General features: G+C 41.8%; 11 protein-coding genes across 16 annotated transcripts; 4 read left to right on the forward strand and 7 right to left on the reverse strand.

Annotated features, from left to right (window-relative positions):
• Positions 1-978: 978 nt before the first annotated feature.
• On the forward strand, positions 979-2,099 carry LOC115400769 (olfactory receptor 4D11-like). The gene is made up of 4 exons (XM_030108790.1): positions 979-1,010; positions 1,241-1,256; positions 1,341-1,702; positions 1,964-2,099. The coding sequence occupies exons 1-4, from the start codon at positions 979-981 to the stop codon at positions 2,097-2,099; spliced, it is 546 nt and encodes a 181-aa protein (XP_029964650.1).
• A 30,596-nt stretch (positions 2,100-32,695) lies between these two features.
• On the reverse strand, positions 32,696-33,631 carry LOC115400770 (olfactory receptor 52E5-like). Its single transcript, XM_030108791.1, has one exon. The coding sequence runs from the start codon at positions 33,629-33,631 to the stop codon at positions 32,696-32,698; it is 936 nt and encodes a 311-aa protein (XP_029964651.1).
• A 3,276-nt stretch (positions 33,632-36,907) lies between these two features.
• On the reverse strand, positions 36,908-37,846 carry LOC115400694 (putative gustatory receptor clone PTE03). The gene has a single exon (XM_030108706.1). It carries the CDS (start codon positions 37,844-37,846, stop codon positions 36,908-36,910), a length of 939 nt encoding a protein of 312 aa, XP_029964566.1.
• Positions 37,847-38,718: 872 nt separating this feature from the next.
• LOC115400772 (putative olfactory receptor 13C6) lies at positions 38,719-43,012 on the reverse strand. Its single transcript, XM_030108793.1, has 3 exons — positions 42,596-43,012; positions 42,338-42,523; positions 38,719-38,841 (listed from the first exon to the last, which is right to left on the reverse strand). Exons 1-3 carry the CDS (start codon positions 43,010-43,012, stop codon positions 38,719-38,721), a joined length of 726 nt encoding a protein of 241 aa, XP_029964653.1.
• A 5,954-nt stretch (positions 43,013-48,966) lies between these two features.
• Positions 48,967-52,187, forward strand: LOC115400982 (olfactory receptor 52E4-like). 2 transcript variants are annotated; one of them, XM_030109084.1, is made up of 2 exons: positions 48,967-49,887; positions 52,170-52,187. In XM_030109084.1, exons 1-2 carry the CDS (start codon positions 48,967-48,969, stop codon positions 52,185-52,187), a joined length of 939 nt encoding a protein of 312 aa, XP_029964944.1. The 2 variants fall into 2 exon arrangements, with proteins under 2 accessions (XP_029964944.1, XP_029964943.1); XM_030109083.1 differs by lacking the exon at positions 52,170-52,187 and having other exon boundaries at positions 48,967-49,902.
• A 206-nt stretch (positions 52,188-52,393) lies between these two features.
• chrna10a (cholinergic receptor, nicotinic, alpha 10a) lies at positions 52,394-57,343 on the reverse strand. 2 transcript variants are annotated; one of them, XM_030109081.1, is made up of 5 exons: positions 57,249-57,343; positions 54,700-54,845; positions 54,401-54,555; positions 53,245-53,777; positions 52,394-53,157 (listed from the first exon to the last, which is right to left on the reverse strand). In XM_030109081.1, the coding sequence occupies exons 1-5, from the start codon at positions 57,307-57,309 to the stop codon at positions 52,463-52,465; spliced, it is 1,590 nt and encodes a 529-aa protein (XP_029964941.1). In that variant the 5' UTR covers positions 57,310-57,343; the 3' UTR covers positions 52,394-52,462. The 2 variants fall into 2 exon arrangements, with proteins under 2 accessions (XP_029964941.1, XP_029964942.1); XM_030109082.1 differs by lacking the exon at positions 54,401-54,555 and having other exon boundaries at positions 53,245-53,641.
• An 898-nt stretch (positions 57,344-58,241) lies between these two features.
• LOC115400587 (post-GPI attachment to proteins factor 2-like) lies at positions 58,242-60,953 on the forward strand. Its single transcript, XM_030108576.1, has 5 exons — positions 58,242-58,442; positions 58,740-58,989; positions 59,991-60,097; positions 60,192-60,300; positions 60,454-60,953. Exons 1-5 carry the CDS (start codon positions 58,275-58,277, stop codon positions 60,582-60,584), a joined length of 765 nt encoding a protein of 254 aa, XP_029964436.1. The 5' UTR covers positions 58,242-58,274; the 3' UTR covers positions 60,585-60,953.
• A 1,398-nt stretch (positions 60,954-62,351) lies between these two features.
• Positions 62,352-89,759, forward strand: stim1a (stromal interaction molecule 1a). 4 transcript variants are annotated; one of them, XM_030108009.1, is made up of 14 exons: positions 62,352-62,519; positions 63,444-63,576; positions 67,510-67,640; positions 69,840-69,954; positions 72,976-73,087; positions 73,486-73,601; positions 76,901-77,078; positions 82,746-82,923; positions 83,678-83,845; positions 84,357-84,457; positions 84,603-84,832; positions 85,680-85,760; positions 86,242-86,659; positions 87,070-89,759. In XM_030108009.1, the coding sequence occupies exons 2-14, from the start codon at positions 63,456-63,458 to the stop codon at positions 87,557-87,559; spliced, it is 2,439 nt and encodes an 812-aa protein (XP_029963869.1). In that variant the 5' UTR covers positions 62,352-62,519; positions 63,444-63,455; the 3' UTR covers positions 87,560-89,759. The 4 variants fall into 4 exon arrangements, with proteins under 4 accessions (XP_029963869.1, XP_029963870.1, XP_029963871.1 ...); XM_030108011.1 differs by having other exon boundaries at positions 62,354-62,519; positions 86,242-86,305; XM_030108010.1 differs by lacking the exon at positions 85,680-85,760 and having other exon boundaries at positions 62,353-62,519.
• Positions 89,760-95,021: 5,262 nt separating this feature from the next.
• Positions 95,022-103,067, reverse strand: LOC115400261 (alpha-(1,3)-fucosyltransferase 9-like). The gene is made up of 2 exons (XM_030108015.1): positions 101,887-103,067; positions 95,022-95,628 (listed from the first exon to the last, which is right to left on the reverse strand). Exons 1-2 carry the CDS (start codon positions 102,538-102,540, stop codon positions 95,185-95,187), a joined length of 1,098 nt encoding a protein of 365 aa, XP_029963875.1. The 5' UTR covers positions 102,541-103,067; the 3' UTR covers positions 95,022-95,184.
• A 7,930-nt stretch (positions 103,068-110,997) lies between these two features.
• LOC115400258 (alpha-(1,3)-fucosyltransferase 9-like) lies at positions 110,998-112,652 on the reverse strand. The gene has a single exon (XM_030108013.1). The coding sequence runs from the start codon at positions 112,544-112,546 to the stop codon at positions 111,449-111,451; it is 1,098 nt and encodes a 365-aa protein (XP_029963873.1). The 5' UTR covers positions 112,547-112,652; the 3' UTR covers positions 110,998-111,448.
• A 7,457-nt stretch (positions 112,653-120,109) lies between these two features.
• Positions 120,110-121,798, reverse strand: LOC115400260 (alpha-(1,3)-fucosyltransferase 4-like). The gene has a single exon (XM_030108014.1). The coding sequence runs from the start codon at positions 121,705-121,707 to the stop codon at positions 120,613-120,615; it is 1,095 nt and encodes a 364-aa protein (XP_029963874.1). The 5' UTR covers positions 121,708-121,798; the 3' UTR covers positions 120,110-120,612.
• Between the last annotated feature and the right edge of the window lie 21,176 nt (positions 121,799-142,974).

Raw genomic sequence — 142,974 nt, forward strand, 5'->3', positions numbered from 1 at the left:
CCATGAGGAGAAGATTAATTTGCGGGTTTAAACGGGTTTTTTTGGCCAGTGTGAAAGGGGCTTTAAACTGCCTATTGTTCAGATTATTTCTGGATTTCCAATTTACAGGGATGGTTTTCTTTGTGATGCACAATATAGTGAGAATCATGTAAACAGAGTTTATTGACATGTTAATTTCACCCAAATCACCTAATAGGCACAGTGTGGGAGTTGCAGAAATAATGCATGTGAACCATGTTGACAGGTCTTCACACACCTGAAGCCAGAACCTCTGCAGTGGTGTGCAGGACCACAAGGCATGGAGGTAGCTGTCAGTCATGTTCTCATTGCAATGTGAACAGATATCAGATTGTAACAGACCCATTTTGAACATCCTTTGTCCTGTATAATGAAATCTATGCAGAATTTTAAATTGTATTGGTTGTATGTTTCAGTTCTTTGTCATTTTAACCATGCATTTAGATCAAAGTTATTGGATAAGTCAGCTTCCCATTTTAAAGTCGGAAGAAAGATGTTGTCTTCTGCCTTTGATAATATTCTATATATCTTTGATAGCTACTTCTCCTGTCTAAACCTGTCAGACGGCTTAACTCTCAAAAAGTTCAGGTATTCCATAAAGCTTGAATGTCTGTCACACTGATGGCCATGGAGGGCTGTAGCCAATCCCAGTGGATAAGACCTGAGCTAAACCTGAGCTCCCCCGTAATGTTTTACCAAGTATGTTTTCGATTATCGCAGACATTTCTTTCAAAATCACTGGCCCACTAAGGTTCTCTGAATAAATAAGTCATACAACACAGTGGTGGAATTAAGATGTATAACTATCAACTTTTGAGTTCAATTTGTTCTCCTAATAGGCATTATGTGATTAAGCAATAACTATTTTTTACAAATCATTTTAAAATATATTCAATGACATTTTATTAGTTTATTTTGTTGAAATGAATGGATAACACTGCACTCCAATGTAATTGGACGATGGGTTTGGCCAATGTGAAGCTTCTGATCTGGTGAGCTTAGGGATTGTCTAGTTAACCCAGAACGTTTTGGTCAAACTCAGAGTTCTTTACAATCTGACAACAGCTGCTCAGCGCCGACTCTGAGCTACGGTCCTATGTTGCTTTGAGGGCAGTTGGTTGTTATCTCCTTGTTGCCTTTTCAATCGTGATATTTAATTCAAAATGTCTTTGCACAATTCTTCAATTGAACTGACACATTTTTTCTTTGGTGATGTTTATAGTTTCACTAGGCCTGTGGTAAGTGGTGTGGTAATTATGATTGTCTATATTATACTTACTATAGCCAATGCAGTGAATATCGTTTTTATTGTTTCTGACCAGAAGTTACACAAACCCATGTATCTTTTGATTTGCAACCTGGCTGTTGTTGATATTATGATTACTTCAAGTGTAATTCCAACAATAATTGGTGTTCTTTTCGGTACTGTTAAAAGTATATCCTATGTACCCTGCCTAATTCAAATGTTTGTTTACCACTGGTCGTCCGTGATGGAGATGTTTGCATTAGCTTTCATGGCATTTGATCGTGTGCTTGCTGTCAGTTATCCTTTTCAATACCACAATTATTTAACAAATGCACGGACTCTCATCACAGCATCGATCCTCTGGCTCTCTTCAGCTTGTATTATAGCTGTCACGCCTGCAACTGTGATCCCCCTCCCTCATTGCTACCCCAAGCTGAAGTACATATACTGTGATTATGCTGCCCTTGTGAGAAGCACTTGTGCAAATGTCAATTATTATTTCAATCTCATTACTGTAATTGTGTTTTTTTTGTTATTTTTCACTTTTGTTTTCATCTGCCTGTCATATATTGTGATCTTTTTTCAGGTGAAATTATCCTCAAGTTCAGAAAAAAGGAAAATTGGTAGCACTTGTTTGAGTCACTTGATTGTAGTTTCATGTTATTATGGTCCTATATTTGTCCGTGTTGTTTTGACCAGAGTGGGTTTGGTGTTAACACTGGAGGAATGGTATGGTGTAGTGTTTGTTGTCATCATTGGCCCACCTTTTGTAAATCCATTTGTGTATTGTCTCAGGACTAAAGAGATTAGATTTAAACTCATGAAGGTTTTCTAAAAAGTTGACACAGCTTTTTAGTTTCTGCTAATCTGCATTTACTGTATTTACTTGACTTCAACATGCCCTGAAAAGCTGGAAATCAGTGGTTATTTTCATTAGGGATGGCTCTGCTCATTATTTTCGATAAAAAAAGGAGAAAGAAAATAAGAAAACCTCGTCATTTGTTTCTTTGTTAGATTTTTCAGGATTGCTATTTAATAATGAAGCACTGGATCACATTCATGTTTTAAACGTTGCCTTTTATTCGATGTCATGATTCACAGTCACAACTATTGTGACCTTTGTTTTAAGGTGTTTATATACATACATTTCATTTTTATATCATATTCTGAAAATACTTAATGGTAATTTTTTATGATAATGAGCTATTATTCCACATTCACACTCAATGTTCAACATGCATTCTTATTCACATTTTATTTCAGGTTTGGGCACCTATAAATGTTATCAGTGGATGATTTGCATCAGATCAGTTCAGCTCATCTTCGAGTTCACATTTTTCCACTGGACAAATACCATCATGAATAATCTCCCTATTTATTTTTGATTGAACATTGCTTACAGTGTAATATACACATCATCCAGAATAAAAACTCTTAGTGTTTCAATTAAATAAAAATAACAGCAGTTGTTTTCTCTCAATAAGGCTTTACTGTCACAGAAAAATATGTTTTTGACTGTATTTATGACTGTAATTAGTATTATGACAAGCCACTTGATGCAAAAATGAAAGACAATCGCATAATTCCCACAATTAATGTGTTGATATTGTAACATCATCATAAAAATGGTCATTTAAACCTCATAATGACCAAGTTTAGATGCTCACTTGTTGATAATGAATGTGCATGTGTCGGGTCTGAGAAGACCTCAGTTTCCATTATGTCAGTGCTGCTGGCTGCTGGTGAAAGAACGCAATTGCATCTGAACTTTTCTATTAAACATTGAGGAAAGAATACATCTTATGTATATCCGCATTTAGACTTCTGAGATAAGTAAATCAGCCATGTCAGTTTGTAAGACAGTTGTAAAATGTTCTGAATTTACTTTATTTGGACCATGGTTGCATTTTAGTGAGAATCAAAACAGTCCCTAATATGATTCCACTCAAGTAATGTCTTGTTTTAGGACCTATATTCTCCACATTTTGCTTGTTCTTTATAATGAATAGTTTCAGGAAACAATCCATTGACATAAATTGTAATGCTGATGATACATAAATCAATAAAATCAGATGATACTGATCACTTTCTGCTTTGACCCTTGGAGGAGGCGGGTGCTTTTTCTATCGCTCCTACTTTGCTTCTCCTTCCCCTATTGTCTCTGCTTGCTGCTGCACTTTGTCTCGTCTGTTTGACTGGAGCAGTCGCTTGACTTGTTTCATGAATTTGAACAAACCAAATATCAACCATGGAATTGATCAGCTGGTCTCTCAACGCAATTGATAAGATTTTTTCAACAAAGAGCACAGGAGAGAGGGATCCTTCCTGCCTAGATGGGACCCGGCATGCTGAGTATGCGTTCAACACTTGGGGCAAAAACTGACGCTGACCGTTTGTGCGAACTCTATCGAAAGCTGGACAATTTGGCTGGGGTTGTGGACGATTTGAAATGCAAGTTGAATTTCATCATGGGACGGTTAAACTCAGCTGCTCTCTGAAAAAGTTGAGAACCGAGCAGAGGAAGGTCAAACGGCTCCTTCATCACCAAAACAACCTTTGGAATTAAAAAAATTCAAAACAACCCACTGAAAGACCCAAGGCCAAGGGATTGCTTGTGGTAAATGGGCTACACTTATATAGCGCTTTTCCTTTGCACTAACAGAGCCCAAAGCGCTTTACACTGCATTATCACATCTACCCATTCACACTCACATTCACACACCAGTGGAGGCAGCTGCCATGCAAGGCGCTCAGTCCATCCACTGGGGGCAATTTGGGGTTCAGTGTCTAGCCCAAGGACACTTCGACATGCAGACAGGGGGAGACAGGAATCAAACTAACAACCTCCCGATTGCAAGACGACTGCTCTCCCCACTGAACCACACTCATCAACACCCACCCTTCCTCCTTCTCCCAATGTCATCTGTCTCACCTCTGAACTGCTTCTGTCGAGGTCGTCTCCATGGCAACTATACCATCTGAGCACACGGAGGGGGACAGGCCAAACTACACACACACTAGACTGATGAACTGAAAATCCACACACACTGCATGCACACACACACACACACACACACACACACGCACACGCACACACACACACACACACACACACACACACACACACACACACACACACACATCCCGCCTCCAAGGTAATTCAGTTGAAGCCAGAGTGCATTGTAGCATATAATGCATGCATGAATGGGGCAGATAAACTGGATTAAAACATTACTTACTACCCCTTCATCCACAAGTAACTAAACTGGCCAAAGAAGTTTGTGGCAAACCTCTTTCAATGTTCAGTGTGTTTGCACTGTACCAGACCAGGAACCCAGGGAAATGTAAAACTCTCTTGGAGTTCATGAGGAGGGTGGTGATCTTGTGGACTACAAAGCGACATGCAGCAGAGTAGGAGGAGGAAGCTGGAGGTGTGGAGGTTGAAGAGGACTGACCAACTACAAGGGCATCGTACAACCACGACCCAAGTAGCAGATTAGATGGCCAGATGGGCAAGTATCAGCTGGAATACTTGATGTCCACCAGCAAGAAGCCAAAACCAGCAAGGAAATCCAGGGTCTTTGTACATAGGGGTCACAGAAGTGAGACCAAAATGGGCTGCAGGTCCTGTTGTGTCCTTCTGCACACAGGACAATGCTACAAGGGCTACCGCAGTAAACTCGAGTACTCGTGTGCACTCGAGTATACACACACACACACACACACACACACACACACACACACACACACACACACACACACACACACGCGCAGTCTTGTATTTCTATCCTTGTGGGGACCGTCCATTGACTCCCATTCATGTCTAGCCCCTAACCCTGACCCTTACCCTAACCCTAACCCACACCACAATAAAGCCTAACCCTAAAGAAATGTTTTTGCACTTTTACTTTTTTCAGTAACAACAACATGGTCAAGAAAACACTGTTTCTCCTACTTAGGACCGGAAAAAGGTCCCCACAAGGCACGTCGTTTCACGTTTTGCTATCCTTGTGGGGACATTTGGCCCCAACAAGGATAGAAATACGAGAACACACACACACACACACACACACACACACACACACACACACACACACACACACACACACACACACACACACACACACATGCACACATCTGTAAATAGTTCAAACGCAAAAAAACATTTGAAAACAGATTGTTCTTATTATGTGTTACGTTCTAAATATGTGAATAATTGCAGTTATTTTGTCATCAAAAGTGTTTTTTCTGTGTTGTTTTCATTGGCCCAGTTTACATGGGGTTTGTTTTTCAATCCGATTGAAAACAATCGTGTTAAATGCACATGTATACATGAACAGAATACAAAGCGATCCACGATGAATCCTCGTTTACAAGGACCCCGGGTCCGGATTACATGCCTACTGTGACATGTGCTCAACGTCTCTCACGGAACTTTCAGGTCTTTAGCTTTGCAGCCAGCAGTCCTCAGCGCCGAGCAGAGTGTTTTTATCTGCTGGATATCTGCTGAAATAATGTCCCAACATCTCCATGACACCCTGCTCAAGGAGTGAACTCTCCCCCAGCTGGAGCACCGGCATGTATCGGTGTCTCGGGGCTCTGCTCCACCTGCCGATGTTTCGAATTGACTGGTGTCCGTGTTAACTTGTGACCAACAGATGTTCGACTGAAACTTGTAGTTGTTCTAGCGAACATCGGTTATCTACAGTTACAGTAAATTTATAAATTTTATCTTTTGTGAGTCTTACTTTAACATCTGCTGTTACCAGCATGTGAGCTGTCATTCATTAACATGGGAACCAGTTTATCCATAACACCAGCCGGGCGGTTGCTCATCGTCTGCTACGGAGCTCTTTGAACAACTTGCTGTTTCGCGATTTGCGGCTATCTCACCTCTCCATTGTTTGTTCAATCTGGATTTTTATTTAAAAAGTGTTTTTCAACCACCATCAAGTTCTTCTGCTTGTTTTTGTCTGTCCTGCTTCCTGTTTGCTGTGCACGTCATCACGTCACTACGTACCAGGTAATGCATGCGCAGAAAAAATAATCCGGTTTATTCCGATCCACTATCAACCAGCATTTATATGAGACACAGAGTGGATTATCAATCGGCGTAGACCACCTCGTACAATCGGCTCTGAAATACTATCCGCTTCGAGTGAAGCAGATCCACTCGGGCATTTATATGATACATTTACAATCTGCTCTGCCCTACAATCCGATTATACGGGGCCCATGTAAACGTGCCTATTGTTAAATAGAAGTAAACAACTGTTCACATGTTTTTTTTTTTTTTTTTTTTTTTTTTTTTTTTACTTTTTATTTTGTACCTTTTTTCTTTTTTGAACAAAATGATACATATACATACATACACACACATATATGTACAAACAAAAGAACAACAGAAAGAGAGGTCGGTCTATACAAGTAAATAAATGTTTAAAGTGAGATTACCAATGTGCTTGCCTGTTCAAATAGTCTAAACAATATATTTTTATTTATTCTTGGCTAAATAAACACACCATTTCTCCCATCTTTTTTCTCCCAATTCTTTTTGAAGTCTTATAGAAAAGGTCATTTGTTCCAGGAGATGTAATTGTTTCACAATATTAATAAAAATAGCTGCTGTGGGACATTTCTTCTGAAGCCAACATTTTGTTATGGCTTTTTTACTTGATGCTAATAAAATTTTTAGGAGATAGGTGTCACTTTTACTGAGTCCATCAGGTAGATGCCCGAGGTAAAGAGAAATGAAAGTAAGAGGAACAGTGAAACCAAGAGTGTTTGAAATAATTTTTGCTACCTCCCTCCAGAAAGGTTTGATATGGGGGCAAGACCAAAAAATGTGAGCATGGTCCGCCATCTCCGTTCCACATTCTCTCCAACAGGAGAGGCAGGTACCAGTCTGTTTTGATTTCTGTTTGGGGGTTATGAAGAAGCGAACGAGATTTTTCCAACAGAAGTCCCTCCAAGTCCAAGAATTGGTTGATGATGATTGTACTTCCCAAGCGCACTGCCAGATGTCCTCTGGTATTTTACAGTCCAGTTCTTGTTCCCATCTTTCTTTGATGTAGTCCGTATTGTCCTTGTTCAGTGCTGTAATGGCATGGTATAGTTTACTTATCAGACCTTTACTAATCTTAGAGTTGTATGCATCAATGAAAATTTGGATGAGAATAGGTGTTTCTATAGGGCCAGGGCTTTTTACCTTTTTAAGGTAATAATCTCGTAACTGGAGGAACCTGAAAAAGTCCTTCCCATCAAGCTGAAATGTTTGACACATATCCTTAAAACTACTGAACTCACTCTTCTTAACAATCTTACACAGGGCAGTAACACCCATATGTACCCATTGTTTGTATCGATCATCTAAAGATGCTGGTGTAAATTCAGGATCATACGCTGGCCATCTGAGTATTTTAACCTCTTTCTGGAGCTGAAAGTTTTTTATCACTTCTGCCCATGTTTTCAGGGATAGGTTTACCCACTTGCTTGAAGTCTGTCGCATTCCTCTTTCCTTATCAGCATGGCCAAGCACCGACTGTATTGGAATATTTAACAGATTCAATTCCATACTCTTCCATTTGGCTTCGTAGAAGGGGTCACACCAGTGCACCAAGGGTCTTAAAAGGGCGGATAAATAATATCCTTTTAAAGATGGAAGGGCTAAGCCTCCTCTATCCACAGGCAGCTGTAAGGTTACAAGTTTCACCCTGGGTCTCCTTCTATCCCAAATGAATCTAGAGATATGTTTATTCCATTCTCTGAACTGATTCTGTGGGATTTCTACTGGGAGTGATAGAAAAAGGTATAGTAACCTGGGTAGAATATTCATTTTTATTGTTCTGATTCTGCTGCCGAAGTCTAAGGGAAGCAAACTCCAACCATCAAGATCCTCGTAAATTTTCTTGTTTATGTTTTTGTAATTAATATCAAATAACTGTGATAGATCTTTAGATAAGTTCACACCAAGATATTTTATGTGGGAAGTGTGCCAATTGAAATTATATTTTTCAATGATTTGTTGTGTAGGAGTGTAATTGAATATCATGACCTGGGTTTTATTTACATTAAGTACATATCCTGAATAGAGACCATATGTTTCCAACATTTGCATTAAAAGAGGCAGACCCTGGCCTGGGTCCATGAGTGTTACAAGAACGTCGTCTGCATACAGACTCACTTTGTATTCCTCTCCTCCCATTGTTATACCCTTTAATTCTGGTTCTTGGCGTATCATTTGGGCTAGAGGTTCAATGAATAAATTGAAAAGACTAGGGCTAGCAGGGCAACCTTGTCTACAGCCACGTTGGAGAGTTATAGGATTGGAGAGACTACCATTAATCTTGATTCTTGCAGTTGGGGCAGAGTATAATGCCCTGATACTACGTATGAAGTCTTCATGAAAGCCAAATCTCTTCATTACCAAAAAGAGGAAGTCCCACCCGACCGAATCAAAAGCTTTCTCAGCATCTAAACTGAGAATAATTGAACTAATTTTTCTGCAATTTATTTGCTCAATGACATGCAGTGCTCTTTTGATATTATCATGTGTTTGTCTATTTTTTAAAAAACCGGTCTGATCTTCATCAATTAACAGCGGCATTATTAATTCCATTCTCTTTGTTAGAATGGTAGCGTATATTTTATAGTCAATATTTAAAACACTTATGGGCCTATAGCCTTTACAGTCCGCCCTGTCCTTCCCATCTTTGGGAATGACTGATATGTAGGCTTCCCCCCAGGATGGGGGGGAGACGCACCTTTTAGTACTGTATTAAAACATGTCTCCAGTAGAGGGAGTATATGATCTTTCATTGATTTATACCATTCAGGGGGGAGCCCATCAGTGCCAGGGGACTTATTAGTTTTAAGACTTGAAATAGTTTTTTTCTATTTCCTCCTTGGTTATTGCTTGAATTAATTTTTCATTATCTTCTTTGCCTAATTTAGGAAGATCCAAAGAATTTAAAAACTCGTTAATGGTGTGGGAATTTGCCTGATCTGGTTGGAAATATAAAGACTGATAATATATTTCAAATGCTTTTTGTATACCATCCAGATTTTTAATTATTTTTTTTGAGCCTGGGTCCCTAACTTTATGAATTGTGTTTTCGGCCTGTTGTTTTCTGAGTTTCCAAGCCAACAGTCTTGATGCTTTAGGGCCTGCTTCGTAATATTTTTGCCTCATAAACCTTATTTTTTTCTCAACCTCCTCGCTCAAGATGTTATCTATCTCCTGCTTGAGGTTTCTAATTCTTTGGGTAATAGAAGGATCCTTATTAGCTGAGTGCATTTGTTCTAAATCTCTCAGATCTTCTTGCAGCCTCAAAAAATTTTGTGTCTTCACTTTTTTCAACCAGGCTGTCCTAGCTATAATCTTCCCCCTGAGGACAGCTTTAGCTGCATCCCACAGTATACTTGGGCTCACCTCCCCGTTATCATTATCCTTTAGATACAAAGCAAAGTCTTTTTCCATCTCTTTTCTAAAAGATATATCATTTAACAATCCAATGTTCAGCCTCCACAATGTTTTCTGCCTTCTGCCTCCCAAACATAATGTTATATAGACCCCAGAATGGTCTGAAAGGTCCCTCTGGCCTATTCTGCACTCCCCTAATTGATGAAGATCCTTGTTAAACATAAAAAAATAGTCTAGTCTTGAATATACAGCATGTCGGGCAGAGTAAAATGTATACCCTGGAGAGGTACCATGAATAAACCTCCACACATCAGACAATCCCAGGTCTTTAAGTGACCCGTTTATACGTTTTTCAGTCGAGCTTCTTCTCCTTTTAATATTAGTTGTATCAAGAGAGGGGTTAAGTAATATATTAAAATCTCCCGCACAAATAAGGGTTCCATAAGTCTCCTGTGCAATCAAATCAAAAACCTTTCTAAAAAAACAGATACTACTCCCAGGGGGTGCATAAACATTGAAGAGAGTTACTTCATTTTGGTTTAATTTCCCCTTTATCATTATAAATCTACCATATTTGTCACTTATTTCTGAAATAAATTCAAACTGAGTTAGATTTGAGATTAATATGGCAACCCCTCTTTTTTTCCCATTTTTATATGAAGAGAAATAAGTATTTCTAAACCCTAATTTTCTCAACTTTTCATGCTCTGCATTTGAGAGATGTGTTTCCTGCCAAAATGCTATATTTACCTGCTCCTTTTTAATTTTTGCTATCATTTTGCTTCTTTTAATTGGATTATTTAGACCATTTACGTTCAATGACAATATATTATACCGTTGTTGACAAGGCATACATTTTTGTTTTGAAACACTGCACTTGAAACATCCCAGACCTCAAGAACAAGATATAACATGATGAAAAAATAGAACTATGATACAAAACAGAGAACTGAACTTCCATCAGTAAAGGTAACATGTAGCCTTTCAAGGTGAGGGGGTGTGCCACCCAGTGGGGTCCCTCAGTAACAAAAAAAGTCATGTGGCTGTATATGTTCAGTACCTCACAGCCTCCCATAGTGTAAAAAAGAGTACGTGTGGATAAGGCTTTCATAGAAAAAAAACACATTTCAAACAATTTTCTGACCTGATTCTACAGGCGACCTTATGTTTAGAGGTCCAAGTGGCAAGGAAGAAAAAAAATGTGGTTAAACATGCCTCCTCCTTATTTGTCCAATACTGATGTGTTTAGTCCCTCACTTATCTCCTTTGGCTCCTGATTCCATCCTGCGATATCCCTTCAGCTTCTCCCGAATCTGCTGCTCGAACCGGTTCTCGACTCCGCCGTGCCGCGCGCCGGTGGTCTCCCACGGTAGAAGCCGAGCCAGCGTCTCCTCCGTGATAGCCGCGCTCCTGGAGCCCTGCGGAACATCTCCGACGGTGAATCCTCTCTTCCGGAGATCCTCTGCTGCTTGTGCTGCGCTGTTGTACGTGACGGTGCCAGTCTCCAAGAAGACGCGCATTTTCGTGAGCGGAGTCTGAAAGCGAACTCCTTTCTCCTTCAGCGCTTTTTTCACTGGAATATATTCCTTTCTTTTATTTTGCACCTCTGTAGCGTAGTCATGGTCAAAATAGATTCTTTTATTTTGGACTCGCAGCTCTTTCTTCCAAGCGGCGTGTAGAATCTTTTCTTTTTCTGTGAATTTGAGGAACCGGATTACCAGAGATCGTGGAGGAGCAGTAGCGGGTGGTTTTGGACCCAGGGCGCGATGAGCGCGTTCTATCCCAGGGTCACAGTCCGGGCCGAGTTCATCTCCAAGTTCCGACTTTATGAAGTTTCTCACAAACAGCAGCGCCGACGTGCCTTCCGTGCCCTCAGGGACGCCGTAGATCCTGATGTTGTTGCGCCTTGAGCGCCCTTCCAGATCAGACACCTTTTCTTGGAGTGCACGTTGATTAATCAGCAACTGTGACAAGGCATCTTTGACGCCGACGTCCCATATCTCCCTCTCGGCCAAATTATCCTCCACCTCTCCAATGCGTTTCATTGCTCCGTCGATTTGGCTTTCTGTATCCTGAAGCTTTTTATTTATTTCCGTCGTGAACTCGTCCATCTGCTTTTTAATGTCCTCCCGAAAACACGATCTGAATTCTGAAAAGTCTCTCTTTAATTCGGCCTGGAGCGACAACATCCCCGCTGTCACGGTTTCACTCACAACTTTGCGGATTGAATCCAGAGTGTCGTTCGCCATGCCGGCGCCATCTTGTCCTGTTGAATTTTCGCCTGGCGAAGCTTCTTTATCCATTTCTCGGTCGACATTATTTCGTAAGCCGTATCCTCCTTTCTTGAATCTGTCCCCGTTCATTGTCGAATCTTGGTATATGTTTTTTCAATCCAATGAGTTCTCGAATTCGGGGAAATTTGAGGCTAATGCGGGAGCTCTGTACTACACTGTCATACCGGGAAGAGCGCCACCGGAAGTCCCAACTGTTCACATGTTTGAGGTGTCACTAAAACTAAAAAATATGGACGTCAGGACGAATTTGCTTCTCTGCACATTAGAAAAAGCCTGTTTGTTTTTTGGTTCAGGTGTTTTCGCAAGAATGAGAGAAGAGTTTAAAGTTTCTTCAGATTGTTTCAGTATCTATGCAGTCCTAAACTCAATATTCTGTGGGTCTTGAAAGTTCAGCAAAAAATGTCTGAAAATTCTGGCACGATGGATCTCTCAGCTCTGAACATGGTTCGCAATCAGTGAGTTAAGCAACTATGGAGTGAAATTAATGCCAGTAATTTTGCACCTGCTGATTTGCATCCGCATGACTTAGGATTTATTCACAACTGCCAGTGAACGTTCTGAGAACTGTTGTGTAATTAGCATGCCACAGCAGCAGGTGGCGCTGTTGATGCCATTTAACGCATAGCACCATCAACTATGGCCAGGACTAGAACTGAATCAGTCAGTCACCCCAGTACAACGAGCCATGAGCAACCAACAGGTGAGTTTGTGGTCATTGTTGATGAAAAATTAAATTATCTTCCGTGGGTACATGTAATTTTTGTCACTGCCCATCGAGCTAACTTAACCACAGATTTTGTTCCTCACTAAATATGTGAGGTTGGTGGCGGCAGTCACTTCGACTTCAGTCAAACTGCGTCAATTAGTCAGCTTCGCTTCATTCGATGATAATCAAAGACTATTGCTCAATACAATATAAATGGACGAAGCGGTTTTCCTGCGAACTTGTCCTGAAGTGGCGGTGACTTGCTGCAATGGCTTGACAACTGGGAATCAAATACACAGCACCTTGCTAGGTATCTGCACGCAGTGTTGGTATTAACACCATTAGAGTATAACGGCATTAGTAACGGCGTTATTTTTTTTCAGTAACGAATAATCTAATTAATCACTTTTCCTATCGTTGCAATGCCGTTACCGTTACTGAGAATATGAAGTGGCGAGTTACTGCAATTAGGTTCAATGAAGCGCGAGTGGGGGGGGGGGGGGGGGGGGGGGGGTGAATGATGACATGATGATTATTGGCTGGTGGGCGGATCATGCCCTGATCACGTGTCCCACTCACTGCACGCATAGATATATACAAACACTAGATGGCTCATGCTTGCTGTAACCCAATGGGGACTAACATCATCACATGGCGGCCATCTTGGTGCAGGGCCGCTCACTCATCACATTGTCAATGGAGCGTCAACTTTGAAATAGCTAATTTTAAATTGATTTTCAAACGACTGGGTTTGTTATAAACATCAGACATGTAGATATTTAACTGCATGCAAAACAAAAAGTTGTGATTTTAACATTAGGTCTGAATCATAGCAACGTAACGTTAGTAATAAATCAAACTGTCTGTAAATCCGTCAAGAATTCAATGACTTGAGTATTTTAGTTAGTGTAAATCACTCACCTTCCCTTAGATTACACAGAGCGCCCCAGAGTGGTCCACTGTCCTAAGATGGCCGCCAGTGAACGACGTTGCTGACTCCGCCTTAAAGCATCTAGTACTTACATGATGCCTATGACAGCATGTGCTGACTAGTAAACACAGGACAGAGACAAAGGCGTCAAGTGCGAGCCCTGGACGTTTAAAGGTAGCATTCTCAAACTGGAAGTATTGCTTGTCTAGCATTGCTTGTCGTTCATTGAAGTTAAAGGCAAGAATGTTTATGTAACATGCACGCTATGTGCAGGAAAAAAGACTTTATCCACTTCTTCCTCAAGCAACTTGAACCTCTTGAAGCACTTTACATCAGCACAAGCAAACATGAAACTTGTTGCTGCTGCTGACCCAACCCCGAGCCCAATTGCAGCCGGAGGCACTCAATTAAAACAAACAAGGCTCAATTTTTCGGGGCAGCAGGTGACCAAAGCCGAGCTAAATACACTGATTTCCAGGTACACTGTTGAAAACATGTTACCCCTGTGCACTGTGGAGTCTGAGGCATTCAGAGCTATCATTGATAAAATACCAGTACGAGGAGGAGGGATGGGGGTTGCCCCATGCCGAAAGATGTTTGCTAAATTCATAGACAGTGAATATGAAAAAATGAATACTGAGCTTAAAAAGTCATTTGAGGAACTGGAGTACATTTCAACAACAGCAGATATCTGGACGGCCCACAACAGAAGTTTCATGGGTGTGACAGCACATTGGATTAATCCAAATAACATGGAAGGAGGGAAAGCAGCTCTTGCCTGCAGACGGTTTAAAGGGCATCATACTCATGAGGCCATTTCAGCTGAGCTTGACAATATACACTCAACATATGGGAGAGCACACAAAATTGCCCCAATAGTGACTGATAATGGCTCTAATTTTGTTAAAGTATTTAAGAGGTACCAGCCACAGGAGAGTGATTCTGAAGACGATGAAGATGAGGTGGCATTTACAGACACTGATGATACTCGTCATGCAACTGATAATGATCGTGGTGTTTTGATCACTTTGCCCCCCCCCCCCCCCACCACAAGAGATGTGCATCACATACGCTAAACCTGATTTCATGCACAGATATTGACAAGTGGCTGCTGTCAAACCCTGCAACAAAGGCTATTTACAGAAGTGCTACAGCCAAATGCACAGCCCTCTTGAGCAAGACAAGTCGATCAACTTTGGCAACCGAAACAGTTGATGAGTTGTGTCAAAAAAGCTGCTTGTACCTTGTACAACATGATGGAACTCCTTCTATGATGCCCTGGCTAGAATCTCTGAATGGTCCATGGTCAACATCAACACCATCTCTTCCAAATTAGCACTGACAGCGATAACACAAAGGGAACACCAGTTTTTAAAGGAGTACTGTACTGCGATGAAGCTCCTTACATTTGCCTTGGATATACTCGAGGGAGAAGACAACTGTTTATGGCACACTCCTACCAACAATAGAGACATTAATACTGAGGACAGAAGCCCTTACAATTCTGCAAATACTGAGGGATCTTCCTGGCGCCATAGTCACTGCAAGAACTTTAATTGAACATTTTATTATTTATTAAATGAGCATTGCTGTAGCTCTCACAACAATAATAAATAATACTGCTGCTACTACTGCTACTAATAATAATGATAATGATGATGATGATAATAACAATGATTTGTGTGGATGCATACATTTAATGTGATTAATGTGATTCTTATTGTTTCAGGCTATCAAAACCAGATTTGCTGATGTCCTGGGAAATGAAGAGGCTGTACTTTCTGCAGTAACTCTTCCAAAATTCAAACTTCGCTGGCTGCGGTCACAGGAGTATAAGGCTAAGGCAAGTTTGCTGGCAGAGTGCCGGAAAGTTGCCCTCAAAGAACCACAGCAAGGTACCAGCACATCTTCAGACCACACAGATTCAGCCAAAGAGGTCGATTTCTTTTCCTTTGAGGAGGTTGAGGAGGACACTTGCGCTACATAATGGCCAAGTCTTCCTTTCTTTTTTTTACCTGTTTACATTTGTGTGTCTTAGTTTTGTACTTGATTGTAAAGTGTGTGAATAACTGAATATTGTTCATTTTCAATATTTAATTTGTATTACTTTACTGAACATTTAAGAATTGGACATTGCTCTGTTTATTGTGCAGTATTATACAGATACAGCTTGCACTACTTAAAGGCCAAATTATCCAAAGTGTTTTTTTAACGCAAGTTTACATTTTTGGGTATTGGGTATTGTACTTGAATGCAAAGTGTGTGAACATTATTTATTTGTAGCATTTAACCTTGTTACTGTACTGAATATTTGAGAGTTGCATTGTACTCTGTTTATTGTTACGTGTTATACAGATACAGAGAATTGCTCTACTTAAAGGTCAAATTATCTTTTGTGTTTTTGTGACCCAAGTTTACATTTTTGGGTATTGGGATTTGTGCTTAAATTATTTTCAATATTTAATATTGTTGCTTTACGGAATATTTAAGATTAGTGTTCTGTTTATTGTGCAGTGTTCCTTTACAGACATTTGCACTATACTGAATGGCCAGAAATTTACATTTGTGTTTTTTCTCTGAACGCTCTAAAGTTTGTTTTGATAATTATTCAGAAAACTGATATAGATGAAATCCCGAGTCTGAATCTGCTATACAGTCAATACATATCGAGTAAAGTATTGGTTGGTGTTCCTCACAAATAATTGTGTGACAACCATTAGCTATTTTTTATTATTATTTAAGAAGTGGATTTTCCATTATAATGACCATTTATATGTTTATTCACATTTTGTAGCATCCAGTGATGAACTGAAGGCGCTTGTGAGGTTCTGGGTTGGATGGGAGAAACTGACGACTACCCTCACAGTGTGTGTGACTGAATGTTGCCTACCAAAATCTTCTACATGCTTTGAGACTCTCCGGTCTTCCTGCCCGCTATACAAGGACTTCTTTACATTTAAGGAAGAATTGATTGCCTGCATTCAGACATCTGAAACTGGATTTGGATTGGTGCAATGGCCATGCATAAATGTAGCTTTTGTGTAAGGCAGTTTTCATCAATGTTTTTGCTCAGTGTTGGATATGCAATCAAGGTCATCCTGCCTCACTCATGTTCACAAACCGAAAGGGAGTGAGGCACTGGGTCATGTGTTCAGAGGCCTACTGTTTTACAAACACCTTCTTTTAACAAAGTTATGCCAACACGACCATGCTATTTTGCTATTTTTTTGTTCTGGTTTCAGTGGGGGGAAAAAAAGATTAACAGAAAAGAATACAGCAAAGGGCATTTTCACTACCAATGGTTGAGGGGAAAAATTGTCAGCCCTCTGCAAATAGGGAAAAAAAATGTTAAGAGAAAAGAATACAGCAAAGGACATGTTCACTACAAAAGGTTGGGGAAAACAATTGCCAGCCCTGGAAATAAAACACTCTTGAATTAGTCAAATGGCATGTTCATTGTTCAAACTTTGAAATAGCAGGCCATCAAGCTTTGCTGATTTTATTATGTTTCAGCAGTGGTTACACTTGTACAACTGTAATGATGAATTAGTTCTTGGATAAAATAATGAACAGATCTTCTAAAATAAATGTCTGTTACAGCAATCCTGAAAACTGGTACGTGTTCACTAATTTGGGTTTACATGCAGATTACAAATACAGATTTGTTTTGTCTTTGTCAATGTACAAATTTAAATACTTTTAAATGTGGCCTTGGACTCAGGGCAGTGTATTTGTGTGATCTCTTGAGTAAGCCTTACTGTAAGCCCAGTAAGTGCTGGACATACTGGACAATAGCTAGGTAGATGTGTACACCATGTGACTCTGATTGTCCCAGGGGTCAATCCGTCAGAGCAGCCATTTGTTCAGCACTCAGTACATTTCCCATCTCAGGAACATTGACTCCATGGTTTTGTTCACCAGGCATTCTACTGTCCTCCCAGTCCAAATGCGGTAGATACAATCCCTGAAAAACAGAAAAGTGTTTATGTATGATCAAGGATACCTATACTTCGACAAAATACATGTGATAATGCATATAGCAACAGTGATGTGCAGCAAGAATCTGCAGTTGTGGGCCATAACAGCTAAGCAGTGTAAGACCAGCCTTGGTAATGAAGTTGATGATCAGCCAGTTACAATAACTGAGCATTGATTAAAAAAACATTTTTTTACAAGTTTTGCCAACAAAAAGCATAATTTTAATTGACAAATCAGTAGTACCTACTCTGCTGATATTTTGAACATTCTTACATGTAAGACATACAAGATTGCATATTATGGTGAAGTACCCAAGGCAAGTAATGAACCTCTGAGACTCTATTATTTACCATGATGGAAATCCGTATTTGTCCACTGTTTGTAGGAAAAAGGACAGCGCAGTTGAGGATCGATTGTTGTTTGCTGCACCGAGGTACATGATCTGTAGAGAAAATTAACAGGGGTCTAAATCTTTATTTTCATGCGGTCCTCTAACATTTTTGTTTTTCATGAATCATACCTTTCTTGAAAAGTCATCAACAGCACCAAAAATGACAATGTTGTACCTGATTAGTCAAAAAAATAAGACACAATCGTACAGCCTCCAATATATGTAAATGAAATCAACTTCATTTATATGACATCAAATCAAAGCATAAGTGACTTTATAACTGTTTTCACACACAGCTGGTCAAACAAGTACCAAGAAGCCCCCTCAGTGGACTGATGGCCCCTCACTTCAAGTCCCCCCACCCTCCTCCCTCGTAAACCCTGCTCCGTGTGACCTCCACCTTTTGATCTTTATTATGTTGTCTGTCTTTCTGTTTGTCTATGTTGTCTGGTTACAGGAAAAGCTTGAACATGCATTCATTAATCCCCTTGCATGTATTTGATCATTAGTCCCATAATGCCCATCCTTTTTTAAGTATTTGAGTTGACTTTCATTCTCAAGAGACATGAGTTTTCAATCAAAGTCTGGAACCACTTTTCATCATTTTCTCTGGGAGACTGCAAAATATAAAATTTTGAGGTAGGCCATCCTGGAAAGTTTTGTAACTTTTCAAGAATGTTAAGGGGGACAAACCCACAGCCAAATGCAAGCATTCAGTAATTATACAGAATCTCTCACTGCACTGTGTGCATTGCCACGGGCCTTATTTATACATACTGTATTAGCTTGTGATTAGTGTCCAAGTGGACCAAGGCTCTGGGACCAGGAACTAAGTAGGTGCGACGCACAACACACCCCAGCTGGTTCATGCGAGAAAGAATGCCAATAGTGTCCACACGATGCATGGAGGCCCGTATCCTCTCCCACTGCACTCTGAATCCTCTGGCCTGCAAGCTTCCTTTAACCAAGCGGTACCCAGCATGAGGCATGCTGTTTTTGATTTCTGTTACCAAATAGTCCAACTCTGCATCTGAACAAGTGCTATAGAGTGTTCTGGCAGAAAAACCAAACTGGCTCATTCTTCTGAAGATGGAGCGAGTAGACACTCCAGTCAAGTTGGCAATGCACGGTACAGGAAGGCTTTGGTTGAGGAAATGTAACAGAGAATCTGGTGAAATATCAAATCTCTGACACCCAGTTGCTCCACGAAGAACCTGCACAAATACTATGGGGACCTGGTTTTCTATTGCTTCAACCACCAACTTGTGTAGCTCTGTGAGTGAATCCAATATGGATTTGGGGATGAGAACCTGGTCGCTCACAGCACTAAAAAGAACAGCCTCCTGAGAACACACAAAATGGAGGTAATCCAGATCCAGAGGCTGCTGACTAACAACATGGCGAAGCCGTGTGTGGAGCCTCTCAAACACAGTTTGCACAAGCAATTCCTGGAAAGAAGGAAAAAGGGGGAAACTGTTGGGAGGTCAAAAGTACTGGTATACCTGAACATGAGTAGTGAAATTACCAAAAAACTGCCGTTGCACTCTGATTTGTTCTTTATATCTTTACTGTGATTAAAACCTCAAATACTGGCAAATGATAAATGTATGATTAAGATTAAATAAAATGGCATGATTGGTCTCATATGGGTGCAGAATACGAGTTTATAAAACCTCAATATCAATAATTTAGCCACTAACTCAAATCTCAGGCCCTGTCACATTATACACATCATGACAGGACCTATTTTAATTTAACGGAGCCCCAGACATGACATTGGTAAAATTAAATTAAATCATGGTCACACTATATCTATAATATATTATATCTGTTATAGCTGTATTGATACAATGTATTCTCAAACATTCTCTGAATTTGTTTTAACATAAAGTCTGAATGTACCATTTAATGAGGATTTTAATGTTAGTTTTGTCAAATAGAAATACTATGTGAGATGAAGTGGTGAAATCTGAATTGTAGCTTCAGATGGAAGTGTGGTGCTTGGTCAAATGTAGACAGCTGTAGTGAACTCAAGACATGAAGCTTCAATCACTCATTTTATTCTCCCTCCTAGTCATGCTGGATGGACAGGGGCAGCTGGGTCCAGCTTGGTGCCCTGTACTGCCGGGCAGGACCCAGAAGCCTCTATGAAAAACGCAATGATCCTTCTTTACTATGGCCATTTTTATTTTACAAAACAGCTTGTTCTAAACTTAAATCAATTTAAGCAGTAAACTCATTCTTTTGGTTTGATCCAAATGATGGATGCAATTTTGCAATCACTACTGCTATCATTACTGCAATGAATGAGAAACTTTTACTCTGAGGCTCTCACAACCTATCTTATCCTCCTGCTTCATGGCATCCGAAGTGCACGTCTTGGGTATTGGAGAAAAGGTTTGTTCAATATGCTTACCCAGCTGTCCATCGTGCACAAGTTGGAGCTATATTGTGTACTACATTCGGACCTCATAGCAGTGGCCACTATTATTTATTTACCTACCTAATCATGTCTTTAAGGGCCTATTTAAGTAAGTCACCGCCACTTTGGGACAAGTTCGCGGGAAAACCGCTCCGTCCATTTATATTATATTGAGCAATAGTCTTTGATTATACCGAGTGAAGCGAAGCTGGCTAATTGACCCAGTTTGACTGAAGTCGAAGTGACTGCTGCCACCAACAACACATATTTAGTGAGAAACAAAATCTGTGGTTAAGTTAGCTTGATGGGTTAGCTCCAGCAGTGACCAAAATTACATGTACCCACGGAAGATAATTTAATTTTTCATCAACAATGACCACAAACTCACCTGTTGGTTGCTCATGGCTCGTTGTACTGGGGTGACTGACTGATTCGGTTCTGGTCCTGGCCATAGTCGATGGTGCTATGCGTTAAACGGCATCAGCAGCGCCACCTGCTGCTGTGGCATGCTAATTACACCACAGTTCTCGGAACGTTCACTGGCAGTTGTGAATAAATCCTAAGTCCTGTGGATACAAATCAGCAGGTGCAAAATTACTGCCAAAAGCCACGTGATGGCAGGGAGCCAATTATTTCTCCTACCTGCAGAATTGTTTCCCCTACTTTTGTTTTTGTACTCAGAAAAAAAAAATCAATCTTCAAAGATTTTATTTTGCACCTGATAGATATTTCAATATAAGTGTAGATATATATATATATATATATATATATATATATATATATATATATATATATATATATATATGTGTGTGTGTGTGTGTGTATGTATATATATATATATATATATATATATATATATATATTTTTTTTTTTTTTTTTTTTTTTTTTTTTTTTTTTTTTTTTTTGTGGAACGTTTTTTCCAGTGAACAAACTTAAAGCAGAACTATGCAAGATTTGCTTTAGTGCCCCCCCTACTGGTCTCCTGTGAAAGCTCACTGTCGTAAATGTCCTCTGCATCCCCCCGCCCCTGTGTGCAGAGAGCGTCCCACTCCTGTTTCCTTTTATCCGCTCGTTAGACAAAGTTTTTTTTTCTGTCTTTTTGGTTCTGCCATCCGTGACCACTTCAGGGTGACGTTGCTAACGCTGGCAAGGGTTTCATGTTTGTTTTACGCGCTTTTGTTAAATCTTCTGCAGCGACGGTTCCTCGCGCTGCCCAGGAACTTCCTCCGGTTGCTCCCTCTGTCATAGACATGCCTGCTTCGCACAATCAAACTTATTGGAAAACAAACACTCGGAGAGCTACCGCTTTCAGCTCAGTGCAGCGAACTCACTCGCGGTCTCACGCTCACTTCTACGAGAGGAGGTGCCACTCTTCTTTATTTTTCAGTTACCAAACAGAAATTAGAACCAATCAACACATCATGTAAAGATCGTCTATTGCAACACAATGACAGATCTCGCACTCCAACAGCTTCTATACTTGTAATCCCGTATGAGTGCCGTAAAGCAGGTTTGTTCTCGTGAGATGTAGTTGGGTCCGCTCCTCTGAAATTGCAAGCGCTGTTTTCAGGACCCAGACCCCGGGGAGAGTGAAGGGACAGGTGAATCACCGCGACAAGTCTTTGTTTGCTTCAACACACCTGAATCTCATGATGATTCATGACCAAGTCCAGCAGAAAGCCAGATAATGAGCCTCATTGCAATCAGTTGTGGTGAAGCAGGGAGACATGGGCTGTGTTCGAAACCGCATACGTACCTACTACTCATACTAACTTTTTGAGTATGCAGTGTGTTTACACTGGCAGTATGCGATTTTGAGTATGCGAGAAGTTCCCGCATGCATACTGCATTCGCCAGAAATGTTGAGTATACATCATGTGTTCACTACTCATACTGAAATTGCCCAAGATGCAACGCGACGGACAGCGGTTGCGCCAGACAGAGCTTGCGCCGCCTGGCGGCCGGCGGTTGTGGTGGGGGGGCTGGCCCCGCAATCTGGGTCCGGCCCCGGAGGGTGTGAGAAACTCTGCGCTCGCCGGCGGGCCCGCCGCTGGGGTGCCGCGCCACACCGGGCGGCCCAGGGGTCCGCCACCGGACCTCTGGAACCGAGTCGGTGCGATGCCCGGGGCTTGTCATTTTCTATGCCAAGCCTGGGTCACAGTGGTGAAATAGTCTGTGGTCACGTTGAGACTGGGGACGCAATATAGACATGGTCTGCACGTCCATAAGACGTCTAATGTTTAGTGGGTATTATTATTATCATCATCATCATCATCATTGTCATCATCAATATTAGGCCTATACACGTGACTTAGAAATCCAAGTTTCCCCGATTTTCAAATGTTCAACCGCATGTAGACGTTGACATTGGGTCCTAATTTAGATGTCCAGATCTTCTACTTCATTTAGACGTCGAAATTGGGTAATAGTAAGACTTCCAAATACCTCACCTATTTTTGACGTCCAAAATAGGTCTATAATTGGTCTTGGATGGACAGACGCAATATAGACATGATCTGGACGTCCATATGATGTCCAATGTTTAAGGGGTTGGAACCCATTCAAAAAAGCCGATTCAACATATAAAACGCTCACGTTTTGGTTTCCTTCACTAGTTTCTACAACCATGTCAGCTTGATCAGGCTCTGATTTTCGTATAAATCATCTGTTGATTTTATTACACAAGTTAAAATTTTGCGTAAATTGCCCGATCACAGCACCTCCTCTGTCCATGTAATGCAGCCACATGACAGGCTGGACCAATCACATTTACCTCCGGTTCCAAAAGTTCAATATGGAGACGTCCTGCTCAAATCAACACACGGGATTTCAGAATGCTATGGGTGACGTCGTGTATGTTTTGCCCATTTTTATGAACCGTCTATGCTCTCACCCAAACAATGTTACATCCTTAATATCTTCAACCTTCAACAGAGGTTTTCTCCATTAAGAACCACAGGTAAGGCCATGAATTAATACAAAGGTGTGTGCAGGAAAATACAAATCCAATCTTTATTTTTAATTTACATCAATAGTTTTTAAAACCTCAACAACATTTCATAATAAATAGACATATTCGGACAGGAGTGCTGCTTAAAGCGACACTAAGGAACGTTTCAACCTTAATAAAACATTTTAATATCTTTTGTGATGATACATCGACTTACAACTAGTTGAATGACCCCTCTGTCACGGCCTGAGGTCGTCAGTATTGCTTTCACTTGGACTAAGGATTGATTGATTGATTTAGACATGGATTACCTCTAGTCTCTCTTCAAAAACGGAGATTTAATTCAAGACTAGGAAAAGTCTGACACTACTTTACAGTAATCCACATCTGAGAGAGCCATTTTAGTAAGTTCTGCTTTAAAATGTTATTTAATCCAAAAGTAGGTTTAATCTGCAGGAAACCAGACCCGAGAATTTTGCACAATAAACCCTTTAGAACACCACCCTTGTGTCCATCTGCATTTGAGTTCACCATGGGTTATGACAATGATGAGAAAATCAGGAACATCGTCAGGGAAAGAGGTGTAATGAGTAAAGCAGATATTCAAACCACTGCCAATAGACTGAATACTGAAATGCTCAGCCATATTAATAATTAGAACATATGATTTTATGAATTCAAAAATTATATTATGCATCCACAAATGAACCATGTCCTTTCTTAATGGCACGTGTACTCTGTTGTGTGTATTAAAAACAATGAAATGAGTTGCAGTATTGTTGAGCTCTTACTGTGCTTTACTTCATCACGTTTATTAAGGTCTATTTTGATTAATATTTCATTGCTTCTGCTTCTTTAAAGCATTTCAGATTGTATAAATCAACAAAAAATCAACGACAACTTGTGAAATACCACTGATATCTTCACTTCTGAACTCTCACTTTTTATTGTAAAGTTATTGATCAACAGATTTTCCTCTACTTCCATTTCTTTAAAGATATCCTGTAAGCAAATTGAATTAAAAACTAGAATTTGGCACTCAGAGAGCGCAGCCTCTGCCACAGGTCAAATCAGTGACCAACAACAATAAGAACACCGTATATAACAGGATGCACATATTATGACTCGTGTTTGTCATTTGTTTTTGTTTATTCAACCAAAATGACCACAGGTCATAAACCTGAAATACAATAAATAAATAAACCAATACAATTACTTGAATGTAATCATTATTCAAGCAAAGAAAGCTTGCAACATCTATCTAAATAACAAAGACGGCTGAAATCAATCAAAAACTAAATTTCCCAGAATGGCTTGCGCTACTGGGCATGCCAAGTTTGAGCCTCCCATCCATGAGTCTTCTCAAACGTAGACAAAGCCTCATGTGCTCATAAAGTGAATATGAACTCTCATCTTTGAAGCGCAACACTTGAAAATAAATCGACACCATGCACCACGCTGCTGCCAATGTTGTAAGTCATCGAGCAATAGCAGCAAACAGGTTAGGGCTGCCATTAGCACTGCTAGCCGAATGCTAATGCCGCTAGCCGAATGCTAACACCGTTGAACGCCCGCAACTCTCAGGTCCCCACTATGTGCTGCAACGCTCAAGCAACAATCAACACTGGCCCGGCGAGGCGCACATCGAAGCACATAAATAACTTTATGAATGTGGCGCGGTGCGCGCATGCCACACAGACCCCGTCGGCAGGCCTGCCCAACTATGTGAAAGACTGCCCTATCGCTCAATGATAAAGAATCCTTTAAAAAATTCCTGGATCCAGACAGTGATCCGGATCATCACCAAAATTCAACGGACTCTAAGTTAGCCCAAGACCCACCTTTCCACAAAGTTTCATTGCAATCCGTCCATTACTTTTTCCGTAATCTTGCTAAAAAACCAACCAACAAACGTGATTCCATAACCTCCTTGGCAGAGGTAATAAATAGAAATATGTTCGCTTAGCAAGCTATGGTTGTGAGAGTGTGGTGGTGGCAGAACTCAGAAGAGTCCTTTTGATCTGGTCTAAGCAAGTTTTGTGACACTGAATTGTTTCCATTATGTTGCATGCATTAAAACTATGAGGTTCAACTTTTTCCATTTCTCACTTCTTCAGACTGCAGATGTGAATGGAGTACCTATGCAGGATATATGGTTGCTACTGCCTTGAATTGATGCCTACAACACCTGAGAAACCAGCACAAACAACACTGGTACATGGCATGCTTTAAATATAACTCAACCCTTTCACAAGGATAAATATCACACTGATGTTGTCAGGGTGAACTTGTCTTGGAGTAGAAAATGTTTGAAATAGAAATCTTGTTTTGTAAACTGGAGGTGTGCAGTTTGTGACAGGATCTCATGAAAACATGCTTTGAGTTGCATTGTGGGGAAATACAGGATTCAGTGTTATTTTGATCTTAATACAAATATATTACAATTTTGGATACTTTGGCCTCTTCTTTATTCATTGACCTGTCTGTTGTTGTTGAGTATCTTTTGTTCTTCAAGCATGACAGATAAATTGCTTTACATTTGCCTTCAAATTCAATCAGCCTGCTATCCAAGAAATTCACAGAGCTCCTGACATGCTTCAGTTTGTGCTCAAGGTTGTTGAAAAGCATTCATGCACATCATCAGCGTCATGAATTTGAGGTGTGTGCACATTACCTGTAGAAGAGAGATGGCTGAAACTGGAGAAAAAGAGTGAAAAAAAATATTGGAAAAACTGATTTGTATTTAATACTGGTGTCTGCAGAACTCCTTGATGAGCTAAAAAGTATGTTTGAAAATCAAATTACTTTCCAATTTCCCCACATCATTCACTAGTAGAAATGTTGCAAAACTCAGGAGTAGCTGTTTACTCCATTGTGTTACCAAGTCCTCTGAGGTTCGTTACTGCCGCTGAGTGGTAAAGCTCAATCCCAAGTGGAGCACGGGAGTGTTGCACTTCTTTCCGATCAACACATTGTCAGCAAAGGGAGTCATTAACCTAATGAGCAAGCTTTAAAGAAACACAGTAACTGACTGCCGGTAACCACGACACAAGCATACGTTTTTACTCAGTAACAAAGTTCAGCCATGCAAGAGACACTACTGGGTGTCAACTGTCTGCCAATAAGACACAAATAAGCAACACTGATGGCTTTGATTGGCGGCTCTGTGTTGTCGAGGCTCGTCGCTCTCAGTATGAGTCAACACTTTTTTTATTTGCAACTTTTTTGGCAATCATTTACATTTTATTACTGAAACATGAAGAAGATAAAAAAGTAAGCTTTCGTGCAAAAGCATAAATTACAAGGTCCAAACAATACATACACATCCAGGTTTAAAAAAAATATATTCACACTGTCCCTACCCATTTCCATAGAATGTTATTTTTCATTCACAAAACGATGGCATTTGCTACAGCGCAAGCAAGTCAGTTTTTATAGAATAGTTCCTGTTCAGATGTGTTTTTCTCCAGTTCAGTGACTATTTTTGTAATATACAGTTTCAGATTTATGCTCTTAATGAATCGTGTAACTAAGGTTGATTAAAACAGTATGACAAGCAATAAACTATGCCTTTTATGTGGAATGTAACAGGAATCCATTGTCCGGTTAAAATACGCAAGAAACGCTTTTCTGAAAAAAGAACACATTGTTGTTGCATTTTTACGGGAAACACATTCTGACAATGAAGAACACTAGAAAATATGACAAGGTGCGGATGAGCAGATTTTTATGTGCTTTTTTTCTTCAGGAAGTATAGGGTGTCAATTCTTGTGAAAAAGGACTTATCCTCTTTGATAATTTTAGGGAACATTTCACTCAATTTCAGCAATTGAGTGACTTGTGGAAAAAGAAGTGAAACTTTGTGTGGGAGTCTATCAATAAGATTAAAAACAATGAAAATCTCCATCCTCTATTAAACTATCTGAATGAATCTTGGAATTGTCTATGAATTCTTTTGTGATCAAATCTGATGGGTGAACTCGGGGAGTATTACATATTCGGTATGGAAATAATTGTAAGAATCCTTTGATTATAACACATCGATTTTGGATTTAACAATGACAGACACTGTCTCAGTGAAATTCAGGATTGGCCTTGTACCTTCTCTTGATGCTGAGAAAGCCTTTGAAAAGGTAGAATGTATTTATTTGTTTAATACTTCAAAGAAGTTTGGTCTCTGTGATAATCGCATTATTTGGATCAAAATTCTGTATGATAGTCCTCATCTATTTTGACTAATGACACCTTAAATCAAACAGTTTCCCATTTTGGAATGAAACAAGGCTGCCCATTGCCATGCCTCTTGTTTGCCATTGCCATCAATTTGTTGGCAGTGACAGTCAGGATGGCTCCTGCCATATGGGGTCTGCTCGTTGATCATGAGCAGATCAGTACAGATGATATTTTGATATTTATTTTCAAACTGAAGTAACTCATCAATATCAGCTCTACTTAACATTATTGAGCTGTTTAGCCAGTTTTGTGAGTGTAGAATTAGTTTAATAATTCAATGAATTCGTTCAATAAACCCAAGTACAGTTAAAAAAAAAACATACAAAGAATGCACATATCCCCCAACCGCAGACATCATGCAAGATGTACTGGAGAGGCGAGTAAAGTCCTTCAGCAGATCATTAAAGGAATACTCCACCCAAAAAACGATTTGGCTTCATTTTCTACTCACCCTCATGCTGAGAAACACTCTGGAGCACTTTTTTGACGATTCAAATGCAGTTGGAGATGTTTGGGGATTTTCGTGGTCAACAAACAGGGACCGACAGAGCCCGACAGGAAAAATGGTCCATAAAATCCACAAAACGTTCCCATTTTCCTTCATACTGCTCGTCCGCTGTAATCCAAGTGTCCTGAGCGCGTAACGTCCATAATTAATTCTTAACGAGGTCATTTAGTACATTTTTAGCGCCCAAACAGGGCGCTGTCATACAGCTCCATTGCATGTCTGCGCGCGCACCCTGAACTACGGAAGCCGCGGCAGACCAAGCAACACGCTTGTGCCCTTTCAGCAGGACACCGAATTCAAAGCTTTAAAACAGTAGCCAATCACTTTTGTGATTGTCCACAGCTCGGTCACTCACAGCAGAATATAAACAGCGGAACTTCTTCTTCTACGCTTGCAATTAAGAAAAGTAGTCGCTGAAAGCGCGCAAGCGTCTGGCTTGGTCTGCCGCGGCTTCCGTAGTTCAGGGTGCGCGCGCAGACATGCAATGGAGCTGTATGAAAGTGCCCTGTTTGGGCTCTTAAAATGTACTAAATGACCTCGTTAAGAATTAATTATGGACGTTACGCGCTCAGGACACTTGGATTACAGCGGACGAGCAGTATGAAGGAAAATGGGAACGTTTTTTGGATTTTATGGACCATTTTTTCTGTCGGGCTCTGTCGGTCCCTGTTTGTTGACAACGAAAATCCCCAAACATCTCCAACTGCATTTGAAACGTCAAAAAAGTGCTCCAGAGTGTTTCTCAGCATGAGGGTGAGTAGAAAATGAGGCCAAATCGTTTTTTGGGTGGAGTATTCCTTTAAGTGCACTTCCAAAATTACTGATGCCATCTTTCCATCTGTGAATTTAATACATTGATCTCTTTGGCCTGTTTTTTCTTTTTTTTTTTTTTTTTAATTCAGACACAGATTTGTCTTATGAAGCTTAATTTTCTCTTATCAAGGTAACTTCAGGGAATAACCCTGAGTTTCCTAGCCTAGGTTTACATCATCCCAGGATCAATCAGTTAAATTCCACTGAATGGCTGACCGACCTCACAACAGGTTAAGTTCTGGGAAAGAGATAAACAATGGAAAATGGACAGCCCGCTGTTAGAAGATTCTTTTGACATTGGTGGATCAAGATGGGAGCACTTACGAGGAAAAGAGTTTTAAGGAATGGATGCAATCTTTTGACCAAATAAAATCAAGCCTTGTATGTTTTTTTTTTTATTTTCCATTTTTTCCAATTAGACAACATAAACAACACATTTGTGCAGAAAGATGTATACCCCACCCACCCCTCCTAATTAGCCCATCCCCTGACATTATAAAACAGCATAATTAAAATTAAAATAACAATTACAACAACAACAGAAAAAAACCAAAACACACACACACTCAAAAAAAGTTACACATACAGTCCTCTTACAGATAAAACACTATGGAATAGTACACAGCTTTACTGTTTGCATATAAATGGCTGCCATGTCTTGTAGAATTTACCTGCAGAGCCGCCAGTTGTACACCTTAATTTCCCCATTTGTTTTTTTTTTGTTTTTTTTTCCCCCTTGTCCTGTTCAGCAGCTGGGGCGTGCAATATTGTATTGCCTTTTACTATCCGAACAGATTTTAATATTAGCAGCAGGACGAGACTGAGTCTCCTCCTGCTGCTGCCTTTATTTAAAGCTGGCATCCGGCATGGCTGGATGCGGCATCCGGGGGCAACCTATGTACAAAGTCACAATACAAAACAGTGTTGTCGACGCACCGCACGCAACCTAGAACAATCCCAAACCCCCAATCTAGACAACACCAAAACAGAGCCGACAACCAACACAGAAAATTACAGAACCATACATACATTTTTTTTTTTTTTTCCGAACCATATTAGTGAACAGACCAGGCCACAAAAATAAAAGGAGGTGTAGGGGAGGAAGGAAATGCAAGGACACCACAAACCCTTTTTTTTTTTTTTTTTTTTTTGGATATAGCTAGTCGTAACTAGTAGTAAACTAGGGGTGTGCATCAAGAGAGGTCTGCTACAGATCACCATTAGCAGTAGCAACCATTAATTTCCCCATTTGTAAGAACCTCATAAGTTCTGCTGCCCATAGGTCACGAGTGGGAGAGTCTTCTAACTTCCATTTGCCTTGTATGTTTTCGTTCTCGTTCTTGACCAAGCCTCTTTTGATCCACCAGCGTTGCATCTGAAAAACTGAGGTTATTAATAGTCGTCGAACATAACAGAACTGCTGAAACATGAATTTATGGATTCATGTTGTCATGGTGAGGAATTTATGATAACTGAGCTGGCAGTTCACATTGTCTGATGAATTTATTTCGTACAATCTCACAAAGTTCCAAATTAACCAAGTTGGCCTTTTCCTGGCAGCATTTCTGTTTGCTTTTGCCCTTTATGTTGTGTTTGGATTCTTCACATTTTTGAAGAATAGTTGTCTGCTTCTCTCTCATAAAGTAAGCTGCTCTGCAGGGTTTCTCCATGTTTGCAGCTGGCCAGACGCTGCAAACACCTCCATTTTGATGTGAACAGCACTAATCAAAATCGGAAAAGCCTGGATTGAATTACTGAGTTCATCGTTGTACTGCTGATAAAGGATAGCAAATGTCTGGGTTGGCCTGTCCATGTGACTGAGAGACATCATGGGTTTATTAATCCAGACATCATGGGTTTATTAATCCCAGTTCATAGTGCAGCTCTCAGATATGACAGCACCCTCCCCTCCAAGGTTCACAACCATGAAGTTTCAGACTGAGACTCAAAAACAGTTTCTTTCTCAGGGCTGCAAACATTATACTTCAAGCCTGAACTGGTCTGCACATCAGTCTTAATCTATTGTATGTCATTATTTGAATGGCTAATTATCCTCTATTAACAACTATTACATGTTTTTCTTTCTTTTTTGTTTTCATGTCCTTTTTAATATTGTGTTGCCTTTCATCCACATGCCACTTTTGTTTTATCCATATGCTGCTGTGACATATAAAGGTTTCAACGTACAATAATGTTCAACGACAATGTTACCTGTCTAATCTTACTTGTCTACAAACCTAAATGATGGGTTTTGAAATTCAGGTCATTGTCCTGAAGCTGCTTAAAGAGAATGTTGAATTATCTTACATAGTCTAAAAATAACGGATATTATTAAGGCAATTTCTGCCTCTAATATCTACACAAGGCAGCATTGAATTTCTCTATGACTGCAGGATGTGGCTTCATCCATTCCTCTTATACAACATCAGCATAAATTAATTGTGAGGTATAAGAAGCATTACGTTAAGTTAACACTTGAAAATGATTTAAAAATAAAATCAAGATTTTAATTAAATGTAATTAAAAAATACAATACTTTCATAATTTTGTTTTTGATTGTATTTTTGTTTGATTGGGAATAATTCAACATGGGGTATAAATTTGATACTGTTGTTTTTAACATCTAATATAATTTTAATTCAAAGCAAAAAAAATATGATAGATTTTTTTTCAAGAAAAACTGTTATAATTTAATTAAATTCGTGATATTTTTTTTATCCATGTCCTTTGAAATTGGAGCAGAAAATAATGACAGTGAATTTCAAAAAATGGGTTTTAGCTATTGCCGTCGATGAGTGGCGCTGTGTAAATGAATTGCCCTCGCTTTCTGCTGAGTGCAGCATCATTTATTGTCACCAGATGGCGGCAAATCCCACAAAATGCAGCTCAAAGGGCATCCCATGAACAAATTGAATTACCATCTGAGGCTTCATTAAAAAACATGAATAAAAATGATGCAACGGTAAGAAACACAACATGATACTAAAGAGACTGGTTTTCACAATAACCCCCAAACTAAATAGATGCTGTTCACTCTTTATTAATTGGATTTTTATTCAGATTTGCTTTGCTGCTGTTATGTTATCCCAGCAAGCTGCTTACATGCAGCATTAAGATCAAGCTATTTTCACTTTGACAGGTTTATTTTGTCATTGTTGACACACATTGAATTTCAGTCACATTGGCATTGTTAACATCTGAGATCATTTCAGTTTCCTCAGAACTGAGGAAAAAAATAAATCACGCAATCCAAAAATACCACATTCTTGAGGAATTTGGTAACAAAAATGTATAATACGTTGTATTTGCAGAAACAGAGGTGTTGAATGAAACGTAAAGCTGGTATATTCCTGAGCAAAAATGCAGTGTTGCTTTGCAGAAAATAACATAAAGAAATGGCACTGATATCCACAAGTATTATATTATGAATTTATGTTTGAATCTGGTCCAATTTCATTTGACAACAAAGCAACTGTAGCTTTCAGCCATTACAATTATAGCTTTTAAGATAAGAAAATCAAAAATCCATTATTCTAAAATGGCACATTTGTGACACAGGTGGGTTTTTATTTGTGTGTTTGTTTGTTTGTTTTGTTTTTCTTATCGTGATGATAATCATCCTGATTAAAACTTGCACACTCACTGAAATATACAAACTTAATCACAGATATATGAATGAAAAAATGACAGAGAAAAACAATTCTCACCTGTATATTTGGCCTTTAATATGTACATTCAAATGAAAGCAGTAAACAAATCATTGTATCTTTAAACGAAAGCTCATTAAAAAGGACGTATTTTCTTTCTCAGGGAGCGAAAAATTGTTTCTCGTATTTCTTTTGTTTTCAGTCCATAGATGATTGGATTCAGAGCAGGGGGAAAAACTAATGCCATCAGTCCAACAAATCTCCTGAAATGTGGTGATAGGTTCTTCAGTCTGTAGGCTATGATGGTGAAAAGGCCGCAACACTCCAGCAGGAGAAAAACCATCAGGTGAGTCGCACATGTCTGTATGGCTTTGGTCTTTGTGTCTCGTGATTTTGACCTAAAACAAGCGATAAGGATCTGCAGATAGGTGAACAACATCATCCCGTTGGCCAGCAGTTGTGTAACAGCGACTAAGAAAAGGCCGTACAAATTATTGATGCTTGTGTCGGCGCAGACCAGAGTGAGCAACGAGGGGTTGTCACAATAGGTGTGTGATATTTCAGAGCGACAGCGGGGCAAACGCAGAAGCAGATAAAACAGGACGGTAATTGTGGCCAAACAGGTTAACCACATCCCTGCGATTATTCTCATGACGTGGGCGTTTGTCATGACTGCGCTGTACTGCAAAGGGCAGCATATGGCCATGTAGCGGTCATAAGCCATGGCTGTCAGGATGAACACGCTCCCTGTTGCGTAGATGTGAATGAAAAAGGCTTGAGTGACACAAGCTGAGTATTGTATTGCCCCGCTGTTTGTCAGGGTTTCCTTCATGAGCTGTGAGAAGACCGCCGATGATCCCGTCAGGTCATTGATGGGGAGGTTCAGCAGGATCATATACATGGGCTGGTGCAGGGTTGTGTTCAGCACAATGGTGAGCGTCAGCATGAGATTGCAGAAAAGGATGATCAAGTAGGTCAGCGTGGAAAAGAGAAATGCTGGAAAGACACTTTCAGAGGAGAGATTGAAGGCTTTTAGCACTATAACTGTAGACACATTGTGTGGGGAATCCATTTTCACGCTCTCACTGCATAGAAAAATGTAAAAAATTATTCAGTTCTTTGTTGTTGCTGAGCAGGAAGCAAATAACATCAGTACAGAAATAAGAGAGCACGACATTCAGACATGGTGATTCCCGGGACCTAAAGGCACAAGCAGGACAGGCAACACAAATCACTCATTTACACACAGGCACAATACGCATCCTAATGGGAAACATACTGTGAAATCCCAGCTGTTATCGTACCAGCAACTAGCAACTGGTAGCACGTTCAGAGGGATCCACAGCTTTATAGCAGTGGTTTCGTGCAAAACAGCAGGCAGCTCCCTGGAGGCTTCCTGGTTATCATAAAGTTGATTATTAATGGCAGTGACTCACGGGGGGCGTAACAGAGATCTGTGAAGAGTACTGAACCACACTGACATAAGTGAAGATGATTTTATTGGAAGATATAAATATATTCAAATGACATAAAAACATTGTCTAATGATGGAAAAATAATGTGTTGAATGGATTCCAGCATATGCTTTCAACGATGGCGTGGTCAGTAAAACTATTGCAAATATCAAATGTGAATGTCACTCAAGGAAGAATAGCGACTGAAAAAAAAGGAAAAATGCATCACAATAATTATTTCATATAATTACTGGGGTGAATATGCAATTAGTATAGAAGTATTTGTTGCTGAATCTGTTTCCTCATTCACCTTAAGCCATGTGGTTACTTGTTCGTGCAGACCTTTATTTCCCAATTGAAGGTTTTTCACCTCCGGTCAACCTTTGATTCTTGTTTTATTATTATGTGATTGGAAGAAAAAAAGAAGAAGAAAGTTTAATGGACACCCAGACTCAAAGACAGAACAAAAAATTCTGAGTTTCTTCTATGGGATGAATCCTGTGAAAGTAGGAAGAAAAAAATGAATTGTACACAAAAATAAATTGCTTGGTGTGAATGATTGCTTAAAAAATGTGTATCTGAATGCTCTCATTTCAAATTGAATCTCTTGATTTGAATGTGTATCATGATAAAATCGAAACTGCATTTCATACAGTCTAAAAGTTCTGCTCATCTTTTAGTTTCACTTATCTCCATTCAAATTATTCAGCTTTTCCACATATATATATGAGAGGCTTTATATATATATATATATATATATATATATATATATATATATATATATATATATATATATATATATATATATATATATACATGGAAAAGCTGAATTTGAATGGAGATAAGTGAAACTAACAGAAGAGCCTCTTACTGAAAATTTTTACTGATGCTTGTCACTGGTTCATATGCAGAATGCATCTTCTGAACCCATTTCTTTGCACCGGGAAGTTGAAGCCGCATGGCATTCATACACTTATACACTTTAACGTACATTTCTGTACTTTGATTTCCTAGTGTGAAGTATTTCAGTCGTTGCTACTTCTTTCTGGCATATTCACCTTGTGTAACTAAACTTCCTGAATGTGGGAGTGGCAGGAATGGAATGTATATTGATCAGGTATGAAAGCTGAAACAGTCGACATAAGCTCATAAAAAAAATCCTCAAGGCATGATTGTGTGAGCTTGCAGGTCAAGTTTGAAATAAGACAGCATCTGTTGTCTTGTTTTTTATGAGATTCATACAATACATGGTTGAGGGTTGTGTTATGAGGACCAAAAAGGTTACTTTCAATATTTTGGTGGGAATGGTGAAAATTAAATTATGAGAATACTTCATTTTATTTTTATTTTGTGTGTGTGTGTGTGTGTGTGTGTGTGTGTGTGTGTGTGTGTGTTACGTCAAATCTCAATAAATTGACCTGTCCCATCTATAGTAATCATGCCCACGGTTCTAAAACGTGCATATGAGGCTCACTGGTGACTTGAAATCGTGTGCCTGTGTGTGGTTCACATTTCCCTCTGAGTTTGCCTGGTGATGGACAGGTGACCTATCCAGGGTGTCTCTGCCTTTTCTGATCACCAGCCAGTCAGTTCCAGCACCCCTCCACCCCCCATGGTTGGATGAAACTATGCTACTGTAGTTTTTTTTTTGTTTTTGTTTTTTTCCCCACAGGTGATGAAAAACTGTGAAATTAGCCACATTTAATCATCTATTTTATTTCTCACTTATTTAGCCTCAAATAGCAACCATATTTCTCCCAATTTCATTTGAAGACTCTTCAAGATAACTATAGCAAAAAATAAAATCATTAAATTGTTTTACTTGTGATCATTTTTTTTCTGTTTATTTTATTTAAATGGATGTTCTAATGATATGAGGAGAGCAATGGTTATTTTGTCAAGTGGGTATTTACTTTGCATTAGTGTTAAGCTATTTCACGGATTTTTTTTTTTTTTTTTTACTTTATGTGGATTCTGCCCTCAAACAACCTTGAACACAAGCGTTTTGTTTTGAAACAAGCTCAATTTTATTGTCTTGGAAAGAAAATCAGAACACGGCAAAATAATGATTAACTTAAGTGTTATTCATTGCAGCAGGTACATACCAAAAACGATATACAACACTGCTGAGATGCTCAAACACTTAACACGTACTTGAAATAAAGCACAAAGAAGTAAACAGAAAAAAAACTTTCATATTAATTTCATTTCATTTAAATTTTTGGCAAGTGGATAACATTCACAAACATTTACATTTGAATTATGTGTGCAACAGTTTCATTTTTTTTCAGCAATAATGTCTAATATCCGGTGTTTAACACTTTCAAGCAAAACATTAAAAAAAAAAGAAGAAAAAAAAAAGCAGGCCTCAAATCTTATGTGTGAAATACCGTTGAAATGCTGTTAAAAGGCATGCTGGCATCAATTTAGATACAGTAAATATTCGCTGATCATCCAATTATGCCAAGAAAAATGTATCTGGATGTCTATTTTTAAGAATAACTCACAAATATTTTCATATTATATGTGAAGTAATACCTAATGTGTCACTTGTTTGTGTCTTATTTTCTGGGAAAAAAACTGAAATCATATATGAATAGATTGAAAGAGAAACCACATCACAATACATTTTTGTATCCAAAAACATTTGTTAAATGCCATCTGTCTTACACAGGATACTAAAAATGAGGTATTGAATGCATTCATAAATAAGGCAAGAGTTAAAATAAAAAAAAGGCAAATAGATTTACTGATTGTTCATCATTGTATTCTTATTATTCAGTGTACTGAAAGCACTATAATGTCATATTTTTTCACTATCTTTTCAAAAATATGGTAAATTACAGATATTAAGATTTTTTAAAAATGTGACCCTTAATAAGAGGTTAAGCCCATTACTTTGTTAAACCCACATTTCTTTTTAGAAAGATTATTATGTTCTGCTTAAGTTCATTGGTTTTCAGTCCATATATAATCGGATTCAAAATTGGGGGGAATATTAAAACGGACACACCAAAAGTCCTCCTCAGAAAAGGAGACACACTTTGAAGTCGGTGAGAAATGAGCGTAAACACGGTGTTGATTTGTAAGAACAGAAAAACAACTAAATGTGTGCCGCAGGTCTGGATGGCTTTCCTCCTGGCATCCGCCTGATTCGTCATGATACACGTACGTAGTATCTGTGCGTACGTGTACAAAATAATCAACAGCGTGCCTCCTTGAAACGCCAAGGTTAAAACAATCCCGTACAAGTTGTTGACGCTGGTGTCTTCGCAGACAAGCTTCACCAGTGAGGGATTGTTGCAGTACAAATCCACTATGTTTTTTCTGCAGATTTTAAAACGTGTAAACAGCAGTAACAATGTTAAGATCATTGACAAATCTACAAACCATATCAGGAAAACCATGGTGATCAATCTGTGGGAATTCATGATAGAATTGTACCTCAGTGGGATGCATATAGCTACAAATCTGTCATAAGCCATAGCGGTCAATGTCAGCAAGTTTGCAGAGCCGTACAAATGAACCAAAAAAGCCTGAACGACACACGCAGGGTAGGAAACCAATCTGGTCTTCAGCACAATGCTCAGAAGAAACTGTGGGAAAAAGGCTGTAGCTCCCATTATGTCACTAACAGGCAAGCTGAACAGCAGGATAAACATGGGTTTATGCAGCTTTCTACTCACAGCAATAGTCACAATTAACAACAGATTGCAAAAGACAATAAATAAATAGGTGAGTGTACCAAACACAAATGCTGGATACACCTGTGTTGTAGATAAACCCAGCGTCGTCAAGGATAGAAAGTAATCCGAGGATGAATTTGCAAACATAATCACTGTTTTGAAAGGCTTTGTTGGAATTAAAAAATTTAAAAAAAAACAAAAAAGCTATAAAATCCTGACAGCCTACAAAGTATCTTCCACCTGAACGAAATGTTAGTATTAACAAGTATTCAGTGAACTCCTATAAAGCGAATCTGTATCTGCACTCTCTCACCTAGAGCTCTGGGTTGTGTTGTTTTGGCCACATCTACACCATCCTGTAGAGACAAATAAAGAGGGCTGAGGCTTTTAAAAGAGGCAGAGATGACCCATGTGACTAAACATGAGAGCACAGAGAGAAAAGTTACATTAAGAGACTGCTTTGATATTTTGGAGTTTATCCACGCTCAATAAAGTTTTACTCAGAAAACCCAACCTAACTTACCTTCAACTTATCTTACAGTCACAAAATGAGCAGTCCAGATTTCCATGTGAGTGTGATGAATATTGCACTGTTTGAAGGCCCATTGATCCATCTTCTATTACAAAGGTACTCTATTATTTCTTTGCAAGAAATAACAGTGGGTGGAGGGCTCAGTCACAAATATATTCAATAATAAAAGTTCTCTTTATCAAAAGCAGTAAAATGCATGGTTCATTGTTTTCTGAACCATGTTTTGCATTAAAAATTTGGATTTCTAAATTCTTAGAGCCTCTCACATTCTGCATGAATGACACCCTGCCCCTTTAACCATGAGACACCATGTTATTGCAAAGTTACTTAACTTTGAACCAAAACAGTGAAAACGGTTAAACTGAACCTAAGGAATGTGGAGTTTGTATGTTCTCTCTGTGTGGGTGTGGACTCCCTACAGTACTCGAGCTTTGTTCCAAAGTCCAAAAACATGGTTGTAAGGTTAATTGTCATCCCTAAATTACCCCTAGGTGTGAATGTGACAGTGAATGGTTGTCTGTACTATGTGTTGGCCCTGCGCCAAAGTGGAGAATTGTCCAGGGTGCACCTCGCCCTCGCCCATGTTAAGCTCCATCCCTCCCCTGTGACTCTGAAAAGGACAAGCGGACAGGAAAATGAATGAACGAACAGTTGCAACTCCTCATGACCGGACTCAGCTGTCTATTCCCTTCTCAAGGACCAGCCACACCCCTTCTAAGGTGCAAGACGAAGTCAAATTCACCTGACTATTAACTTATTTTGAGATTCCCTCAACTTGTGCAAATGAGAATATTCACAGACATGGGGGGGAAAAAAACCCATTTGGCCCATGAGACAGTAAGTCAAAGTCAATAACAACGGTCCTGATCTTTGAAATTGTTACGCATGTGAAAACAAACATGCGCACACATTGGAAGCTGATCAATTTACACAGCACACTGAGGATTGTCTGTGAATGTTTACTTTTGGGTCTGTTTTAAATGCCTCTAAAAGATGACTCAGTGACCAATTGTCTTTTTTTTTTTCTGTCAAATTCAGATCTCTTTGTTTTAAGGCTCTAGCATGTTTAATTTGTTTGACACACATTCAGCTCCACATTTTTGCACTGGTAGGGGCATCACTCCAAATCAAAAACTAAATGATACAGTTTGCAGCTGATTGTCTGACTATAAACGAGATCTAAAGCACTTCAACACTCCTGTTTGTGTGTGATGCCACTCATGGACTAATTCAGTACCTCACCTGAAAAACCCATGCAAACTGAAAGTGCAAAATATTGAAGGTGAACACACAATTCAACATCATTCTCAGTAAATCTGGGCTGTTGTTTTTAATCTACTGTTGGGATTATATCGATCTTTCACTATAAAGTGTTTCAGCTCATTTTCAGACTGTCAGGCTTCATGGAGTTTCCTTGTTATTTTCTATGTGTGTGTATTTCCTCTGGATACTCCGGTTTCTTCCCACAGTCCAAAAACATGTGGGATTAATTATGACCCTTGAATTGCCGGACCTTAGAATATGAGTGTGTGTGGTTGTATCGCTCTCTGTGTGATTCCTCTGGGATTCACACCAGCGCCCTGCTGTCCTGAACAGGATAGAAGTGATGTCAAGGATGGATAGAAGGACTTTGAATGACTGGCATGGCACATCTAATGATGGTCAATGTTGTTTTGTTTTCCTATTTTACATAAGTCATCATTTTGTGTTTATACCATTGAGCAAGAGCAGAGCAGCGACTCAATCTGTGTTCAATGATGTGTCGACTCTGAGAAGATCAGCAAGGTGCTGGACTTTGCCTGATACATACCTTTTTTTGTTTTTTGTTCATTTTTGATTGAGTGAGGCAGTTTGGGAGGCGTAGCATGGCTTTATAAACACTTTCAAAGGAAAACACACAAATGTTAACTGAATGGGATGTGAGGATCAGCAATCCAATTGTATATTGGTGATCAAAGGGATTTCATGCACGGCAACTGATAAAATCCTCTTACTGTTGACACATTTTCATTTAAAACCTTGAAACTTTCTTTGCATTAGGAGTCTCTGAAAACACCGTCCAAAGTGCAATGTTTTCAAAACCTACCGGTGTCTGTGTAAATGGAGAACGGGCAATTTGTTTGAAAAACTTAGGACTGCAGAAATGGCAGAATATGGACGGATGCAAGCAACATCTGACAGTACTGAAATGCATCTGTCACAGACGAAAACTCCAAAACTTTCGACAAAAATCCAACCCCAAGTCCACAACAAATTTTTTGGGATAATGAACACTTGGTTTGAACTTGTGATCACTCTGTAGCAGCCCTTGGATTGACAAGGCATGAGATCAGACATGACTGTAATCAAACATGCTGCCTCTGAATGCAAACCGGATCTGACTCAAATCATGTCTTTCATCATGTCATCTCATCAAGAATTTTGTTAGAAAAATATAGTAATAGAAGATTAAATATAATTTATCTGAGACTGTTCAGTCAGAGATTGGTAAATAAATCATTTGTTTTATCAATGCAGCATAAGAGCAGTCAGATATCAGCAATCCCAGCATAAAATTCCGATAAAGTTATGCTGCTACATGTGTCTGAAGGTCACAACTACCTGATTTTTTCTTGTATTTTTTTTTTCTTGTCATGGTTGAAGGAGATCAGCTGAGCAGTGAGAACAAGAGAGATTATTGAATAAGACAGTGGAACTTGAAGGGATCTAGTAACACAGAATGAGAGCAGAGGTGATGTGATGCTCAGGCTGAGTGTTGAAATGAAGCTTTGCTTGGAATCAAAAGATCAGTTCAGCTGCCTTTCATAAAACTCGAAACCTGACAGGGCTACTCTTTATATCACATGTTGTTTTTCATGCTGTTCGGGTCACCAGGTTACCACCAGGTTATCAGGTGGTAACCTCCTAATTTTCCTCAAATAGTCAAGGAAAAACATTTGAATAAATGGCTCAAAGATTCATACAGTCCCATGGCATTCATAGGGGAATATCCATCCATTACTGAGTTGACTGTGAAAAATGATCCATGCGTATTCACTCTTTACACTGTATGAAAGACGATTCACAAAATATACAAAGTGGTCATTATGTGGTCTCACAAATATTTAGGAAATAGTCATCAAACAAGGATTGACTGATCTCACAATTTTGATTTTGACATTATGGCAAACACAAACAAGAAGAAAATCAGTTTGTGCCTTTAATGCGTCCACAGGCTCAAGATGAAAAACACACAATTCACACAAACTATGTTTCAGAAAAACTGGATTTTATTATTAGACATAGGGGAAACTTCTTTACAACCTTCCTTTAAGCACACAATAACATTTGAAACAGATGAGAACAAAGACAAACCCACACACAGGTGTATACATTTATTACCTGTCACTTTTTAAAACCTAAATCACTTTTGATGACACTATTATATTAAAAAGCAACATTTATATCTGAGATTCTTCTAAACAAATTTGGAACAACTTGTTTTTGTTCTGAGTAAAATTGAGCTTTCAAAGTAAAGGTGCATCTTAAAAATTACACAGTGATTTCATTTTTTTTTACTTTTATCTGTGAAATGTCCATTATATTTTACATTTCCACCACATAAACCTTAACATTGCAAGTCATTTTTTTTTTTGCATATCATTTTAACTTGAAAGTCACTAAAACAGAATGTACTCTTGACACAAATGAGATATATTCTGAGAGGGTAGAAATAGCTGACAAAACAGATGTTTCAATGATTTTATAGTTTAAGACATATTTGTACAACAGAGTGTAATAAGCATTCTGACTCATGAAGGGAGATATTGACAGCTGTGAAACATTGAGAACATTCACGTGAACATTCAAGTGGACATTCTGATTTTTAAAAATCTCAGCAGAGTATATCGTATCTCACTTGTATACAGTCCATACACAATTGGATTAAAGAGTGGAGGTACAAGGAAAATGAGCATGCCCATGATCTTACGCAGGTCAGCAGAGACATTCTTGAACCTGTGAGATAAAATAGTGAAAGTTCCCACAACCTCAAATATGAGCAGAATAAGTAACTGAGCGATACACGTGTTGACTGCTTTTTTCTTTGTCTCAGATTTGTTAGTTACCAGACAGGCGATGAGGATTTTAACGTAAGAGAACACCTGGACAGACACGCTGATTGCCTGCATGACGGCAGTGTTGAACAGTCCTATGATGTTATTGAGAGCCGTGTTTCCACAGGTGAGCTTCAGGAGTGATGGGTTATCACAGAACACATTCTTGATAACAGATTTGCACCTGGGAAGCCTCGACTGCAAGGAGAACAACAAAACAATCAAGACAAGGTCCAGACCCCAGACTAGAGAGACTATACACGTGATAACTCTCGGGGTCATGACGGAGCTGTATCGTAGCGGCAGGCAGATGGCAACATATCGATCAAAGGACATGGCTGCAAGAATGAAGAGCACCCCCCCTCCGTACATGTGGAGGAGGAATGCTTGCAAAACACAGAGGGGATAGTAAACCCTGTGCGTCTCTGTGACAATGTCTGACAGCACTTTTGGCAGCATGGCTGTGATTCCTATCAGGTCATTGAGAGGAAGACTGAACAGGATGAAGTACATGGGCTTGTGGAGGTTCCTCTTCAGAACGATCAGAGTCAGCAGAGTCAGGTTGCAGGAGATAGCAAAAAAATAAATCGCAATACCAAGGAAGAATATGGGATACTTTCCTCCAGGTGGGATAAAAAATGGATCCAGGGTTAACTCAGAGGTGGCTGCAAAAGATGAATTTTCCATTTTTAAAAAAAACAATTATTGTGAGGAGTGACAGTCATGAAAACTCATTTTCAGAAATTCAATACAGAGAAATAACAATGCATTGCATATCGGAGTAGAGCTGAGCACTGCTCTGTGTGTGCTCCTTTATTTGAGGTCACTGTCAGTTGTTTGCACCATTTGTTGCCTTGGGGATTTTCACTTCCTGTTTTTTTCAGTCCATCCACCCAATTTCCATGTATACGACCTGTATCCAGAACGGGACTGTAGGATGCTGGAGCCGACCCCAGCAAACTCAAGCAAAAAGATGTGATTTGTCAGAAGTCCGTCACAGGACTAATATGTAGCAAACAAGTCTTGGTTGGTGGCAATGGCGACGGTCAAGAGGAAACCCAGGCAAACCTCAGCTGCAGTGCTCCCAATAAGAATTATGTACAAAAATACACACAGTGACAGTGATTATTTTTCACTTTTTTAATGATCATATAAAACCGAATTTCAGTCTTACAGCAAGTATTGTACCGAAGAGAACATCAAACTATAAGTAACTACTGACTATTTCAACTCTGATACAGTCAGATGGTCAGTCAGCTAAATCAGAAGCACATGGGTCGTCTTTTGCTTTCTTCACTTGCACAGCAGAAATAAAAGATTCTTCCAAAAATTATTGAGTGTCTGCACAGGGTTGTCAAACTCAGGTCCTCCGAGGGCCGATGTCCTGCATATTTAAAAGAATACTCCGAAGATTTTGGACCCACGTCCTATCCCTATCATTTACAAAATGAGATAAGCTCATAATACCTTTTTTGTGTCTGTGTGTCCAGTGGCTGGATCCCAGCTGTTAGCATCGTAGTTAGCTTAGCTCAACTGCGGGAGGTGAAGAGGAGACAGAGCCAGACTGACGAAAGTGGACAAAATACTCCTTCCAGTGGTCCAGGGGATGGCGTATTAGCACGTGAAGCAGTAGAAGCCATAGACTAAGTCGCTGTGCGCCGGTATATCCTTCCGCGGAGCACTGCGCATGTGCAGGTCTGTGTGTATCAAAACGTTATTTTAACGGATTGAAAAGATAACACGTCTTTTAAAATGTTTTATAACCATTCGGATTTACTTCACGTGCTAATTTGCCGTCCCCTGGACCACTGGAAGGAGTATTTTGTCCACTTTCGTCAGTCCGGCTATGTCTCCTCTTCACCTCCCACAGTTGAGCTAAGCTAACTACAATGCTAACAGCTGGGATCCAGCCACTGGACGCACAGACACCAAAAAAAGGTATTTATGAGCTTATCTCACTTGTAAATGATCGGGATTGGACGTGGGTCCAAAATCTTCGGAGTATTTCTTTAAGGTCTCTCCGAGCTGCAACACAGTTGATTTCAATTAGGCTCGTTACTGGGCTTTTTCTCCAATTTCCAGAGCATATAGTAAGAGCTTCTCTCAGGCCAGATTTTGTCCAAGTATCTGAGAGTTTGAAGCAGGTGGTGATGCTGGAACTGATGGTACCCTGGGAAAATCAGATTTAGGAGGCCCTTAAATTGAATGTGGCCAAATCTCTTGAGTTGGTGGAGGTGATGGAGGACCCCCTGCAAAGTGGACAGCAGAGGGGTTTCAGGGCAATCGCTGCACCGAGTGCTGAGTCTCCCAGACCACCAAGAACATTAGTGGAGCGGCAGAAGAAGCTTTGAAGTTGTGGCAGATGAGGAGGGGAGAAATGTAGAGTGGCATTCTGCTTGGACACAAGCTGGGGTTTGTTCAGCCCCGGCTAGCTGTATCACCCAGGTAAAGGTGTCTGATGATCTGAAACTCGAAACACCCTGTGAACCTGGGTTCATCAGCAATGATCTGTCCTATCTGTACCTTTCTGGTGTTTTTGGAAGCTAGAATTGTCATTACAAACACCAGATTTCTTTCAGATTTTAAACTGATATTGCCATTAGTTCAATTTTTTGACATCACACATCATTGTGCTGGACATACACATCCATCTATTCATCCATCCATTCATCCATCTTTGATGTAGGTAATAAAGCAATATTTTTTAAGTACAGAGGGAAAAAGAGCAATGGAATAGTAAAGTATTTATAAATAAACTTTGCTTACTATATTGAATTTGCAAAAAAATGTAAAAAAAAAAAAAAATTACATACTTTTGTCATTCACGTCAATTTATTTGTCAATTTTCAGAATAGCTTTCTCAGAGTCCAACTATTTAAGTACTGACCTTCTTACACTTCTTTAAAACTATTAATGCAGTATATACAGTTACATACAAAATGAAAGTAACTTTTGCTGTGCTGTTATAAGTTGCAGCCTTTCATCTAAAGGGAAAACTTGTGATGCGACAGCAAGTATCTCAAAGTCAAAATTACATCAGACACTTTGTCAAAACACATTTAACAATGAACTCCTTTGAGGTATGATTAAGCAATGTTATTAACTGTGTCACTCTAATTATTCCCTAGATACCTGAACCTCCAGTTGATAATGAGATACTGTTTAATAACACTCATGGGAATCAGCTGTTTACAAGCTGTTATGTATGTTTTGAATTTGAGCAACAAACTTTGAAACAATTGATTTTAACTATTAAGGGGAAAAAACTAAACTTCTTACATTTGTGTTCGACATTCTTTTTTCCAAATACTTTTGCTACATGATTTATATGTTACATATGATTGTTTCAATCATGTTCGTACTATATTGCATCACTACAACAACCTATTATAAGTGTATTATTTGAAATCAAACTTTTGTTTAAGATTTTCTCTTCAGACAATAATAAATTGAAACTGAAGTGGTCACATCAGACCACTGGGAGCAGGGAGCTTGTACCTTCACACAGAGGGGCAGTAAGGATAATGAAGACTAATGTGTTAACCCTGAGAAATGGACAAGATGGACCCTTGAGCCATTTTGTCAATTAATTTCACCACCTAATTACTCTGTGTGCTCTCTCTCTTTCTCTCTCTCTCACCAGGTAGCTGGCCTCTGGCCAGGTCTCCCTTCACTTGTCTCATAGGAATTTCTGAAAGAATAAAATAAAATTAATAAAATTACATTGTCCCCAGCTGTTATAACCTACTGTGTGGAGTTCTATGTTATTTTCATATTCATGTGAGTATGCATTTCTTTTTAGAAGATTTTAATGGTCAGTCTACTATGTTGATTTGCACCTGTGTAACAGTCACTTAAAGGAATACTCAGAAGATTTTAGACCCACGCCCTTTCCCTATCATTGATAAAGTGAGATAAGCTCATAAATACCTTTTTTGTGTCTGTGCGTCCAATGGCAGGATCCCAGCTGTTAGCATCGCAGTTAGCTTAGCTCAATTGCTGGAGGTGAAGAGGAGACATAGCCGGACTGACGAAAGTGGACAAAATACTCCTTCCAGTGGTCCAGGGGACGGCGTATTAGCGCATGAAGTAAATACAAATGGTAATAAAACATTTTAAAAGACGTGTTATCTTTTCAATCCGTTAAAATAATATTTTGACACACACAGACCTACACATGCGCAGTGCTCCGTGGAAGGATATACCGGCGCACAGTGGCTTAGTCTATGGCTTCTACTGCTGTGCTCCGGCATATCCTTCCGCGGAGTACTGCGCATGTGCAGGTCTGTGTGTATCAAAACATTATTTTAACGGATTGAAAAGAAAACACGTCTTTTAAAATGTTTTATAACCATTCACTGGAAGGAGTATTTTGTCCACTTTCGTCAGTCTGGCTCTGTCTCCTCTTCACCTCCTGCAGTTGAGCTAAGCTAACTACGATGCTAACAGCTGGGATCCAGCCACTGGACGCACAGACATAAAAAAGGTATTTATGAGCTTGTCTCACTTTGTCAATAATAGGGATAGGGCGTGGTTCCAAAATCTTCTGAGTATTCCTTTAACAAGGCCTGAAGTGAAAACTCATTGTTTTTGCATTTTCATTTCAGAAAACTTTCACATTTGCACTGTAACGTTTGGAAAGTCATGTCTGCCTACATGGTAATGAAAAAAAGACTGAAAACAATATAGTTCTTATTCACAGCAACTTGCAGGTGTTGTTTGTTTTTGTAATCAAGCCACAAACACATGAATGCAGACATTACTCTGTGAACATTAATAACGGTGAGTAAATGGATATTCATATGAACAGATAATGAAGCTGGATTGTTTTTACTGGTGACTTTCAACTATAAAACCATGTCCCAGGAGAATTACACAGTTGAAGAAGAACTATTCACATGGTACTCATGCGCATTCACAGCATTTCCACCATCTAAGTTGATGGAGCCCAAGCATTTTTGAAAAGTTTCCGAAAAAGTGTCTCTAAACGCCACTGTCATGTAAGTGATGTAACTCAACATCTATGTTTTTGAAGAGTAGAGTACCTGGATACAATCCATGCAGCTAGAGAAGGTCATCTTCAAATCCCAAGCAGCTTGGTGGTTCAGGTCCCATCTCTGTCACTTCATGTGGTTATGTGTCCTTGAGCAAGACACTAAACCCTGAGTTTGTTTCAAATGTCTTCAAATACATTGCATAGTATCCATTGCAATTGGTGTAAGTGTTCATGAATATGTACATGCCAGGGAATGACTCATTACTGATCGTGTAAAGCATGTTGAGACTGTTGAAGCATATATAATGTTTATTAGTCACATATGGGGGCATATATGGCATCAAAGCATCAAAGCTTTTCTGATGTCTGACATTCAGTCTGGATCAATCATACATTCACGTTAGCCAGAAATAAAGCTGTTTGAAATCCTCCTTTCTCTTGTGCACATCCAAAACAAACGCATACACTCAACAGGATGATTCACAATGCTGCCTAGAGATGTTGGGATTTAATTATGTCAGGCTATCACAGACAAGTTTTTGTTTGTTTGTTTGTTTGTTTGTTTGTTTGTTTGTTTGTTTGTTTTATTTTGTTTTCAAAAATAAATCCACTTAATTCGGGATAAACGGACCAAACTCAATCTCGACCATTTCAGCAGGCATTTTCACAGAATGTGGTGTAGCAAGACAGGGAGGAAACAGACAGTTTTCAAATTTGAAGGTCATAATGAGGCTACAGCAACACACTTTACTATAAGAAACCCTTCAAAAATTGAAAAAAGAGTAATATGTCCCCTTTAAACCTCTGTTGAATATTTGGGAATCACATTGCACTCACAGTTCAATTGTGAATGAACATTTTTCAAAGAAAAAAAAATTATAATCTTACTTCGTTTCTGATCAAATATTTTATTACTCATTGAGTTTATGTTTCACTATAATGCAGTCAATGAGCTACACTGACTTCACTTTCAGCTGTGATCATTAAACATGTTGTTACTTTAATACAATGACAATATTGCTGAGATAGAATCAGATAAACAGACCAACTTCAGTCAAAATAATGTTTTATATTGCATTAATTGAAATATTTTTGCTTTCTTCCCTCACACGTGATTCGTCAAAGCAAATCGTCAATCTGTACGTTTGGGATTTAACTGGGAGAACACTGATTTGATGGTAAATGTTTTTCACTGTGAAAATAAAAGGTGTTGAGGTCTTGCTCTGATTTGGGATCCTCCTCCTCCTCTTCTTCCTCCTCCTCCTCCTCCTGAAGGGTATTTACTTCCCCACACAATTCAGCACACCACTCATTCAGTTTCGCTGTCATCAGTTGAATATCTTTACTATCATATGAAGCTATCTGTACATTTTTGTCACATTTTATCGCATTTCCATTTATCCATTCATCAATGACTAATGACATTTTTGTTTGATTTTGTTTGAGAACAAGAGATAATTTCAACTGTATTTGAAAGATTCCAAAAGTAGCAGCAAAGACATTGAGAAATAGTTTTTTGTTGTTGTAGTTGCTAATGTGACTAAATTCTTTGCAATGTGTCTCCTATGTGTTATTCTTTCGATGGGGATATTGTTTTAATGTTTTTTTTCCCCCTTTTTTCAGATTGTCTATCAAATATAGCATAATGGAAAAAAATGGCACTCTTTCAGGTGACATCCTGGAGATCCAAGGTTTTGACATCTCTCCAAAGTTTATCTACCCTCTCTTTTTCTTGCTCCTGTTTGTGTACTTCTCCCTGCTCTTTTCCAACATCGCGGTCCTGGTGCTCATCATCACTGAGAAGAGTTTGCACCAGCCGATGTACATCCTCTTCTGCAACTTGTCTGTCAACGATCTGATCGGAAACACGGTGCTGCTGCCTCAGCTGATGGCTCACGTCCTCTCCACAGAGAGGTTCATTACCTACAGCCAGTGTGTGGTCCAAGCCTTTTACAGCCACACCTTTGGCTCAGCGTCACACATGATTCTTGTCATCATGGCGTTTGACAGATATGTGGCGATTTGTCACCCCTTGAGGTACAGCTCCATCATGACCTCCAGGACTGTGGTTGTGCTGTCGGTGATTGCCTGGGGAGTGTCTTTGGTGCTCGTGTCAATTCTGATCGGTCTCACGGTGAGGTTGTCCCGCTGTCGGTCTTTTGTTCAAAACGCTTACTGTGACAATGCATCACTGTTCAAACTGTCCTGCGACGACGTGTCCATCAACAACATCTACGGTCTGTTTTTCACTGTACTGCTGTTCTCTTTCTCCATTGGAGGCATAGCAGTCACCTACTTCAGGATCGCTGTCGTCTGTTGGATCAAGAAGAACAAAGAGTTGAATAACAAGGCGCTGCAAACCTGTGCGAGTCACCTTGTTCTTTATCTCATTATGCTCTGGTCTGGGTTTCTAACAATCATACTGCACCGCTTCCCAAAATATCCAGACTTAAGGAAGATTGCATACATTTTGTTCCACGTCGTTCCTGCTAATTTAAATCCAATTATTTATGGGATGCAGACTAAATCATTACGGGATAAAATCGACCAAATACTGCAAAGAAAAGTGACTCCAAGGTAATACTGTTTATCTTTTAGAGTGGAAGGCTCATCAGAATGTGATATGTTGTCTACAGTTCTTTACATTTTATGTAAAGAGTTGAATACAGAACAGTTCAGTTTCAAAATTCTCAATCCCTCTTTCTCTTGTATTCCTTGTACATTTCCAAATTGAATACAGACAATTGTCATTTAATGTGGAAGCATAAAACAGGAGTATCTTTTATCTTTCTTGACTTGTATATTAAAAACAACCTCAGGTCTAAGAAAAGCTACTTGCTCCTTATGCACTGTAATTAAATCTAATCAGTGCAAAATCAATCCACCCATAGCAAACAAATTTCTTTGGGTATGAATCAAAGAATGTATATAAGGTATATTTATGTATTTGTGTATCACATTCATTTGTTTTTTACTATTTCTACATGTTTTTCATCAGTGAAACATGAGATACACAAAAAAATCAACCTATTCAAATAATATAATTATATGATACAAAAATATGTGTACTGTATAGGCATGGGTCAATACCAGAGCAGTTAATTAAACACAGTCATTCTTAAACATCCTCATTGGGAGAAGCTTTTTTTTCTATCATTTTGCTGTTGATATGGGTGGATTTTTAACTTATTTTGGGTCATTTGAATGTTCTTAGTGTTAGATTTTATTAAAGGTGTTCTGGGCATCTCCACGTGAATAAAAACAATTGATGAAAATACTTGGGTTTTTTTTTCACCATAATCGTCCATCAGTAGCTTTAATTTCTTCTTTTTTTTTACATGTCCTGTCCAGCATCAAAGCAACAGAATGGAGGTCTGGATGTTGTGATGTGTCCGACAGATTTTCTTGTCCAAGACGAACTTATAGGTATAAAGCTCCTCTTGATAATATGATTTCTTACTACATTTATTTGTTTTGAATACTGGGATAAAATATTGCTGGACCTGACAGGGGCACAGAAAGTCAGGAAGAGAGAGAGAGTGTGTGTGGGAGAAGCAAACAAAACAGACTGGAGAATGGAGAGAGAGAGTGCAAAGACACAACAACGATCCTTCGATTGGAACCGACACGCCAGATGCCCGGCTACTATACCTGCACCAAGATATGTGTAACAGAGAACATCCTACGGACTTTTGTTAGGAGGCACAACTGGTAATTATCTGGGCTGTGCATGCTGGGGATCCAGGTATTGAATTACAAACCAGGATATCAGGAAAACTCTAACACAGCCAACAATTGGTCAAAGACAAGTAAGTACACACACAGAATATAAAGAGTGCAGAGTGATTGAAGCTGCATGCAAATATGACCTCTGACCTCTGAAAAGATCAGAAGAAGGCCAGAAAGGCCCTCAGGGCCTAGACAATCGGCAGCGATCCCAGAGCCCAGATCCCAGTCAACCCTCCAGGAAGACATCCACGCACTGGTCCAGAAGGGGGCAGAGGAAGGCCTTGGCCAGGACCCCCGTCAGTCACAGGGCCCCGGGACCCTGTTTGGCTTGAACTGCTGTTAGTGTTTATGGCTCAACAAATGAAAGCAATGTTTCATACTGTATTCAATTGTTCGAATTCAACTACTTCCTGTATTTCTAATGGAGAGACATAAAAAGTTTAATTATGATGCCAGATATTTTCCCCTCAATCACTCAGTGATTCTGGCATTAAATGTCAGATCATCACAGAAATCTGGATGAAGCAGGCTTGATGCTTTGTATAAGCTCCCTATCACATCACACATCCTCTTTTTCAAATGTGACTATGCATTTCATAGCAATATATATATATATATATGTATATATATATATATATATATATATATATATGTATATATATATATATGTGTGTGTGTGTGTGTGTGTGTGTGTGTGTGTGTATCGGTTTCTGGTGATTAAGCTCTCAGGCTTTTCTCCCTTTTCTCCCGTTTAGATTAAAGAGATACGTCCCATTTCACAACATAGACACAGAGGATAATGTACATAAAGAACATGTGAGGCAGATGGCTTCCAAAGGATTTTACCCATTATGTGATGAGTTAATCTGACATGTTATTTACTCTCTTGTTTATTAGTTTTGCTCACATCTTTACCAGCTTGCATCTACACATCATTAAAATTGTAAATTTTATCTGGAACTTACAATTATACTCTATATGCTCTCCAATTACTCAGTTTCATTCTTTTTTTTAGAAATCTTGTGAAATCCCAGGGATAAATGCTGTTCTACATGCATTTGAAATAATATGTTGCAACTGTCCACCTTTATTTTGGTGCAGAAACACACTGAGGTAGAGTCCTTAATTACAATATAGGTGAGTGAAAAAGAAAAAATAATAATCATAAATTTCAGTAGTTATTGCTACACCATGATCATTTTTCTCTATTTAATTTTGACAATTTGGGAGAAAAAAACAAAAACATTCATGATTTAGCAGGAAACTGCCACGACTAATGAACTCCTGAAAACCTGTACAGAAGTAAATGGCTTATTAGTGCCTAATCAATATTTTGCTAACTTTTTCTGATTTGTATTTTATGTACACAATTCGACTGTGTCTCCAAAACCAACATCTGAGCAGCTCAGCAGTTAAATGGCTTTCCCCATGATGAGAAGGCTCATTAGAAACACCATTATAAAAAATATCCACATGAAGAATCGGTCCAAAACTTTGGCCACCTTTTTCCACTCTCCAGTCCTTTTTTGCGTGGCTCTCTGATCTCTGTAGCAGTTGGCTATGTACTCTATGTTACGCAGCAGCAGCCTCTCGTTGCTCGGGGTGCTGCAGGTGAGCTCGGCCTCTTTTCTCTCCAAGTCGCTCTCCCCTCCTTTCCTGCATCTCCTCGGACCCCCCGAGTCTCCGCAGTCCATGCTCATAAAGACGCCGTTCTTCCAGGTGCTGTAGTTACTGGTGGGATTCTTGCCCATGGAGCCAATCGGGCTCATCATCTGATCTGTGTCTTCTCGTCCCTCTGGTGAGCACACCGTCTCTTGTCCTCTCTCTGTTTTGAATGCAAAGTCGTCTCGGCCCAGCCCAGCCTGACCGTTCATTGTGCAGTTTGTGTTCTTCATCACTGGAGGCTCCTGTTTCTCTGGCTGTGGTGACATGCAGTTCTCCCCAACTTCATACACAAAGCACATCCTGGCCATGTACTGCAGAATGACTTTCTTGGCCCACTTGGGAACAGGCTTGGCATCTGGACCACAGTGGTGTATGTTCATGATGAAGATGGTCAGAGCAGTGGAGGCTGTGATCATGGTCATTGTTGCAATGTAATATTTTCCTTTGGGGAGAAAAAAGAAGAATTAACAGACACCGTTATAGCAGTCGTCTCAAATATTGGGAATTGAACTTAGTTTACTGATCTTACCAATCAGTGGTACATTTTCAGAGGGTGGCATGATCTCTGCAACAAGCAGCTGAAAGACAGTGAGAGCCAGCATCACAGTGACACCCAAAGAAACTTTTTCTCCGGAGTCAGCAGGCAGGTAGAAGCCCAGTGGAGCCAGAAAAGAGATCATCACACAAGGTATCAGCAGATTGAAAACATAGAAAGAAGCTCTCCTTTTAAGCTTCAGGGTGTAGGTCACATCTGGGTAAGGATCAGCACAGCAGCCATACAGAATGATGTTCCGCTTGGCTGGCATCCCGAGCACCTCCCACTCCACATTTTCCACTAGATCAGCCAGGTCGGCACTCTCCATGGCATTCAGGATATCAAGCTGGTTACCGTTGTAGGTCCAGGAGCCGTAAGTGAACCTGCACTGCTGAGCATCGAAGGGGAAGAAGGACACGTCCACTTTGCAGGAGCTCTTGGTGATCGCTGGGGAGTCCCACATGATCTGGCCGTCATGTCGGATCACCACATTGGTGTCCATGGGGCCAGTGAAATGATCGTCTGCACTACAAAAACAAAGAAAATAGGTCTGGAGAAAGAAATTAGAGCACCTCCATGCACATTCAAAGAAAGTGCAAAAGCATATTTCTTTCAGGATTCGCAAATGAAACTTGATCAGGATACAAAGGCACAAGTACACCTGCTGAGGAGAGAGTCAACGTCCTGTGGACAGTTGCACACATTTCTCAGCATTGTGTCTGCTTTTTTTGTTTTCAGTAATGTGACAGGGTCACATTTGTATGTCAGCATGTGTCTTGCCAAGATCTTTAATGCATCCATCCTTAATAGCCACTTTTACCCAGGGTGCACACCTGGTTGACAGATTGTGGAACAAGCAAACTACTGACAGAAAGGCCCAAACCCTGGATTCACCCTAGGGTCTTCCTCTTTAAGGATTCAGTGCAAACCACTGGCAACCCATGCAGCACCCATTCATGAATTTCATTTGTCATGCAATCTTCTTGCAATTGTAAGAGCTACATTACTGAAACATAAAGAGCAGACAGAGGACTGGACAGTCCCATAAATAACTGATGGAGGGCTGTTCAGCTTGTGCCCCATATACTGACCAAATAAAGCAGCCTTGGGGTAACAAGTCTTTGATTAACCCAATACCAGTCCGACCTACTTGTTATATAGGACTATATCAGGTCTCCATACATAACTACTAGGTATGCGGATGGTATCGAGTCCATCGTAATCATCTTTATTCCATTTGAGGTGTGCGTCAACCCACACTTGCCGTATCCACAAATATGCAGTCAAAATTTGATTTCGCTCATCCTGTGAAATAATGACAATTATAAATGTGCAGTAACAACAGGCACGGTGCAGCAAATAAAACACTGATAAGAATAGATGTGTGTGGGCAGCAGCACTCACATCGACACATGCAATGCTCGGCTAGTGTGCAATGTGGTGTTTTACCATGTCGATGATTTGTGACAGAGTGACCTGCAGAGTCACATTCAGGATGTTGTTTGTGTCTTCCACGGGTCTCAGCGCACTAGTGTAGTTGGTGAACAGATCATTCAGGAGCTTCTGAGCGAATTTCCCATGAGCACAGTGACAGGCTATAAGCACAGAGAGAACACTTCAGAGTTAGGACTACAGTACGAGTAGATTTATTGTGTCCTGGAATTCCTGGAATTAGGAATACTTCTGTAGGATTTTCCCCATGGAAAACTGAAATACATCATTTACCTATATCTTCAAAAGCAAAAGTAAGATCAAATAATAATTTATTAAACTGAATGAATAAAAATGTATATTTTCAATTAACTGATTTAAAGATTCAAAACAGACGTCCATGACAGCCTTAATTTGGATATTTTCAGGTCATTTGCCCTGAAAATCATCCCTCACTGCCTTTCTCCCTTGATGAAACTGTTCTCAAAAACACTGAAAGGTTTACTCCCAAAATAAATTTAAAATCTTTTGCTATGTTATGAATCATCCAGGCCTCTACAATCATCTGTATGTAATCAGCCTTTTGTTCTCAGACCCAAATCTAAACATTCAGGAGCTGTTTTAAGCTTTTACGCAACAAATATTTAAAACAATTTCCCAGAAAACTGCTGGACCAGTTGGGCTTTTAGCTTTCTTAACACAAGGTCAAGGACCTGTGCCCTTTTCTTAAAGTGGTTGTTCATTTCAGGTTAAACAATACCTAATATCCCACACAGTCCATTATGTGTTTTTTTTTCTGGGTGGGGGTGGGGGGTTGAACACATTTATTTGTATATTTTTTGATTGGAAAAAAATTGACAAGATATGGGTTTTATTGACGTTGGTATCCAACCAATGATGTATAGAGCAATCAGTGTGGTTAAAGAAGAAACATGAGAAGCACAGTGTGAATGCATGACAGATGGCAGATGGGGAAGGGAGGACTGTCAAGCCCTTCAATAAAGCTCTGCAAAGAGATCACACAAATCTGCTATTATGCACCACCACAGTTTTTTCCTGCAACATGTGGAGATCAACATGTGTTAACTGAATACTTAATCCATTTGAGACACAACACGTGACGACCAAAAAGTGTGTAAACTTATAGAAAATATCTGTGTTGGAATTGTTCAGCACAAATATCATTCAAGTTTGAATTTGACCTACATTTTACAATTGCAATATTTAATCTTCATAACAATACCATAATATTATTGGTGAACATGACCTATTACAAATACTGAAAATAACATTGCTTAATTAAACAGAATTTTAAGACATTTATAGTTTTGGTTCCTGCAATTTTACTCAGATTCAAGAACATTTCATAGTTTGTAATCTACTTAAATCAACCTCTCTGCTGAATGAGATGACAATTTAAATTTTAACTCAATGCCAAAAGGTTTCATATTTTAGCAAATTCCTGCTTTACATTGACATTTTTTTAACAAAAGTAATGTAGGTTAATGTTTTTAGTGGTTTCCCAGAGAAGCAGAGTTCACAGGTTCAAAGCAAACAGCCAGCCTGTCAGTACTGCACATTCAGTGAAAAAGATTGAGATTGAGGCTTTTTATTGCCACTTTGACGACATAACAAAATTTTGCATAAAAGTAACTCACTCTTAAAAAGACCCAAACCTAACCCTTTAACAGAAGTTGAGTACAAATCTTCTCCCCGCCACTGCAGAAATGGTTTTGAAAACGTCTACATGATTTTAAAAAGGCAATACTCAAACATATATTCTAAGTGAACCTTGTTTCCAGCATAAATGGGCTTGAGTGAGCCAGATGTTAACCCAGAATCCTCTCTGGCAATAAAGCCTCTGAGCTGGGTACAAAGGAGGTCTCTGGGATTATGATCACACTAAATCCCTCACTCCAACTGCAGGCAAGTTCCAGTGAGACAGCTTGCATGAAAGACAAGTTGAAGTCTGAGATAAGAAATTGATGATCGAAGAAATATCAAACCAAAAACCAACTATGATTTGTCTTGTTTGCATGACTTCATTTTTCATTGACAAGATTCCAACATTATTGACAGAAAAATAATCATCACTTATATGTACCCTTTATATTATTAGGGATTGTTTTTCTTTGTTTAGCCTGAAATGTTGAGGTTTGGACAGAGAGTGAGTGGAGTGAACAGCATTAAAATTAAAATTACATTGAAGGGACAGGTCAGGCTGGACTGGGTGGTGTGAGATAGGACAAAGGTGGTTATTTGGGAAATTATAGCCTTGTAGGAAAAAGAGGTGCTGATAATTGTACTGGTTGAGAGATGGCCAAATGAGGATGTTCACAGATACAAAAAGGGACAGTCGTACCCTGTGTGAGTGAGGTGGAGGCAGGAGATAGTGACACTAAAATGCCAAAAAAGATGTTTTGATTTCTACTTTCTGGTATTCACTGAAAACTGCAAAGAAAAACATTTGATTTTACAAGGAAACATGTTTCCATACAATGAACACTTTTTACTAAGAGCGCACTGTGTATCAAACTGATAGTTAAGATCAATTAAATGAAACTTACTTGGTAAAACACTGAAGCACAAAAGCAAGCAGAGCGAAGTTTGGACTGTCTGTCGTTTCATCTTGCAGAAGCAAATGGTTCTGATCCAAGGACCATTGAAATTTTTCCTTTGCCAACACGAACAAGTGGCTCAAAACTGAAATAATTAAAGTAGAATGATGGTAAAATCTGCACAGATCGGTGTCCCTGTGGTCCGTGTGGTGCGCAGAGATGAACAGCAGCGCAGGAGGCGGGGTTGTCTGTGGATTGACAGAAAAAGAAAAAAGAAATGATTGACGACTTCGCGCACGTGGCCGACAAGGCTCATAAAAATACCAAGTCAAACATTCCAATCCTTCCTCCAATAAAAAAAAAAAAAAAAAAAAAAAGCAACAGCAAAGGACAGATTCAGCACCATGGACAGCTCCCGGGTATTAAGGCCCGTATAAAATAAATGCATCCTGCTGAGTTCTTTTAATTCACAACATAGCATATTCAATTTACATGAAGCATGAGTTCTGTGCATTATTTTGATAGCTGAAACGAGCCCCACGCGCTCTCTCTCCTGCGCGCTTTTTCTTCCGGGTGCAGCTCTCCGCCTCCTCCTGCCTCCTGGAGGATGCTGCGTCCATCTGCCGGCCTTTTCTCATCTGCTGGCGTCGCTCAGCTAAAATCATATTAGTGCCAAAACCGATGCGCTACTTATCGAAATCAAGACATTTTCAAGTAAATTTCCATCCCACATGTGGAACATCGAAGCGAAATAGCTGGTGCGATGAATGTTATTGTTTTACTGTAGTTATTTTCATCGCGTAGCGGTTTTTTTTTTTTTTTTTTTTTGAGGGGGAGGCTTAACATTACTGAGACTGTACACACCGGACAGGTAGGCTGTTTCAACGTATTATATGTTTAGTAATGCATGCATTGTTAAAATCCTGCACGTCGTGCATCAGTTTGAATTTCGCAGGGATGAATGTTCCTCGCCTAAAAATGTTGTTTTCTCTTGCACAGGTTTTAAAGCAGACTGCCTCCGTCTTGCAATCTAAGATGCTACAAGGCTCAAATATCTTCGGGCATGAGAGGCCCTTGGTCGTCAGAGTCTCTTTCTCTGCCTGCGTTCTTGGTACTGTGTGCCTGCCACTGCTTGGACTCATAATTTGTGTATTTATATCTTCTGTTTTTCACTTTGAAGATGCCACTGGTACACACTGCCAGGTAATGTTTTTTTTTTTTCCTCGTGAAACTGAGCATGTTCTTTTCTTCACTGCATATGATAAAATTTGAAAACTGTTGATATTTCTTTATTCATCCATTTTTCTTATATATTGCCCTGTCAAACTTTTAGTGGTTCACAATGGGTGAAAATTAGGGTACACTCTGGAAAGGTTGTCCAAGTGCTATTCATTACACCATGTGGCTCATTCAATAACATTTTCGCTTTCATTTCACTTTTCTGTCTGAATTGAGATTTTTATTTGATTTTCAAAAATAACCATTACTGTATATTTTCAGGTCCCGAATTACCTGCCGTCTATTAGTGCCTCGATAAGCCTGAGTCCTGAGTGCTACATATGGCGCTTCTGTATCGGCCTCCACTCAGCACCCAGATTCCTGGTTGCCTTCACCTACTTCAAACTGTACAAATCACGTTTTGCCTCTAAGTTTCCAGAGAGTCCCCTCAGCTGCTTGAACCTTGGCTTTTCCATTTCTGAAAACCTCGGACTCCTGCTCCTCACCTATGTGTCGTCCAGCGAGACGTATTGTGAGTATGTCACATTTCACAGGATAGCACTGTATTTTGACCATTTCAGTCAGGTTTCAAATCCTAAGTTAATGAAGATTGGTCCTCAGTTTCAGAGAAAATAACTTTATGCTTTTAAGTGGAGGACATGGAGGGTAATGTACAAAACATTATTCTGAGTTTGACAGAGGTGTTCCAAACATATCGGTCATAATGCAAGACCTCCAGAGGCCAAAGGATGACTTCCCAAAATTTGAAAACTACAAAATAAATCATATTTCATCTATTCAATAAAAGTAAGAGTAAACATGGCAAACATGTAGACAGACACTGAAAAAATACTGATGAAAGAGATCAGTGATGCAGCTGTGAAAGTTAGTTACTTTGTCAGTGATGTAGTATCAATCCATGCTGCTAAGATGATCTTATAACTTGCTCACTTTAACTTAAAAAATGGACTTTAAGAAGTTGTTAGGTTTCATCCAGCTCTGCAAATAAAGCTCAAAATGAAATCATTTGCTCCATATTTGCGATTCAACAAAATCTAAAGAAAGAGAAGATACAAGTTGTGGACATTTCACTGTATTTCACACCAGTGTTACTGCTGAAAATAGAATTTCTCTCAAAGCTCGTAAAACTATTCTTTATTAAAAGTGGTCATTTTCTTTCTTTTATTAGTTCCACTTTCACTAAAGTGAAGGAAAACATTTAAAGTTACCATTATCTGTTGGTTGTGATGCTCACATTTCACTGTCAAGTTAAAAACAGGCTGTATGTGGCTTTTAATATTATAATAAGTTCGACATCCCTGGTTTATGGGTCCATAATTGAGTAAAATATCTCAGTTTAGCTTCATTCAACTACTAAAAAAATAATAGAAGCAAGATACACAGTGGAGTTACTTCAACACATTTTGATGCTTTTTTTTAAGTTTGATTTGTAATTGTATATGGTTTAAATTTCTAAATCTACCATTTTCCTGGCAGTATTTATCTCTCATTCTGTGTATTTGTGCCCCTCAGTTGTACATAAGGAAGGATTTGTTCTGTTCATCATCAGCTCTCTTATCCACATGCTGATAACCTGCCGCTTATGGAAAGCTATCAAGAAATATTCACTAAGTCCTGAGGTAACAATTTAACAATGAAGACTGAATTATATAATCTAATTTTAAACTTTTTGTCTATAATTGCATTTGTTTTGTTTGTTTTCTGCCATTAAAGGATGCCAAGTCTCACAACTGGAAAGTACGCTTCTTACTTCTCAACGTGTGCTTTTGTGCTTTTGCTGGATTCTTTTACTGGAAACACAACATGTACTGTGAATCAGGGAGTAAGTATCAGCGTTCAACCAGTTCAGATAAATGATTTTATCACAAGCTGAAAAACACATGTAGCTTCTGTGAGTGTTACATGTCAGTGTCCAGATATTCTTTACTTAAACACACACTATATCGATCAAATACTGTGATTTCTTTTTCAACAGGCTACACATTTTTCGCACTGTTTGAGTATCTAGTGGTGTTCTCCAATATGGCCTTCCATCTGACAGCCATGTGGGACTTTAAGAGCCGTGAAGTTATGGTCATTTCATCGTCTGAAGACAAAGACTTCTGACTAGAAACCCAAGGACTGAATAATAAATTCACCACCGCTCAACCACCTGATGAGAACAGCCTTGATGCTGCTCAAGATGAAGAGTGGGATGAAGGCCTTTTTCATATATTCCCCTGATGGTGGCTTTGAAGTTCTCAAGCATTCATTGATGTCATACTTGAACACTCGGTGTGCACACATGTTATAATGAGTTAATTCAGTTCGCTGTAAGTGAAGTTTTTGCCTTGGTGTCTTTTTCACTGATGCCTCACCTTCGATACTGTGTGTTATGTAACTTGAAATTTTACCTTTTGTACATTGCACAACAAATTTATGGTCATACGATTTACGTGCCTAAGTAAAGTGACTGTTTTTGAATTATGCTTGATTTTTTTTCAAGATGCATTTTTTTTATTATATATGTTCACAAAAGTGAAAACAGGTAATGATAGAAAAAAGAAAATTCAATTTGAACACGAAACAACCAATATGCACATTGCAATTGAAATTAGGGGGAAGTAAAGTAAACTGAGGGGCACAGAACCATGTGTTATGGAATTATGTGCATTATCAAAGATGCCTAGGAATTGATGATACAGGGTTGCCTCTGTAGTAAGCTTTTCTTTTGATGAATCTCACATACTACAATCTCAGAAGTAACCTCTCTCACTGGTTTTCAGAAATGTTTGATTTCTCAGAAGGGTCTCACTGAAAGCTTGCAGCAACATTTTTATGCAACAGTTTTGAAATGTGGATTGATAGTATTATGTGTGACCTGAATGCTCTGCAGTTGAGCCGCTGCAGGTGTTATCCCTTAAAGGGCTTACCTAATGGTGACCCAAAAGTTAATACAGTCTGATTAAATAAAAAAAAAAAAAAAAAAAATCCAGGTATCAAATTAAAGTCTTATCTACATCAGCCAAAAACTTGCTTTCAAGACTAATATTTCGAGGAGTGACAAAAATACAGTAAAATCAACCAGGTTTTAGGTTTTTAAATGAGGAGACACACTGTTATTGGATTTGCATGTGTAATCAAATCATTATTGGTAATCGCAGTGAAATCCATTGACAGCATAAGCATGATGCTGATGGACACTGACCGTGGCATCAAGTCTGAGATTACTTTAAAGATGAGCCTGGGGCTGTAAAGCATTTGAATACACCACATCTAATTGTATTTACAGCTGAGCTTCACACAAAACACAAACTCTTTTTCCAATGTTTGTGAAATTTCTCACTGCTTCAGTTACCATAAAGCACAAACACACACACACACACACACACACACACACACACACATCCTGCCTTGAACAGATGATGTTTTGCTGCAAGTTGAAAATGCTAATCAAGAAACTACTGTGCAGCCCTGACAGAAATTACTCACCAGATAGTTGTCATATATAATATGATGAAAAAAATTCCCTTTAAGAAATACAGAAACTGGAAGCACTTTATGCTATCCATGCATGATCTCTGGCACCCATCCCTGCACCGGATTAAGAATGGTGTTTGAGAACGATACATGATGGCATTGAATTTCCACACTTGATTGAAATATTTTTTAAAACTAAAAGAAAGTGAAACTGTCTTCAAAATACGGACATTTTTGTGAGGATATTCAATGTCGTTTCTGAGCATTCTCATTGTTAAATTGCACGTTGTGTAAACTTGCAGTGACTGAAACGCTCCGCTGGAGGGATCAGCTCAGTTTGTTTTACAGCCGCAGTACTCCCTCCCGACCTGTAGGGGGCGGTGGCTCCCGCTTGAGGACCCGCCTCGCTGTGGCGGCGGCTGGAGCGTGCACGTTCTGCGGCGTTTTGGTGTCTCGGTCCGGGAGAGACCGACAGAGGAGGTGGAGTCCACGAGCCGTGCTTCAACTCCGCGGGACCAGGCGTGTGCTGCGATGTTAACACGGAGCTGAAACCTTCCGTCGGCTGGCTCTGGTACATGACAGGTAACTGGATTTTCACACAGCCTCCCGGTAGCAACATGACCACGGCAGCCTAGCTGAACTACAATTACTACACGTTAATGGTGTTTAGTGGTTAGCTACACGTCAGCCAAGAGCTAAACGCGTATCTATGGGGAGAATACAGCAAGTTGACACCAATATGAACTAATTAAAAACGAAAAATTCGGAGAATTTTCAACGTTATAACTCAAACTCTTTGTTTAATAGTCCCCTACTTTCCTAGTTAGCTTTTATATTTAGCGAGGCTGCTAGCCAAGACTTGACAGAACCCCAGCGGAGCAAACAGCTGTTACTTTTCACAATCTTATTATTTTACTCCTTTGTGGTGGCATGTGTTGGCAGACGTGTGGGTATTATCCCCAAAGCGCGGCTGAACCGAGAAAATGAGGGTTTAAAGGTGTCCGTAGCTGAAGCCAGGTATTAGCAAGCTAACTCTTGTGGTCTTTGAGGAAGGAGAGACTGACATGAGGGGAGATCTTTACATAACTTCTGTCTTCTGCTTTGATCCAATCCGGTTAATGGAGCCCGATCTTTAAGAAATGTCTCGGTTATCTCACAGAGCCAAGCAATTAATATTTAAGCCATATTTTATATTGGAGCAATTCAGGATGATTTATCGACAAACGAGTGATCAGATTGTATAACGCAAAATATAACGAAAGTTCTTCCGTTCACTGAATTTCGTGTCAAATTACTTTACTGAAATTGTTATGTTTTCACACAATCAAATAGTTGTTTATTCTAAAGGGAAACCACTTATTAAATTAGGCATAGTCATTTCAGAAGATGACATAAACTAAGAGGGACAAAGTGCAACAATGTAGGCTGCAGTTGACATTTACACAGTGTGATAAATATCCCGGTTTTAATGGCAGTATGCTTTCTTTCTGTCTTCTTTCCTTCCAGCATTCACTCGTCATGGAGCTCCACAAATTGGTGACCTTGTGGATATTTTGTTTGTGCCTCATCAGTCAAAGTTGGGCTGAAAAGCAAAGTTCAGCAACACCGGATAGCCAAGCTGTTGAAAATGGGGTGTCAGGTGAGTAAATCAGCAGTGGCACTAGTCTTTTGTAGCAGTCTGAGTGTCTAATTTTATCCAGCCCCTTTAAGCTAAGCTGACACACACTAGAGGTTGGCAGTCGGAGTTACTGTTCGTGCCACATCTTTGTGATTGTGCAGACACTAAATGTGGCCGTGCTGAGAATAGTCTGGCTGGCATTCGCCATTAAGGCCTGTCCCCCAGCTTAGACCAAGCCACTACTGAGTCACAACAAGTCATTCATTTAAAGGTTAGTGGAACTGATGACTGGGGATCAGATTAAAATGTAGGTTTTACTTTAAAGATATAACAGGAATTCATATCATTGTAGTTTTATTAGAATGTCTCACATTCCTGCTCGCCCATCATCTATTTTCAAAGAAAAGAAGGCAAAGCAGGAGAGAGGGTCTATGTGAAATAGTTATCTGTTGAATCGAAATTGAGACAGAAAAGGTTTAAAAGTAACTAGTGCTGCTGTCACACTTTGAGAAAAACATCTGGCGTGCAGCAGCATTCACACGAACTTGTTGGTATTGCAAACTGTGTGCTACTTCAAAGGCCAGTGCAACATAACACCTTTTTAAATGTAGCTGTTTTTTTCTTTTTAATCTGACGTATGGCATGCATTGTGATTTATCTGTTTGAAATGTACAAATTGGCCATTCATGTAAACGAGCAAGAAATGGTTATTTGATGATTTGCTGCTTCACAAAGACCGTGTCTCTTTAGAATTCGGAATTTTTTGAACTGAATGAGGTTGTAAGATTCAGCAGGAAAGTTAGTTTCTTGCAAGTCAAGCGCAAAATGTTTTTGTCATGAGAGTTGGAGTCATGCTCTAACTTGCCTCAGTAAATGTCATAAAGGTTCTCATTTTAATTTCAAGTGAAAACATGTTGTGTGAACTCTTCATGCTCAATTTACATGATTTATATCTTTCTAGATGCCACTTTAATTGCCACTTGGCTCGTTTTGTGAAATAATTGCACATGAATGACGTTTGTGGTTGCATGTATCAAGCATATGACCAGAACAGTGACAGAGCTTTCTGGAAAGTACGCTCCTGTAACAGTGTGTGTTCACAAGTGATGTAGCTGTGTCAAAAGTACACTTTGATACTCTGAGCACTGCAGTTTTCATTTATTGCTTGCAATAGCTGGGCAAAGACCCAATCCTGCTTACTTCATTAGGTGTGCTCCTTTGTTCATGTTGCTGAACAGAGTGATTAAACGGGAAGTACAGAAGGCATTGTTCAATTATCTGGTACACATGAATAAAAATATGCAGTGTCAGTAGGTCACGGTGTGCAAAAGAGTTTGTTATTATGAAAGTGAGTCACGAAGTTTGTTGGTATTCAGATAGAGAGGAACTGGAGCAGTCATGAGGTTGCAAAGTTATGAAGCGTATTCTTCATCTGCATTCAGGCACAGTGTGAATGGCTTGCGTAACTTGAGCCTTTCAAAAAGGCAAGCTAGCTGGTATGCAAATACCTTATCGTGGATCTCTGGAGGTTTGCAAGCCAAATGTGAAAGAGAGCTTGGTGGGGTTTATGAGAGAGCTGCAGGTGGCAGACTTTTGGCTGTGGTAACTGTCACTCTTTGTTTAACCTGCTGAGTGCATGTCTGGGAGGGAGTGATGAAGTGGCTTTGTGGTATGTGACTCTGCAGGTTAGCCATAGCTGGATTCGTGCTACAAGTAATGTATCTGCGTACAAGGAAGTTCCCGTCGTGTACTGGGCCTGTCCACTTCTGGCACAGCAGTTTCACTTAAACTGTGAGCCACTGTTTTCCCAGCGACGCTTAGTAGACGCCCACATTCACACGTCTCGGATTAAAGTGACGGGTGTAACTATCTGGACTGTGTCTAACCACTAAGCCTACTTGTCAAAACATCTAGTTCTGCAAATAAAGCAATTGGTACAATGAGATGATCAGCAGGAGGGAGTCATTGCACTGTAAATTCCAGCACAAGGCCAAACCAATGCCTGCAGTTTACTGTTCACTGGTATGTGGGTGACAAATGATGAAACGGCGTCAGTTAGGATGTTGGAACCGGAGCCTAACCATATATGAAAGGAGAAATAAGGAGAATTTTCCACACCGCTACAGTGCATTCGTACTGGGATTATGCAGGCAGCCAGGAAAGCGACGGCTGTCAGAGAATTTGTTCTGCTCAAGGTTTTTTACCAGAACATACCCACCTACAAGAAACCATAATCATCTCAAGTCAGACACTTAATCCATGAAGATGTTGCATTGTGATGGAAACTGTTTGATAGAAATATCCCCACAGGAACACGATGTTGTTAGTTTTAGGGGAAAAGGGTTGCCCATTTGGGAATCTTGAACTACTAATTCATGTTGGAGGACAGGACAAGCCTCCCTCTCTAAACCCCTGACCTTCACCTCCCTCTTGTGATTCTAATGTCATAACATACACAAGTACACAGGCTGTAGCTAACATGAATCTCAAATAACTATGCAGCTTGCAAAAAATGTAGCCGAGATTAAAAGTGTTAAGTTTTTAGGAGTGTCAGGATGAAAATTGCAGCTGTGGATAAAACAAAGGTAACATAAAAGAATGAAATGAATAATGAATTGAAATCCACACAGCAGAGCTTTCAGCAGTGCTGTTTGCATCTATTCACTCCAGCTATGCTGAAATAAATTGAAATGCACACACATTGTCATTGTTATTGCAGTTCATGTCATGTGACACGGTCCTGCCGTGTCTGCAGTGCATACCAAAAATGGTTTCCTCCTCGAGGGAGTGGCGGCCTTATCTCTGATCTGTGGCAGAGGATTCATAATCCCTCAGGAAGCAGAGGGAACACAGTGAGCAGATAGGCTCATCATAAAAAGATGTGCATTTCACATTTATCTGTGGCCTAATTAAATGTTGAGCTGTATTTACAGAAATTCTCCCCTATTACTGAGGCTTAATTAGTTTTTATGACTTATAAGATAGATGTGACTTCTGTGTACAACAGAATGCACACAAATTGGCATTTTGTAAACATGAAAGACAGATAAACCTGAGGCCTATTTTGGCACACACACAGTAGACCTGACACTCATCACTGTGTGTGTGTGTGTGTACGGCTGACTAAGATAGTTCCTGGCTACTTGTTAACACCTTGACATTAAGAGAAATGCTGAACATAAACAGGACACTTTCTACAGCCAAGGACTTGCCCAGTTCAACAATGGTAGCAGGAGAAACTGGTTCAGTGGGCGCAGTAGATAATGAACCTTTGTGGCATTAAAACTCATGTCATTCAATGGCAGCAATAAAGGAAACTGCAAGCATTGCTCAGAACAGACAACTGTGTCATTGTAACTACTTGATCGTCATTGTATAGCCCCACAGTGGTGTTGTGGTATCACAACAAAACTGTCTGCTTTACATCTGGGTGAGGCTTTCGCCTTTCTGTGTTTAATTTGCATGTTCTCCCTGTGCACGTCTTTATTTTAATATCAGCTACTGCAGTTTCTTACTGCAGTCCAATAACATCTGTTTCACATTAACTGATTACTGTAAAATACCCGTATCGTTATGAGAGAGAGAGAGAGAGAGAGAGAGACTCTGTGTGTTTCCCTGTCCTGTGATGAACTAGCAGCCTGTCAGGGCGTGTACTCTTCTGGGATCTGCTCCAGCTAAGGGTTGGGCCCTGAATTGGGTAAGGTGGTGTTGAGGGTGGAACGTTTCTACGTCCAGCTGCAGTTTGTTATTCTCCACCTGCAGCAGGTGACGAGGATGGTCGAGCACAACCTCCACCCCGAGACAGTTACACTGTCCTGTGATAAATGGCCGCCTAGATCTCAAATTCTATGGATGGAAACCATGTATTCCTGATGACCTGTGAAAGAACACAAGTGGCTAAAGTGTTCCCATCACATAAAGAGAGATTAATTAATTTTACCCTTTCTCCTCTAGATTTTTGTCGCTTCGATGAACCGCTATGCAAGGACGAGAACGCCATTCTCAGCTTTGAGGCTATCCGTAGTATCCACAAGCAGATGGATGATGACGCCAACGGCAACGTGGACGTGGTGGAGACAGACGGCGTAAGTATCTGTGTGAAAAATCCCAGTCCGCAGGAGCTGTGTTCAAGGGCAATAGTCCGGCTCTTTTGGTCATAGCGGTGCCCTTCTTTCAGGCTGTTGCGGCTTACACATATCATTATTATAATCCTCTGTCATTTGACCTGTCATGGGATGTAGTGCGAAGGTGGCCAGTTAATCATACCCCTGTAATGTTCTTCGCTTGCACTGAATAACAGGAGGTTTTGTGCAGCTTCTGCTTCAATGCAGTTTTTTTTTTTTTTTTTTTTTTTTGGATGGGGGGGGGGGGGGTTGCTAAAGTATTTGTCAAATGATTAACCCCATTCACATTGACTTTGTTTGTTCACACTGACTCAGTTGAAATGCCTTCAGAATATTTTGAGCTGCACAGTCCTCAATACAGTATGAAAGAGAGCGCAGTATGAAGAGTTACTGCCAATGTCATCTCACAGCTACGCAAGGTTCATCATAAGTCGGGTCTGTTGCTTCTCAGGCGTCAGTGGGGCCTTGAAAATACGGCTCGTAGTTCATTTTGCTTACATCCTGAACTCATGGCCTTGAGGGGAGCTTTCTTTGGAGCCTTGTTTTAGTTTAGCTCAGTCTGTGGCATGCGTTTGAGGCCAGACTCAAGCAAGCAACGTCATCACTGCAGCCCTCTCTGCTTTTAGAAAAGACACTTGGCATGCAGATTCCCCCGAGGCAGAGAATCAAGTGTAGCACAGCGGCCATATCTGCAGCGGCTTCGCACAAAATGATTAAGAGGACTTCAAGACGTTGTTCCTGCGTCCTGTTGTGCTGTGATTAGGAGAGTGAATTTCTTCATAAACATGATCAAAGCCTGCATCTTACTTTTGAGAACGATCCCCAAGCTTTAGGACACATAACAAAGGCCCTCCTAATTTCCCAGGCAACATTATCAGGAGTGCTGTTGCATTTCACCTGCAGTACACACGATCGCTCCACGCTGTGGTGAAATCCCTCCCACACAGATCTGTCAGGGAAGAAAAGCATCATGACTTCTTGATGTTCTTCACGACTCTGCCTTTGCTAGAGTGTAACATTCAGTGTTGGCTTCATTTTTCGTTTCTTTTTTCTTCCACTGATGATGATGTTTGCCGACAGTAAAGCTGAAAATCAGAAGTCATTCCTTTCGCCAGCAGGTGACAGCTACATGTCCAGTGGGAGCTGGAGTAGAAGTATTTGTTTTTGTATCAGATACTGATCTTCATTGTAAATGTGATTATTTCTGGTGGAATACAAATAAACAAATAGTCTTGAATGAGCCCCACACCTACTAATAGCACAATATGCCTTTTAAATTGAGCATTTAAATCAACAAACATGCTTATTATACAGTAATTAATCCACGAATCAGTTCACATTGTGCTTAAGGAAAATCTACTCTGTTATTTTCAGCCTGTAAATGTAATTTGCCACAGCTTTCAAATATTGTAATTTGTGGTCACTGATGAGCTTATAAAATCACATTGAGTGACAGGAGAGTGAAAAGGCTGCTGAACAAAACTGATGTTGTTTTATGAGAAAGTAATTAAGACGGGATCTTGGCAACTGGACTTAAACACTGCTGCATCTGAGCAATTGTTAAGGTTTTTTTCCTGGCTTTGTTTGTTTTTAATGAGGTCACAGTTTTGGATTTTAGTCAATGGTAATGAGTGTAAGTAATGCAGTGTTGACTTATGATTAACACAAGTGAAAAGGAAATCCTGTGTTGTTTAGAGAGTAAGTGGAAAATCCCTGCCATTTTTGAAATCGTGTAGTTGAGATGTTTATTGTGTTTAATGTTAGGTATTCCCCATGTTTGAAGCGAATGCACACATCAGCCACAAGAGCTGCATTCTCTTCATTTATGAGCATCGTAAAGACCACAGCAGCGAAACGGGTCAGAGGGCGAGCAATAAAACCAAACGCCGTTTAACCACATGGTCGTCGTTCCCCAACCAGTGCAACACATTTCTACATCTGTCTTCAATCCATGTCTGTGTTAACATAACTGCTCTTTTCTAATGCTGTATGATTCCAACGTAAATACAAGAACATTTCCAGTTGTAATCCTGCGTTCCAAATCTGATTAAAGCTCTGTGTGTTGAATTCATGTCATCCATTGTAGATACATTTGCCACTTGATATTCAGATAAAATGGATTTCTTTGTGACTGTTGCAAATGTCCTTGTGCTCCTGCAGTTCCTGAGGGAAGATCTAAACTACCACGACCCCAAGGCAAAGCATAACAGCTTCCATGGAGATGACCAGTTCATCAGTGTGGAGGATTTGTGGAATGCGTGGAAGGGCTCTGAAGGTACAATGAAACTTCTCTCCCTTGTTGGCCAGTAGTGACTGCATCGCTTTCTTTATTCTTGAGTCTGAAGCCCCAATGACACAATGATAATTTAAGTGAAAACACTGTTTTTGCATTATTTATCATTCAGAAGTGTTTTTGCATTTAAATGTTTAAAATGAAGTGTTTTGAAAACAATCTGTTGACACACAGATGCCAGAAAGGCTGATTGAGCCAGATGATGGTGTTTTTACATTTCACTGGAGAAGCACTATTGAATTCAAGAGTCTGCAACACACGTCATTGTGCATGTGTCGCTGAATTTCAGAGGAGTTCAGTTTTAGTGTTTGCACAGAGATGGATCCCGAGTGTCAAAAATGTGCATCTTCAGTTACTTAAATTGACGCCGTCATGTAAATAGACGCCCAAAACACCACAGAACCCTAATATGAAGACTTGGAAATACATTCTCCCAGGCTTTAAGTTTGATAAGTGACTTAAGTAGCAGTGCTACTAAGATGTTACAGTTGCAGCAGCTCTCACCACAGGCAGGAAGGCTTTTGCCTTCCCTCCTATATTTTAGAAACCATTCACATCTGGCAACAATTCCATAAGAAGAATGGAATGGAAGCATGTAATTGTGGAATTTGATGAGCCAATGGCAATGGAATTAATAGCAGAAGTGGCACATCAATCAATTTGTCAAATGTAGGGTGTACTCAAATGTCTCTTCGTGGCAAGATTTTTCTTCCCCCCCTCAAACCAAATGATCATGAGAAGTCTGTGCTCAGTCATATCATGTGAGCTAGAAAGCAGCAGCAAGCACAGCCATTCAAGGGAACAATGCAAAAATAATCATAGTTATGTGTCCAGTAGTTACAAAAATAGGCTTGACGCCTGAGTATCTGTGTCGTTAATTCTGCCAAAGTTAACACTGAGTTACATTCACAGCAGAGAAACACACGTGGAGCTTTACTGCAAGTTTAAACTTTTTTTTTTTTACTTTTTCCAATTGATAATGGCAACTTTTGAGTTATTATGATTGTTAAGGATAGCAGGGGGCTGGAGTTTAACCAAGCTCACTGAAGGCAGCTGTCAGTTCATCACAGGGAAAACACAGACACACACCAACATAAATTCACACGTACAGGGAATTTAGAGTCACCAATTACCCTCATGGACATAGTTTTGGACAGTGGAAGCAAACCAGAGTGCACAGAAAACCCTCTCAAGCATGGGCGGAACTTTACTCACAGGGATGCTCCAAACAGACTCCATCCAGGGATATTTTTGGGATGAAACAAGATCACAAACCACTTCACACTGCCCGACCCCTGATACAGAACAATTTCAAAATACTTCATTAGATCATTTTGGATTTTCAGTTATACTTTTGGGCACCGTTTGGTGCTGTTTTTGGTAGGATTATGAATTTTCTCCAACCCAAACTAGTGACAAATCTGTTGTTAATGTCTCGTTAACGCAACAACAGCATTGATTTAAAAAAAAAAAAAAAAAAAAGCAACATGACAGTACACCCAGAAATGCTGTAAATGCTGAATTTTTTTTGACTGACTTTCTTTTTTCATTGTATAGGTCCACTCAGTAACTGTTCTATGTTTAAGCAAAAAAAAAAAAAAAAAAAGGCTCCACACGTCGTGTCGTGTGCAGTTCTGCATGTAGGGGAGAAAAAAAGGGGGATGGCTTTCATTCCTTCAATCACCAATATGCAACTGGATTGCTAATGGGCACAAGTCACTCAGTAAACTTTTGCACGTTTTCCTTTCAAAACACGTTACGCTTCCCTAACTACCTCGCTCAGCCAACAGAAAACAAGGGACTTGCTCACACCATATGTCAGGCAAAGTGCTTCCTTTTTATCTGCTCTGGCCACGGGCAGAGTGGACACATCATTGAATCTGTCAGCGCAAAATTGACTTCCACACTGTCACTTCCCTCAGACTGACTGTGCGGTGAGATTATCATGTGCTTAACAAGAGCACTTTTCACCAGCTCTGCTCTGCTGTGTCTGGCACTTCAGTCTCTTCACACCCTTTCCTCTGGCTGCGCCCATCCCAGTTTTTACTCTTACCCCTGACTTTCCCTGCATTGCAGCGCGTTGACAAGGCTCTGGAGGTTTTGAGCCAGGAAACTGGGTTTTTGTTCGAGAGCAACACATTCACACAGCGAACCGTCCACTGACTTTCTGCCAGGAGCTGTAGAGCAGGTTTTGCCTTTGCAGTTATTACTGTAGGCAAGGTACCGCAGAATAGCTGAGACCATCAAGGATATTCGTGCACACAGTTATGCAATGTGTTTTGTTTAAAGAGGAATATGAAGTGCTATTAATTATAACATACCAGCTACATGTTGCTGTTTCCGCTCTGTCCCCCAGGTTTGAATAAAACATTTTGAAATTACTGCCAGCAGTAGTGTTTAGTTTAGAAGCGTTAACAGCACAGCACAGGACCGAAGGGCGCTGACAGTGTTTGGCCAACCGTTGCTACAATCGTCATATTTAATTATGGTTTGCAGAGGTTTTCATGATAACTATCTGCCTCCGGTCCATGAGGTGTTTCACGTCATTCTTCCCTTGTAACACTCTGCATCGATGTATGGTCGATCTGAATCTGTATTTTAAAATTTCAGCCATCATTGTGTTCCTGATTATCAGTTGGATTCTGATTGCCTGGATGTTTCCCATTGCAGTTCGCAAGGAAACACTGTAATAACTTACATCAGATCATGGCTCCCTGCTGCTGCCATCATCAAACTGATAATGGGCAGTCCTGGTCCTGAGGGACTACTGTCCTGCAGGATTCTATTTTCTCTGTGTCCCAGTGCAGCCTATTATTACCCTTACACAGAACCTATGATGACTACATGTTAAAGTAAAAACACATTGACAGCACACAGGGCTGCTTTGCCCATCCTGATTTAGCTGCATCAGATAAAACACATTATTTCCATGTAGCTTCTTTTGTACTTGGAAGATGAGCGAGGAATCATCTGAGCTGTAAATACAATGTTTGTAATCCGCAGTGTACAACTGGACAGTGGATGAAGTGGTGGAGTGGCTCATCACCTACGTGGAGCTGCCACAATATGTGGAAGCCTTTCGCAAAATGAGCTTCAACGGAAGTGCCATGCCAAGGTGAGGACTCCGAGGAGTTTAAACTTTTTACATTTCTGTAGCAGATGATGTTTATTTGTATGATCAGAAGTTGTGTTTTTGTTGGTTTGTTTTTTATGTGGATGAAAAGTTTCAACAAATGATGATTTAGCAAATCCAAAAGTGAATTGTTGCAACTTTTACTTGTTACCTTCCTAAAATTGAGACTGATCAAGAAACAAGCAACGACCTTGAAGACTGAATTTTGATTTCTTGATCACACTTATTATATCTGAAAATATATTTGACTGCTCTCATCAACCCAGCATATCATTCTCGGTGTGTTAAAGAGTCACATTATACACAGCTCTAAATGGATTTCACCTTTTGAATGTTCTTCCTGCTTCCTGCAAAATGAGAACATGTCTGCTCTCTTTCAGACTTGCTGTAAAGAACACTACACTGACACTCTCTATTCTGAAGATTCTGGATCGCAGCCATGTGCAAAAGTTGCAGCTCAAGTCATTGGATACTGTACTATTTGGGGCCCCCCTGAGTAAGTAACACTATACCTTTAGTCTATTATGTTATTGCTTAAAAACTCCAGTGAAATGTATTTTGATTGTTTCTTTGTTCTTTGTTGGGTTACTGAAAAACTCATTTGGAATTAAATGCTGAAGACTACTAAAATCTTTGACATCATTTAAATAAAATACAAGATTTTGAGTTTTCATTTGCATAGCAGACAAACTTTGCACAATATGCAAATCACATTTGTAATCCTTCATTGAGAGAAGAAGCTTATTTCATTCCTGCACTGTTGGAGATGCTGTAGCACCATATCGTTCAGATTGGAATGTGATGGCTGCATTTACATTCGTCAGCCTCATTTTACAATCTCATGAAGGAGCCTGACAAAGTTTTGGAACAGGAGAACCAAATTATTTTTCCCTTATCTTCAGACTCGACAAGTGCATGAGGTGCAATGTTGCAGATAATGAAACACCTGATGTTACTGAAATGCTGTAAGTTAATTGATTTGCATTTAATGGTTATTATTAGGAAATATCTGTGGATGTTCTCTAATTCATCAGCCAGAACAATGTGACTCCTGAGAGGTGACCCTGACTGTCTTGCTTTCGTGTCTTCTTTTAGTTTGTGTGGTATATTATACAGAAAGTGAACATTTTATCCTCAAAGTTGATGTATTAGAAGCAGGGAAATGAGCAAGTAGAAGCATCTGAACCAGTCCGATGAGGATCCGATTGTGTTTGCTGGAGGTGTCGATCAGAGCACTGCCTCCAACTCCAGAACGACCAACAACCTGGCAGCCGCTCATTTATTTTCCATCCGCTCTTTGTCCATGTGAATATATGGTAGCCTCATTCAGTTTACAACTTGACTTGCACATTCAGTCACTACAGGCAAATTCATTTTTAGAATGCAGATAAATCCTGTATCGCCTGTGATGGAAGTGTTGAACTACACATGGCATATCCCAGCTCACCACTCACACTCATTCTGTACATCTCCAGTGTCACTACTTCTTCTTTTCCTTCTGCTTTTTTCTATTGAAGTTTTGTAGTTGCACAATGGAGGGTGAATATCAGCTGTCATATCTCCTGGCAGTACTAGAGAGTTTTTTTTTTTTTTTTTGTTGTTGTTAATGTAAGCTGTGTTGATAATGGAGAATGTGTTCCTAGAATGACTGCCAACATTCATTTATTGTTAAAAGCTCAGTTACAGCCAGACTGTCGACTTCTGGTATTTTGCGTCACGGGGCTACTTCTCAGTATAAAAATATACTTAGTTTACACAAATGCTGCCATTTTTTTCCCTACTGAAAATGTATAAAAAAGTTTTAAGTGTATATTTAAAAGAGGAGTGTTTATGAGCACTGATATATTTATCCATTTAGTGAAGAAAGATGAGCTGTGATGAACCCTCACAGAAAGCAGGCATTTGCACTGAAAGCAGAGCCGCAGGGGAGCAGTGTGCAGCGGTCTGTGTCTGGCATGTGTCAGTGTGGGTGTTGTGTTGATCACACCTGAAGGAAGACAGTGGTGAGAGGTGATCTGGTTTTGACAGCCTCTCAAAGGCAGGGGGTCTCGGCAACAGTCGGACCGGCTGGCTCTGTGGAGCAGCTGTGTTTTAGGAAGCACTTCACAATAGGTTGCCTCTAATGCAGTTGGGAACTTGCGTATTAATTAATGCAGCCGCATTTATGGATGATTTAATGTCACTCTTGGTGGTGGAGCTGGAAGTGACAGCACGGCTTGTTTCCTGGATTGAATGGTGAATCACACAGACTCAGATGGAAAGATTAAAATAGATTAAAACATAAAAACGAATTCCACCTCCCACGTATTAACACAAACATTTATAAAGGTTTGTTTCTATTTGAGGGTAATGATAGATAAATACTTCGTCTTTGAAACTCAGTTTTAGTAGGAATAGGAAGTGGATGCATCATATATTTCAGAGTTCATGTTGTCATTTTTGCTTTTGCAATGCTGTTTATTGTGTGATGCTGAGAAGAAGTCGCACGTTTAGATCCTGTTTATTATTTTAGTTGTTTTTTTTCTCTCTCTATACATGTTTGTACCTTTTGCCAACATAATGATTGTCTATGCAGAGGCTGTGAATGTACAAACAAAGGTGATTGCATTCAAAAACCAATGAACAAAGCACCATTTCAGATAGTTCCTTGTAAAATTATTACTTCTACAATCATTTTAGACATTTCATTCAAGCATCTGCGCTCAGTCTCAATTCAGTCTCAAGGCTAATCCATCCACATACATTTCAATTACCGGCCCTTCTTGGAAAGTAAGGTTCTGCATGTATTGGCCAATCAGCATTACAGCTCAGTGCACTCATGTTGCGAGTTTTTTCCTCCAGAATGAGGAAGACACCACAGCGATGGTTCATTGCTGAAGGTTCTCAGTTCTGCTTTTCACTTTGGCACCATAAAGTGGGGCCGGTTCGAGTTTCTCTGTTCATGAACCTTTGTTTTCTCTTGTCTTTATAACCATTTATACATCAGGAGTCACAGTCCTGTTGAAAGATCGTTCATTTCTACATGTGTCTGAGGCTGTGCTTACAGTGAAAGTCGACGGCAGCAGTAGCAGACACACAATTGTTTTGAACTGTGTTTGTAGACGGCATGCCATCCTGATCATTTCTAAGCAGGAAAAGAACATATCTCTCTCTCATTTTACTTCCTTTTGTCTCACTCCAGGAAGTCATGTTTTTGACATCTCTTTCCCGCACACCCCTCTGCAGGTTTTGCAAAGAAAAAAAAAACCTCTTGCCTCATTGTCTGATTTGCAAGGCTTATATTCAGGCTGTGTGTGTCAGTTGCTGCATGCACACTGCCCTTTGACAAATGAGTTAAAGGTCGAATCTGGATGAAATCTGGATTCTTATGAGGCTTCTTCAAAAATGAATATTTGCTTTCTTGTTGCTCTGATTTTTAACACCTCTGAGTCCTTTAAAGTGCCGGCATACTCATCATCTTTGGTTTGGTTTCTGTGCATGATTATCAGCCTTGGTTAGCAGACTGAAATAGGCTGTGTTAAGCTGTCTTTTATCGTGGTCCTTTGCTCTGGGCCCCTCTCACCGCAACCTCAACTTGTGCTACTGCCTCTATTTGTGTCCCTCCGCAGTACTTGCACTGTGACTGGGCTCTGTTGAAGCTTCACACCACATCCTCGTGAAGCTTGCTCATCGTTGAAAAGCTTTATCTTAGACTCCTGATAAATATTGCCTGGCTTCAAATGCATTTCTAATAATTGTGATACTTATCATCTTCCTAAAATCTAACTCAACGTTCCTTTTCCTTCCTTCCGTCAGTGAATAGGCATAACCACCTGAAGGACTTCATGCTGGTAGTGTCGATCGTCATCGGGATGGGTGGCTGCTGGTTTGCCTACATCCAGAACCGGTACTCCAAGGACCACATGAAGAAGATGATGAAAGACCTTGAGGGCCTGCAGAGAGCTGAGCAGAGTCTGCATGACCTACAGCAGAAGTGAGGGTTTTTCCCACCACCCACACTTACACTGTTTTTTACACACACACACACACACACACACACACACACACACTCACCTTCTTAAATGTTTGCTTCGAAGTGTTAAATATGGAAGTTTATGTTGACACGTAAATACACCATTGCAATGTGATGTTTCAAATGTTACACCCTTCTTAAGTGACGGTGTAATAAAAATGGAAACGATAATCCTCAACCAACCTTAGATTGACAGTTATTTGCTCCCGAGCTGACAGAATGAAAAACACCAAATATTCATTGCAACATTAAGCTGATCCTCTGCAATGATAACTTGTGGGTTTACTAAAAAAAAAAAAAAAAACCTTTATCATAAATCATTTTTGTGTGATGCAACATATCTTTTGATCCGCCCTCAAATTTTCATCCAGTTGACGGGCATTTATGATGATGGTTATCAAACATATTCTGAAATGAAGGATCAGATCAGTTCAGCTGAGGTGGAGCGGTGTTCGAGAGGCCAGGTTGAGATGCTTGACATGAGGAGAGGAGAGTTTGGAGATACTGAACTAATCATGTTGGGGAATATTTTATGGGGTTGTGAGGAAAAACTGTTATACAGGTATATGAACAATTTAAATCTTTTGCAACGAGACAACACATTTTTAGGGAAAATTATCAGCTGCAGCCACAGGCAGATTTAGAGAGCAAACAGAGAGAAAGGCAATAACACACTCGCCTGAGCACCTATGAGCAGTTTCGGAGTCACCAATGAGGCCTAAACTTGAACTTGTTTTCACTTCGAGGGCTCTTCACCTCCGCGTTGCCCAGTATGCAACTTCTACTTTTTAAAACTTTAAATCTCAACGGTAGCATCTATACATATATTTCACCTGAGTTTGTACATGCAACTCTGAAGTGTATTGTTTGATTTTTTGATTTTTGATTTTTTTTAAACAAGGATGCATCTATAGACATGATTGTGCGAGAGCTTTTTTTCCCCCCCCAACGTGTAGCTCAAGTGCAAAACCTGCAGGAATTGCATCTGGGTGGACACTTGTTCTGTATTTTTGTCTTTAGTTGGGAAAGCTAGAGGAATGTGAATGACATGTATTAAAGCCAAAGCTGCTTATGAGCCGAGCCATAAACACTGATTATGCAGTATTCAACTGACCACTGTGCCGCTGCGCTCCGTAGTCTTTAAAAGGCAATAAAACATGAAGCACAAATGTGTGAGCACATGACAAGTTTTTTTTAATCGTATAAAGTTTTTGTTGGCATCTTGACGTGAAGGCAGAAAGCAGTTATAACCAAATGCATTCATGAGCCCCCCCCCCCCCAAGTTGTGCCAGTTTTCACTGAGCTGCTGCAGAATCAAACAAGTTTCACATCCTGCTGCAGAACGCCACTCTGCAGGATGCAGATATTATGACGCGATTCATTCTCAAACATGGTCAGAGCCATAAAACCACAGCAGCATAACTATCTGCTGTTAAGAGGCCTTAAACACCTACCACGAAGGCGATCACATCGTTGATCAAATTCGTGTTAGTTTACTAGGAGTCAGTCATTAAAAGTTGGTGAATTATACTTCAGTGAATCCCAGTGTTTTTTGGTCATGGATTATTTCACAGGAAGGAAAGCAAACTGAGGGCTCCTTCTTCAACATTTTTTAAGGATCTTCCACACCCATGGTGAAGGCAACGCAGTCATACTGAAACAGGCACCACCGCCAGTCACACACAGAAGTCTTCTACATATGGAGTTGAAAAGTATGTTATTGATGTTGTTTTAGCTCAGTGGGACAAAATGTGTCCAAGTGCCATCACAGATACTATAGGTTTCAATAACAAGGGAGCCTTAAATTGATTGAGCGCTAAACTGCTGTCCAGCTATTATTAAATAACGCTTTTGAGTTAAAGTTTGATTTAACTTAAATGCCTGCAGTTCTTTAGATTCAGTTCTGACACCTGGTTGTTTGTGGGCCACCAGGCCTTTGCTGTCATTATTGCAGTTGTTTTTTTTTCCTTGTAATTGTTTGTGAATAGAATGTTTTGGTGCTAAAGAAACCTATTAAAACCATAATCAAGACATTCAGTTTATTATTTATGTTCTTGTTGCCAGTCTTCTAAATGATGCTCAAGCAAACCTTGACTTTTTTTTTTTATTTATTTTTTTTTCACAGCGATCAGAACTTTGTTGGGTTTTAGAATAAGGTATGGTAGTTGTGCAATTAAATTGTCCTCGTCTCCTCTTTATGAAGGGGCTTGTGGTGTTTTTCATCCATATTTCAGATTGTTAATCATTAAAGCCAGCTGCGTCTGACCCTGAAGTTAAAAGCAGGCAGCTTTCACTGCAATATAAAGTACAGCATAATTTATTTCAAAATCTGTTGATAAGCAGTTTTTCTTTGATTGAATGCATCATGAGTGCGTCGGTGTTTCATAGATACATGCTGCTTCGTCATAAACTTACAAGTTGTGCTGTTTTTTTTATGCTTGAAAGGTAAAAGAAGAGCATGTTGATCATTTTGGTAATATCCGTCTGCTTTTGACATTTGGACAAAGTCAAATTAGAACTGCGGTTGATGTTCATGGCAACAACAAAATGGAAAGAGTGTTAACCTTGTGGGATCTGCTGTTTTGTTAGCTGAAGCCCGTTTCCGGAGCAGAGCAAGGAGTGCCACCACATGACTGCATGTCATTCCTACCATGATGCATTGCATGGAGACTGGAGAGACGTGAGCTGTTGTAGGGGCCTGCAGTTTAATCCTCTCCCTCTGTTCAGGAAATTGCTCATTGAGACATTTAACGACACACTTTGTTGAGTAGCAACATACTGGAGTTTTCATTCAATTTTCCATACAGTCACTCCTGTCCCCTGCTCTTCTCTTATGTAACAAGCGTGTGATGCTCTTTGTCATAACAAAGTTCTATCAGGGAGGTGAAAGTGTTTTTTGTGGGACTGGCCTGCTGAATAGCGATGAAGAGAACTGCCCACTGCTGTGCTGGGGTCAAACTTGCCCCTCTGATGGACTGCCAGGGCAATCTTTGTGTTGCCTCTGTGGCTTTATACTTTGATCAGCTGCAGCACACCTGCCGCTGCCAACTTTGAACTGGGGCTTTGAAATATCTGTTTAGCTAAGCTGATCGCTTGTGCCTAATTCCCCTCGGCAGATCAAACCCTCTCGCAAATATTTAACGTCGGCAAGTGGAGATGTTATTCGATATGCAAGTGAATGCGCCCGAGTTGCTTGTAATGTCTTGTTAGTTCTTTGAGATGGTGTTGTGGTGACTGTAATAAAACACGTGTTCTGAGGTGAGCATATTTGTTCAGTGTTACGGCAGTTTGTCCACAACAGTTGCATGACAGCCTTTAAAACTAATATATAAGTCATTTAACAAAAGGAAAAAAGAACCCAAACTTTCTGAGTCTATCCGTTAAATCAATATGTTTCTCCAAAAACCTGATGATTTAGAATGCGATATTAAAGATTTAACTAGTTCTGGCAGTAGTGATTCAGTCCCTTGTGCTTTCAGTCAGTTTGTGGTTGTTGCCAACAACTGTCGTATTGTAGAATTTCCTGTTCTTACTCGAAACTAGTTTCTCTGTTGCCTGGAAAAAAATAAATAACAGAGTCAAGTAATCTAGAAATTAAGACTCAGAAAACAACCAAACTAGCACTATTGGTGGTAAAACATGGTCCCCAAAAACATGTGCTTTCAGATCCCTCTGAAGTCTTTATTTCTAATCTTCAACAAACAAACTGGACTTTGAGACACACCGTATTCTTGCTGAATGTATTCTGCTAACATTGTGAAAACCTGAAGGAAGGATACTTTTCAAGGCCGTTGTAGTGATTAGATGTTACCTTCTCAAATTGGGCTGGATTTCAAGATGGCGGGCTGCTCGAACGGAGCAGCCTCTCCAGGGATCAGTGAGTGTGGAAGTTTTGAGTTTTCCCTCCCTGAGACATTCTGGCTGCACAACCTTCAGCTGACTGGGTTCATGAAAAAAGAAGTCCGTTGTTTTTGAATATCCTCCAACTTCCTATTGTGCTGTTTTTAATGTTGCAGTATTACTCAAGCAGGAATAGAGTTGCTGTGACTCACAGCTCCATCTTGTGGCACAAAAAAAGTATTACAAGACCTGGTGGCTTATGAATTACTTTCTGAATTTGTAAAGAAAATAGTCGTTGTTTTACAGTTGTCAACGTCGCTGTTGATTCTTCCGAGTCTGATTTCAGGGTATTGCGTTATAATAGCTCCATCAGTGACTTGTATCTCCTCCGGTCCTGTCTTTTTCAAGCAGAGGGAGAGGGAGATATGTCCTCTGCCTGTAGCTGTGCCGATCTTCCTGATCCGTCCTGCCAGCTGCTCTCTTTCCATACCTTCAAGTAGATCCTGTGTTGGTGTCAAGTAGCCTGCCTCAGACACCGCTTCCCCTTTGAGAGACAGTGGGAGGAGGCCTTGACGGCTGGGTTTCCTGGGTGCCTTTTACAACGCAGTTTGACCCAGCCTCCGCCTCAGCAGTGGGAGGCTGCTTAACATGACAGCGCGAGTGTTAATTCACCCCCATTTGGATTTGGGTGTGGTGTCCAGACAGACACCCTGAAAAAGGCCTGGTAACGGTCATTAGCATTGTTTGGGATCTTAATACAAATGTCATGCTGTTCTAATACTGTGGAGACTGTGTGTCTACGTCCTGTGAACTCTGAAATGCAGGTCAGTCTGCACACCGCCCTGGCTCTGCCGGAGCTTTCGAATCTTAGCTGGAGAATGGCAGAGGTCAGGGTGGAAAGCATTAGCAGGACTGCCCACCGGCCACATTTTCCATCGCTAGTGGTCTGGATCAGCTTTCATTTCTCTGCCCTTCAGCGCTGCCTCTGCAGTTGAGTGGCATGTAGTACTGCCATCTAGTGGCAAAAAGGTGGCATTACCATCCCAAACCGGGAAGAATGTGAAAGCTTGGCTTCTTATGAAACGGTTACGGAACAACGCTGAGACTTATGCCTCAATGTTTGAGGGACTTCTCATTGTGAGGTGGATCCTCTGCTTACTCTGATTCATTATTTACAGATTTGTTCTTAAGAAATGCTTTATTACTTCCTCTTACAGTCTTAAAATAGTCTGAAAAATGTCTTATTAGTCATTGTAGATTAAAGTTACGATTATTGTTATTAGAAGCATTCCTAAAAAAGTATTCCATGTTCAGAGCAGCACATGAAAGTTATGGACACTACGGCGACTTTGGTTTTTGCGCTGTACAGTTCTAAAGTTACAGGCTGACAGCTGTCCCCATTTTGGCTCTGCTCACTCTGATGTCAATTTATTGTGCGCTGCCGAGCAGCTGACCACCGCTCTTTGCTCTCGGTGCGTTAGCCATTGTTTCCGGTGATGCAATTCCTGCATTCCACACATGCATGGCACTGACATGCTCACAGCAAATGACACTAGCACCACTGAGATCATGTTTTGTTGGCTTGACCATGGTAGGCACTCACTGCTGTTTTAAAGTTGTAAGATCTTAGACAACTAGTTTCAGCCAACAGTTTTGTATATGTTACATAACATCTGTAAGCGTGTTTGTCACCAAACAAAGTCTAATAATGAAACTTTTTTTCATTGGGTGTCGTCTGAAGCTGTTCTAATCCAGTGCTTTCACTTGTCCTTCCCTCTCTCTCCTCAGGCTGCAGATAGCCCAGGAGGAACACCGCACAGTCGAGGTGGAGAAGGTCAACTTGGAGCAGAAGCTGAGAGACGAGATCAGCACAGCCAAGCAGGAAGCCCAACGACTGCGAGAGCTGCGCGAGGGCACCGAGAACGAACTCAGCCGTCAGAAATATGCAGAAGAAGAGCTGGAGCAGGTAGGCGCCTGCATCCTGAACAGTAACATTTCACCGTGGAGATCTCCGAGTTACATCTAATAGTTCATTGTGAGAATTCTTAATGAAATCGGAGAGAGGAGCTTTCTAAACCTCCAGGTTCCAGTGCACAGTCTGTTAAGGTCTGTCAGATTCACACCTCCTGTGGTACAAATACGCCCACTGAAGCTTTTGTCCATTGCGAATTTGGCTCAAAAAAAAAAAAAAAAAAAAAACACAGCTCACACAAGCAAACGGAACACATGGGTGTTTACCCAGAAGATTATCACTGAGCTGACTCACGCTGGTGTTACTATCAAGAGCACGGTGATGAACGGGAAACGAACAAGCCTTTCAGTTTCTGTATAGATGCAGGACATCGCAAAGTTTCCCAAACTGCACGTCTTTTATTAGGACATCAGTATTAACATGTTCATTCCAGTCTGCTCTTATTTGGACCGAACGTTTGAAGCATTTACACTCGGCGCTTACATGCGGTCCTGAAATAGTCTAACCCTCGGGTAACCTTTTGAAGTTCTCTTAGCTGTGTATTAGTGTCGATACAGTTGTTTTGGTGTTGACGCCATACTCAATAGTTCATCATGACAGTATGTTGTTTAAGGAACACAGAATTATTTATTGAACTTAGTTTGCGTTGTGGCTGAGAAGTTTAAAAAAGGATGCATTTCTTCCTGTTCTCTGTGTGCGTGTGTGTGTGTGTGTAGCTTTATCTGTTATCATTTGAAATGTGTTCCAGGTGCGTATGGCGCTGAAGAAAGCTGAGAAGGAGCTGGAGTCACGGAGCAGCTGGGCACCTCCAGAGTCTCTCCAGAAGTGGCTGCAGCTCACCCATGAGGTGGAGGTGCAGTACTACAACATCAAGAAGCAAAACGCTGAACGGCAGCTCCTGGTGGCCAAAGAGGGGGTGAGTTTCCAGAAACGGCAGTAAAATAAAGTCATTTGTGTTTGTTTTATGTCTTTATTGTGTTTTTGGTTTTTGTTTTTCTGCGATATTCATTGTGTTCAGACCAAGCAACTTATAGCATCCCATGTTTCTTTGTAGAAAGTACAATAAAAAGTGTGTGTACGGACTGGAAGCCACAGATACCTCCCAATCATTTAAGTTTAGGTAATAGTTGAATATTAAATCGTCTTGAGAAAAATTATAACATATGGTATTTACAGGCTTAACAGAATTGAAGGCAAAAATCAGTGAAACTACAAAATGAGTTGAAATCATATATTTAAGGAGTAATCTGGTCAATTTAGCAAGACCATTTAAGGCCATTCCTGTTCCAGGCCGTTCGTTTTAGAAATCACTGGGTGGGAGTTGGTCATCTTTGAATCCTAAGGTTGTTAGCTAAATACCCCATCTTGACTGTCTGTGTTGTGATGAAGTTTTTGCGAGCCATGTCGCTGTTGGTTTCTTCTCACAGGCAGAGAAGATAAAGAAAAAGCGGAACACGCTCTTCGGGACTTTCCATGTGGCTCACAGCTCCTCCCTGGATGACGTGGACCACAAAATATTGGCCGCAAAGTAAGTTCAAGATTGTTGTGGTGGTGTTTTTATGTGTGCATAATTTGTGATCAATAGGAGGAAAAACCAGGGGATATCCTGCTCGATAAGTATTATTTGTCTCCTCATTAAATGGTAATAGAGCGTCTCTCCTCGTCTTTCGCAGACAAGCCCTCGGTGAGGTGACCGCTGCCCTGCGGGAGCGGCTGAATCGCTGGCAGCAGATCGAGATCCTCACAGGCTTCACCATCGTCAACAACCCAGGCCTCCCGTCACTGGCCTCGGCGCTCAACCTGGATCCCAGCTTCATGGGAGGCCGAGCGACGCCTCAGCACTTCATCATGACTGATGACATAGACGACCTGGAAGAGGATATCGTGCCTGGAACTCTGCAATGTAAGGGCTCGTCAGAATCTGTGGGCCAGTCAGTGGGAAATAACAAACGAGGCTCTAAACCCTCCAAGGTCCTGCTGGGGAAATCCAAAACTCAGCCTACATGAGAATCTGGACTTATTTCCTTTTTTTTTTTTTTTTTTTTTTGAACGTGTGAATCTGTTCTTGTGGCCTCTCTGGTGCTGGAGACTGTGAGGGTTAATCTTGTCTGTGATTGTCTGAATGTTGTTTTCCATTTGTAAAATGTCAATTCACCTAATTGTCTTGTTATTTTATACAGTTTCACATGATGCCTTTTTGTTAATTGTTCTTTTTTTTTTTTATCAAAGTGTTTACTTGACTCTCAGTCAATTATCCAGACTGAAGATTCCTGTGACTTTTCCTCTGGAAACTGACCTGTTAAGAGAAATATACCTGTCAATGAGAACAAGTTTGTGTCCAATATGTGTTTCAGACATTCTCAGCCAAACGGCTACAGCAGAAGCAGAACAGCCACAAACCGTCAGAGGTCAAGCTAATGTTTATTCAGGCAAAATGTCAACTTCAAATCTACACATATTTTCTTCTATTGCATCATTTTGGGATAATTTTAATTCCCACAAGCTTGTGTCACCATGAAAACAGAGTTTTATGGAACAAATTTGTTTCAGGTTCTCTTACTTTAACAAAAACTCGACACATTAGGATTCAGGTTTGTAACTGAAGCTGGAATACGTTTGCGGCTGCGATTAGCGAGTGAGTCTTTTTAATCTACATTTATGACGCTCCCTGTCTCACACCACCGCCTCTCTCCTTCCACCACCTCTCTGTCGTTTCGCTCTCGACGCTCTCTGATTGGCCTAAACTGCAGACGGCAACCGGCGGTTGGAACGGCGAGCCAGTGACCTGTGGTTCATTGGTTCTGACGGTCATCCTGTGTGGAAATATCCGGGTTGGCCATTTATACTTCTGCCCCAATTCAGTCCTCTGTCAGTTTTCCACCCCTTCTCTCCCTCCCCTTTCCTTCAGAACCACACATAGCTGTAAAAAAAACCTTGCTATTGCTGCGTTCGTCTAAAATCACCCTCGACCTTTGCTCAGTTGCTTGCTTGCCACACAATTCCTCTAAGATTTACCAGAGTGCTCCCCTGTGCTCTTCCCATTTTGATTTTGCTCCCTGAAAGTTCTTTTTTCTTTTGTTTTGACAAGACAACTATGGACTGGTTCTCTTGTTTCCTCATACAGAGGAATGATTTAACAGGTGCTGGGTAAAAACTATCATTTAATTGTTTGTGTTTTTATGACCTATTAAGTTTTAAAGTTCAAAGTGAGAGGAATCCCAGCATCTGCATATCTTTCCACTAATTTCCCAGTTGGTCTGCCGCTTACTTGGAGCTCCACTTTTTAATAATTTTGTTGTTTTGTGCCAACAGCTCCCAGTATGATGTCTCTGCGCCAACGCCACATTGATCCCCAGCTGGCCATGGGCTCCCAGAGGTTGGTAGAGAGTTGCCTGTTGGCAGGGCAGCAGGGAGAGGGGACCCCCTACCCATCCCGGTCTAGGTCCAACCTGAGACAGTCCCGCAGCCAGTCGTTCAGCCAGCTCGACTGTCTCCCCCTGCCGCCTCTCTCCTCGGCCATTTCTCACCCGTCCATCATCTGTACCTCCAGCCCGAACCCTCAGCCCCTCTCGTCTCTGTCCTCTTCTTCCTCCTGCTTGCCAGGCTCTGTGGGTGGAGGTGCAGCCCCTCATCCTTCCCATATATATCATGCTTCTTTCCAGCCCATGGACCCCATTCCTGATTTCTCATTGTCTGACGTGTCCAAAGTGACGTCCAGCGACAGTCTCGGGTACCCGTCACACTCCAAGCTCTCTACACACGGCATGTGTGTGTGTTGTTTCACCACCTGTTGTCATTTCCTTTCTTTAACACATGGATGGTAACATGCATAGGTACCTCCTCCCTGAAAAGTTCTTTTCCCCTCCCCATTTTATTTTGCCTTGTATGACTATTTGTTTGGCTTTCACATCATCAAATCTCCACTTTTACCATTTTCCAGCCTCGCTCAGTGTTCCTCGTGTTCTTTGCCTGCCAAACTAACAAGTGTGGAGTTCCAGCGTCCAGGCTCTGGCCAACGTGTCCATAGCTTCGCAGGCATAGTCTAGGCAAACCCCAAGCATGCCGCAGCTTCCTCTTTGTGCAATGTTTGCATCCATTATGGTTTGTCTCATTCAACCTGTGTTTTTCCTCCTCCCACAGAGACCTAAACCGCTCAGAGTCCGACTCCTCGCTGTCCCTCTCCCAAGTTGGTGATCGCCTTGCTGCCTACAGCTCAAAAGGCCACCTAATCAAACCCACCTCTCTCCTTTACGGCCTCTCCGGCGACACCATCTCGCTGCACGGTTACACCCCCAACGGAGGGAACCGCATTCACGAGGGAGGCCATGCGGACCTCGTACCCGAGAGCCCCATTCTCATGAAGAAGCTGCACGGCACGGAGAAATCGCCCAGCCTGGGAGAGATCAACAGCCTGTCGGAGTCGTCCCGCTCACTCAGCCCAAACTCCACCGAACCCGACACGCCATCGCCCACGGGGGCCATAGGGTTAAAAGCCAATACACGCATCCCGCAGCTGTCCTCGAAGAAGAGCCCCTTGGAGGAAGACAGCGGCTCGACAGGAGAGGACACAGATTCTACCGCCAGCCGCAAGAAACACACCTTCAAGATCTTCAAGAAACAGAAGAAATAAGAGCTGCATGAACTGCAGTTTGACTGTATTCTTCAGTCCGGTGTGTTTAAACACACACACACACACACACACACACACACACACACAATGGGTATAATAAAATGGTCAAATGATGGCATGAAGTGATGCCAAAGCATCTTTTTTTGTAGGTCACAGTCGTGCTCTGAAAGAGGGTGCATTGTGGGTACAAGTGTCTAGCTTTATCTGCTCTTTGGGTTAAATGTTGAACATGTGGGGAATGGGTCAGTTTGTATATTGGATTGTAAAGTATTATTTATTCTGCAGGATTTTGTGCCAGTCTGAAAGGGAAAAGTGTCTCCGACTTGGGTTTTCTTTCCTGTTCTACAATCTATAACATTTTGCATGTCACTTTTGTTTGGCTGTTACTCGAATGCTCTTAGTGTTTGCTCTGTTCTTGTTGTTAACCTGCTTAGAAAACACTTGATGTTTCTTTGATTACTACCTAACCATCTAGCCTACAAATTCAAAGTGAATACACACCTTTTCCTTTAAGTTTAACAGATGGGTGCAGTGTTTTTTCTTCTTTTTTTTTTCTTTTTTTTTTTGTGTTTTGTTGTCTTGTTGGTGAAACAAATTTCACCATCAGGGGATCTTCACACCTCATTTCTGGCTGTTTAGGAAATCTGTTACATGTTGTTAAAAGTTTATCATTAGTACCAACCTCGTGTGATTAATACTCAACAGATGTCACTCAACATGTGACCGAAAAAACAAAAAACAAAGGTTGAGTATTTTATTGACTTTGGGATAAACCAGGTCAGAATATAGTCTCTGTACAAAGTTTCTTAAGGACCATCAAACTACAGCATGAGCTGTTCTGCTTGAGGGCTTTTTAGGTTTCAGCGTGTGCAAGCATGCAAGAGTGAAGGATGCCAGTTCTGTCTGAAATGTCTAGTTCAAGGTCAAGCTTAGCTGATTTTGGGAATAGTACATCCCCTCACTCGACAATGATCAAATTATATATCTTTTTAGAGCAAATTCTGTAAATACCAATGAAACCATGTCAAAGAACTTTTATCTAATGTTTTTATCAGATTTAAAAAGGAGGCTGCACATTTGAGAAAGTGAGCCAGAGCTGCTATGTTTTTACACCCTGAAAAAGTAGGTTAACTTTTTAACAGTGAGACAGTAGCCCACTTTGTCTGTTTAATGTCAATTTGGTCAACAGGGTGCAAGTTTTACTTGTATTTTGGCTTCTGCTGTCCTGTGTCTTGCTTGTTTTCCCCTTTTTATTGTTTAAATTTAGTCAGAAAATGAAGTTGACAGCAGGCGGTCAGGGAGAAACTGTCAGCAAGGGCTAAAGTTACAAAATAAATCACATGACGAAGACCCTCTGGTGAGCCACGTTGGATGGATGCTCGACAAGGCAGTAGACCAATCGTATAAAAGTGCCAAATAGCTGTTTTCTGTCAGAGGCCTTTGCATTTGTGGTGTGTTCAATCCTTTTGAGCGTCTTTTACACACAATTTAAAGCCGCATGACGTACACAGTGCTGAATGTCTAACGGTATTGTCTCTGGAACAGTATCACCAGTACATCATGTTTACGGATAATTGCTATCCTCGGATTACTACAACAAAGAACTTTGTGCCAGTTTTGATGTTGACTGCTTCATCCGAGCACAGATCTATGCATCAGTAGTTGTAGATAGATGAAGCACTGGTAAACACACGTAGGGTGCTTCCTGATTATCGAACAACCAAAAAAAGTGCTGCAGAAGACACAGTCGGTCTCCCCCAGCCTCGTAATGTAACCAGTGGTTCGGATGTACGAGAACTGTTTTAATATGTTAGTTTGAAAACCAGCTTGAAAAAAAAAAAAGACAATTTCCTACTGGTACTTTTTTAAAGTGTCATTTGTACCTTTTTTGCACGCCAGAGCTGTAGATTGGTGATGCCATTTGAATGTGTGAGTGTGTGTGTATGTCCGCTGCAAGTTTAATGCACTGCGATGTTGATGCATGTCAACCGTCAAGACGAAACCTGTACTGGGTCATAAGAGTAAATCAGCTTCAGCTCTTAATTCTCCCACCTGGTGTTTCCTCCTTCTTTCTTTACCGCTTCTATTTATGGATACATACAATATATTTGTACAGAGAAAATGATAATTTTGCATCTACTGTGGTGTTTAGACTTTGATGGCACTCCTGCATGATAGCAATAAACTATTTTGAATGAAAGATGAGTCATCCTTGTTCATGTGACACATTTTCATGAGCTTTTGGTTAACTGAGAAATGTGCAGGTCGTAGAAGCAATAGTAAGAACTTGAAATACTTTTAAAGGGCCACATTTTGAAATGTTATGCTGCTGTTGTACATTGGGTTGCAGTCCATCCATCCATCTTCCACTCCTTATCCGGGACCGGGTTGTGGGGACAGCAGTCTAAGCAGAGATGCCCAGACTTCTCTGTCCCCAAACACTTCCTCCAGCTCTTCCGGGAGGATCCCAAGGCGTTCCCAGGCCAGCCGAGAGACATAGTCTCTCCAGCGTGTCCTAGGTCTTCCCTGGGGTCTCCTCCCGGTGGGACATGCCCGGAACACCTCCCCAGGGAGGCGTCCAGGAGGCATCCTAAAGAGATCCCCGTGCCACCTCCTCTCGATGTGAAGGAGTAGCAGCTCTACTCCGAGCTCCTCCCTGGTGACTGAGCTCCTCACCCTATCTCTCAGGGAGCGCCCAGCCACCCTACGGAGGAAGCTCATTTCAGCCGCTTGTATCCGGGATGTTGTCCGTTCGGTCATGACCCAAAGCTTATGACCATAGGTGAGGGTGGGGATTGACCAGTAAATCCAGAGATTTGCTTTTAGGCTCAGCTCCTTGTTCACCACAACGGACCAATACAATGATTGCAGCTGCTGCACCAATCCACTTGTCAATCTCACACTCCATCCGTCCCCCACCAAGACCTTGCCCCAAGATCCATAGAAATTCAAATGTTTCTTTGAATCATGTGTTTTTTTGGAGTTTGTGTGCGTGTGTGTGTGTGTACATACAAACACAATTAGGCGATTCTGTGTGATTTTCGATAGCCTGTGCCATTTTGAAACTCCCAAGAAACACTTTATAAATGTTTCAATATTTTTGCATGACTTGCTTTTCTTTGTCAAAGAGCCTAACGACAACATTCACAACAGCTGTTTGATCTGTGAAATAACCAATGCATGCTTCAATTAGTATTATGATCTGAACAGTGCACCTCATCATGCTGTTCACATTTGGGGACCATGAAACCAAGACCACACCACACTACTGATTTGTGGCCACTGAGCTTCTGTGTCACTGTCATCAGCAGGTTGAACATACATATACAGAGACTGGAAAAGTCACAGGAAGACATTAGAGGTGGATGTCCTTTGGCCATATCCTTCACTGATGACCACTTCATTTTAAACAGCATTTGCTAAATAGCAACCAAATATAAGCTGCACAGGCATAAACGGATTATTCACTGACTTTGGGAAGAACCAACTCAGGGTTAAAAGGAGCTTGACCAGACACATCAAAGATTCTTAGCTGATTATTTGAAAAGCTGTTCTGACATGATGTCCAGAAGCATTGGATTATGAAATGCCTTGTGTACATTGTGTATACCTCCTGTTGCATGCAATGTGCGGATTATAATGTGTCCACCAAAGTGTTTTGGCGTTGTTGGATTTTGTATTTGATGAGTTTGACGAGGGAAACCAAAAATACCATCCACTTCCATTGTGTCCGTCCCGAAAACCTTCCCCAACTCACCTCTGAATAAACAACAACTCGCCCTCACAAAAAAAGTAAGTATGCTGTTCGAAATGACTAAGGAATTGCGCTAAATGGGTCAATTTGCCAAAATGTTGAAGTATCCCTTTAAAGGGGCTGTATCATGCAAAATTCACTTTTTGTATGTTTTAACCTTGTTATATAGTTATATACCCATCAAAAACACCCCCAAAGTGTTTTTTTTTTCCTTTGTGCCTGTGTGTTTGAGCTTTCCTCGTTTTTCTGCTGCTCAGAGAGGCAGCCCCTCCCGTACCCGTGAAAACGGTGTGTTTCCTATATTGATGTCACAAGGAGAAGATGGCTCCCCTGAGGGACCCCCCACCCCCCCACCCCGCCCCACCCCCCACCTCCGGCAATCAGCGTTGCCACTTTTTGTATCTCCGATTACGAGGATAACCTTCAACAATCGCCTGAAAGCAACAATCAAGCAAGAGCTGGGCTTGGTGAGTTTCTAACAGGAAAAGACGTTTTCGCGTGTCTTTGCGTGTAGAGAAGCTAGAGCTAAAGAGCTAAAGCTAGCCAGCGTATTTGTTTTAAAGCACTGATTGGCTGAAGTACGCTGTCAGTCAAAGTCCAAAGGGGGAGAGGCGGGATTTTCAGTGAAACAGAGTGTTTTCTCTTCCGGGTTTCAGAATTAGCCCCAGAAAATCTTTCATTTCACACAAAATTACTTTTCCTGAGCGTCAAAAATAAACTATTACCATGTTAATGCCTATAATAGGGTTTGGACTAGCTAAAAAAGCATGATACAGCCCCTTTAATGCAATGTACAAATTCTGCAAACAGCCCCATTGGTTGCTGAGCACCATCAGGATGTGACATCTCTATAATGTGTCTGTCATTCTAAAATGTTTTGATGACTTCACCTTCCTATTGACTGAGCTTTGTGTCAGCCTTCAGTGCCGAGGAGGATGAAGGCTGTAAATCTGCTGCAATAAATGACAAATATGATCTTGTTGCTCATTGCTTGCTTGGTTCTCAGTTCAGTTTCTGAACTTCTTCAGACTGAGCATGCTGACATGATAACAGGTTTACGTGTTGTGCCTTGTGTGGCATGGTGGGGAGTTGCACTCCCTTCCACTAGAGGCTTCTCTGTGAAGCGACATCTCTATAATGTGTCTGTCATTCTAAAATGTTTTGATGACTTCACCTTCCTATTGACTGAGCTTTGTGTCAGCCTTCAGTGCCGAGGAGGATGAAGGCTGTAAATCTGCTGCAATAAATGACAAATATGATCTTGTTGCTCATTGCTTGCTTGGTTCGCAGTTCAGTTTCTGAACTTCTTCAGACTGAGCATGCTGACATGATAACAGGTTTACGTGTTGTGCCTTGTGTGGCATGGTGGGGAGTTGCACTCCCTTCCACTAGAGGCAGTGTGGCTGGTAATTACCGGGCGTGTGTGTGTGTGTGTGTGTGTGTGTGTGTGTGTGTGTGTTCTTGTATTTCTATCCTTGTCGGGGCCAAATGTCCCCACAAGGATAGCAAAACGTGGAACGACGTGCCTTGTGGGGACCTTTTTCCGGTCCTAAGTAGGAGAAACAGTGTTTTCTTGACCATGTTGTTGTTACTGAAAAAAGTAAAAGTGCAAAAACATTTCTTTAGGGTTAGGCTTTGTTGTGGTGTGGGTTAGGGTTAGGGTAAGGGTCAGGGTTAGGGGCTAGACATGAATGGGAGTCAATGGACGGTCCCCACAAGGATAGAAATACAAGACTGAGCGTGTGTGTGTGTGTGTGTGAAAGTGGAGCCTCATGACCTTTCTGACTTTTTGGGTGCCACAAGAGGTGTCAGAAAAGTTACCACAGGGATAACTGGTTTGTGGCGACCAAGCATTCATAGCGACGTCGCTTTTTGATCCTTTGACGTCGACTCTTCCTATCATTGTGGAGCAGAATTCACCAAGCGTTGGATTGTTCACCCACCAATAGGGAACGTGAGCTGGGTTTAGACCATTGTTTTTTTAAACACGGGCTGCCGACCCTCAAATAATCGATAGAGTTGTTCCGATTCCGATACCAGTATCGGAAATTGTGCCGATACTGCCGAAAATGCTGGCATCGGTATCGGCGAGTCCTGGAGTCCAGGCACTGATCCGATACCACGTCATTAATTAAATTAGTAGTCTATTTACTGGTCAGCTCCGTCTGCTCCGTTAGCTCCTTTAGCTCCGTTAGCACTGACACTTCTTCTTCTGTAATGCTTTGGCAGTTTGCATCCCGTTGGTTGCACTACCGCCATCTGCTGGTCGTTAGTTCTGACACAGTTCTTTGCCGTGCCGCTGCTGCGGCTGCTGTTCTTGACAAGAGGACAAATGGATCACGTGACTGATGGACAGCGCCCGTTAAGGAAGCCTATTTTTTTGTTTAGAGTGCAGCTTCTGCTCTTTGGATTTTTATCTTTTGAATGTCACTTCATAGGTTGGTTTTGGACTATAACATTTTGGAAAGTAATCTTTTAAGTTGCTGTTGAACTATTTAATCGGAACATCTCTAATAATCGGCAATGACTCCTTTTTTCACTGCCCGATGCAGAGGCGCACAGTCCTTGTTACCTGTTGACGAATCTCCTTTTCCCCGCAGATCAAGAGAAGCTCTCTGATCTCGCTATCTTGCCAATGCTGGCTTGACGAAGTATATCTCCTGCTGTGTCCAAAAACAAAAAGCCCGCTAACAGGCACGGTGTGTCGACGTTATCACGTAAATTACCGCTTTGACCCGACTGTGCCTTTTACACTAAAGCCGATCGGAGGTGAGCTAATTAAAACCCATGTTGCTTGCAAGGTCGATCGACCCGTATCAAAATGCCCCCCTTTCTCACTGCCATAAGGAGCCAATTATTCGCGGGTTTAAATGGTTTTGGCCTGTGGGAAAGGGGTGTAAGAGTGCGCTCAGGTTGACAGACTACTTTTTCCATAAAACCTGGGTCTCTATTTTTTTTGGTTGTACTGTTTTATCAATTCTTGTGTTTAATATAGAGTTCAAATTTCAACACTTTCGTTGGTATTATTTGATTACTGCCCTATTTTCAGACTTCGTCGAGTAGTATATTTTGTTGGATATTCTTCTAACATATAGCCTGTTTGCCTCAAATCAGAATTATACTTAACTGTTATTTTACATTGAATTGTCTCTCTCACCATTTATTTTGTTAACTTAAAGGAGATGTCACTTTATCGATTCCATTATAAAGTGTTACTTATTACTAGGTGAGAGGGTTACAATTCAGAGAAGCTTTTAGCTGAATATTTCACCAGTGAAATCTATATGTAAAATGTTTGTCTTTTTACCTTGAACAGAACCTTTTGATGTTATCTGTGAAAAGTATTTTAGAAATAAACTTTACTTACTTTCTTACTGATGAAGGGCTTGTCCAATTATTGTGTGTCTAGTCATGTAAACCCTGCAAGAATAACAATAGCATTCTTGTGTGGATAGGCCTTTAAGTGTCAGGGACAAAACGTTTATTGAATTTGCTGAAATATCCAAACACCGCTCATAAATCAGAATTGAAAATCACATAATACACTTTAACTCAGGCCACACAAATCTTAGGTGCAATTCTGGATTGATTGCAATCACTAAAGAAGGTTTGTCAACAGCAGAGCCACAGACAATCAATTAGTGACAGGTGTTAAGAAAAGAGGTGACTTTATTCATCCCGCATGGGGAAATTTGTTCATCAGAGTGGCTCCATATTGCTTAAACAGTGAAAATAAGATATTGACATGCAATATCTGTCTGTCCATGCATCCATCTGTCAATCGACCATTTCATCGTCATTTCCCAGTGTCATTGGAAAATAAAAGTCTTCCCTACTTTTATCATAAATCACACCCAGCATACTCAGGTTTTCATGAGAGAAACCACTCATTAAGATTTCTGACCACATCGACCTTGCCTTTACGATGCTTTGCTGCCATGCAAGCTGTGCAGTAATGGTCAGTACACCATGAAGAAATATATAAGCTGTAGTTTTTCCTCCAGCTGAGGTGCTTCTCGATCAGAGATGGGCTGTCCTTCACCTTCAGCAGGTACTGGGCCAAGTCCTGCGCTGTGGGGAAGTCATCAACATGGATGAAGGCCTCGGGGGGCAGAAAACGCTCATAGTTTTTCCTGGATGGACCCAGGACCACCGGGACGGCGCCGCCACGCACAGCGTTCCACAACTTCTCTGTGATGTAGTCGGTGTGCTGCGAGTTCTCAAATGCCAAGTAGAACCGGTACTGTTTGATCAGGTCCACAATGACTGTTCCATCACGACTTAATGGTCTGCCCGCTGCACCAAAGACGTCAACCTGGATGTATTAGTAGTTACTGGATGTAACTCCAGTTCTACGAGTAAGTGCGTGCCCGCCTACGGGCTTCGCTAGTGGCACACCTCCAATCTCTGTCCAATCCACTGAGACTATACAAAGCTTGACGCACCAATCCCCCGCACGCGATGGCGCAGCGCCACGCCCCACACCGATGGTACATAACCTCGGATGGCGCTAAGCAAACCCTTCTTCTGACGTAGCAAAAACAAGGGAAGCAGACAGCTGGGCCAGCAGGTAGGCGGGCACGCACTTACTCGTAGAGCTGGAGTTACATCCAGTAACTACTAATTCTACTTCGTAAGTGCTTAGCCCGCCTACGGGCTTCGCTAGTGGTACTCACCAAGGCGAAGGCCGTAGGTCGATGAATGTACTCCCAGCTGGCCTGCTGACGGGATTGGTGCATAAGACGGAAGTAAACAAACCGTACGTCCAGAACGGCCGTAGAACTCCCGAAGGACGAGGCGGGCACCTAGCGACGTAGTGCGGCCCACGACGTACAAAGCATCGCCACAGCGACACACTCACACGCCGGCCGGGACACCACAGCGGCAGGCGGTGAAGGGGGGGACCCCTGGCCCGCGTTCCACGCACGGGGAGCGGCAGTGAACCGAAAAACGGCAAGCAGCAGAACTCCTGCCCCTGCAACACCGTAAACAACATCCGCAGACCGCGGCAGAGCCGAGCGGCAGGCGGGGAACCCCTGGTCCGCGAGCCCACCCGGGACGCGGCAGCCAGGCCAGAAGGACCGAAACGGTTAGACGACCGAACTCCTGTTCTCGCCGAAAACCGACATGGCCACAGAGTCAGTGCACATATCCAACAGATACGAACGCACGAAGGTGGACGCAGAGGCCCAGGAGGCAGCCTGGCAGATGTCACTCACCGTGACCCTTCTGCACAGGGCCGCAGAGGCAGCCACACGTCGTGTGGAATGAGCATGAATCACTGCTGGTGGCGAGAGATTCTGTGCCTCGTAGGCAGCTGCAATAGCGCCCCCCACCCAGTGGGCGAGACGCTGAGAGGTCAGCGGGGAACCACGCCCCCGGACTCCAAACCTCACAAACAGCTGGTCCGTGGTGCGAAAGCCAGCTGTGCACTGGACATAAAGACGCAGAGCCCTGACCGGGCACAGTGACCGCAGGCGTGGGTCGTCCCCAGACGAACCAGGCATGGAGTCAAGCGTCCTGATCCGGATCACTCGCGACCGGAAGTCCGAAGTGATCACCTTGGGATGAAAGGCCGGGTTAGGCCAGAGGTGCACGAGTCCCCCATCCTGGCTGAACACCATGCAGGATGGGTGAACTGACAATGCGCAGAGATCCCCAACTCTCTTGGGGGATGCTAGCGCCAACAAGATGGCGGCCTTAAAGGAGAGAAAGCGGTCCTCCGCCTGCTCCAAAGGCTCGAAAGGAGGTCCCTTAAGGCCCTCCAACACCACATGGAGGTCCCATGGAGAGACCACATGCCTGGGGGGCGGTCGCAACCGACACGCCCCGTGCAGAAACCGCTTCACAAGCGGGTGGCTGCGTGCAGAAAAGCGGCCGAAACCGCCGTGGCCCGCTGTGATGGCCGATGCAAACACCGCCAGGGTGGATGCAGCGCGACCGCTGTCCAGTAGGGCCTGGAGGAACTCCAAAACTCCACCAATGGTGCAGGAGACCGGGTCCAAGCCCCTCTCCGAGCACCACGACGTGAAGAGCTTCCACCGAGACCTGTAGGCCTTGACAGTAGAGGGGGCCCTGGCACTCTGGATGGTGGACACCACAGCTGGGGGGAGGTCTAGTTCCACCAGCCTCACCCGCTCAGCCTCCAAGCCAGGAGCCTCCCGCCCAGGAAGGGGCGGGACCGAAGGGCGCCTCCTGCCTGCTGCAGTGCGTCGGGCCCGTCGGGAATCGGCCACGGGTCCCCGACTGCCAACTGAACCAGGTCCGGGAACCACCGCGCACTCGGGGTGTCCGGAGCCACCACGATCACGTGAAGATTGTGCAACCTCACCCTGCGCAGCAGCGGGGTCAAGAGGTGGACTGGAGGGAACGCGTACAGGATGCCCGACGGCCAGCTCCTGTGTGCGAAGGCGTCTACCCCTAGAGGGGGGACGTCTGACGACCTGAGCGAGAACCAGAGTGGGCACTGTGCGTTCTCTGCACTGGTGAAAAGGTCTGCCACTGGGCATCCGAACCTGCGCCAGAGTCGGGCTGCGACCCACGGGGACAGGCCCCACTCGTCGTGGAGTGGGCCTCCCCGTGACATTCTGTCTGCACCGACGTTGAGGACTCCGGGCACGTGACGCGCTCTGAGAGACGCGAGGTGCCGGTCCGCCCACCGGAGGATCTCCGCCGCTATGCGATGAAGAGGGGGAGACCGGGTCCCCCCCTGCCTGTTCAGGTACGCGACCACCGTAGTGTTGTCCGTCCTGATGAGCACATGGCTGTCCTTCAGCCTGGCTTGGAAATGGAGCAGGACCCTCTGCACCGCCGTCATTTCCAGCACATTGATGTGAGTGGGAGTCAAATCCCAAGCACCGCCCACCGCGTGGTGGTCTAGGGTGCCTCCCCATCCCGCGAGAGACGCATCGGTGAACACTTCGACGTGATGCGACACGCAGCCCAGGGGAACTCCTTGCATTAGGAGAGCAGGATCCATCCAATAAAGGAGATCCTGGCGTGCTTGGGGCGGGATCGGGAACCGTTTGCATCCGTCCCACTTCCCCACGCAGCGGAGGCGTGCAAACCACCGTTGCAGCCTGCGCATGTGTAGAAGGCCCAGCCGGACCACTGGGTGGGCCGCGGCCATTAAACCCAGGACGGTCCTGATCAGACGAACCCCGACCAGGGTGTGGTCACTGCAGACCTCAGGGTCGAGAGAAGGGAGGTCCGTCTCTCCTCGGAGAGGCGGGCAGTCATAGAGAGCGAGTCCAGCTCCAACCCCAGATAAGCCATGCTCTGAGCTGGGGTGAGCGCGCTCTTGTGTCGGTTCACCATGAACCCCAGGAGCTCGATGTGGTGCAGGACCTGGGTCGTGTGCAGCACAGCCTCCTGATGAGAGGACGCCAGTATGAGCCAGTCGTCGATGTAAGTGAGGATCCTCAGACCACGACGACGGAGGGGCTCCAACGCTGCCTCGACACACTTGGTAAAGGTGCGAGGGGCGAGAGAGTAGCCGAAGGGGAGCCGGTTGTATTGAAAATACCTGGTCCCCACGGCAAAGCGGAGGAAGGCTCTGTGCCTTCTGAGAATGGGGATGTGGAAGTAGGCGTCCGTCAGGTCGATCGAAGTCATCCAGTCCCCAGGTCGAATGCTCTCCAGGAGGTGTTTGACCGTCAGCATGCGGAACCTCCTGGTGGCTATGTGAGTGTTGAGGACCCTCAGGTCCAGAATGGGTCTTACACCCCCGCTTTTCTTGGGGACCAAGAAGTAGGGGGAATAAAAACCCGAGTGCGCCTCTGTCGCGCTCAGCTCCGTGACCGCACCCCGGCGGAGGAGTGAGGCTACTTCTGCTTCGAGAGCGGCCGTCCCCGCAGGGCATGCGAGCCGCGTACGAAGGATGCCGTTGAAGAGAGGCGGACGACAGGCGAACTGCAGGGCATAACCGTTTCTCAGTGTCCTGGACAGCCAGGGAGAAAGCGGTGCCAACATAACGCGCCACGTGTGAAACCGGAGCGTGAGTGGCTGTACCACGGCCAGCGGGGACGGCCCACCCGTCCTCCCGGCCTCGGGAGACGGGGGCCCCCGGCGAAAGGGCTGTGGAGCAGGCGTCCCCTGAATGAGAGCGGGCGGCCTCCAGGCGGCCGCGGACCGGCGCTTTGTTGGGGACAACCCGAGCAGAGGCAGCGCGATCCCGGAGTTTTCCGGGTCGCTGTCCTCGGTGCTGATGTCGGAGCCTTCCGGATCGCTGGCCGTGATGCTGAAGCCGGAGCCGGGACGCTCAATAGCGGGAGCCCGGGACGGCAGAGCTCCGCTGCTCCGAGGCTCCGCTGTGACAACACACGGGGAAGCCGAGGGAGCGCTGCCGGGAGCAACACCAATAAGGCCGGGATCGGGGCGCTTTACGGCGGACACCCGGGCCGGCGTGAGTCCGCCGCTCGGCGGAGAAACTCCGCTGGGAGCGGCATGAGTGGCGCCGGGGCTGGGGCGCTGCACGTCGGCAGCCCGGGGCGTCACGGCACCGCCGCTCTGACGCCTCGTCATGCTAACACGAGCGGAGGTCCGCGGACATACGCTGCTGAGAGCGCTATGGGTGCGGCCGGGGCCGGGACACCCCACGGCGGGGATCCGGGCCGGGCCGGAGCCGTCGCTCTGACGCTTCGAAATGCTCACTCGAGCCGAAGCCGGTGGAGAGTGCAGCCTGGAGCGTTTGCGGGGCGCTGAAAAGACATCAGCAGCGCACCGCTTGCGTGACGCACACAGCGGGAAAGCTAGCGGCTCCAGCGCGCTGCTATGCCCCGCGTCCGCAGCCGCATTGCGGCCAGAGCGCGAAGAAAGCGCCGGTGAAGAGGCGGTTCCGTGCGCATTCCGCTCACCATCCTCAGCCGCCTTATCGCGGAGCGGGAGGAGGGAGGGAGAAGGGCCCAGCCGGGTTTTGCACTTTTCGATCATGCTAACACGGGGGAGATGAGGGACTGCTGCTCTTTGGAAGATGTAACGGGCCTGAGGGCCTTTATTTGCATGTTTGCTGGCAGGTGCGGGTCGAGCGGACGGGGCGCTCCGTGTCTCGGGAGCGCGGGACCGTCTGGGCTGATCGGCGCCCCGGGAGGATCGGCGGAAAGACGGTCCGGTCTGTCCAGGTGCCGAGGTGCTCCAAGGAGCGGGACGCCGCTGGTCCGCGGAGCGGCGGCGCTGCGGCGGCGGCTCACGGCGGGGCTGGAGGTGCGGGGCGAGCTGCTGCGAGCCTCGCGCTGCTGCCTCCAGGCGCTCGATGATCACCTGTATATCGGGCCCAAAAAGAGAAGAGGTGGACAGGGGGAGTCCCAGGACGCCCCGCTGGTCCCGCTCAGATAAAGAAGACAGACCAAGCCACAGGTGCCTCATGGCGAGCTGTGCGTTGGCCATGACGCGGCCTCCACTGATGGCGATGGCTCTGCACATGCGCATCAGGACTTCGGCCGTATTTTGGACTTCCACGATGTCTTCGGGGGAAAGCTGGGACTTCTCGTGGCAGATCTTGTCCACAGAGCCCAGGAGGAAGGTCATGTTATTGGCTAGGGCGAACGTCAGGTTGCCGCTAGCGTAGCCACGATCCAGGAAGCTCGCCATGCGCCTGTCCCTTTCCGACGGCAGCACGGGCTTTCCGCCGGGCCAGGCGGAGGATCGGGGGCGGAGGCACAGCCGAACGGAGTCCTCAATGGCAGGCACTCCGGAGACCGGCGGCCAGCCCTCCACACAAGAATACTCTCGGTAGCCCTTCACCGTACCCTTGGCGGCAAGTGGCGTACCCCAGTCCCGCTGTACGTGAGCTTGAAACGACGGCACGGCGGGACATAGGACCGCAGTCCGGGACCGAGCCCGTGACCGGGTTGCCAGCCCGAGTGCAAAATCACGCTGCACCGGCTCCGGAGGCTGCGGCGGCAGCGCGAGGCCGGTGCGCTCGGCGGCTGAAGTGAAGAGCCCCGCGAGGTGCTCCACAGGCTCATGGGGGAGACGGGATGCGGTGGAGGCGGAGTCGAACCGAGTCGAACTCCGTGACACAGACATGCTGCTGCTGCTGCTGCTGCTGCTGCTGACGCTGCCGCGGATCTCGGCCCAGTCGCAGGCGGCGGCGGCGGTCTCCTCGGCGTCGTCCTCACCGGCAGGAGCAGGGGAGGTTGCGCCCATAAAGGCTGCTCGCCGCTGGCTCTCTTTGAGCGGCAGCGCGAGGCAGGCCGGGCAGGAGGTCCGCTGGCGGTGATGCTGCCAGCCAAGGCAGAGGAAGCAGAGCTCGTGACAGTCCTGCACGATGAGCGGAATGCCGCAAGAGCGGCAGAAGAACGGCCCGACGCTCGATGGCGACTGGTCCCGGGCCGGCGAATCCATTCAAGTCGAATCTTGATCCGTAGAAGAGGCTTCTAAGTCTCATGGAGATGCTGAGAAAGAAGAAGGGTTTGCTTAGCGCCATCCGAGGTTATGTACCCTCGGTGTGGGGCGTGGCGCTGCGCCATCGCGTGCGGGGGATTGGTGCGTCAAGCTTTGTATAGTCTCAGTGGATTGGACAGAGATTGGAGGTGTGCCACTAGCGAAGCCCGTAGGCGGGCTAAGCACTTACGAAGTAGAATTGTTTCAGGAGTTTGTAGAAGGCAACACGAGCGTGGGACTCTGACCAGTTACTCACCACCCAGGCCACGAGGTGGGGACGATGCAGATCAGATCGGGAGGCTGAGCTTCCTCCGAGCGGCACCGCATAGCGGCCAAAGGGAACTTTGTCCACAAGCGCATTTTGGATCAAACATCCGTACGGCAGGGCAACATCTGAGTCTTCACGGTAACTCAGGGTGAGGTTGTAAATCCCTTCATATTTCCACAGTTGTGGAGCATGTGTTGGAGACTCGAAATTGAACCATATCCACTTTTGTCCAGGTGGTCGTGGTTTTGGTGGCAGATGAGTGCCGCCACAGCAGATATCCCGGTGATGGATGAGCACAGCGTCAGCCTGAGTGTACCTGCTCCTGTCATCAGTGACCTTGCATCCACGCATCCCAAGTCGCTCCCAGCAGTCAGGTATATTGATACGTGCTCCAAACGGGTGCACCCATACCAGAAGAAGAGTTTCCTTGCTGTTGTCTTCCCATTGAGGAACAAATGGCTCCGCACTGGACTGGTTTGGCAGGAACAGCAGGCAAAGAAATCCATTTACTGCCAAACAAATTAAGGAGTAGATCCATTTAAAAGAGCTCCCACTGTGTGACAAATCTGAGGTCATGTTTGCTCCTTTTGTTCCACACACCTCTTCCAGTGTGTTAGGAGAACAGAAATCAGCCACCGATCACACCAGACTGCCACTGAGTATGCTCGGTACGAATGAGCAATGCCTTTTGAGGTGAAGCCAGTGGGAGGTGACAGTTGGCATGGTGTTATGAAGGATAAAGGCCTATCCCTGTCCCTAACTCATCCTACGTTTCAGTGCTATTTGTTAACATTTTGTGGTGCTCAGAATGACTCTCAGGCCCTCATGATACATTGTACAAACAAAACAAAACACAATGAAACAATGCAAGCTGATTTCAGCTGTAAACAGAGGTTTGTCATTGTTAAAGAATACACATACTTTATCAACCCCTGAGGGAAATTTTGTGTAATATGGCTCCTGTGTTCTTTTCTGTGTTGAGCTGCTTTACGATTCCCTCCAGGCATTAATAAAGTACTTCTATTCTCATCTATAATATGTTGTAAGCATTTATTTATTTCCCAAGCACATTTTGATGGTTTTCCTGTCAAACCTTTTATCACGACAGTGTTCTAGTAGTAGCTACATTGTTTGAAAAATCTTGAAAACAGGAAGGTATGTGGAATCAGTTCTTCCCAAAAAAATAAATTGTAACTCATTGTGAGAGCAGAAGGTATCCCATTTGGAAGATACTTTGAATAAAAACATTTTGTGAAGCTTGAAAATAACAAAAAATAAAATACATTTCAAAAACAAGTCAAAATTATTTTCATCACAGCAACTGAACTCAATGGGAGCATATTTGTTTCCAGTGTTTTCTCAGAAAAAGAATACTTGATTCAGTCCTGAGCAGGAGTCTTTTGTATGAGGTTTCTATATAGTATATCATGCTTCACTGTTTTTCTATGGTTGCTGTATTTCCTGCCCACAGTTTATACAACCTTTGGGTCATGGGGCAAGTCTGGGAAGCCCTGGTCGGATTCCAGTAGGCTTGTAGAACAGGTGCAAGTTAGGACAAGAAAACAGGTCCAACAGACTCTTCATGATCTTCAGTACACATGAACTTGAAGTAAAGAAGAAATAAGAGAATAATAATTGATACCTGGCTCTTTTAAGTTTGTAAAGGCAACATTTACACTGACAGTGTGACGTCTTTTAAGTTTGTAAAAGGCAGAGTTTGTACTGCCACTGTGATGTCACAGAATTCAGAGTTGCTTGCTCTTGTGTGGCACAGATCAGATCTTTTTTTTTTTTTTTGGACAGTATAAGCAGGAAAAAGTCAGATATTTTTTAGATCAAATATAGACCTCATTGATGCGTGGAAATAAAACACATTTGTGTAGGATATGTACCAATGTGACCACCGTGTAACCGGGCTGATAGGATTTTCTATCGCTAACATCATCAAATCTAGTTGTAATGTTGTTTATTTTGTTGCATTTCACAAGTAGAGAATATGTGGTAGATGAATGAGAAGCATGGAGGCTGTCCGACAGGAGGGAAATCCAGCACAGTGGACAGCTGTTGTGGTTGCATTCCTTCTCAACTTTTGGGGAGAGGAGGAAATAGTTGGAGCATATGCAAAAGGTGGAATTATGACCCTTTTCCTCCATGTTTGGCAAACTTCCCACACACTGCAACATTAGGAGCAAGCACATGCAATCATCCATTTACAGTTACTTATTTCAGAAGTAGCCTGAAGTTTGTAAATGCTATAAATATCATGCACATACAATGTTTTTGATGTTGCAGGCATGCAAAAATCAGAGTCACTTGATAAAATATGTGTAACCCACTTAGTTTTGTTTACCAAATTATTTCTGCATTGTGATGTCAAAAGGTTTCAATCCTGCCTTTTACTGTCACTTTGTCACATGCAGCTTTGCTTCCTGAAATAGAAGAAAATCCTGAACCCAGTTCAAACCCTTATTTCCTTTGACAGAAGTATGTCCCATAACATTTTATAAAAATATAAAGCCCAAAATTTCAAAGAGAAACATATTTCAATCAGGTGTGGGAGACGAAGGCAAGATGGCGACGCCGGGTGTGGCAGGGGTAGCTGCAGCTCTCCTCACCTACACACTGCTGTCAAATATACTCTTTTACTCCGATACCAATCAAATACTTAATGACTGCTATTGTGCCAACCGCTTCTATAAATTGGTATCCTTGGATTTAGTGGCAATCAAAGCTACTAAGCATCCTGGACTCGGAAAGTATGTCTTGGCTGCGTCTTTCATTCATTCTCATCTGTTTGGCAACGAAAGGAAATGCGCCAAGTCTGTTCTAAAACCACACCAGAACCTTGTGCTTATAATCACAATGGGACTTCTGTCTGGGGACATCCACCAATGTCCCGGACCGATCAGAACATCTCCAGAGGGGCCCCCTGTCATCACGTGTTCATCAAGTTGGGGAGTGACGTCACTCCCCAACATGAGCACCACTGGAAACTTCAAAGAATACTCCGAAGATTTTGGACCCATGCCCTATCCCTATCATTTACAAAGTAAGATAAGCTCATAAATACCTTTTTTGTGTCCGTTCGTCCAGTGCCTGGCTAACAGCTGTTAGCATCGTAGTTAGCTTAGCTCAACTACGGCATGTGAAGAAGAGACAGAGCCAGACTGAGAAAGTGGACAAAATACTCCTTCCAGTGGTCCAGGGGATGGCGTATGAGCACGCGAAGTAAATCCGAATGGTTATAAAACATTTTGAAAGACGTATTTTCTTTTCAAACCCTTAAAATAGCGTTTTGATACACACAGATCTGTACAAGCATAATGCACTGCGGAAGGATATACCGGCGCACAGCGGCTGAGTCTATGCTTCTACTGCTGTGCTCCGGTATATCCTTCCGCGGAGCACTGCGCATGCGCAGGTCTGTGTGGATCAAACCATTTTAACGGATTGAAAAGAAAACACGTCTTTTAAAATGCTTTATAACCGTTCGGATTTACTTCTTTGCTTTTGCATGATATAGGTCCTTTAAGCACCACTCTGTATCAACAGCGTCAAGTAATAACAAGACTCCCAATTTCACTCTCCTGTAAGACTGACAGCTGTACATCGGGCGACTGTCCTTTTGCAAGTGCAGAAACTAGTACTGTAAAGTTGTATGCAAATAACGTCAGCAATGGAAACAGGAAGTTGCCCCTTCCTGCCATAATAAAACACCGAAAGTTTAGAGTGCTTCAGACAGTAAATAACTCTATTAATCTGGAACTCAAAATGCAAACCAAAAGGCATTCTCTCAAATACACCACCTACTCGCTGACTCCAATATTGACTTCCTCTGCCTCTCTGAGACATGGCTCTCTGCATCCTTATCTTCAACAATGCTATCTATTCCTGGCTATAAAATGTTCAGAAAAGATAGGCAGGGCTCCAAAGGTGGAGGGGTCATGATATATGCTAAGGAAACCTTTAACTGTAATGAAGTGCAGGCCGTGAATGAGAATGGAATTGAATTTCTTGGTTTAAAAGTAACTTTGTTTGAACAAATGTCCTTCAGTGTTGAAGTTATCTCCAGACCTCCCTCAACACGGTCCATCCTTTCCCCACTCGTGAACAAAACCCCAAGATACTTGAACTCCTCCACTTGGAGTAAGGTCTCTCCACCGACCTGGAGAGGGCAGACCACCTACTTCCCGTTGAGGACCATGGCCTCGGATTTGGAGGTGCTGATCCTTGTCCCCATTGTTTCACACTCGGATTCAAACCGCCCCAGTGCATGCTGTAGGTCTGGGTTCGATGAAGCCAACAGGATAGGATCATCTGCAAAAGCATCCTGTGGCTACCAAACCTGACCCCCTCCGGCCCCTGGCTGTGCCTAGAAATTCTGTCCATAAAAATGATGAACAAAACCGGTGACAAAGGGCAGCCGTGCCAGAGTCTGACATGCAACAGTAACAGGTACCACTGGTAATCACTGGCATGACTGTATTAAAATTTACATTCATGGTGTGTTTAAGTGGCAGCTTGTAAAACTTTTATTTTTATCATTTTGGCTGAATATCCTGCATATTGTGTCACATAACAGCTAGTGCTGTCAGTTTTAATCGCATTGATCGCAATTTAATCGCATTGATCGCAATTAATCGTGATTAATTCATGGAGAACTGTCAACTATTAACTTTTTTAAAGTTGAGATTAATTGCAATGAAGAATCTAATCCTCATAAATCAGTCCCAATGTCAGGAAAAAACACTATTATCCTCTCGTTCTTTTCTTTGACCCAATTGGCAGACCTCAATGGATTAATCGCGATTAAAATTAACAGCACTAATAACAGCATTTTAATTCACATAGATTTTATTGAATGTGCGCAACTGTTACGTGCGCCGTGCGGTGTGCGCACTTTGTGGATGTTATGGGAGAAAATAAACCTTATTTAATACTTAAATCCCCCAGCACCATCACTGAAAGCTCAAGTCCCCCTTAGCACCTGCAAAAAAAAAAAAAGTCTGGCGCCGCCACTGCAGATGACCTAAAAATATATGATACTTCTTATGTAACAATTTCAGACCATAGTCCTTGAGATGATGTAACACCTTCATGAGTCTTGCTCTTTGAGAGTCTCAGAGAAGGCAATAAGATCATCCAAAAACACAAGAACTTCGCTTAAGTGCAGGTATCTAACATACTTTTTCCATTGACCATTGGAAAAGTTCTAGGCGTATTGTTGACACCCTGTGGCTTCCGGCTAAACTCTTAAAAAACCCAATGGACATGTAAATGCAATTGTAGGCTTATCTTTTTCTGCCAACTCTACCTGGTAATAAGCAGATTTGAAGTCCATAACTGAAAACCAATTTGCTCTGGTCAGGGTTGAGAATGTTTCCTCTATGTTGGGGAGAGCATCTGCATCTTTTATAGCTGCGGCATTTAGCTTCCTATAATCTATACGCAGCCTAATTTTCCCATTTTTCTTCTTCACTGATATCACTGGCAGTGGCGACTGCTGGTCTTCCAAGGAGGGGAAGCTCAATTTCAGCATACATTGTAATATGTGTCTGTTTATTTTTATATACATTCTATTAGCTTTCATGCTTTCTGTATGCCCCGTCAAAGTTAGACAGATCCCCAACGCTCACTTTTGACCAGACAACACATCCCTGAGATGGTTTAATCAAGAGGCATGGACCCCCATTGACGCCAGGCGACTGATAGGCGAGACAATCCCAGCACTTATCCAATGACCGTCCAGTTTCACTGCAGTAGAACAACCCACTCTAGCTTCCCCATTGAGTCGGTAGACGCTGGATGTCCGAGTGTTTAAAGTGCAGTGCCGCTGCAAGGATGAGTGAGAAAAAAGCTGAGAGTCAGTTACCTGTGATAAGTAGCTGATTCTAAACAAAAAGATGAACGCATTGTGGTGCATATTTACACACAACAGTAAATATTGGACCACTTATTTTTTGACAGTTTAGGGGAAGTTGAGCTTCCCCTGCAGTCTTAGAGCAATCACCAGTGATCACTGGTGATGCAAAAGAGCTCTCAGACTTATTATTCCAGCATCCAGGAGTTCTTTCAGGTGCTTCTTTACAGTCTCCCTTTCACTGGGGTGTATTGGCCTTGAGTGTTCTTTGAAAGGTGTTTTTCCTGCAACCGAATATGACACTTCACAGTGATTGTGTGGCCAAAGGAAAACTCATCAACAGCGAAGACCTCAGGGATTGAATTCAGCTTGTTTACAATATGCCATTTCCACTCTTCAGGCATTGGTGAGTCATCGAAGTTGAATGCAAGCTTCTCACATGTAGAACCAAAGTCTGTGGGCTCAGGCTGAATAGAGCTCAATGGCATTAGTGGCTGATACTTCACTATTGACAGATTTTGGAGCAAGATGACCCCGTGGTCTGTCATGTTTCTGAGAACAACAAGGACCTTGTCTGAGGCCTAAAAGTTGATGTTCATTTATGCACAATCAAGGAATAATCCTCCATGTAAAGGAGAAGACTCATGGGGTTCAAGAATGAAGGAGGACTGCAAGTTTGTACTCCCTACCCTGACATCTTCCACGATGCACATTTTGTTCTTTGCTGGAATGCTGATGGGACTTCTTCCATGCAACTTTACAGGAAAAGCGTTGGTATCATTTCATGCAAACAAGCAACATTTTGAAGGAGCAATGCAATGCAATGCTGTCTGACCTGTTCAAAAATGTTGGCTCATCACTGTCTATTCCATGCTGGTAGAGCTGCAACTAGACATTTGTACCAATCAATCCTGGAGTCTTGCTGTTAAAGTGACACTTGGAAACAATAAGTGCTAAAGCAGTCAGTCCTCTGCTCCAGTTACACTGTCAGGGAAAGTCAGGAGGACTTAACATAACCCAGATAGGGTACACAGTGATCCTCAGCCCCTTCAACCACAAGTAGATTAGAAATGGGATGAATGGAGAGTGATGCCAAATATCTGGAATGAATAGATTCACATTTTGTCCCTTCTACAGAGATTGTAGTGACACAGCGGGGACTCACAAGCCCAAGAGAAAGGTGGTAATCAAACCCATTTTTGTGGTCAGAGACTTTGGCTTTTACCTTCTCTGCATTGTGAGTCATTGCTATTGGACTGTTCTGATCAACGTTCTCAGCTCCTGGTCATCCCACAGCAGGAGCTTCTACAAGTTTAAAATGCTCCACGAGCTCCCTGCTGGGCCCAAAAGCTGTCACATTTACCTTGGCGCTCTGTAAGCTTCATCTGGACTAGATCAGGATTAGGTTGGTTGATGCATCTTCCAATAAGCTCTTCTGTTGGCCACAGTCTCACATTTCCTGCTAAAATCAAAGAACATTTTGAACACAAACATAAGTTGTTTTCTCACAGGTTTCACTTAACACTTAAGTTTGGTAGTTTTTTTTTCCCCCCCTTTATCTGTACTCTCTACTTCAACAAAGGACAGCTCGGGAACTATCGGGGCAATTCAAGTATTTTTTGATTTGGCAAAAATGTGGGCAAGCAGGAAGTTACTCATGTCTGGCAAAGAGCTCAGAAAACGCTAGACAGAAAATAAAATACAAGCTATAATTAGTGGAGTGGTTTGAGAACAGTAAGCCATTCAGGTATGAGGAAGTGTCAGATGAAAAGAAGAGACTGGTCTTGTTCTTACTTCGTGGTTACAATGTAAAAGCCATAGACTCCAACAAGAAACACCTGCAAATTCACTGTGAAAATTATCTATGGTGTTATCAAGAATAGTTAATGTGTGTAGCCACAAGGGGGCAGACCATCTCTTCCCGCAGCTCCCCCGTCCATAATTATTTGCACACGCACACATTTGCACTTTGTACAAGTCTGCACTTTTTTACCTTTTATCTATCTCAGATTGTATTGTTTTACAGTACATATCGTGCCTCTTTTGTAATGTTGCGTTGTTGTTTTGTGTCACTAGACGTTTGCCTGCAGCTTTGCACTACTATGCCCAAGACAAATTTCCACATGTGGGATAATAAAGTTTAATTCATTCATTCATTCATTCATTCATAGACGTCTGTGTACTGCATGCAGAAGAAGCATTGTTGCAGCCAGTTTCAGTTTGATGAAATTATCAGAACAGGAAAGTACTGAATAATAACAATATTGATGAATTTGCCCCCTGCTTGGTCTTTAATGACAGAAATGTATAGTCAGCTGAGATTGACTCCAGCCCTGTGACCCTGACCTGGATGAAGCATTACGTTTGAATAAAAGGTGAACTGACGAATAGATGAACTATGAAATCATAGCATAGTTTTGTTCACAATGGAAACACCCACACTGAAGAACCAATCAGAGTCAAGTTTGTGTAATTATATATCTGTGGCAGTTGATGCCGTGCCCAGATACCTTCAAACAATAGCATTGCAATTACTTGGCCAGACCAACCTGTTTGTGACTACGCACCACATTTAAACTTTATCATACATGTAGTTATGCACACTTTGTGCAGAGGTCAAACCGCCTTGCTGATGCCCAATCCCGTCAGGTCTCAAAAGCCGGTTGGTGGTTGGAGGTGTTGATGGTATTGCTTCCGTCAGTCTGCTCCATGCATACAATAATAAAAAGTACTGTCCACGGCACCTTTGAAAAAAAAATTCTGTATAATTACATGTCTCAGAGCACATACGTGTGTGTTCGTTATGCTTTCAAATGGATAAATGTGTCAGAAATCCCTGTCTTTTGTATTGTATATACATTTTTTTCTCTATATATTCCTTACCCTTGTTGTGTTGTAGTGTGTTCTGATTGTCTTTGTATCATTCAGCTCAAACCCCTAAAACATGGAGTACATTTATTCAAAGCATTTATTGCCCGTAGAGGAGGTTGTGTGTACTAAAAATTAGTGACAATACTAAAATGTCCAGGATTGGCCTTTGAGGTCTTTCTGTGTTTGTGTGTGTGTGTGTGTGTGTGTGTGTGTGTGTGTGTGTGTGTGTGGAGATTTAACTGATTATTGCATGGCATGACCGGTCTTGTAAGCGCTGTAGTCATGACAACAGCATTCTGGGATAGGCCTCTATGTGTCACGGACAACACGTTTATTGAATTTGCGCCAATCACCCGAAACCTCTCACAAATCACAGCAGAAAATCACATAATACACTTTAACTCAGGCCATACACATCTAAGGTGGAATTCTGTATTTATGGTAATTATAAAAGAATGTTTGTCAACAGCAGATCAATAGACAATTGATGGCAATCAGTTAGTTAACAGGTGTTAAGATAGTGGTGACTTTATTAATCCCACATTAGGAAATTCGGTCATCAAAGTAGCTCAATATTGCCTGAATCACTCAAATTGTGAAAATAGGAAAAAGCATGCAATATCTATCTGTCTGTCTGTCTGTCTGTGCATCCGTCCATCCGTCTACCCTTTCATTGTAATTTACCGGTGTCATTGGAAAAAAAAAATCTCTTCTCTATCTTTGTCATAAATGGCACCCAGCATACTCAAGTTTTCATGAGAGAAACCACTCATTAAGGTTTTTGACCACATCGACCTTGCCTTTACGCCGCTTTGCTGCCATGCAAGCTGTGCAGTAATGGTCAGTACACCAGGAAGAACGATATAAGCTGTAGTTTTTCCTCCAGCTGAGGTGCTTCTCGATCAGAGATGGGCTGTCCTTCACCTTCAGCAGGTACTGGGCCAAGTCCTGCGCTGTGGGGAAGTCATCAACATGGATGAAGGCCTCGGGGGGCAGAAAACGCTCATAGTTTTTCCTGGATGGACCCAGGACCACTGGGATGGCGCCGCCACGGACAGCGTTCCACAACTTCTCTGTGATGTAGTCGGTGTGCTGCGAGTTCTCAAATGCCAAGTAGAACCGGTACTGTTTGATCAGGTCCACAAGGACTGTTCCATCATGACTTAATGGTCTGCCCGCTGCGCCAAAGACGTCAACCTGGATGTGTTGTTTCAGGAGTTTGTAAAAGGCAACACGAGCGTGGGACTCTGACCAGTTACTCACCACCCAGGCCACGAGGTGGGGACGATGCAGTTCAGTTGGGGAGGCTGAGCTTCCTCCGAGCGGCACCGCATAGTGGCCAAAGGGAACTTTGTTCACAAGCGCATTTTGGATCAAACATCCGTACGGCATGGCAACATCTGAGTCTTCACGGTAACTCAGGGTGAGGTTGTAAATCCCTTCATATTTCCACAGTTGTGGAGCATGTGTTGGAGACTCGAAATTAAACCATATCCACTTTTGTCCAGGTGGCCGTGGTTTTGGTGGCAGATGAGTGCCGCCACAGCAGATATCCCGGTGATGGATGAGCACAGCGTCAGCCTGAGTGTACCTGCTCCTGTCATCAGTGACCTTGCAGCCACGCATCCCAAGTCGCTCCCAGCAGTCAGGTATATTGATACGTGCTCCAAACGGGTGCACCCATACCAGAAGAAGAGTTTCCTTGCTGTTGTCTTCCCATTGAGGAACAAATGGCTCCGCACTGGACTGGTTCGGCAGGAACAGTAGGCAAAGAAATCCATTTACTGTCAAACAAATTAAGGAGTAGATCCATTTAAAAGAGCTCCCACTGTGTGACAAATCTGAGGTCATGTTTGCTCTTTTGTGTTCCACACACCTCTTCCAGTGTGTTGGGAGAACAGAAACCAGCCACCGATCACACCAGACTGCCACTGAGTATGTTTGGAATGAACGAGCGATGAAGTGAAGCCAGTGGGAGGCGATAGTTGCTATGAAGTTGTTATAAAAAAAAGAAAAAAAAAAAAGGCCCATCCCTGTCCCTAACTCACCCATGTCTCAGTGCCATTTCGTTAATATTTTGTGATGCACAGAATGGCTCTCTGGAACACGTGGTACTTTTTCTATTCTTTTCCTGCACATACATGCTCGCACACTCACACACACACACACACACACACACACACACACACACACACACACACACACACACACACGCTCAGTCTTGTATTTCTATCCTTGTGGGGACCATCCATTGACTCCCATTCATGTCTAGCCCCTAACCCTGACCCTTACCCTAACCCTAACCCACACCACAACAAAGCCTAACCCTAAAGAAATGTTTTTGCACTTTTACTTTTTTCAGTAACAACAACATGGTCAAGAAAACACTGTTTCTCCTACTTAGGACCGGAAAAAGGTCCCCACAAGGCACGTCGTTCCACGTTTTGCTATCCTTGTGGGGACATTTGGCCCCAACAAGGATAGAAATACAAGAACGCACACACACACACACACTAACACATCGTCGTTACTTATTCAGCTATGTTTGTATACCTTCACAAAACCTGATGTAAAGCCCTTTCTTATGGCAAAAAAAGACAAAAGGCAAATAAAAAATACATGGGGATTTCACCTGTATTTCGAGGTTTGTCATTGTTCATTGAACATTGAATTCATTAAACAGAAATACTTTTTCAACCCCTGGGGACAATTTGTGCTCCTGTGTTCTTTTCTGTGTAGAGCTGTGTTACAATTCCCTCCATGGATTAATAAAGTTCTTCTATTCTGTTCTCATACTGTATGTTGTCCAACAATTTCTTCATACCACTGATGAATATGCCGATCTTTTTTTTTTTTGCATACTTTGAGAGATATCAAAAAGAGATGCAACAGAACATAAACTTTACCTCATTGTGAGAGCAGAAGGTATCCCATTTAGAAGATACTTTGAATAAAAACGTTTTAGAAAGCTTCAAAAAATTACAAGAAAGTAAGACACATTTCATAAAAGAGTAAATATGATTTTTATCACAGCAACTGAACTCAAAAGTGGCATATTTGTTAAGTGGTTTCCACTGTTGCCTCATAAGTACAGTACTGCATTCAGTGCTGAACAGGAGCCTTTTGTATGAGGTTTCCATATTTTCTATAATGCTTCCTTGTTTTTCTATTGTTACCGTATCACCTGCCAACAGTTTATAAAACTCCTGGGTCACTTGGCAAGTCTGGCAAGCCCTGATCGGATTCCAGAGGGCTTGTGAGAAAGGGTGCAAGTTAGGACAAGAAAACAGGTCCAACAGACTCTTCATAGCCTTCAGCACACATGAACTTCATAGACTGCTTACGCATTCACTTAGATTGGATTGTAAAGAAGAAATAAGAGAACAGGATCTGATACTTGGCTCCTTTTAAATTTGTAAAAGGCAGCATTTATACTGGCAGTGTAACGTGACAGAATTCAGATTTTTCTTTTGTTCTTTTTGTGGCACAGATCTTATCTGCTTTTGGACAGTGTAAGCAGGAAAAAGACATTTATTCAGGTAGTTTTGTGACTGCCTCATTCATATGTGAAAATAAATAGCATCCTGTATGTATGGGTTATGTACCAATGCGACCACCGTGTAAACGGGCTGATAGGATTTTGTTTACATAATATCTCGAACTCATCAAATCGGATATGTAGTTTATTTTGTTGTATAAGTAGTGAATATGTGGTAGATGAATGAGAAGCATGGAGGCTATCCGACACGAGGAAATCCAGCACAGAAGCCAGCTGTCTTGGGCGCGTGCCTTCTGGACTTTTAGGGTGTAGGGGAAATAGTTGGAGCATATGCAATAGGTGAAATTATGACTCTTTTCCTCCATGTTTGGTAAACTTTTCATTCACTGTGAATTTAGTATCAAACATTTATCAATCAAATCAAAAGATATGAAGTATATAAATACATGTGTATCCATTAGAAAAAATAGAAAAGTAGGAATGGGAAGGTTGAAAAGTTCAGACAGTGTCAGGTAAAGTACAAGTACAGAGTTTTCCTAGGTGTGTCAAGGTGGCATTCCATACAGAATAAAATTTCCCAAAACATTTTAAAAAACATATGAAGGCAACAAAATGAAAAGGTACAATAGCAGGCCCATTGAATATGGTTGGTTGTCATGTTTAATATGGTCATTTTGATCCAAGAAGGAAGAAGTCCTGTTGCTGTGGGAATGGGGTTAGTCAAACAACATGCTTTTTTTTTCATTGTTCATGCCTTCGTGATTGTTTTTAGATCACCAAAACGATGAAGAAGTGGCCGCCTACATGTTCAGTAAAACCTGGATTTAAGTTAACCCCTTCATAACTGTTTTGAATTTGAAACCCTGAAAAACTGAAGAGTATCCAAAAAGTACAAAAGTTCCTACATGTTTCTACTTAAATGGAGAAGCATTTTTAACACAAATATAATCAGTTGTTTTCACACAGATTTTTCAACTTGACTGTGATCTGTTTTTTTTTTCTTTCTTTCTTTTCTTCCTGTATCTGCACTTTCTACTTCTGGAAAGGACAGCTTGAAAACTATGGGAGCATTTCAGGCATGGGTTCTCATGTTGGAGATCTGAATTCTGGTGCCTGACTTTGTGAACTGCATGTTGCGCTGAGGTTGACTGCTGATGGATCATTTCCAAATTTACATCAAGTGTCAAACTATTGGTAGGCCTCTATTTTGTCAGATCACGATAAAATCATGTGAAATATCATCTGAATTAAAAATCTATCCTCTTTCAGTGGATGAACTCTATAAATCTCTGAAGCATATACCCAATAATAAAGCTCCATTTCCAGATGGCTATCCAACAGAATTCCATACAGAATTCTGGACCATCTTGGCTCTGACTTTTCATAAAATGGCAATGAAAATAAAAAACAAATCAACAATACCCTCAAATATGAACATAGCCAAAATAACCTTAATACTTAAACCAGGGAAAGACCCCACACTTCCGTCCAGTTACTGTCCAATTTCATTAATAAATGTAGATCTCAAAATCATCAGCAAAGCTCTATCCAGGAGAATAGAAAAGGTAACTCCTCTCATAATACATCCTGACCAAACAGGGTTTATTAAAGGTAGACATTCATCCACGAACATGCGCAGATTAGTTAATATAATAGATTACTCACTCTACAATACAAAATCTAGAATCTATTATTTTTTCTCTAGATGCCAAAAAGGCCTTTGACTGAGTCAACTGGAGATTTTTGTTTGTAACATTAACCAGATTTGGGGTTTGGGATGTCTTTCATGGACTGGATCAAAATCTTATATAACAACTCAGCTGCATGTGTGAGAGAACCAACGAGCAGATTTCTCCAAGCTTCTGTTTGCAGCGAGGAACCAGATATGGCTGTCCACTCTCTCCCTCACTGTTTGCCATCTTTACTGAACCTCTGGCAGCTGCTATAAGACAAAATAAAGACATCAGAGGGATCCTGGCCAACAACAATATCGAACATAAAATAAGTCTTTATGTGGATGATGTTTTACTTTTCCTGCAGAACTCTCAAACCACTATCTCCCATACAATTACACTTATTGACAAATTCTCACTAATATCTGATTATTCTATCAAATAGTCTAAGACCACAGTCATGCCTCTAAACTTTGAGTTTCAAAATATACCCAATGTTACAATACAATCTGGACACATTAGATATTTAGAAATAAATATTTTCCCAGGATATCACAATTATCACAACTTTATTATGTTCCGTTACTGAAATCAATAGAAAGTGAGCTCTTATGGAGGAGACGCTTACCTGCATCTTTTATGGGGAGGGTTGCCACCATTAAAATGGGGATTTTACCTGAGGTTAACTGTCTATTCCTAATGACACCAACCAAACCACCCTCTGGTTGGTTCAAATCACTGGACTCATACAATGGGGGAAATAAGTATTGAACGCATTAACTGTTTTGTCATTACATTTATTTCCAAAGATGCAATTCATGTGACATTTCTTCCAGACACTGGTATTAACTCAAATAATCCACACATGAAAAGAAATCACAACATTCAAATCCATAAATAGTGATTATGTGGAATTAAGTGCAATAACACAGGAAAAAAGTATTGAACACACCATGGGAAAGCTGTATAGTTTGTCAAGGAAAGGCACCATACCATCTCACACCTGAAAGTAATTAGTCTTTGTACTTCCTATAAGTGCAAACCAACATCAGCTGGGTTAGTGCTAATTGATGGCCCTATAAACAGGTTGTTTTTTCACCAAGTAGTCAAACAAGACACATCTCATGATGGGTAAAAGCAAGGAGCTCTCTCAAGACCTTCGCAGCCTGATTGTTGCTCAGCATCAGAATGGAACTGGTTACAGACTTATCTCAAAGAATCTGAGTATTCCAGTAAGCACCGTTGGGGCCATTATCCGCAAGTGGAAGAAGCATCACCTTATCATCAACAGGCCGCGCACAGGAGCTCCTCGCAAGATTTCTGACCAGGGAGTCAGAAAGATGGTCAGAAGAGTTCTCAAAGAGCCAAGGACCACCCGGAAAGCACTCCAGCAAGACATGGAGGCAGCAGGTACAAGTGTTACAGAGAAAACGATAGGCAATGCACTCCACCGCCATGGCCTCTATGGACGCTCAGCCCGCAAGACTCAGTTCCTCAAAAAAAGGCATGTTGAAGCTTGTCTAAAGTTTGCTAAACAGCATCTGGATAAGCCTGTGGAATACTGGGAGAATGTTGTCTGGTCAGATGAGACCAAAATTGAACTTTTTGGCTGTCATACTACACACCATGTTTGGAGGAGACATGGCACTGCACATCACCCAAATAACACTATACCAACAGTGAAGTTTGGTGGTGGAAACATCATGGCATGGGGTTGTTTCTCATCTCGTGGTACTGGCAGACTTCATATAATTGAAGGAGCAATGAATGTCACTGGAAAAATAAACCATCATGTATCAGTTTGAAGACTTTACAACAGACCAAAGACAGAGGTGGACCAGACTTGTCCAGCTTTAATTACTTCCTAGTCAACAAGCTGCAATATATCACTAAATGGCTTAAACCTAACAATCTAGATGAGCCATGATGTAGAGCAAGCACTATGTGAGGACCTAGTCTTCTCTGACTTGCCATTTATCAGTTCCACTATTAAATCCCATCGGTGTTTTAAAAGTATTAACATCAGCTCCTCTTTGATGGTGGGACTTTCTAAAGCTAACTAAATCTTCTCTGATCCCGTGTAAACTCACACCCATCTGGAACAACTCTGACATCCTGCAAAACAAAAAGGTGGTAAACTTCACTCTGGAGAAATAAAGGAATCAGTCAGCTTGAACATATCATTGAAAATGGCAACTTTCTATCATTCAATACTCTCACCTCACAATATGGAACCAGCAGCACAGCATTTTTAGAATAACATCAACTTAAATCTATTATAGGTAAAAAAAATATATATATCTTCAACCAATTGCACTGGGAGCTACCTCCCAGGGTCGAAAAATTCTTAAACCTTAGTTATCCAAAGTTGCTATCGAAGATTTAAAGAATATTATCAAAGGTAGAAGATAAATCTTTCTTCCAACTTTCAAATGAGAAGCTGACTTATACAATAACTTTGATCTAAATGCATGGTCATGGATATGTTTAAATACCTTTAAAATGACAAAGAACTGAAATATACAACTAATACAATTTAAAATCCTGCATAGATTTCATCATACAGGACAAATGATGTTCAAGATGGGTCTGTTACAATCTGATATCCGCCCACATTGCAATGAGAACATGACTGACAGCTACCTCCATGCCTTGTGGTCCTGCACACCAGTGCAGAGGTTCTGGCTTCAGGTGTGAGAGGACCTGTCAACATGGATCACATGCAATATTCCTGCAAGACCCACACTAGCGCAATTTACATTGGGTGTTTTTCAATCCGATTGTAAACAATCATATTAAAAGCGCGTGTATACATGGACGGCATACAAAGTGATCCACAATTAATCCTCGTTTACAAGGACACTAGGTGAAGCGGATTATACAGCGTTCTGTGACATGCGCACAAAGACTCTTGAGGAACTTTCAGGACTTTAGTTCTGCAGCAGCAGTCCTCAGATCTCAGAAGCTGGTGGTGGTTGGAATCGTTGATCACATTGGTTTTGTGTTAATAGTGCTTTCCTGTATTCTCCTGGGCTTCCTCCGATGTTGCCTCTCCTCCCACCAAGCCACATGAATACAATAATAAACAGTACTGTCCACGGCACCACTGAAATAAAGGCTCTGTATAATTACTTGTCTCAGAGCACATATATCTGAGTTCCTTATGCTTTCTAACGGATATATTTGTCAGGAATCCCTCTGTCTTTTATTATGTTTAGTTCTTTTTTTTTCTTTTCTCGATAAATGTTATATTCCATATCAGGGTTTCCACCAGACCTTTTCAGTCTGGGTGCCCCGCCCGCACTAAATTGTGCAGCGCCCGGACAACGGAGAGGAGAAAAGAAAAACTCTCCGACAGTCGAACATTGGCAGCATTGGCAGCATTAGCAGCTTTAGCAGCGGAAGCACACCCGCCCCCCGCCCACCGTTTCGACGGCTCACACCAGTAGCATTCCCCACGGCACCACACACTCCTCCCCCCTGGCCAAACTTTTTTCCTGCAGGAAACCCTGCATATCCTTGTTGAATACAGTATGTTCTTATTGACACAGTCCCATTTTGATCTGATTACTGAGACTCTTCAACAACTTCACAGTGGGGTCAGAGTGTTGTGTGTTGCATGGTTTTCATGGTTTGTATTATCTCATTATTCCTGATTTTTGTTGTTACATTGTCTATTTGATACAGGGGTGTTCTGTTCTGACTGTCTTTGTGTCATTCAACTCAAACCTCCAAAATATTAAGTACATTTATTCAGAGCATTTATTGCCCTTAATGGAGGTTGTGTGTACTAAAATTAGTGATGATACTGATGTAGTGATAAAGCATTCATGCCTCATAAAACGCCCTGGATTGGCCTTTGAGATCTTTATGTGTGTGTGTGTGTGTGTGTGTGTGTGTGTGTGTGTGTGTGTGTGTGTGTGTGTGTGTGTGTTCTTGTATTTCTAACCTTGTTGGGGCCAAATGTCCCCACAAGGATAGCAAAACGTGGAACGACGTGCCTTGTGGGGAGCTTTTTCCGGTCCTAAGTAGGAGAAACAGTGTTTTCTTGACCATGTTGTTGTTACTGAAAAAAGTAAAAGTGCAAAAACATTTCTTTAGGGTTAGGCTTTATTGTGGTGTGGGTTAGGGTTAGGGTAAGGGTCAGGGTTAGGGGCTAGACATGAATGGGAGTCAATGGACGGTCCCCACAAGGATAGAAATACAAGACTGTGCGCGTGTGTGTGTGTGTGTGTGTGTGTGTGTGTGTGTGTGTGTGTGTGTGGATTTAACTGATTACTGCATGAGCGGCCTTCTAAGTCCTGTAGTCATGACAGCAGCATTCTAGGAAAGGCCTATATGTGTCAGGGACAACAAACTTATTGAATTTGCTGCAATCGCCCGACATCTCATACAAGTCACAAATTAAAATCACATAATACACTTTAACTCAGGCCACACACATCTTAGGTGGATTTATTGTAATTATAAAAGGTTTGTCAACAGCAGATCAATAGACAATTGATGGCAATCAGTCAGTTAACAGGTGTTAGACAGTGGTGACTTTGTTAATCACACATTTGGTCGTTAAAGCAGCTCCAAATTGCCTGAATCACTCAAATATAGGATATGGCACGCAATATATCTGTATATCCGTGCATCCATCTGTCCATCTACCCATTATTAACATTTACCAGTGTCATTGAAGAAAAAAAAAAATCTCTTCTCTGCCTTTGTCATAAATGGCACCCAGCATACTCAGGTTTTCATGAGAAAAACCACTCATTAAGGTTTCTGACCACATCGACCTTGCCTTTACGCCGCTTTGCTGCCATGCAAGCTGTGCAGTAATCGTCATACCAAGAAGAACGATATAAGCTGTAGCTTTTCCTCCAGTTGAGGTGCTTCTCGATCAGAGATGGGCTGTCCTTCACCTTCAGCAGGTACTGGGCCAAGTCCTGCGCTGTGGGGAAGTCATCAACATGGATGAAGGCCTCGGGGGGCAGAAAACGCTCATAGTTTTTCCTGGATGGACCCAGGACCACTGGGATGGCGCCGCCACGCACAGCGTTCCACAACTTCTCTGTGATGTAGTCGGTGTGCTGCGAGTTCTCAAATGCCAAGTAGAACCGGTACTGTTTGATCAGGTCCACAAGGACTGTTCCATCACGACTCAATGGTCTGCCCGCTGCGCCAAAGACGTCAACCTGGATGTGTTGTTTCAGGAGTTTGTAAAAGGCAACACGAGCGTGGGACTCTGACCAGTTACTCACCACCCAGGCCACGAGGTGGGGACGATGCAGATCAGATCGGGAGGCTGAGCTTCCTCCGAGCGGCATCGCATAGCGGCCAAAGGGAACTTTGTTCAAAAGCGCATTTTGGATCAAACATCCGTACGGCATGGCAACATCTGAGTCCTCACGGTAACTCAGGGTGAGGTTGTAAATCCCTTCATACTTCCACAGTTGTGGAGCATGTGTTGGAGACTCGAAATTAAACCATATCCACTTTTGTCCAGGTGGCCGTGGTTTTGGTGGCAGATGAGTGCCGCCACAGCAGATATCCCGGTGATGGATGAGCACAGCGTCAGCCTGAGTGTACCTACTCCTGTCATCAGTGACCTTGCAGCCACGCATCCCAAGTCGCTCCCAGCAGTCAGGTATATTGATACGCGCTCCAAACGGGTGCACCCATACCAAAAGAAGCGTTTCCTTGCTGTTGTCTTCCCATTGAGGAACAGATGACTCTGCACTGGACTGGTTCGGCAGGAACAGTACTGAAAAAAATGCAATTACTGTCAAACAAATTAAGGAGTAGATCCATTTAAAAGAGCTCCCACTGTGTGACAAATCTGAGGTCATGTTTGCTCTTCTGTGTTCCACACACCTCTTCTAGTGTGTTGGGAGAACAGAAACCAGCCACCGATCACACCAGACTGCCACTGAGTATGCTCGATATGAACGAGCGATGAGGTGAAGCCAGTGGGAGGCGATTGTTGCTGTGAAGTTATGAAAAAAAAGAAAGAAAGGCCCATCCCTGTCCCCAACTCACCCATGTCTCAGTGCCTTTTGTCAACATTTTGTGATGCACAGTGTGATGACTTGTTGTATTCTTTTTCTGCACGCACACACACACCCCCACACACACACACACACACTCATCGTCGTTACTTATTCAGGTGTGTTTGTTTAATGTTGACACACTTCCCTTCACAAAACCTGATGTAAAGCCCTTGCCTGTGACAGAAAAAAAGCAAAAGGCAAGTAAACAATACAAGGTGATTTCACCTGTAAATGGAGGTTTGTCATTGGTAAAGAACAGAAATACTTTATCAACCCCTGGGGAAAATTTGTGTGACATAGTTTCTGTGTTCTTTTCTGTGTGGAGCTGTGTTACAATTCCCTCCATGGATTAATAAAGTACTTCTATTCTATTCTCATATGTTGTCCAACAATTTCTTCATACCACTGATGAATTTGTCAGGCAAATTTTTGGAGATTAGACTGGCAAACCTGTCATCTGTACTGTTTTGTTTTTTCTTGTTTTGCATACTTTGAGAGATATCAAAAAGAGATGCAACAGAAAGGATGAAGGTATGCAGCATCAGTTCTGCCCAGGACATAAACTGTACCTCATTGTGAGAACAGAAGGTTTCCCATTTGCAAGATACTTTGAAATTAAACATTTTAGAAAGCTTCAAAAATTGCAAGAAAATACGACACATTTCATAAAAGAGTAAATGTGATTTTTATCACAACAACTGAACTCAAAAGTGGCATATTTGTATTATATATTTCTTTATTTCCACTGTTGCCTTTATAAGAACAGCACTGCATTTAGTGCTGAGCAGGAGCCTATGAGGTTTCTGTATTTTCTATCATGCTTCCTTGTTTATCTATGGTTACCGCATCTCCTGCCCACAGTTTATAAAACTCTTGGGTCACGGCAAGTCGGGTAAGCCCTCATCGGATTCCAGTGGGCTTGTGAGAAAGGGTGCAAGTTAGGACAAGAAAACAGGTCCAACAGCCTCTTCATAGCCTTCAAAACACATGAACTTTATGGACTGCTTGCGCATTCACTTGGATAGGATTGTAAAGCAGAAATAAACTGTACAAAAACTGCAAATAAAGAATTTGAGTCATATTATGTTCTTCTTTTTTCATTTTTAATTAGAGCTGGGCAAGATAAAATTTCTTAATCGCGATTAATTGCACCCCAATCCTGGAGTTAATCGTGATTAATCGCGATTAAAATGGCTCATTTGAAGTCTGCCGATTCCATTCAAAATGTGTGTGTGTTACATAAATAATTTTACAATTCATCAAATATGATTTATAATGGCTTAAAATACCAAGTCTTTCCCAAGGTTGCCCCCCAACACACACACACACACACACACACACCAATAGCAGAGATGAAAAATGGAAGTTTCTTATGAGCGCTCACTTCTTCAAACTTCATTCTATCTCCAAGACAGCCTAAATTCAGTCACGCCAAATTTTGCCTCATACTTACCTTTATTAAGCCCGATTGTGTGTTGAAAGGAAATGTACTTTATTTTGCGTGTTTTCAGCGCCTGAAAAACGCCCAGCTGGCCGAAGCGCTTGTTATTTCAGTTTGTGCCTCATACCAGCATTTTCCTCATGATTTTTCTGATAATTCGGCCGAGTTCAATATGGCAAAAAATGAGGAATGGACCGTGTTTCACCGCTAAAAGCGCATGTGTGTGTTTTTTTTTTTTTTTTTTTTTTTTTTTTTTTTACGCTCAGCTGGAGGGCAGTGAGGCTCTCCTACTCGGGGCGCAGGACAGGTTCGGCTAGCGGAGCCCCCCTGCGCATTGTGTGCGGGCAGTCAGATGGGTTAATATGGGAGGCGATCAGAAACTCCATGCGCAGCACTTCTGCGTTCAGTATGTTCCCCCCGTACAGCACTCGCTTCAGCACTCCACTGTGTCTACACCCCCCAGTCTTGTAAACAGTCACACGCGCCCCCCCCCCCCCCCCCCCCCCCCCCGCACAGTCACCACACACACAAGCACAAGCTTGCAGTGCATAACTCCAAAATAGGCATACGCCAAAAACAGAGTTTCTGTCGATTTTAATGAATTTAAGAGTTTTTCAAACATTTTGAATTAAATTTAAGATAGATGCAAAGTCAGAAGGAAAATTGTAGTCACAGAATTTCTTTCCAACAAACCTAATTTATGGCCACAAAACAACCCTAAACAACTAAGATAAAAAAGCAAGCAACAATGTAGCTACTTAAGAATTAAACCATTTTATTTACATAAATTTCAAGTGCAAAAAGCAACAATACTTTTGTATTACTACTTTTTGTACATAAATTTTGCCCTTCTGTCCTTGAGAGAAACAAATTTCTCAATGATGATAAACTATTTGTTTTGTGATTTAAATGTGTTAATTTTATGTCAACAATGCAAATTAGCACAGCACTTCTATAAAAGTAGACTATTATTTTCTGGAGGGCCTATATTAAGATGTGTGTCTCACAATATAGCAGCATTAAAAATATTGTGTGTACATCATTTAGGGCCAATCCCAATTCTACCCCTTACCCCTACCCCTTAGCCCTTAGCCCTACCCCTATCACTCTCCTACCCCTTTTAGAATAGGGCTGAGGGCTAGGGCTATCTTTGCAGCACTATGAATTGGGATACCCCTTGGCCCTTTAAGCCCCGCCGCACTCCTATAACAACAAAAAATTATGGATATTAGAAATGATTGAAATTACATTAGAAATTACTTTTATTTTTTTAAAAATGGTATTATTATTTACCTTATATTTCTTTTGAGGTTCTCCCACTTTTTTGAAGCTTGCTGGGCTGTAACTTCCCCTTCCAAGCCATTTTCTTTTATGAATTTCCTAAAGTAATACAGATATATTTATATAAACACGTTTTATTACTGACATATTATAGCTTAGACGAATAATATAATTTACTCCCAATGTGTTTTGGCGCTGTATTTTGATTTCAAAAACTTTTCTTCCTTTTTAACCTCTAAACCCGGGGTCCTCAAATACAAATCTTGAAGGTCCACATTTGCTTTTTATATACAAGCATGGGTCCGGACTTCAGCGCCCTGTGGGAGGGGGGGGGGGGGGGGGGGGGGGGGGGGGAGAGGGATAACGAGGACTGCCGAGCAGTGCGGTGCGACGGAGTGCGCTGGACACGCACAGAGCGGCGCGGTGCAGAACGGTGCTCACACGGAACACGGAGCGTTTAAAGAAAGATTTTTTTTCTTTTTTTTCCATACATTTGCCCTGGGGCAGCAGTGAGGTGTGCCGCAGTCCGGTCGTGGACCGCGGTCCGCTAATTGAGGAACCCGGCTCTAAACTGAATCAGCAGTCGGGTTTCATCGGGGGTCCCTGTGTCTAACATATTACGTTAAAAACATGATAAAGGATGACGTTAATTCAGTGATTAGTGCTCTTCATAAGTTACAAATTCACGATTGGAAATGGTGCTGCGCAGCGCTAAAACGTTAATCCATGACTGGGACACTGTCACGCTAGTTTATCTATAAATTCAGTGAAGCAAATACACTTTTTATAGCTTTTTAAATAGTATACAGAAAGCAATCTTACATTTGTGCGACTCCGTGGTGGGCGCCATGTTGTTTTTTTCTGGCCAATGTGAAACTCCGCCTACCCCTATAGAGAATAGGGAGCATCGATGCAGACTTCGCTGAAAGGGGTGAAATAGCCCTTCCCCTTACCCCTGCCCCTATTCAAAAAGGAGAATTGGGATAGCCCTTAAGCCTCGTGAACGCGCATATCATAGGGGTAGGGGTAAGGGGTAGGGGTAAGGGGTAGAATTGGGATTGGCCCTTACACCATTTGCCTTACCTCTGTAGCTACTCTCTGAAGATTAATTGAACCCAGTGTGCAGTGTTTCTTGGCCACCTGAGATCAGTGGCGAACCGTGCATTTCACACTAAGGCCTTCAGAACAGATCCGCCTGAACCAATCCACCTCTCAATAACTATTTTGTCAACAAAAAAAAAAAAAAAAAATCTTATTATGCAGATATGCACATAAAGAGTTGTTGCACAGCAGATAGATATTTGTGCAGCCAGAATAAATGCCTTTGCTGAAGTGCACAATTCTCCTACTACATCTGTGCACATACAATGAGCATCAACAACTTAATAAAACAGCAATATTATTTAGGAAAAGAGGAACATTTTACTCACCAAAATCCCGATTATTTGAAAACAAAATACATCCTCCTTTCCTTCCTCAAAAAGAGTTCAACTGCTCTGTCATATAGATTATCCGTGCGTTTCAGTTCCATAAATCCAGAGCTGAAATACCGACAGTCCAGCTTGTCCTGTGGGATTTCAGGCATAAGTTTTATTTCTCTTCAGGTCTTCTTCTTCTTCTTCTTTGGAATAATTGAGGTAGGCGACCAACAACTTAGGTGCATACCGCCCCCTACTGTATCTCTTGGTGAATGTAAATCAGAAGGCCTGGTTGTTAGTGTACACTAGCTAGGAGGCGCTGAGTCGCCAACTCGAAATCTGCTTGGTTGAAGCAACTGTCTGATTGGTTGAAGCAACTGTCTGTTTGACGCTTCACTTGACTTCACTGCGCCATCAGGAACGGACAGTGAAGGCCTCGGGCAGATTTCTTTGACCCTAGCAACAGATGATGCCTGAAATCTGATTGGTTAAATGATTTAATATGAAAAAAACATGTCTGGAAGCAGCGCAACCACGGGAAAACTATGAAAGGAACTGGAACATACCGTTTGGAATCATTTATTAATTATTTATGGGCAAAATATAATTTACATCAGTCTGTAATTCAGATACTTTTTAGGCCAGCAGAGAAGGCTTTGCAGGCCCTGACGGCCCACCACTCCCTGAGATACACTGCCTCTGTGTTCTTCACAGAGAGTAATTAGGGAATCTGCGTCTCCATTTTATCTTCTCCAACTTCCGTGCCTTGATGTGTCTGTCAGCTACATGTCAGCGCCTCCCATGGCGGGAGGGTGGTGGTACGAAAATAATCCCTTTGTATTCAGCTGTGAGCGCATGAAATGTGCGCCCCCAAATCGCCCTGTCTCTTGTATTGAAGAGAAGCTGCTGCGCATGTCCAACTTTCAACGAGAGTCTATGGCCAAAGATTTTTGCACCCCATGCAGAAACCAGATATACGTCACTAATCAGACAACACGGATGAATGAAACAGCCTAATTCATCATCATTCCCTATATATAGTTTGTATTATGCTCATAGAAAAATAAACATTCACTCATTAACACACTGACTGCCGTTGCCGTATATTTACGTCAGCAGCAATAGCTACGTTCCCCGCCGAAGACGCATATTTACGTCATGGTCGTTTTTTGCGGGGGGTGGTGGATCAAAGTCCGGTCCATCTCGGGTGTGAATTTCAGACCTCTAGGCAATGTATTTCTCTCCCACAAGGGGGCAACAGTTGCACTGTTCTCCAAAAAAGCAACCGCAGATCGGCCCATGTGAAGAAGACGGAGAGCGGTGATGATGGCGGAACGAGCAGAGAAGAGATACAAGCAGCTTACGCTGGCACAGTGTTGGACTGGCAGCGTAACTGCAAAACTTTGTGACGAGCTAACTGAGGGCGACATCGGCGATTGTCCTGGACAGGCACCGGTCGGCGTTGTCGCTGCACCACTGCACGACCCACAGAGCAGGCTTGATGGGCGGATTGGGGGGCACCAGCTGGTGCCCATCGCGGCCACAAGCAGAAAGGAATGACCAGCATGGAGGAGCAGGGTCTGTGCACGACGGGGCTACAGGAGTGAAACATGACTCGTATGCAAATCCTGCTTAGTCCCGCTGCACGCTGGGCATACCACTCCAAAAAGACATATTGACCATGCGCACACACACACACACACACACACACACACCTGCAAATAGTTCAAACACATGAACACATCTGTAAACAGATTGTTGAGTGCGTTATGTTTTAAATCTGATTAAATGTAGTTTTGTCATCACCTGTCATGACCTTGATCACCGTTCTGCTTGAATTTGCTTCTCTGCAGAAAAAGCTCGTTTTCTCCATTTTTTGGTCAAAATCAAGTGTTTTTGCTGAAAACACCCTCTCTTCTATGGCCGATATCTCAAGAACTGAATAAGCTAGAAACAAACTTTCTTTTTCTGATGAAAGAAGAGACTCTAACGTTTCTTTTGCTGGGTTCAATGTTTATGTCGTCCTAAAACTCAATACTCTGTGGGTCCTGCAAGTGAGTGAAAATTACGAAAAAATTCTGGCACTGGACTGGACACATTTTTGCACATCATCTGGCAGTGAAAGAGTTAATATTTGCAATTTATTATTTATTTTTTTCTATATTTTTTTGAGTATGAGTGATAATGAGGTGAGTGGTGAGTGACGAGTGGTGGGGCGGCGCCCTGGCGCCATCTAGTGGCGAGCCGCCCCTGGTTACAAATCAGGCAAACATTTGCAAATTCAGGCTACTTTTCAGGACATTTTTCAACCACAATTTTAATTAATTCACCCTTAGTAAAGGGTCTACAGTGTTTAACAATCAGAGCTTCCACCTCATGGCATTTTCATTTGATTCATGGCCTCTTGTTAAGAAAAAAAAAATGCTGTGCCTTTAGAGCAGCTTCCAGTTGCTTCAATTTTTCACTACGTTCGTTACCAGTCGTTTCCGTGTTTCGTCTGATAGTGCCTCTTGATTTTCATGTGCAAGCGCAGAGGACAAGCTCTGCGCCTCACCTGCGCCTTGCCAACGGGGTGTGTCCAGGGCATTTTGCAAGGTGCAGTCCAGAGCAGCACAGTGCATCCACGCCTCTGTTCCTTCCCCTGTAAATCAAGTTTATATCTCTCAAATCTTTGAGGAATACAATCTTTGTTAAAATACAAATTGTTTGGTTAACATGAATAATACACCACAATCCCAGATGTGTCATGGTTCATGTTTCGTTTCTTGCTGCTTTTTGAGATTCTGACTGTCTTTTCTGGATCTTTGACATCCTCTCCTGTTGTCCGATTTCTGTTCTGTGTGCTGATGGGCTTCACCTGTGCCTGAGTGTATGATTGTCTTCACCTGGTGGGTTTAGTATGTATCGGTTGTCTTCCATGGCGGTGTGTCTGTTTTCTGTGGTCTTGTGTGGGTAGCTGTCTCAGTTTGTGTTCTGCATGTTTGAACTTTTCAGTGTTTCATTTGTTATAATCTCAACGACTCTGAGATTTTGGCCATTTGGATTTTTGGTTTTGTTATGCTGGAATGAAAATGAGTTTTTGTTCCGCCAATAGCAGTGTCTGTCATCCTAAGTCCTCTGAGCAAGCCAGAATTCCTACTGAGTGCTTTCCTTGAAAGATCAACTTATACAATTGAGCCCATTATTCAGATCTACATCAGACCTTGTGTTTTTTTAAGCTGTCAGGTACTGAGATACCTTTGACTTTTTCTGTGTGTATTGCCTCCTGCAGCCCTGTACAACATAAGGCTGAGGGTGCACAGAGATGGATGAAAAAGCAGACAAAAATATATGAGACAATACGTTCTGTTTGTAGTCTCTTCCACAGACATGCTGACTGTAAAAGTATCCTATTTAGTGATGAAAACGCACATATTTCGTAGGAAATAATATAAACTCAGACACGTGTTGTTTCAAAGCAATTTGAAAAACATGTTACTTTTTGCAAAATATGTCAAAGAGGTTAACACTTTCAGAGTTAAACTAAACATGTAAATTGACTCTTGTGCCATTATTGCTGATTTGAGGTAGTATTAGTATGTTTGATGCATGACCGCTTGACTTAAGCTTTGCACAGTGCAGTGAAGATATTGCATGACAATAGTTCTTGCAACACCAATCAATAACTATTGATTAGGGCCAACATGTTTTACATGTTTGCTAGCCGTGGTGTGTTTTGCTAAGGGCAAAAACGTCATGCCATCCAGACGTCCATCATACAGCTTTATCCAGTGTGGGCTCCTGGGAACTGGAGCCGATCCCAGATGACTACAGGTGAAGGCAAAGTACTCCTTGGACAGGTCACCAGTCCATCACAGAGTAAACACAAGGAGGCAATCAAACACTCTCAAGGGCAGGCTTTAAGGCACCAATCAATCCATACGCGTTTTTGTTGGGAAATTGTTTTGCACTGTGGGAGCACAAATCAAATCAAATCAAATCAAATCAAATCAAGCTTTATAAAGCACAGTGTAAATTCCTGCTGAAACCCAGTCACACAAATCTAAAACCTAGGATATTCTGACTGTGAAGTGCGGGTACTAACCACCACACCACTATGAGGTGCTTCATATTATAAGCTTAAAAGTGTTTTCTGGAATAAAATGCGAAGGACCGCCACAGACAGTCGAAAATGGCACAGTGTTGAATACATTTCTGTTTGTGTCCAGTAGAGGGTGCTGTGACCTTATGGTTCCTACTTCAATGTCTTGATATTAAACTGTCACTATTTAAACAGCATTAATTTGACTCTCTTTTTTTTCCTGAGCAAACTTACCCTACAAGTTTTCTTGAGCTTATTGGTCCCCAGTGTCAGCATTCAAGCCACAGATAAAGTGGTCTTTGAAAATGAAGTTTAAAAAGTGAGAGAAGTTTAAACAGAGGCAGTTAATGGTGGAAACAAATTCTGTCAGGGCTAGTTTTCCCTAACTAGTGGACTTTTCATTTCTTATTTAATTAAACCTCAAGGCAAACAGTTGATTGCCAAAAATAAATAAATAAATAAATAAATACGGTAATACCACACTTGTCAAGTATTTTTTTCTTTTTTAATTCTCAAACTTAAAAGTTATTGAAATATAGACATAAGGATACATGTGAGTGGCAAAAAGCAGATTTGACAGTGCACTGATGGTCCTTCAGGTGAGCTCAAAAGTCCGCGGGAGTGCCACTGGGAGACAAGCTCCACAGAGTTTCGGAGGCACATTTGATTGACTGCTCTGTTCCTTTGCTGTTTTCTCTCATCTTGTCTTCCACACACGTCCAACTTGTCCCTCGCTTCTGACATCGCAGAGTCTTTGATCACTCTGCATGTTTGTACTGCACTGCAGAGAACTACAGAAGACTACAGTGAGAGGAGGGGAGAAAGCCAAGAAAAGAGAAGGAAAGAGAGACAACATTCCAGCTCTTTGTTTTTCTCTCTGTGGCGTCTTCTCCTGTGAGAGCGAAACTCTTTGAGGGGAATATTGAGAGCTTAACACTTTTGTGTTTGTGTGTGTGTGTGTGTGTGTGTGTGTGTGTGTGTGTGTGTGTGTGTGTGTGTGTGTGTGTGTGTGTGTGTGTGTGTGTGTGCATGCGCACACAAGTGGGAACAGGGGAGATCGTGACAGCCTCTCTCTTGTTGACCCTTAAAAGTCCTCCAGTGGCCTGAGACATGACGCTGCACCAGGTTGTCAAGTCACCAGGAGAATGTGGGGACAAAAACACTGAGAAGAAAGTGAGACAGAAAAAAAGGAAGTGGATTATAAAACTATCTCGAAGTTTAGAAGGGGAAAGAAAACATATACAGGATAGAATTCATTAAAACCAAATAAAGAATGCGAGGGAGACACAGTGCAAGAGGCGGAAATAAGACAAATGAGAACAGAGGCAGAGGCGACGAGACCGTGGTAGAGAAATGATGAAAGCCAAGATGTTCGGAGCGATAACAGAGACGTGTCATTCATCTGTCAAGGTGACAAGAAGTGCAGCTGCCAGTTTCTTCACAGAACAAACCGGTGCTGATTTATTGACTTTGTGTCTTCTTGGGTTCAAATTGTGGTTAACTGCTGAGTTTAAAGGTGTTTAGGTTGAGGCTGTGGAGGTCCTTCTGCAAAAGAAAAGCACGCCAACGAATTCTTGAAATTCTCAGAGTAAAATCCCCCACTGTGGGACCTCTTGATGATGTTTCTTGGTGTTAGTTTAGATGATTCCAAGTACTACAAAAAAAAGATGATTTGTATTTTGGCTGCTCCCACTGTTAAAGTGACACTAAGGAACTTTCAGTTTTCATTGATTTTGGCGGCGCCAGTGGACAAAAGAGGTAGTGTTTTGCCTGAATGAATACCACAGTTCCCATGAATCTAATGGTGGCTAAACAATGTTATATCATGATGCTGAAAAGAAACGTTTAACTTTGGTAAATGTAACTTTGTTTCTGTACCGCTTTTCCCCCCTTGGAGACCATGCCGTAAAGCAGTCTGCACATTTGGAGTTTTTTAGTGTGCAGGGTTCCTACCACCCTCCTCACAGTTGCTAAGTCCAAGTGAAAGCAATACTGACGCCCTCAGGCCGTGACAGAGGCGTCATTCAACGAGTTGTAAGTCAATGTATCATCACAAAAGATATTAAAATGTTTTATTAAGGTTGAAAAGTTATCAAGTGTTGCTTTAAGTCACAGTTAAGCGTGTAGTCTGCATGGTCGAGTCGGTAGATTTATTATACTAAATGCAACATGATTGCTTGCTCAAGGACCTGCGGTGGAGATCTGATGGCACAAATTTTACACCAGATGCCCTGACTTTTGAAACGTCTATCACTACCACACAATGTATAATACAAGATAAAAAAAACTGTGAAACAAAAACAAGGGGAATTGTTGAAAATTAATCTATGTTAATCCAGGAGAAGACCGCTCCAGCTCTGACTGATGAAACTGTCTAAACCAAATCAACCTCGATGCAATAAACCCACCCCAACTTCCCAGGTTTTTCCACTTGAATGCCATTTTATATTTGTTATGATTTAGCGAGAGTGCAAGCGGGCCCCACTCATCACCATTCCCATTTACCCTTGTCACTCTGAATATGATATCAGAATTTTCAACACACCTACTTCATAATTTACATCTTGCCTCATTTGCACTGAGAAGACAAAACAATACGCTGTCAGTGACAATAGCCAAAACCGTTTCTTTCCTTTGTATAAATCATTCACTCTTGAACTCCTAGACCTTTGCATCCACACTCTTGGCCATGCCTTCTTTTCTTTTTTCTTCTTCCTCTTTTTTTCTTTTCTGCATTCCGTGTGTTGACTTGGAAAGCAACTCTTTATTCCCATGGCTGTGTGGATTTCACTCAATCAGACCTCAAATGACACTCCTACCATCTGGCACTTCCTGGCACATACCTGGATATTCAATTGAAATGTATCTTCAGCTGTTTTTTTTTTTTTGTTTTTTTTTTTTAAGCCACTAAAACGTATCAGCAAATACCTTTATGGCAACTATGCAGTTTATGCTGGTTTGAATTGCCAAAGGTCTCAGAAATCCAAGCTGTTCTTAGTGGAGTGGAATTTAAGTAAAAAAAAAAAAAAAATACACTTTGCCCTTTTAGGTTGGTATTTCAAGTTGAAACTTCTGAGTGTTTTGAGTATCCTGAGTTTTGTTTTGACATGACTGTATGCAGTGGAACGTGATACAAGCATGGACAGCATTTTGAGGATTTTGGGCCATTTCAGTGACTCTGCTACAGTATTACCAGTAGGTGCTTTTCTCTTCTCTTCAGACGGAGGGTAAAGCAGAGGGTGGAGGATGTACTGGTAAAAAAATAATGTGTGAAATTCTTTCAATCTGGCTCTACAGTAGAGGGATCTAATTGCTTTTCTTCTTTGCAGAGAGGGTAGAATCAGGACTCCCCAGTTTTTGTCAAATTGGGAAACTGTACAATTCCCTCCCTTTTTTAACAGTTTGCAGCATAGGAAAGGAAAGCTTAATCTTATTACTGCTGGGATTCCAGTAAGCCCAATTTACTCTATTGTAAAACATCAAGGTAATCTAATGGCTCTTTAAAGGATACAAGACAGATTACACCGCAGGAACTTCAGCCTCCAGATAATGAGAATTGCCTCAAAAAAGTCACGTGAATAATGTGCGGGCTGTTGTCTCTCACACAGACGCATGCGCATACGAAGACGGCACTACACTGATCTAATATGCATATGGATGTGCTGCCTATAGCTTCTGCCCAGTGACTCAAAAAAAAAACTCGAACATACGGTCTCATATGCATGTCGCATATATGTTCTTTGTGGAAATATCTGCACACCAACCAAACTCCCTTGAAAAACTGCTTCTATTAAAGAGGTCTCTGCAGGAGCTGTCCAGCCCTCGTCTCTTCATCTCTTTCTCTGCCTGCATTGTCCTTCCCTACTTTTCTCCAAGGATTATTTTTCAAAGAAATTAAAAAAAGAAAGGATTTTAGAGGCTAACGTACACGGCTTTGTTTGGAGATTAGTAAAGTAGAGGAAAGACTGCTTGTGTGTGTGCGTGTGTGTGTGTGTGTGTGTGTGTGTGTGTGTGTGTGTGTGTGTGTGTGTGTGTGTGTGTGTGTGTGGTGGCCCTTTGTTGACAGCCGATGCAGAGTTAATGTGATAATGACAAGCAGAGATGCAATTTGTTTCACGGGGAGCTTTGTCATTCAACCATTGTGGGGGTTAAAAGATCCACAGTGAGGCAAACTGTACCATCAGCATTTCACATTTCCAGCCAGTCACACTGATATCCCCACTGCGATCATATCACTTATCCCTGCCGTCAATGTCAGTGTTTTTTTCTTTACGCGTTTTTTTTTTCGACCTGTGTCATTCAAACCATTATTAGATGTTCAAATTAAGATTTCCCTCAAGGACTGCACCACCTAACATCTCTCATTAGAGTATCAAATATTCCCTGCCTGGAAGCTTCAAAGACAGCTCTCAAAATAAATAGCGATTTTCTGGGAGGCAGCAGCTGTATTCAGCTTGAATTCTCAGCAGTCACAATGGCTGGAAAAAAAAAGAAGAAGGAAAAAAAAACAAAACAAAACAAAAAAGTTAATAAAGATCTTATATGTGCTACAGTGTGCTACTCTACATCCTCCAAGAAATGTACTGTACTTTTGGTGTGCCAGCGTGAGTGTGTGTGTGGCTGACTGTCTGTCCATGGACAGACGGTCATAGCTGGACTCGCCTCCAGTGCCTCACATCGCAAAGTTGGATAAAGCAGCACAAAACTTAGATGACTCTGATAGTTTTATACAGTCGGATTCACAACAAGGATTTATTTGGACTTTTATTAACCATAGTTTTAACTCTGATTTCTACAAAGTGAAAAAAGATACCTGCTGTGAAAAATAATGGATTGGAGGATTGTTTTTTTTGTTTTTTTTGCATGATCTCATCTTTTTCACAAAGGGATTTCAAATTGCAAGCTGGGATGGTGTAATAGTTTTATTATGTTTGTACTTTCATAAATCTAAATTCTCTTAATGACCATGTTCATTCATGTTTCTTACATGTCAAGTCAGCGAGGTTGTATGAACTCAAACATTACTCACATGTACTTAGTAAAACACATTATTTTCATACATTCAGTTTCTGTGGAAATAGACATTGATTTCAAAATGTTGACATATAAATACTAACTTTAAATGTTGTATAAACAGGGTCTTGGTATTGTGTTTGATGACTGACACACTGATTCTCAATCTGACATTTTCATATTTGGTGTATTTCAAAACAGTCGTGCTTTCATATTTAACAATGGGTTCCTTCAACAGAATATGCAAATCATTTTTTCTTTAGCTTATCTATTTTATTGAAACAGTAGAGAGACAGATAGGATATTATATGTCAAACGAAAGATTTATGGCCCCCCAATAAACCCCTCCCCTTGCCACTTGTCCACCATTTGTCCAGCGTATGTCCACTGCGCATTTGTCCCCCCCCCCCCCAAACTTCCTTCCGTCTGAGGTCTTTTGAAGTTTTTACGACGGGTTAGGTGTTGACACATCTGAAGGGATGAGAAGGAGCCAGACAGTCGGTTAGAGGGGGTGAATTTATATTGTACCTAGAGATGGCGGAGAAACGTGTCATGAAGAGGTTATATTACAAGCCGAGTCATCCTGGTAGTTTCGGTGGGGTAGAGCGGCTTCATAAAGCGGTTCAAGATGAGACGGGAAAGAAAGTCAGGGTGGAAGATGTGAAAGACTTTTTATCATCTCAAGACACCTATACTCTGCATAAACCGGCTAGGATACATTTTCCAAGGAACAGAGTTTTTGTTACAAGACCTCTCAAACAGTTTCAGGCAGACCTTTGTGATAGGAAGACGGGCTCACCTTTGAGCGTGGTTGAAAGATTTAACCGAACGTTACAGACCAGAATGTGGAGATATTTCACTGCTAAGAACACTAGACGGTGCGTGGAAGTCCTACCAGACTTAGTAAAAAGCTATAACAACACTCACCACAGCAGTATAAAAATGCGCCCGGCTGATGTGAGTAAGGGCCTTCAAGTGTTTCACAATTTGTACGGTACGCCTACACCACGAGACAAGAGAAAAAAATAAATAAAGACAGGATTTAAGGTCGGCGATGTTGTCAGAATATCCAAGTTGCGAGGGGTCTTCGATAAAAAAAAATACGAACAGAGATTCACGAACAAAGTATTTACGGTGTCAGAATGCATTCCGCGTACTCCGCGTGTATAAGATTATGACGGCGAAGCGATCGAAGGTTCATTCTATGAGCCGGAGCTGCAGAAAGGGAAAAAAGACTCATTAACATTTTTCAATCATACAATTTTCAAACAGTCTGTTAGATATTACATTTTACTACAAACAGGTATGTCCGGGTGTCTGTAGCACTTTAGATGGTTATATGACCTTTTTAAAGCTCTCCAGAGGTGAACCTAAAAATTATGATCTAAAAAAGAAACTCAGGTTTCATCTTAACATGTAAAGCAAATAATCAAAAGTGTTACTATTTGTGACCTGAAGATAACCAAATCTGCTCCTAACTTGAAATTTTAAGTTACTGCTCTCAAAACTCTGAAACATGTCGTGTCCTTTGTGATAAGCATCGTGAAATTCTCTGATATTTCCCAGTTAACGTGATCACTGGAAAACCTTCACATCCACCCAAGTTCTAATATATAGATCTGAAAATACAACTCAAAAGGAGGTAAGGTTTTTAAAAAAGTGTATAAAATACAAGAAAAGGTATAAATGAATAGTAAAATCATTCAAAGACAGAGTCTCATTCTAAATATTCAAAATAAAGCCACACAAACTTAATCAGGAAGCGTAGACACGCGCTTGAATAAAAACAGAATAACTGGTTGATAATTTTCACAAACTCAAATTCAATTTTCTGTATAAGAGACAATAATGATGTTGTCGATGTACGCCAAACAAAACCGAGTCAGCAGGTCATGTCAGCTTTGAAAGCTGCTGTCTCACAGCTGCAGCGTAGACGGTTGGACTGTCCAAAAAAAAAAAAAACAAACAACGTTAAACTTGTAAAGCGATATTGTTGGTCACAGAAGGTGAAACTAAACAAATCCTATGTATTCCTGTGTACAGCAGAATACAAATACACAACTGTGTACCATTTCACTCTGGCTGCTACTGATACTAAGATAGCATTAACATCTGGTACAACCGGAGTTAAAGGAATGACGCTGAAATTTATTTATTTTTCCTGTGCAAATCTGTACTTCTTTGTTCCTGGTTTCAAAATGGGGTTTATTGGTGTGGTGTTTGGAGACAGACATGACACTCCTCGTTTCAGCAATGTTTGAACCACTGGCCTGATCCCCAGTTCTTTTTCCTTTGATAAGAGATACTGTTTAACACAAACAGGATATTTCGCATAGTTAATTGTTGCTTGATAAGGTTCCACAGCCAGCAATCCTACATGATTTTCTTCCCCTTTCTAACAAATCCACAGAAACACTACCAAAGAACAAAATATGACAACCCCTTGTAAGAACAGCATTATATAAGAACAAAGAAAGAACAAAATAAAGTGCTTAGTTTAAGAAACAAATACAATTATCAGCTTTACATACCTTTTTCCTGTAGCAATTTCTTTTCTGATCAGTCTCAACCAGCTGCACAAGAAACAGAATTTCAACTCAATATACATTTTGTCACTCTTTTTCTACTCTGACAGACAGTAATGCGCACAGCTTTACACACTCCGTGCTGCAGTTTGCACCACTGTTTTACATGATTTGCAAATACAGATTTTCTTCCCCTTTCTAACAAATCCACAGAAACATTACCAAAGAACAAAATATGACAACCCCTTGTAAGAGCAGCATTATATAAGAACAAAGAAATAACAAAATAAAGTGCTTAGTTTAAGAAACAAATACAATCATCAGCTTTACATACCTTTTCCTGTAGCAATTTCTTTTCTGAACAGTCTCAACCAGCTGCACAAGAAACAGAATTTCAACTCAGTATACATTTTCTCACTCTTTTTCTACTCTGACAGACAGTAATCACTCCGTACTGCAGTTTGCTCCACTGTTTTAGGTGGTGAAAAAGATTAGTTGTGCGTCAACTCTTGCCTGTATCTTGTTTAAAGCACTCCCTACATATAACGTGACTCTGTTGCCCGTCTGATACTTTAAAACTGAACCATCTCTGAATTACTGAGCCACTGTTTTTCTGTTTTACTGAATGGGGTTTTTATTGGGGTGTTGTTTGGAGACACACAATGACTCCCTGTTTCAGCAGTGTTTGAACCACTGGTCTGATCACCATTTCTTTTTCCATTTGATCAGGGATACTGTTTTAACAAACAGGATATTTTGCATAGTTAATTGTTGCTTGATAAGGTTCCATATCCAGCAGTCCTACATGATCTGCGTGCTGTGTCCACAATCTAGATGGAACAGACGCTCAAACTGACGGAGGTTGCAACAACACATCCAGCTGAATGAACTTCTGCTTTCATTGTATTTTGCAGGATTTTAATGAACAAAAATGCAAAGTGTCCTCATCATACGACCAAACAATAACATTTTAGTTGCTATCTTCATCATCTGGTTGTCTATGAAGAAACTGGTAACAAATGTCAAGCATTTTAGTCCCCGTACTGTCCCAGTGATCACTTGTAACTGCACTTTGAAGTTTTTACGATGGGTTAGGTGTTGAGGAGATGAGTAGGAGCAAGACAGACGGATAGAGGGGGGTGAATTTATATTGTACTCGCAGATGGCAGAAAAGCGTGCCATGAAGAAAGTTAGGGTGGAAGATGTGAAAGATTTTTTTATCATCTCAAGACACCTATACTCTGCATAAACCAACTAGGGTACATTTTCCAAGGAATAGAGTTTTTGTTACAAGACCTCTCAAACAGTTTCAGGCAGACCTTTGCGATAGGAAGACGGGCTCACCTTTCCTCCTCTCCTCTCTTTCATCCTCTGGTTGTCTATGAAGAAACTGGTAAGAAATGTCAAGCATTTTAGCTACTGTCCCAATGATCATTTGTAACTGCACCGATGAATGGTTCAATGTCTCCGTGCACATCTTTTAATAATAACATCAGTCCCTCTGGAGAGAGACAAACAGTATTTGTGGACTTTGTCCGAGAATGGTTTATCTACTGGTCTGCTTGATAGGACGCTAATATTCCCTCTATTGGGAACAGTCAAGTCACCACATCAACATTTTAGAAAAACAGAGGCTGCTTTTTGCCAAACAGTGAAATACTGTCCTACCGTCTGATGTATGTTTGGGATGTTTTACTGTTACTCACTCTGGAGCACAAATTCTACATAATCTTAATTTTGATAGCATATGTTTTTCCTAAAAATGAAAACATTTCTAAATCACAAACACATGTTGAAATTTCCAGCCATCTATCTCAACCGGTAACAGTTTTGACAGTGGTTCTCTTGGTGGGACACCAGAAATGCTGACAGTTTGAACAGTGTCATTACTTCATGGACAGTATATCTCCTGCTGACGAATACAAGAGAGAAATGCACCTACATTTCCGAGAAACTTTTTTGGTTTCACTTTAATGTTTAAACAAATCTTTGGTATTTTCTACCGCTGTATTTGAAACTTGTGCCTGAATAACCATCATTATTATTATTATTTGATCACCGTCAGCGTCCCAATACTGTCGGCCGCTTCATTGTGTAGAAGTTTTTCTCCACAGAAAGGAAACTGCTCTCTGTTCTGGTGTAATGTTTGTCTTTGGTACTTGTTGAGTTTTGGCCTTGATTCAACACTTGTGGCACTCTGGTGGGTCTAGCTACTTTAGCTTCATCTCTATTTTTTTTCCTTTGCTCACAGTCTCTGATCATTGAGGTTTCTTCACCCTTGCCAGTGTTTGATCATTAGTATTATTATAATAACCCCGGCCCCTAAATTGTCGTTGATTTGGTCTCATCCTGTCTCGTCCTCATCCTCTGAAGCCTGGTAGTGTTGATACAAACGGTCTATACTCTCCCAGAGTTGTGTATTGTACAGCATGAATCTTAGCTTTTTTTTTTTTTTTTTTTTTAAATTTATTTGCAAACAATCCAGTTGCATCTAATTCTCTATTCCTTTTCCGTAATCCCACAGGACTCAATGAAAACACGTCTGGGGTTGCTAATTCTTTAAAGTATCAGCATCCTGTGTTCCCAGTCCATTAACGATCATTGACACAAAGAAGGGTTCAGCTTTATGCGACACTTTTAATTTTGCCTTTTCTTTCCAACATTTAAGAAATCTTTCTGCATATTCAGACACCTGTTCATCAGTCCGTTTCTTACAGTGAAGTGCCCGTGTTATCACATCTGCTAAAGTAAGAAGCTTTTCCATAACTTTGTCATGTATCGTTCACCATAAAGTCCACTCATTTGAGAACAGGAATTCCAGAGTAGTTTTTCAGCATGATCTATTTGCACAGGGGGGTTACTGACTCCATCGTAAGAATAAAGATTTGCTTCACTAAGGAGCAGGAAATGGCTGTAGTACAGGCCTGCAAGAATGCCCCGGAATACAACTGGCCCCAACAAACAGCAACACGGGTCGATACTCAGACGCTTTAAAGAACATTCTGTGAGAAGACACGGAACGAGGGAATCTAATCTAACTTATTTCTTTCATCCGTTTGTCAACTTCTCTGATTGACCTGACCGTACTAAATACACATTGGGAAAAAACTCTGTGGAAAACCACAAAAGCGTCAACTGACGCAAACAAATGGCTTCAGCACCTCTGCATGGTGAGGCTGTAAGGCCTTGTTTGTACTCACTTCCAGAATCAGCACCTGTAGCGAGCTTCAAACACTCACAGCCAGACCGAGCGTCTCTACAGGCCTGATGTGCTTCTCACCTCCAGAGAATCATCGTCAGCGTCCAAGTTCCTTCAACTTCCTTAAATCAGACACAAAATACGCGTCTCTCTGCTTTTCTTCACCTAGACAGGACGCCACACTGTCAAATGACTTCCTCAGATCAGAACACACACACACACACACACACACACACACACACACACACACACACACACACACACACACACACACACTTACGGTTGGGTCGTAAATGGTTCGTCAGATGAGGGCAGGTCGATGAAGGGGGGTAGAATGCTTTTTTCAACCACCATTTTGTCAGTCATGTTTTTTCAGAAACACTGAAAGAAAACCAGATTTTTTTTTTGTTTTGTTTTGTTTTGTTGTTGTTTTATTTAAAAAAACACGCACAAAGCAATTTTTTCTACCAAGTAGGAGGGAAGAAGGATTACTATTGCAACAACACATCATCAGTAGGGTAAAACTAACCTGTCTCATGACGGACATGAAACTGAAAAGGAACAAGAACACACAACTTAAAGTTTCTTTAAAATTAAGAACAGTATGCCCTGCTACAAAGAAATGATGACATGCAAAACTAAAAATAATATTAGATGGAAAAAACAATACTGAACACATCAGGACAGCTCCAGGCCTGCCTCAGTTCTCATTCCAGCATTCTTTCACAATTCCAAGCTCACCAATTTTCGCAACATCCAGCCCGATCAGATTGTCGTACACATCTGCAAAAGTTTCCACAAACTTTTCTTTGGATCTCATCTCTCTCAGCAAAGTCTCTGCCACAGTTTTGACTTGCATATCGTCGATTTTAATGTTGCGCATGAATAACAAACATTGAATAGCAGGAATGAAACGGTCGGTACACAGTTTTTCCATCAGACGGCAAAAGTGAGTTTGATAGAAATATTCGTCCACCTGCTGTAAACAAGGATGCTGTTTCTCATTCGGATGTCTGATCTGACATCCGTAGCAAAGCTCTTCCCGGTACTTGTGAGTCACAATGTCCAGCAGATGGATGACCGCTGTTTTGACGGTTTTGATGATGGCCGAGGGCATCCACCCGTCCAGCTCATCCTCGGATTCCTCAACCTCTGGAGTGTCAGGAGGCGAAGATGCTGGTTCCGGCTTCACAAAATCCTCGGGGATTTGGGATTCATCCACTTGAAGGTCTCCGTCGTCGACGCTCACCTCCCTGCTTCGATCCTCATCATCTCCCAAGGACCCTGGATCCGGGTCACAGGTCTCGGGAATGGTGTACAGCGATCGAGAGGGACCCGGCTGAGAGTCAGGGTCCGGGGAGATCAAATTCGACGATTCATCCGCAAACAAGTTGATCGGGTACTCCACCAACGGAGTTCTGCTCCACAGCGGATCGATGAGGACGCGAGAGCTGGTTCTACGGATACTCCTAATGTTCTCCATATCTTCTTGATGTGGAATGATTGATCGCAGTCTTTATAATGTGTACGGGTGGCAGGAAGGGCCGTGGGGCGGGGTTAAGCAGAAAAACTGGTAGGATCGTAGACGTGGTGGACTAAAAGCTGGAGGATTGAATGGAGGCCGAAGGAAACAGGTTTTTTTTAACCGCTAGAAGATCTTTCCAGTAGCAGCAGCTGCGAAAAAGTGAGCCGATTTTATCGTCCGGTCCTCCAAACCTTTCCTTCCATGCGACCAGCGGGACATTTAGCAATGTATGGAATACGCCGCAGCTGGTATTAAAGTTCTCCAAAAAAAACTCCTCCGAGGCTTTTTTCCCTTCGTAGCAACAAATGCAGGCGCGAAAGCACATAGTGCCTGAAACACCCGCTCTGGACTGCCACGCAATGCTGTAAAGCACTTTTTTTTTCCAAGAAGGAGACCCTGTTTGTGCATCACCCTCCACGGACTCACGCTTCAGAGGCCGACCTGGTGTCAGCGTTGGATCGACGGGCTTCGCGCCACCTTCATCAGGGTTTGCCCGAAAATGTCGAACAATCATGTGATACAGTACACCCCAGTCGTTGGAGTTCAGCATCGCTATAGAAGGTACAGCTCCCTGCTTTTCACC

Source organism: Salarias fasciatus, chromosome 14 (genome assembly GCF_902148845.1).
Source record: "Salarias fasciatus chromosome 14, fSalaFa1.1, whole genome shotgun sequence".
NCBI lineage: Eukaryota > Metazoa > Chordata > Actinopteri > Blenniiformes > Blenniidae > Salarias > Salarias fasciatus.

What these genes read in the sequence shown, in the direction of transcription:
- LOC115400260 (XM_030108014.1), bottom strand. Translation starts at nt 121,707, where the DNA reads ATGACCTCAGATTTGTCACACAGTGGGAGCTCTTTTAAATGGATCTAC.
- LOC115400261 (XM_030108015.1), bottom strand. Translation starts at nt 102,540, where the DNA reads ATGACCTCAGATTTGTCACACAGTGGGAGCTCTTTTAAATGGATCTAC. An exon ending in TCCTGAAACAATTCTACTTC is followed by an intron (nt 95,629 to 101,886) that starts GTAAGTGCTTAG and finishes TAATACATCCAG; the next exon opens with GTTGACGTCTTTGGTGCAGC.
- LOC115400587 (XM_030108576.1), top strand. Translation starts at nt 58,275, where the DNA reads ATGCTACAAGGCTCAAATATCTTCGGGCATGAGAGGCCCTTGGTCGTC. An exon ending in CCACTGGTACACACTGCCAG is followed by an intron (nt 58,443 to 58,739) that starts GTAATGTTTTTT and finishes GTATATTTTCAG; the next exon opens with GTCCCGAATTACCTGCCGTC. An exon ending in CATGTACTGTGAATCAGGGA is followed by an intron (nt 60,301 to 60,453) that starts GTAAGTATCAGC and finishes CTTTTTCAACAG; the next exon opens with GCTACACATTTTTCGCACTG.
- LOC115400982 (XM_030109084.1), top strand. Translation starts at nt 48,967, where the DNA reads ATGGAAAAAAATGGCACTCTTTCAGGTGACATCCTGGAGATCCAAGGT.
- LOC115400258 (XM_030108013.1), bottom strand. Translation starts at nt 112,546, where the DNA reads ATGACCTCAGATTTGTCACACAGTGGGAGCTCTTTTAAATGGATCTAC.
- LOC115400694 (XM_030108706.1), bottom strand. Translation starts at nt 37,846, where the DNA reads ATGTTTGCAAATTCATCCTCGGATTACTTTCTATCCTTGACGACGCTG.
- chrna10a (XM_030109081.1), bottom strand. Translation starts at nt 57,309, where the DNA reads ATGAAACGACAGACAGTCCAAACTTCGCTCTGCTTGCTTTTGTGCTTC. An exon ending in GATATAGTCCTATATAACAA is followed by an intron (nt 53,778 to 54,400) that starts GTAGGTCGGACT and finishes TTGTTTTTGTAG; the next exon opens with TGCAGACGATCATTTCACTG. An exon ending in TGAAAATGTACCACTGATTG is followed by an intron (nt 53,158 to 53,244) that starts GTAAGATCAGTA and finishes TTCTCCCCAAAG; the next exon opens with GAAAATATTACATTGCAACA.
- LOC115400769 (XM_030108790.1), top strand. Translation starts at nt 979, where the DNA reads ATGGGTTTGGCCAATGTGAAGCTTCTGATCTG. An exon ending in CATTGCTACCCCAAGCTGAA is followed by an intron (nt 1,703 to 1,963) that starts GTACATATACTG and finishes TGTTTTGACCAG; the next exon opens with AGTGGGTTTGGTGTTAACAC.
- stim1a (XM_030108009.1), top strand. Translation starts at nt 63,456, where the DNA reads ATGGAGCTCCACAAATTGGTGACCTTGTGGATATTTTGTTTGTGCCTC. An exon ending in TGTTGAAAATGGGGTGTCAG is followed by an intron (nt 63,577 to 67,509) that starts GTGAGTAAATCA and finishes TTTCTCCTCTAG; the next exon opens with ATTTTTGTCGCTTCGATGAA. An exon ending in ACGTCCAGCGACAGTCTCGG is followed by an intron (nt 86,660 to 87,069) that starts GTACCCGTCACA and finishes CTCCTCCCACAG; the next exon opens with AGACCTAAACCGCTCAGAGT.
- LOC115400770 (XM_030108791.1), bottom strand. Translation starts at nt 33,631, where the DNA reads ATGGATTCCCCACACAATGTGTCTACAGTTATAGTGCTAAAAGCCTTC.
- LOC115400772 (XM_030108793.1), bottom strand. Translation starts at nt 43,012, where the DNA reads ATGGAAAATTCATCTTTTGCAGCCACCTCTGAGTTAACCCTGGATCCA. An exon ending in GCTCCGTCATGACCCCGAGA is followed by an intron (nt 42,524 to 42,595) that starts GTTATCACGTGT and finishes TTCTCCTTGCAG; the next exon opens with TCGAGGCTTCCCAGGTGCAA. An exon ending in AAATCCTCATCGCCTGTCTG is followed by an intron (nt 38,842 to 42,337) that starts GTAACTAACAAA and finishes TGTCCTTTTCAG; the next exon opens with AGTCACAGGGGAGGGATGGA.